At 40.1% G+C, this 144,179-nt stretch overlaps 1 protein-coding gene and 1 long non-coding RNA gene across 2 annotated transcripts; both read left to right on the plus strand.

Moving 5' to 3' along the window:
• Positions 1-10,654: 10,654 nt before the first annotated feature.
• LOC135702093 (uncharacterized) lies at positions 10,655-104,828 on the plus strand. The gene is made up of 2 exons (XR_010517684.1): positions 10,655-10,786; positions 104,686-104,828. It is a non-coding gene; the product is annotated as an uncharacterized LOC135702093 (long non-coding RNA).
• Positions 52,079-52,777, plus strand: LOC135701703 (large ribosomal subunit protein bL17m-like). The gene has a single exon (XM_065222561.1). The coding sequence runs from the start codon at positions 52,127-52,129 to the stop codon at positions 52,775-52,777; it is 651 nt and encodes a 216-aa protein (XP_065078633.1). The 5' UTR covers positions 52,079-52,126.
• Positions 104,829-144,179: the final 39,351 nt, after the last annotated feature.

Genomic DNA, 144,179 nt, shown 5'->3' on the forward strand with positions numbered 1-144,179 from the left:
TGCGTACTTGCAAGGGATACCCGTGGACTCGTACACAAACATGCAGCCTCGTATCCTAATTGGTATGAACAACATACGAGTAGTTCATCCGTTGGAAAGCCGTGAGGGTGCAGAACACGAACCCATAGCAGCCAAGACCAGATTGGGATGGATGGTGTACGGAACGTGCCCTTCTGGAGGCAGAGCGTGCTCAAATACCGCACCGCATAGTTTGTATATGTGTCATCACACTTCAGAAGCTGACGTCGAACTGAATTCAGTGGTCAAGGACCATTTTGCACTCGCAAACCTGGGCATTGCGAAACTGGAAAAGCTGCTTTTGTCAACGGAAGATGAACGCTCTGCAAAGATGATGCGTTCAGTGACAAAGTTCGAGAATGGAAGATTTCGAACAGGACTGCTGTGGAAATTCGACGACATTCGGCTACCTGACAGTAGGCCGATGGCATTGAGACGTCACCATTACCTGATGAAAAGAATGGAACGTGATTCGAGCTTGGCTGAAACACTTAGAGCCAAGATGGACGATTACATGCAGAAGGGTTACGTTCGCAAATTGTCTCCAGAGGAATTACGAGAACCCAAGGATCGCATATGGTACTTGCCAATATTCCCTGTATTCAACCCGAACAAGCCAAACAAAGTTCGGATCGTTTGGGATGCAGCGGCGACTGTGGGTGGAGTCTCCCTCAACTCTGTCCTCATGAAAGGACCAGATCTTCTGACAGCGTTGCCGTTTGTGCTGTACAGATTCCGGGAGCGGCCGATTGCAGTTTCTGGGGACATCGCTGAGATGTTCCTCCGTATGCTGATGAACCCGCTTGACCAGCACTGTCAACGGATTTTCTGGTGCAACCGGGATGGTACGACTGGCGAATACGTCGTTACGGTGATGACGTTTGGCGCTAAGTGCTCACCGAGCTGCGCCCAGTTCATTATCAACGAAAACGCAGCACGATTCGCAGTACAGTTTCCAGAGGCTGTTGAAATCATCAAGAAAGGCCACTACGTCGACGACATGTTGGTAAGCGTCGACACCGAAGAAGAAGCAATAAAGCTAGCGAAGGATATCCATTACATCCATCTACAGGGCGGGTTCACCATGAGGGACTGGATTTCAAATTCTCCATCAGTTGTGCAAGCGCTAGGTGAAACTGGAACAGCTGAGAAAAGTTTGGACGTGAACAACGAAGCAGTACTGGAGAAGGTCCTCGGAATGTGGTGGGACACCAAGACGGATACCTTTCGGTACAGACTTTCCACTGAACGGAACCAAGAGCATATTTCTGGCCTCAAACATCCCACGAAACGAGACGTACTACGCGTAATGATGTCGGTGTACGACCCTCTCGGCTTGATATCCCACTACATGGTATACTTGAAATTGCTGTTCCAAGAGATTTGGAGAGAGGGATCTTCATGGGATGACGAAATCGGCGTGAGGCAGTTGATGAAGTGGAAGAACTGGCTGCAACTTCTACCGGAAGCGGAATCGGTGCGAGTTCCACGATGTTACCATCTATCTTATTCGCGTGGCAGAGAACGTACAGTAGAATTGCATACGTTTGTGGATGCCAGTGAACTTGGATACGCTGCTGTTTGCTATTTTCGGTTCATTGAAGGAGATAAAATCTCTTGTTCGTTAGTCGGATCGAAAAGTAGAGTTGCCCCGATCAAATTTCTATCAATTCCACGGCTTGAACTCCAGGCAGCGGTGATAGGCACCCGTTTAGCACGATGCGTTGAGGATGGACATTCGATCAAGATTGATCGACGGATTTTTTGGACGGACGCCCGTGATGTAATGTGTTGGCTCAAGTCGGATCACCGAAAATACTCCCAGTTCGTCGCCTTTCGTGTTGGGGAAATCTTAGAAGCTACAGATATCGGAGAGTGGAGGTGGATACGAGGAAAAATCAATGTTGCCGATGAAGGTACGAAATGGGATCGTTTACCGAGTTTCGACATCAGCTGCCGCTGGTTTGCGGGTCCACCATTCTTGTCGAAGCCGAGATCGGAATGGCCCGAAGCATCAATCAACGAAGAAACTGCAGAAGAACTCCGGCCGCGATTGCTACATCACCACATCCAGATAGCCGGAGATTTTCTGCGTCCGGAAAACTATTCCAATTTGAGCCACCTACAGCGACTTACCACTCTCGTGCAGCGATTTCCGGTCAATCTTCAGCGGAAACTGAAGGGTGAGAAACTTCTTCGAGGACCACTGACCAGCGAAGAACTGCTAGCGGCGGACAATTATCTGTATAAGCGCGCTCAATGGGCATGTTACCAGGATGAGATGGCGACATTGTCCGCAGGTAAGCCAAATTTACCCAAAACTAGTTCTTTGTTCAAGGTCAGCCCGTTTATTGATGGTGCGGGCGTGATGCGCATACGTAGTCGTATCGACGTTTGCGATTTTGCTGATGAAAAGACGCAGTTCCCGATTGTACTACCACGTCGCAACCCGCTCACAAATTTAGTGCTTCAGAACGTCCACGAAAAGTACCACCACCAGTGCAACGAAACCTTCGTTAACGAAGCTCGGAAGAAGTTCAACATTCCAAGAGTACGTGTGGAGTGTGACAGAGTCCGTAGAGAGTGTTCCCGTTGTAAAATCCGACGGGCTGAGCCTGATCCTCCTATGATGGCGAACCTCCCAAAAGAGCGACTAGCAGCCTTTGTTCGACCCTTTTCTTACGTAGGGGTTGACTATTTCGGCCCGTATCAGGTCACCGTTGGGCGGCGGTCCGAGAAACGTTATGGAGTGTTAGTTACTTGCTTGACTACACGGGCGATCCATATCGAGATAACCCACTCTCTCAATGGACTCGTGCATAATGGCCCTACGCAATTGCTTCTCCAGACGGGGAACTCCACTGCAAATAATAAGCGACCGAGGGACCAACTTCGTGGGCGCATCAAAGGAACTCATGGAGGCATTAGCGAACGTCGACAACAACAAAATTATGGCTGAGTTCACTACGGCGTCTACTTCGTGGAGCTTCAACCCACCTGCGTCGCCACATATGGGTGGCATATGGGAGAGGATGATACAGACGGTCAAAAAGGTTCTAGCCGAAATCAAACCGAAACGTTTACCAACCGACGAAGTCCTAAAGAACCTGATGGCTGAAATAGAAAACGTTGTAAACAGCAGACCATTGACTCATGTTCCTGTCGACGATGAATCGTCTCCCGCATTGACACCGAACCACTTTTTAGTTGGATCATCGAATGGTTCTAAACCTTTAGTGCCATATGATGATAGTGCTTTGGCTATGCGGCAGTCCTGGAAAACATCACAAATTCTGGCCAACTATTTTTGGAAACGCTGGGTTCTTGAATACACTCCTGTAATCACCCGCCGAGCTAGGTGGTTCAACCCTGTAAAACCGATTGCTGTTGGAAACATTGTAATTGTCGTCGATCCCAGCTTCCCAAGGAACTGCTGGCCTAAAGGCAGAGTAGTCGCAGTCAAGACTTCGAAAGATGGGCAGGTACGTTCAGCAACGGTTCAGACCGCTTCCGGCATCTACGACAGACCAGCGGTGAAATTGGCGGTACTGGACATCGGGACAAATCAGAGTATGCTGAACCAGGGTCCAACTACTGGGGGGGGGGGGGAGTGTTGCGAACGCCCCTCGTCTGTGAGCCTACCTCCAAATCAACACTTCGGTACCAACTGAACAAGCGAAAGCTGACAAAACGAGATCATGGAGAAGAACAAAGAGTGCTTATAACAAAGCTGAATTGGTGTGACACGATGTCGAAAAAGATTATCTAAATTTATTTGCCTAATTTTCGCGTATATATTTACATTTAAACCTAAATTTGTTATTCTACACATGCAGTGAGTTGAACAAATAACAGTTTTGTTTATTGAAGTGCTAATTAAAATGAAATTTATTATCCTAGAAATTTTTATAGGTTAAATTGATTTGCACTCTGCCTTGAGCCGCCTCTAGACAGAAAAGAAAACTAAAGTTATTCTGCACAAACCGGTAAATTTGTTAACTAAAAGTTTAATTTGAATATTTCCTAAATTTGATTAATTGTATTCAGGATTCCCTAAGCCTAGCGTTACATAGATCCCATTCCGGGTTAAACAATGAAAGAAGATTACAAAACGTAAGTTATAAGATCATAGTAAACATTGTATTCTAAAACGCATATTTTTTTAGGAAACTTTAACGCAACACATAATAAATACGTTTAAAATTTCGGAGCTGACTTCTCTATTAGTTGCATAAGCAACACCTTCATTAAATTCTACTCATACGCGATGTTAATAAAAAAATAATAAGATTCTCTTGAATGGGTCGCGTCGCGTCGCGTATACTCCGGCCGCGGCCTAAGACGGGTACAGAATCCATAAAACATTAACATTTTTGAGCTACCGTGTCCCTTACTTCACGCTTGACGCTTTACCAGCGTAAAAGCTAGCAATGCTAAATAGTAATTACTGTACATAAGTAATACAAATCCGTATTTTTGGTAGCACCGGTCGCAAGCTCCAATTTCCGATGCACTGCAACTCCGTTGTCAGTATATTCTAATAAAGGGTGATACGGTCAAAATTCGGTCAATATCAACTTGACGTATTTCTTTCAATTTTGCATTTAAAAAACCTGAACACCCCTCATTTTGAAGGTGTGTGTGTGTAGAATGTTGCTCCTATTTTGATTTTGGAATTCACTCTTCAGTTGTCAAAATGCCGTCCAAGCAAGAAGAGCAGCGTATTAAAATTTTGCTCGCGCATCGCGAAAATCCGAGCTACTCGCACGCAAAGCTGGCAAAATCGCTAAAAGTTGCCAAATAAACCGTTACAAATGTAATTAAAGTGTTTGGGGAACGTTTGTCGGCAGCCAGGAAGTCTGGATCGGGGGGAAATCGAAAACCGGAAGCCGCTGAGACGACAAAGAGAGTTGCCGGTAGTTTCAAGCGAAACCCTAACCTCTCTCTCTTTCGTCTACAACCGTGCATCGAGCCAAAAAACGAGCCGGACTATCGACTTACAAGAAGGTAGTGACTCCAAATCGCGATGATAAACAAAATACGACGGCCAAAGCGCGATCCCGGAGGCTGTACACGACGATGCTGACGAAGTTTGACTGCGTGGTAATGGACGACGAAACCTACGTCAAAGCCGACTACAAGCAGCTTCCGGGACAGGAGTTTTATACGGCAAAAGGAAGAGGAAAGGTAGCAGATGTTTTCAAGCACATGAAACTGTCAAAGTTCGCAAAGAAATATCTGGTTTGGCAAGCCATCTGTACCTGTGGTTTGAAAAGCAGCATTTTCATAGCTTCCGGGACTGTCAACCAAGAAATTTACGTGAAAGAGTGTTTGAATAAACGTCTGCTGCCTTTCCTGAAGAAACACGGTTGTTCCGTACTGTTTTGGCCGGATTTGGCATCTTGCCATTACGGTAAAAAGGCCATGGAGTGGTACGCCGCCAACAACGTCCAGGTGGTTCCCAAGGACAAGAACCCTCCCAACACGCCAGAGCTCCGCCCAATTGAGAAATACTGGGCTATTGTCAAGCGGAACCTAAAGAAGACCAAAAAAACTGCTAAGGGCGAGCAGCAGTTCAAGGCAAACTGGCTTTCTGCGGCGAAGAAGGTGGACAAGGTGGCTGTACAAAATCTGATGGCAGGGGTCAAGCGTAAGGCCCGGCAATTCGGATTTGGAAAAGCGGAAGCCTAACTGAATATTTTTCCTGAATTTTATACTAATTGAACTTGAAAAAGAAATTTAATTTGATTTTTTAAATAAACGATTTCACCGATTTACACGCGTTTTCCCTTGACCAAATTTTAACCGTATCACCCTTTACACACGTACACGCTTATGCTATACAACTAAATCGAGATCCATCGAAGAAGTGCGAGCCAGAGAGAAACGCATTGATTGGAAAACAATGAATCCCTCCATTTCCGTGTGCTAGATAGAGAAAGACGATAAAACGTTATAAAGCTCTATGCAGATGAGAATCGAATTCGATTTCAACGCTGTTCCCCTGCAAGCGAGTAGTTCGTCAGATCCAAAAGCGAGCCAACGAAAGAGACGATCAGTTTCACATTACTCGATCTCCTGTCCCTGTCATGGATTCCAAGTCATAAAAGCAAGACAAATGACACCCGTGGATGGACCATCTCTTGCAACTCAGCACACTCACAGGAAGCCTGTGAAAATGCAATGGTATCCGAAAAACATAACTAAGGGTAGGAGGAGAAGCTATCCTTTCCAAAATTTTAGTTCATGGATGCCCCCTTAGTGAAAGAGAAAGATAGAAATAGGTAGATGGTAGAATGGAGAGATCTCACCAATATTGATATGCGTCTGTGTTCCGTATTAGCCGCACGGACACGCTCGTACTCATAGTTGTGTATGTATTTGCCTAGCATCGTACGCTGGTTCCACCAATTCTGCTGCATCTTCAACAAACACAACACGAGCCTTTTTGCACACACATAAGCTTGACCAAAATCGAATGCTTTTAGCTTTTCGGAATTCACAAATGACTTCGTTTTTTTCATCTTTTCCACATTCACTAACACAAAACAAAAATTTTGCATCCGCCATTTCTTCAAGCCCATTTCACTATGATGGCATTGGACTTTTTTCTTTTATCTTCCGTTCACTGCACATCCTCTGAATAGAGTCATTATCAGTCATTATTGTAATAATGTCTTGAATGACTATTTAATCACTCTTCCATGCAGCCGAACTAATAAACTCGCCGACACATATATAAAAATGCAGATATACCGGGAGAAAACTTATGCACCTCCACTCGCGGCAAAACCACGATCCGAACTGAATTTTATAAAATTTTGGACTATATACAAAATAAAGTTCACACAAAATTTATTTCGATATATTTGAATGTTAAAATAAAAATAGTTTTTAGATCCCTAACCCATGTGTTTCTAAGATTTTGTATCTAAAAACATATATATATATCCATGATAGAGATTGTAAGTATAAATTCTTCGAAAACAAATGTTAATAAAAGTTAACGAAATTAGTTGAATTGTCATAATTTTAAGACTAAGATAAAATTGCAAGGTCCTTTCTAGACGGTAATTTTATAGAAATTCTAGTTCATGAATGTAACAAAAAAGAAATTATAATTTTAGAAATTAAAATTTGTTTGACCTATTCAAAAGTTTCATAAAAACTCCACAAAATTAATGTTCCTGAAAAAAAAACGATGAAATTATGTTCAAAATAAATTTTAGGGATTTAAAAAATCATAAGCTAAAACAAGCTTTAAATTTCCTGGACTTCATAATTCATTTTAAAAAAATTTGAGAAACTAACAAGATCATGAGACTTACAGCATTTTTCGAGAGGAAATTATTTCGAGATAAGAAAATAAGAAAAAAACTAAAGTTTAAAAATATCCATCTTCGGAAAAGTTGTGCAAAATTACAATGCAATTCTTGCAAAAATATACACGGTTAAAAAAAAATGTGTTTTTAATGAAAATGTAAAAATCGTGAAATATTCAAAAAACCATAACTTTTTTGTTTTTGAGTTTACCATCACCAAACTTTGCCAGTTAGTAGCAAACATGATAAGCTTCAATAAGGCTTAAAAAATAAAAAAATTTCAAAAACTACTTTTTGAAAAATTAACTTTTTTAATAATAAATATAATCTTTTTCATTGATACAAACGAAATTTTTTACAGTGTATATTTTTTACATAATTGCCAAAATAATATCTACAACTTTGCTCTAGACCCCAAATCAATCGAACAAAGCGTTTTGGCAATATATATTTTTAAACTCATTAGTACTATTTTTACACAGGCCCTTTTCAAAAACTTGTCGTATTTCAATATGATAAACTGAGAGCACAAAATGGCGCCTTTACTAAAAAGGAACAACTGTGCAAAGTTTCAGCGTAATTGGAAATGATCGGTCAGGATCGATTTGCGAACCTTCGTGGAATGCCTCATATGCTTATTTTTTTTTAAATCGGATTTTGATGCCATTTGTAATTATAGCTAATTATGGTCCATATAGACATATTTTAAAAATTTCTGTATTTACACTTTTTTTTAAAAGTATGCCATTCGATTACCTATAGCTTGAAACGGATAATGTGATTGGAGTCAAGTCGATAGGTTGTATCGTTGTCGAGAAATCGTTAAAAACGTATCGTGTTAATCGCGAAAAACCGTGTTACTATCAGTTAGTTCAAGAAAAAAAAAACATATTTCGTAAAGTGAAAGCAGAGTTCTTAACAAATGACTAATTTGTTCGAAAAACTGAGCATGTCAACCACAACATGGGTATTTTCAGAACGGTGACGACGTGTAGATTTAAAAATTCGAAGTCCGATGCCATTCAAGATGGTGGCCATCGGTTTTGGGGGAAAAAACCGTCAAATACGCTACAACATGCGTATTTCCGAAACAATAACGACGTGTAGATGTCGAAAAGTGATTTTGGACACCTTTTTGGATTGAAAGATGGCGGCCATTGGTTTAAGAAATGTATAAACTCTCCCCCTGAAGCACGCGAACTTGGTCTATACGAATTCCATTTACGTTGGTCTCGAATGATTCTGTTTACGCGAGGGAATCGCGTAAATGAAGGAATATCTCGTGACCCTGGATATATAGAAGATTACTGTCTTCGGCAATTTTTTTTTTCTTTATTAAAGAGACTAACTACGCGGTACTAGTGTGCATGTATTAGTGATTTCCTTGTTTATGTCATATCTTGAGATCCCTGCCATCTAGGAAGGTGCTGTCTTCGGCAAAGTTGTTCAGAAGATCAGGACTTAATAGTTGGTGGACAAAAGTTTGGAATTTTCTCAGTACGAGGCGCTACCCGAGCAAAGTACAGCATCAAAATGACAGCAAATTGAAATCAAGTTTTGATATCAACATCAAACTGAAATCATAATTTGATTTCAGTTTAGACAATTGACAAATTTGATACCTAATTTTGTTTTCATTTTGCTGTACATTTACTCTCCAGAAATATGTTGTTGCGGGTTTGTTTTCATTGACTTAGCATAACATCAAATTGAATACTTGTTTTGCTATCAACAGGAAAAATGGATATCAAATTTAGTTTTCAGTTTGCTCTCACTGATAGCAGAATTAGTTTTCAATGTGATGTCACAGGAAGATTTTTTTGCTCTCAATTTTGATATTTCAACCGTTAAAACGACCAAAACGACAGCAACCTGAGTAATCATTATCAGCAAAATCACAACATCAAATTTAGATTTCAATTTGATCTCAGACTTTGCTCGGGTAGTGTGCTTAAATTTGTGATCCCTAGTTTACGTTATAACTTGAAATCCTTGCCGTCTAGGAAGTTGCTGCCTTTGACGAAGTTGTTCATTGGATCAAGACCTAATGATTGGTGGACAGAAGTTCGGAGTTCTCTCACTTGAATTTGCGATTCCTTAGTTTATGTTATATCTTGAAATCCTTGCCATCTAGAAAGTTGCTGTCTTCGGGGAAGTTGTTCAGTGGATACCTAATACTCTTTATAGGAGGACCGGCCCAAGACAGAGAGCGTGCTGGTGTTATAAGCAAAAATATTGTAAGCATCACTTAAAAAAAGCAAATGATTACATAACGTTAGCATAACATTCCATACGTTCAACAGTTTTTGAGTGGTTTTAGACCCCCTCCTCGTCGTCCGTAGATAATCATCCATATACATTCAAGCTTTTTTTTTATGAACCGTGAACATTTGCCAACCTCCTATCCCCCTTAAGTTGTCCACTTGATATATGGACAGCCCCTACTACGAACAGTGAACGTGACGATTGAAAAATATTTAATACATTATTTACAACAGATTCCCAACCCTCCTCCCCCTTCGAGCGTGACATACTTAATGGATGCCCCCTTATAAGGATCTTATGGGATTGACGCACAAAGCCTAAGGCCAATTTCAAACGAATCAGCGAGTCAAAAGTGGAAACAAAATTCTGCACCGCAAGCGATGGTTCAGAGGTTATACACGGGCTCTCAATGCTCACAAAGAGAAAAAAAATTACCCTAAGGTTATTTTTACTTAATTTTGGGTAATTTGAGTTAAGCCATAAAATATTTAATCCGTTGTCTCTTTCCAAACATTTTCGGGTCTCAAGGGCATTGAGAGTCAACATTACACTCAAAAATCAAAAAAAAAATCAAAAATATTCTACACCTCACAAGTTCCTACCTCACACCTGCACGAGTCATATGATCACAAAAGACTGCCAGCTGAAACATGGACACAGCTGGTTGGCGAAGCCTAGGCAATATTGTCAATCCGACAATAACAGAGTGAGGAGGTGCGACGCGAACACTGGCGCTGTAACCATAGCACGGTGATAGAGGAAATGCTTCGCCAACCCGAGCGTCTGTTCACCATGGAGGTGCGGCTCAAACAGCGTCTGACTGGCATCCAGCGGCTGAATAAGAAATGCTCTTCCCCGGAAGCTACACCTAAGATGGCAGCCCCATCACGGCGGATAGGGTACTTTAGGCCAACCACCTACTGTCTCTGAAACCTTTACAATTGTTACAGAAACCAACAGAAAAAGACATCGAACTGATATAACGGCAACGACTTTTAGCGCAAAACAACGGACACGAATTGGATAATTGAATGTATTGACGTTAGCCCAGCAGGGTAAACTGGCACAACTCGCCAACGAGGCGCGACGCATGAAGCTAGAAATCCTGGGACTGAGTGAAGTTCGTTGGCCAAACTTTGGAGAACACAAACTACCGTCGGGACAGGTACTACTATACTCTGGTATTCGAGGTGAAAAAGCTCCCCGCCATCGTGGAGTTGGTCTCCTACTTAGCGTCGAGGAAAGTGCTGTGCTCATCAAGTGGGAGCCTGTTAATGAGAGGATAATCGTTGCCAGATTTAGAACGCGGGTTCGTAACCTTACCATAATCCAATGTTATGCGCCAACCGATGCTGCCGAGCTCCAGGACAAGGAGAATTTTTACAGTCAACAACCGTCATGGATAAGGTTCAAGATCTACACTGGCGACTTCAATGCGAAGATCGGCTCCGACAACACGGACTATGAGCGTGTCATGGGACGCCATGGTCTCGGCGAAATGAGCGAGAACGGTGAGCTGTTTGCAGAATTTTGTGGCAATAACGACATGGTGATCGGGGGCTCGCCCGTCCCCCATGGGCCAGTGCACAAAGTCACGTGGGTTTCCCGTGATGGACATACCGAAAATCAGATCGACCACATCTGCATCAGCCGAAAATGGAGACGGAGCCTTCTTGATGTCCGGAATAAACGCAGCGCCGACATCGCATCTGACCATCACCTTCTAATCGGTGAAATCTGCCTACGTATGGCGCGGATCCAACGACGGGAGGAGAGCTGAAATGCTGGTTTGAGCACTTCGAACAACTTCTTCAAGTTTCGACGGCCAACCAGCCATCAACATCTCGGCATGATCCACCTAGGGTGCGGCGCATCACTCGCGTCAATTCCGAGGCCCCATCACTGCAGGAGATTGAAGCAGCTATCCGAAGCATGAAATCCTACAAGGCTCCAGGGGTCGATCGCATATCAACAGAGATGCTCAAAGCTGACTCCATGCTATCCGCACAAATGTTGCATCAACTGTTCTGTAATATCTGGGGCACCGCGACTTTTCCGGCCGACTGGATGCAGGGCATCTTAGTGAAGGTCCCAAAGCAGGGGAATCTGACTGTGTGCGATAATTGGCGAGGCATCATGTTACTGTGTATTGTTCTCAAAGTTCTGTGCAAAGTTATCCTGAATCGGATACAGGAGAAGATCGACGCGACTCTCCGACGGCAGCAGGCAGGATTCCGTGCCGGAAGATCTTGTGTGGACCATATTGTCACGCTCCACATCATCCTGGAGCAGGTCAATGAATTCCAAGAGTCCCTTTATTTGGTATTCATTGACTACGAAAAAACTTTCGACCGTCTCAATCACGAGAATCTGTGGGGCACCCTGAGACGCAAGGGAGTCCCGGATAAAATCGTCAACCTAATCGAAGCGCAGTATGAGGCTTTCACGTCCAGAGTTCTGCATAACGGAGCCTTGTCCGACCCTATCCGGGTAGTCGCTGGTGTGAGACAAGGATGTATACTATCACCGCAACTGTTTCTCATCGTAATCGACGCAGGTCTTCATAAACCGATGCCTGCGGTATATAATTCGTGCCTGGTGGCCTCACAACTGGATCTCGAATGCCGAGCTCCATCGTCGATGTCATCAGAAGCCGATAGCAACAGAAATTTGAGAGCGAAAGTGGAGGTGGGTCGGCCACACACTTCGACGGGGCGGAAACAAAATCTGCAAGCAAGCGCTGGATTGGAATCCGGCAGGACATCGCAGCAGAGGCAGACCCAGGGGCTCATGGCGGCGGAGCCTCAATAAGGAAATTAAGCAAGTCGATAGGAATCTGACCTGGGCCCAGGTCAAGGCAAAAGCGAGCAGCCACGCAGGATGGAAGTCTTTCACGTTGGCCCTTTGCACCGCTGGTGGTGCACAGGACCCTTAAGTAAGTAAGTGGAAAAATAGAAGAAAAAAACAAAAAAAAGGGAACAAACTTTTCACTTGTAGCCAATAGCATTTAATATATAAATGTTACGTATAAAATGTTAAATTCAAATTTTTCGTATAACATATAACGTTGAACATAAAACAAAGAACCTATAAAGTAAAACAAAAAACGTAAAATATACGTTTAAACACAAAACATCAACCATGAAAAATCAAACAAAAAAAACCAGGCACAAAATCATAAAATATAAAGCATACAACATAAAACATGTAACATGTATCAAGTAACATGAAATATGTAACATATGACACGTAACATATGAAATGTAACATGTAAAAGTGACATAAAACACGTAAAATAAAACAAATAACACGTAACATGTAACACGAAACATGTCACATGTAACTTGAAACATGTAACATCACTAATTCAAGCACACTACAAATTTCCGAACTGCTGTCCACAAACCTCTAAGTCTTGGTCCACAGAACAACTTCGTCGAAGACAGCAACTTCCTAGATAAACAAAGGAATTAAAATTCAAGCACACTAGCACCACGTAGTGGAAAAATTCCGAACTTCTGTCCACCAGCCATTAGGTCTTGATTCTAAAAACAACTTTGCCGAAGACAGCAACTTCCTAGATGGCAAGGATTTCAAGATATGACACAAACAAGGAAATTACAGATTCAAGTACACTAGCACCACGTAGTGCGAAAATTCCGAACTTCTGTCCACCAACGATAGGGTCTTGATTCACTGAACTACTTTGTCCCTAAAAGCAACTTTCTAGATGGCAAGGGTTTCAGGATATCACACAAACAACGATATCACAGATTCAAGTACACTAGTGCCACGTAGTGCGAAAATTCCGAACTTCTGTCAACCAACGATAAAGTCTTGATCCACTGAACAACTTTGCCGAAAAAATCAATCTCCTAGATGGCAAGAATTTCAAGATATCACACAAATAAGGAAATCCCTAAATAATGCAAACTAGCACCGCGTAGTGAGAAAACTCTAAACTTCTGTCTACCAACAATAAGGTCTTGATGCACTGAACAGCTTCGTCGAAGAAAGCAACTTCCTAGATGACAAGGATTTCAAGATGTCACAAAAACAAAGGCATCATTAATTTAAGCACACTAGCGTTGCGTAGTGAGAAAATTCTGAACTTCTGTCCACCAACCTTTAGGTCTTGATCCACTAAACAACTTTGCCCAAGACAGTAACCTTCTATATGTCCAGGATCGCGAGATATTCCATGTTGGTTCCTATTAGGTCATATCCCATATGCTACGTGTACTCCATTTACGCGAGGGGAGAGCGTACATTCCGCGTCAAGTGACCGAGAAAAAAAAAATACAAAACTGTAACTGACATCTTCCGATTTTTATTTATTTATTTATTTTTGTATCAACCTGGAGCTGCGTGACAGCTTAGTTTTCAAGACTTGACGTTGGCAGCTTGAACACTGGATTTCGTGTGTAATGTTTCAAGATAGTTATAGAAAAAAAATACTGTGACGTGTGCGCGTAGGCACATCCGCGTAGTCATCGGATTGAATAAGTAAATCCGTGTCAATCGAAATATCTATGTAGATTATGTAGTTTACGAAAACCGCGCAAATTCTGAACGGTGCGAAACAACCGAAGGGCTGATTATCATTTAACGAGTGCCACCAAAATAAATGTGATAGCCTATGTTGGCAAGTTGATTAATTTTGGTTTCCTCCCTAGATATTCTACTTATTTACTACTAAGGTGTGCATCAAATAACTTAATTTAAAGGACGTATTAATCATTTATGAGTAAAAGTGGGTATGGGAAAAGAGTATTTTTCTGTTTGGCCCCATATATAGACTGTTCCAGAAAGTATAAGCACACTTCCAAAATAACAAAAAAATCATGTTTTTTTAAGTTTTAATAATTTTATTTGGCAAATCATATTTGTATTTGTATTTGATAATATTTGATATTTTGATATTTTACTTTCTGATCGCACACGGGCAGAGCTTCCCTACGTTGTGTGAATAGATGGCGAAAATAAAACACGGTCGTTTATCGGGCCATCCTGCCATGGCAGGGGCATGCGAACTATTGAATTTATTTACAATCTTTACAATAGAACGATAGGCATGATAACACTACGCTTGCGGCACTTGTGTGTTGATATGAGTATTTGGGTAGGGTAGTTGCACACGTTGTGTACAAACATATCAACATATTTAATCATAGCCAAGACTCCTAACTTTTCCTCGAACATGACCCATTAGCTTCTGCACAGTGGTACTTCCCACCATTTTGACCACTTTTGGCCAATCTTTTTTGAATTTTTGGATGTTGTCCGCTGGTTTTATTAATTTTCCGAGGCTTTGCTTTGGTTAAAGCCCAAAAAGCCTCGATCGGCCGTGCCTCCGGGCAGTTCGGCGGATTCATGTCTTTCGGCACGAAACATACATTTTGACTTTTGTACCATTCTAAAGTGTCCTTTGCGTAATGACATGACGCCATATCAGGCCAAAATACTACTTGACCTTCGTGCTGCCTGATCATCGGCAACAATCGCTTCTGGAGACATTCCTTAACGTATTTCTGAGTGTTCATCGTCTCCATTGTGATGTACGGACTAGATGTTTTACCACACTCGCATATTGCCTGCCAAACCATAACCTTCTTACCGAATTTTTCGGTAAAAATTGCCTTCTCCGTTTCGGGGATGTCCTTGCCTTCGCTTACAGTATAGAATTGTGGTTCGGGAAGCGTTTTGTAATCTAGTTTCACGTACGTTTCGTCGTCCATTATTATACACCCAGAATTTCGACACAATAACGAATCGTAGAGTTTGCGGGCCTGTGGTTTCACGGACGCGGCCTGTTTTGGGTTCCTTTTGGGTTTTTTCTGCTTCCGGTATGTTTTTAGCCCAAGTCTTTCTTTAGCACGCATGACGTTACTCGACGAGGTCCCTAGTTTTTTTTCGCAACATCCCGAACGGAAGTCGCTGGTTTTCGATTGTAGACATCCCTGATCTTTTTATCGATATCCGGACTTACAGGACCGGATTTCCGGCCACTCTTCGGCGCATCTTCAAACGTACACTGTTCTCTATATTTTTTTAACCGCAGTTCGTACCGCTCCAACGCTTACACCCTCTTCCTTGGCCAATTTTCTCAAGGAGAGTCCGCTCACAGTGCACCATTTGTGCACGATACTTGTTCGTTGTTCCGGAGTAAGACCACGCATTTTGACAGGAAACACAAAACTGAGCACTTTTTTGATGCTATGTCATTCAGAAAAGAGCAAACAAAAGGACGCAGCCAAAACATGTTTTTTTTTTTTTTTCCTCTGTTCGGGACCTAACACTACTGCGACCAGTAAATTGATCTATTGTAGCATATCCCGTGTCCTTAGTTTAGTGCATGTCGTATTACTCCATCACTATTGAGAAATGATGAAGTATTCGATTTTTTTACAGTTGCCACTCTTGCATTTATCGCAAGGATCCGACTCTAATTGAAAGGTTCCGCTATTTATAGCCTTCGGAGTGTTGAAACACCCTCCAAAGGCGCGCCCCTTTGTCAGTCAAAATTGAATTCCTTAGCAACAAAATTAAGGTATGACACCAATAATGACCATGCATCAGAACCCTAGTCTTAACCACTTCAAACTAGGGAACAACGAAGAGAAGATTAGGAATCACATAGATGAAGACAACTAACTCATTTTTTTTGTCTTGTTTCAAGATCATTCTCGGTAGACAAAGCCGAGTCTTGTCACTATCAACAAGGCATAAAAAGTAACAAGGACTAAGATGTGTTCCTTGGCTTACTGAAAAATCCTGTTCCCCTAGTTTCTACTTCTGGCCTTGTCATTTATTTATTTATTTCTACTTGTCAACAGATAAAATAGTTACCCTAATGACAATTTTCTATATCTAAACATCTAAACTGCTTCAAACACAAAATTAACGCAAACATCTCTTAAAGCTACGCTTATTTTTCTCGCGGGACACATTAAAATCGAACACATAATAACAACTATTGAAAACGCGGCACATACTCAACATTGGTTCGTGTGCGCCATAGTTGGTCCTCGAACGCCGGTTGTTTAAGAACGCATACAGCCGGAGGTCCCGTCGTTGAGTGTTGATGTCAATAAGACTGAGAAGTGTGGAGCAGTCGACGTTCCCTTGCAGAAGATCCGTAACGAAACAAGCCTTCGCCACATTACGCCTTCCTTCCAAGAGCTCCAGGTCGATGAGGTTACAGCGACTTTCATAGCTCGGCAAGTTACGCGCGTCGCGCCAACGAAGGTGTCGCAACGCAAAGCGAATAAATTTTCGCTGAACAGCTTCAATTCTATGGATGGCATTCTGATAGAATGGCGACCAAACAACGGCAGAGTATTCCAGTATAGGTCGAACCAGGGAACAGTATAAAGCCTTCAGGCAATACACGTCCTTGAAGCTTTTGGCGAAACGGAATAAAAATCCTAGCTGCGATGAAGCTTTAGATACAACATAAGCAATGTGATCCTTGAACGTTAATTTGCAATCGAGCATGACTCCCAAGTCCTTGACAGTCGATTCGCGTTTCGAGCTTATTCCTCTTAAGGTGTAATCGTGGAAATGCATCGCCTGTTTACGGCCAAAGGAGATGACCGAGCACTTGGACACATTTAAAGACATCCTGTTTATCCGCCACCAATCATCAAAGACTTCAAGTTCTTGGTGGAGGAAATGAGCGTCTTGAGGCCCTTTTATTACGTAGTAGAACTTCATGTCGTCGGCGTACGAGAGTTTAAGGCATTTGAGGATCAAGTTCACGTCGTTCATATACAACAGGAAAAGCAATGGCCCCAGGTGGCTGCCTTGAGGAACACCAGATGTAACAATAAAGGGTGGAGAAGCGTAGTCACCGATCTTAACAGACATAGATCTGCCAGTCAGATAGGAGCGAAGCCAGGTAAGTAGACTCCCATGAACACCCATTTTGTCATATTTAGAGATGGTAATTTCATGGTTCACTCTATCGAAAGCTGCAGAGAGGTCGGTGTATATGGCGTCAACTTGATGGCCACGTTCAATCTCACTAATAATGAACGATGTAAAAACAGTTAGATTAGCCGTCGTCGAGCGCTTAGGCATGAAGCCGTGTTGATCCTGAGAAATACTGTACGAGCAGTCTTGAACCAACTTTTCCAGGACAATTAGTTCGAATAGTTTGGAGATAGCACTCAATGCAGCTATTCCGCGGTAATTGGCGACAGTCTGCTTGCATCCTTTTTTTGTGAACAGGGAAAACAAACGAATCCTTCCAACATTCTGGAAAAACTCCGGAGGTCATTGACAAGTTGAAGACCTTAGCTAAGGGCTCTGAAAGAGTGTATAAGCAACGTTTCAGTACTAATGAGGGAATGCCATCTGGACCAGATCCTGTTGGTGTTTTCATCTGCTTCCCGGCTGAAATCACCATGTCGCTGTGGATGGTGAATGGAGAACCAAACACCGACGTACGAGGGACATTACTCGTGGCAGCAGCAATTTCCTGAGCATCAAGAACTTCGTCTGAAAAAATGCTGCTGAATTGTGTGCGAAACATATTGGCGATATCTGCGACGGAGTTGGCATCAGTAACGCCATCAGTCATATTGGATGGCAATCCCGTTTCTTTCCGTTGCTCGTTCACATATCGCCAGAATTCCTTAGGATTAGCTTTGAGACGACTCTGCAAGTGAGACTGATGTGCGTTGTACAAGCTTGCATTGAGATCGCTGTACTCGTTGTTGGCGCGGACGTAATTAGCCTTCGTAGAATCTGTGTGATATTTACTGTGTTTCCTCAGTGCAGCCCTTTTCACCTTTTTCAGATGCTTAAGATCAGAGTTCGACCAGGCGGGTTTGGCAAGTTTACACCGTAGTTTTTTAGGCACAAACTGATCGATAGCGTAGAATATGATACCACACATGGTCGAGGCAGCCAGATTCGCATCCCCGGAGTCTAGTGTCGCATTCCAATCCACATTAGCGAGAAAGTTATTCATTCGCTCGAAGTCTCCTTTGTGAAAGTTGTAGAAGACGGTTTCGGCGTGGTCTTGGAAGCGTTTCTCAGGATCGATTGCAAGCGTCAACAGTAGAGGTGAATGATGTCTGCAGTTTTTGACGAGCGGTGCCGGAGCATGGGTAACAGAGCAGCTTTGTCCCAAATCCTCCCCGACAAAGCACAGATCGAGCAAACGGTTGTTTGCATTCAGAACGCCATTCACTTGCTGAAGCCTTGCGGTTGAATACGCGTCAAGCAAGGAGAGAGAAGCCGGTCTGAACGATGAACGGGAATTGTCAGGAAAGAAGAAGCCGTGAGCATCGCTAAGCCACGATACAGTGCCAAGGTTGAAATCGCCCAAGATGACGATGCTGTCCCTGGCATCCCTTCAACCAGTAATAGCCACGCAGCATGACAACTCAGCGGTTCTGAATCTTATTGTTTCTCTTTGCTCAGCAAAATTAAAAGTTATCGTTGGTTAAGCGTACCTGCATGTGAAACCACCGAAAATCCCAACTGCTAGAGCCGTGGACAATGATCTAGTTTATTTCTGCTCGCCTGAAGCATCTTACTAAATCACAATTTTCCTTTTTTACAGCAACTCTTTCTTGACAGCGAGCCAGCCCTGTTACTGTCCAGATAATTGTAATTTATCACTCGCAGAGTGCCCTCCGAGCCGTCGTGAATGAGTGAGAGCACCATTTTAATTTACTGCCCCGCATTAACGGACGAAAAATAAACTCGGAAAAATCTGTCGGAAGTTGTCCCGCAAGGTGACAACCAGAAGAAGGTACATTTTCCTCACGTGATGCACGAAACGCAGCAACTGCCCCTCGTTGAACGTGTAAAACTTGTTGAGCTGCAAACACGAAGGCGCACAAAGGCTTCAGTTCCGACACTTGTGAAAACTATTTAAAAACTTTTCCCCAAGCCATTTCCACCTCTTCGGCAGATACTCCACCATCGAACAAGTTGCAAAGTTTTCCCGAATGGTGTATGCCATTATTATCGATTCTTGATGTCTTATGCCATTATCATCGTCGTCGTCGTCGTCGTCGGTGGGAATTCGGTATCGCATACTTCGCTTCTATGCACATCCGGTAGGGTAAAACAGGCCACAGTGCACTCTGCGGCTATCCCTCCAGGTCCCTAATTCATGATATTTTTTTTTGTAGAGAAATTCTACTTTAAGTTCTGAACTAGCAATACTGCTTGTCAAAATCAAGAATTAAGATAAGAAACGCTTTTGAAAACCGCATCGGGAATTTCCCCCAAGGGTGCATTTTGGACTGTTTTCCCATACGCTTCAGCACGCCCTTTCTCTGTAGGTCCTCTGAAATCGATGTCATCGGATAACAACGGATCCTCTCGAAGAACACCTCCATTGCTTCCTGGAAGAACGACGCACAAGGAGAAAAGTTTCCTTCAAAGTAGAATAGTGATTTTGCTGGGGAGGGAAACTGCTCCGAAAAAGTTTTCACCATCTTCCAGTAAGTGTGTGTTTGTGCAGTGGGAGAGTAAGCATGAACCTGCATCTCCGTGAAACTGCAATGGCTGCAAGAAGCTTGTTCCGATGATCGTTGGACGTGCTAAAGGAAATAATGACGGTAGTTTGTAACTATAGCGTAGAAATAGATGCATTTGAACACACGCACACGTAGACACATGAAAGTGCATTTGAATAGATAAACTCTCAGATTAGATAATCAGTGCAAAAGTTTTCGGCAGGCAAGTTCTGATCGGAATGATGCTGCTAGCTTGAAGCACCGATAGAGAGCTGAATTTGGGTCAGACAATGATAGGATCCGGGTCTGGGGGGTAGTGGTGATTAATTCGTCTTATGCCAGCATTTCGGTTCCAGCGGTATGCTGGTACGATGTTGCTTGCTCACTAGACTGATGCAAACTTTGAAATTTTCTCTCCACAGTGCTCAAGTGGTTCCAAATTAGGTCCTGATTAGTCTTCGAAAATATGAACTCATTGAGAAAGAATCTGACAGGGCACAAACCTGTTGATGTTTATATGGAATTTACTGTAGGAAAGCCACATTTTTTGTCCATATCTATTTCAAAATTAACCATTTTACTTTGATTTAAAAACGATAGCTCAGTGTTGCCGCAATGTAGCTACTTTGAATAAATTATTAACTATTTGAAATGACATTTGGCTGAAAAACCATCTTCATCAAAGTTGTAGCTGTGAAAATATCCCATTCAAATATTAAACACTGCAATTTGGAAATAGGCTAGCAGATAATGAACGACAAGTTTGGTTTTCCCATAGTTCATTCCTCATAAACTTCCAATGGTTTGTGCTAAGTCAGTTTCCTACCAAATGGGTTTAAATTTTGCGTTGCGTTGCGTTGCTTGCGTGTGTAACGGAGTAAATTACCAAATGGGTTTCTATTTTGGGAAAATTTAAAGTTTTGCATCAGTCTATTGCTCACCCAAAGGGACGGAATAAAGTTTGCCTTCTGCGTACTTGGCTGCTTTGTTGCACGTTGCTAGGGTGCTGAGTGCTTTTCAGTTTAGAAATGGGTTGAAAGTTATTAGAATTTCCATGTAATGATCCGTGATATACGGAATGATTTGCATAACTTTCGGAAGGAATTTCACGCTGTTAAACCTTGCCGGTTCTAGTATTTTCAGTTAACTAACTAAATACCTATGTAACAATATCCATACAATATCAGCTTCAATAGTGGCGCCGGTGGTGTAGCGGTAAGCGTGACTGCTTCTCACTCTGAAGGACCTGGGTTCAATCGCAGTCGGTGTCGTCGAGATTTTCTGGTCCCCGGTTCATGACTTTGATGGGTTGATAAGTAGGGCAGGTCCAGAAATGGGAGCTGCCTCGCTGGCGTCAGTAGCAGCATTGGTACTCAGTACGGAAAACAAGATCGACGGAAAACAAATCAAGGAAAAAAATCAGCTCTATCGACAAAATCGATGCGAAAAAGAGACTGTTAGCATAACTTTTTATAGTGGGACTCGAGAACTACACTCAAAAAAGTCTACACGTCTGATCGAAGTGTTTAACACTTGATTTTTCATATGCTTGCTCAGCATAACTCTAACTAACCTAACTCAGCTTGCGGACGATGAAGGGCATGACTTTCCACTTGCTGTCCCCATCGTCAAGAGGGACTTCTATTTTAATGATATTCTAACTGGACCCGACAGCATCAAAGATCTTGTTGAAACCAGAACACAGCTGACCGAGTTGCTAAAGCGAGGGGGTTTCAATCTGCGGAAGTGAAGCGAAGTTTCCATAGAAGGACGAATCAAAGAGTAATCAACTCTGCACACTGTGCCAAAACACAGCACGGCACACGTTTCGGCACGAACGAAACACGTTGTCAAGTATGGCACAAACAATATTATATGAAACAGAAGCACTGTTGAGTTTTGCCAATTGTACTCATTACTATGGTTACTGCTTTGTTTACTTCAGATACTGAAAACAAAATTGGAAAAAATCTATGTGCAGTTGCCTTCCGATCCCGCCTCTGGCAAATTATTGTCCAAACCAAATCATCTCTGAGTCTTCTGCGGGAGATCGTTTCACGATACCACACACGGGACGCTACGTATTCACCACTATTCTTGTTTTCGTTCGAACCGTATTTTCCATACAAAACGAGAATATGGGTGATAATGTTGTATGTATACTTATTGCGTGAGATAAGCGAGGATTGGCGACTTATTTGTGGGATTTTATCCAGATCAGGTCCAACTAAACCAAAAGGACGATGAAACCGAAACAATTATATCCAATTTTCGACAATTAATCATTTTGTTCGACCATTTTCCACAGAGATGGCGCTGTTCCGCTGGTAGGAAGTGATAAAAATCCCCATATAAAAATTGAGAGAAGTGGGAATAATTCGCTTTCGGTGCATATTCAGGTCAAACAAAGTGAACGACAATCGTTCAGTTTTTCCCGAGAATTATTGTTAAACAAGCTACAATTGAATAAAAATGATTTCTCCCCATACAGTTTAACCTGCTTTACTACCAGTTCACAGAGAGCCAAAAAATTCAAATTTGAGAGAGAAAATTCTCTCTCACGACCTGAATCTCTCAACATGCCATGCATTTTGTTGACACTCGATTTGTGATTTCCCTTGCACAGATTACAAAATAGAGTACCTGACAATACAAAACATGTCTGGTACCTCTATATATGCATTTGCTTAAACATTTGAAGTCCCTCCTTTTTTAAATATTCTGCGTACAAGATACTTTATGCCTTCGGCGGGAAATTTTGTGAGGGGTGAGCTATTTTGTGTGCGGAATGTGTAAAAAAGGAGGGACTTCGAATAATAATCTAAATGCATATATAGAGGTACCAACCATGTTTTGCACTGCAGTGTCCTCTGTGAACAATTATAGGAAAACAGATTGTGTCTAGTTTCCGATAGATGTCACCACAAACAACAGCTGTGACATCTGATGGAACATGAATGCAGAAGCTTGACAAAATGATCAATTCCAAATACTTTCAGTAGCGCTTCTTCTGCTGGTAATAGAAGGCCGAACAGTTGTCCGTATCGGCGTGGTTTGATTTCCCGTTGAACAAACGTCGTCACGTCCTTCTTTTTCAACTGCTTTGTGAAGTTCCTCTACGCGTTTCGCTTCACAATCCCAATGCAACGCTTTTTGCTTCACTAGCTTCAAGACAGACGCATTGCCTTCGCGGTCAATTGGCCTTGCAAAATTGGAGCCAACAAACATTGTTTTAATTGAGTTCGTAGTTCTATAGGAAAATAGTAATTACATCAGGATTAAATAAAACAAAATAATTGTAGTTTCGGTTATGAAGGCTGGTGAGTTCAAACCGTAGTTATTTAACTGCCCAACGTTTCGGGGAAATTAATTCTACCATGATTAAATTTCTCCTGAGGAAGCCTGCCAAAAATTTCCAAGTTTTTGAGCTTGAGCTTGAGCTTGATTGACCGCCCACGGTTGCTACTCTGTTACTGCCAGATCAGCTGTAATTACACAGAGAACCAATAGACGATGCTTGGGACTAGCAATCATCCTCAATGTGTAAAAACTGGTGATCTTAAATTAGGCCGCCCCCCCCCCCCTTAAAGTAACCATCCGTCTTGGATATCGATTTGGAAAATTCCTCTTCGATCCTTCATATTCTTATGGCAATCTGTTTGAAAGTGGATTTGAATAAACGTTTACTGCCGCCATGGCGCCTAAGCGCAAAAAAAAGAGGCAATCTCTTGATCCCCCTTCTGATGAAATTAATTTGAGCAATCAATTCGATTTGCTCACGGATGATGATAATGATCCATCATCCAAGAAAAATTCTAGTAAACTTTCCCAGCTTAATGCCAAGAATGAAAAGGTTCCCCCTATTGTGATAACCACTTCCAATTTCCATGCTCTTCGCATGGAACTTTTGAACTTCGTGAAATTTAAGTTTTCACTACAAATTGAACGTCGGGGTGAATGCCGTGTATTGGATGAAACCTTGGATGGAATCAAACGTCTTCTCAAGTATCTTACTGAGAAGAAGCATAATTTTTTACTTACGACAACAAAACTGAACATGTGTTTAAGGTTGTCATGAAAGGACTGCCCAGTGGTGAATCCCTGGATCAGATCAAAGATGAACTGGCAAAATTACTTGGAGTTGTGCCACTCCAAGTAATCAAAATGAAAATGAAATCCCGTCCTGGCGATTCGCGCAACGGGATTTCTAATGATTTTTAATTAGATCACTTCAAGTCTAGTGAACTAAACAACCTTAAGGCCTTACAAAAAGCTAGCCTTATGCTCCATGTCCGAATGAAGTGGGAACACTTCAGGAAGATTGGAGGAAATTTCCAAAACCTCACTCAGTGCCGTAAGTGCCAGGGATGAAGTCACGGAACTTCAAAATTGCTACATGCTTAATGCATGAATTGTGGTGATTCCTCTCACGCAAAGGACGACTGTCCTGTGAATGAAGATCCTAAGAAATTTAAATTTTCAAATTGTAGTGAAAACCACTAATTAAATTTTAGGGGATGTAAAGCTTGCAAAACAGGTAGGAAACACTCCACGTTTCCGGCAGGTACAAATTCCTCTGCTGTTAACAACGGTCATCGAGGAACAAATTGTACATTCGTACCCGTAGGTACAAATATCACTCCTGCTTCAAATTCTTCATCAATACCTACCCTCCTCGATGCTAGCAATGTTCAGCAAGAAAATGGAGCTACTTATGCTGCTATTGCAGTGGGTAGAAGTCAAAATACTAAGAAACGTAATTCTAACGGGAATTTTGAAAGTTTTGACTTAGGAAGCATTACTGCTCCTAAAATGGAATGTTTACAGAAATCATCAATTGGCATGATTTTTGATATGCTTAAATGTAACTCCATGTTTGATGCTATTCAAACTGGAGTAAAATTAGCGAACAATATTGTCATGACTTAGTGAAAACCTCAAAAGCCTATTCCAGCGTTTAACGAAGGTGGTAAATTTTGATCACAAATTCGGAAAAAGCTCAGAAACTTGATAAGCAATTCGAGAGTTCCCATAATTTCAGTTTGGGTCTTACTAGTCCTATTGAGAATCAGGTTGCTCGGAATTATCTGAATATTTTCTCTCGGGAAATTATTTTTGATGATTCCTGGGGACTGATTTGGACGAAGTAAGGTAAGTAAGCTCCAGGTGATGATGGAATTTTCTATATCCTCATCAAAAAACTCCCAGAGAGTACTTTGTCTTTCTTGGTAAAATTGTTTAACAGATGTTTCCATTTGGCATACTTTGCTGATAAATGGAAAAATGCAAAAGTTGTTCCAATTTTGAAGCCGGATAAAAATCCAGCTGAAGCTTCTAGCTACCGTCCAATAAGTTTGGTTTCTTCAATAAGTAAACTTTTTGAAAAGATAATTTTCAATAGAATGATGCTTCACATCAATACGAGCTCAATTTTTGCAGATGAGCAGTTTGGATTTCGCCATGGGCATTTAACTACTCATCAACTCTTAAGAGTTACCAATTTAATTCGTTCAAACAAATCTGAAGGCCACTCAATTGGAGTTGCTCTTCTGGACATAGAAAAAGCATTCGACAGTATTTGGCATGACGGTTTGATTGCTAAATTGAAAAAGTTTAATTTTCTACTCTATATTATGAAAAAAATATTTAACTGACAGAACTCTGCAGGTAAATTATCAAAATTCCAAATCTAATCGACTACCTGTTAGAGCTGGAGTTCCTCAGAGTAGCATTCTTGGGTCTATATTGTATAGTATTTTCACTTCGGACCTAGCTGATTTGCCTCAGGGCGGCCACAAATCTTTGTTCGCTGATGACACAGGCATTTCCGCTAAAGGAAGAAATCTTTGTGTTATTTGCAGCAGACTGCAGGAAAGTTTAGATATTTTCTCTTCTTATTTACAAAAATGGAAGATTTCTCCCAACGCTTCCAAAACTCAACTTATAATTTTTCCACATAAACCTAGAGCTTCGTTTTTGAAACCTAGTAGTAGTCACATAGTCACTTTGAACGGAGTTCCAATTTCCTGGTCAAACCAAGTCAAATATCTGGGATTAGTACTTGACAAAAAAATTAACTTTTAAAGATCACATTGAGGGCATTCAAGCCAAATGTAACAAATATATAAAATGTTTGTATCCTCTTATAAACAGGAAATCCAAACTTTGCCTGACGAATAAACTTCTAATATTCAAACAACTTTTTAGACCGGCCATGCTTTACGCTGTGTCAATATGGTCTAGTTGTTGCGCTACCAGGAAAAAGCACTTCAAAGGATTCAGAACAAGTTCTGAAAATGATTTTGAACTTGCCTTCCTGGTACTGCTATCATTTCGAATGTTAAGACTTTAGCAAAAATGTCCACTCGTGTTCCTCTAGACCTGTCTCTGTCTCTTTTCGAATCATTTTCCATTACAGTTGCATTATGGGTTTATGTGCAATTAGATGGTTACTATGTTGTTAACAGTGACTGGAAAATCATTCTCAAATCTCGTTTGTTGAGCTCTAATGGGAGAACAAACTGTCAAATGAATGAGCGCTTGAAATTCTCACGCATTTTCACACACTCGCACTTACAACGCCTAAAATTAATTTCAGCTTAAAACTCATAAAATCCGCCCAATCGTGTTTTGCTAGTTGTGCATCGAATAATGTACAAATAAGACTAATAACAATAATCAACGCCAAAATATAAAGCAATCCATTTTTGATTCGGAAATCTCATCGGTTATTACTACACAAACTATCAAGGCAGAACGCATAGGCGAATAATCTCAAGCATGAGATTTTAGATATTAAATTCGTCCGGTCACTGTAATAATGAGTTTTAAATCACACTTGAACTCTCAGCATTTCGTAAATTCCAAACGATAGAAACGACCTTGAAATATCACTCCCAGCCCACCTCTACAGTCTCCTCACGTATTTAACAAGCAAATTTCTCACCAAGACCATTGCAATCCCTTTTTTTTGTGCGGAAATACTTTGTAAAGAAATAATCAAACCATCATTACTAATGAAAAGCATGTGGCTTCTGGGACGGTTTTATCTCGTGAAACCTCCTCCCATCAACCCAACAACCGGATGGAAGCGTACAGCAAACAGAAGCGTTCCGGAAAATAACTTTCCCCGTTGGAGACTACTGGGAAGGAAATCATTTTGGGAGGCATGCGAAAGATGTTTCGAAAATCGATAGTTTGGTTGCGCTTCAGAATCATTAATAAAGGAGATTCAGACCTCCTCATTCGAATTAAAGTGAACAGAACACGTTGAAAATTTAATAGATTCATTGAATTGAACGGCCTCATTTGAGCGCCTTCATCAAATCAAATCGATGCCTAAATATCTATTTCAAGCACAGAACAAGCCTCCCGGAGTCTGATTCTTTCTCAGTGTGGTGATGGAGGTGGTGGCTTCGAGAAGGGGTGATCGGTGGAAGAAATATAATTTTTGGAACAGAAATGACTTTTTACTCCCTAGCAGAACAAATGTACCGTGAAGGAATAGGACGGCTCGTTTAATTTTGACCTGTAGGCGAAGAGACACACTGAGGGTGCGGCTGTCGGAGCATCCAATCGATCGTTTGTGGTTATGTCAATGGAAGTAGGCCGAACCGGGCGATGGTTTAGGTCGTGCCTTTTGAACGAACTGAGTGATTATTCCTGAAATAACGATTTCTTTTGCGGTTGAAATTTTTTCTGCAAAAAACTGAATGATAATCTACCAAAGCAAATATTCAGGTGCATTTCAGTGACGTCTGATTAAGCTTTACTTTGCGATTGAGTACGGTTGGTTTATGAAAATTTAAATGAGAACGAAATTGCTACGCTCCTATATTGCGGCGCTGGGAAACTCAATCTACTCAATACGCTCTTTTGTCGCCGTCCAACGAATGGCAGGATGATAAAATTATCTCGCATTCTGAAATCTCCATCCCAACCCGCGCAGCGTAATTCCAAAAGGTACCCATTGTTCTTGGGATCCGCAGCAGCTAAAACGAACATAAACCTTCGTAGCCTATAGGGTGGAGAACTTCTTCGGCATAGCGCCCATGATTTCGACGTGAATGCAAAGAAAAAGTGTATAAGAAGGCATAATGTGAACATTTACACCCATCCTTCTCAAAAACAAAACAATCGCTCCTAGAGAATCCATTTTTTCTGCCTTCATCCGTATGCCGAAGTGAATACAATGACGTTTCAATGTGTTTGGTCGGAATGGAAACTCATATGATAGATTTGCAATCAAGTAGCAGTGTTATAATATTAAAAATAAATGTACGACTCTTTATCAAATCTAACGGTGCACATGGAAAGCAGGGGGCCTCCCTTAGCTCAGTCGGTAAAGGCACAGCTACAAAGCAAGACCATGCTGGAGGTGGCTGGGTTCGATTCCCGGTCCGGCCTAGGAATGTTTCGGGTTGTAAAATTTCTCGACTTCCCTGCACAGCAAAACAATAATTTTAATATCACATCAAAGTCGATGCACTTCAATCGTGTCGAAAATATGGTGTAATATTACTTGCGAAAAAAGGCAAAATTATCATGAATACAGTGCATGAACTGACATGACGTTGCTTTTACTGCATTTGTTTATTTGTGTGGCCATAACAATTACATGAGATTTTCGACATGACTGAAGTGCATACTCTTGGATGCAATATTAAAATTTATTTTTTGCTGTGTGGGCATAGAAGTATGATTGGACTTGCCACACAATTATACCAAAGCAAAAATGGTACAGGCATCGAAAGCTCTCAATTAATAACTGTGGAAGTGCATCTAGTAGAAAATTAAGTTGAGAGCACGCAATAAGCTAATATGCGATATGCAATAAGCTTGAAATGCGAAGAAGAAGAAGAAGAAGAAGAAGAAGAAGAAGAGTACATGGAAAGCAAAGTAAATTTTAAAAAACATTCCATTTCTTGTTCAAACCCAATCGAAAAAGAGAAGTACAGTGCGGGTTATGCTTAGTATGCCGGAAATTTTGCTCTTAACCCTACTGGTCCGGCGTATTGTTATCCTGATCTACACAAATTGTTGGATCCGACCATGTCAAACAACCGCAGCAATGATGATTACAAAAGGGACCCCCAAAGGGTTTCACGGACGCTGCTGCTGTTGCTGTTGCTGCTGCAGCAGAGAATGATGTATTACAACTTTTATGATTTCCACTCACGATTCATCCCCCCCCCCCCACCGTAGGGTTTCCGGATCTATGAAAGTATGCATACAATGAACAAGGAAGAAACCGAGGCAGTCCCTTCTTTCATTCATCCTGCTGAAATGCTCAATTGTTACGTACACACCAGCATAAAAGATTCATCACTGTTCTCCCTGCTTCAAAAATTGGAACCCGACTGGAGAACATCAATTTTTCAAAGGCATTCAGATGACCTTTTCGATCCTTTTTACCGTTCCAAGCAAAACCATTGCTGGTACGATTTCAGTATTTTCAGCATACCTGACAGAAAACCACATATTTTCCAAACCTCCCAGCTGACTGCCTACGTTTGTGGTGGCTTTCAATTATCTGCAAAAGCATAACTCTGTGTGACGTCCCTTTTCTTCCCTCCGCCTGAACTTTCCAGCTCTGATTAGGTGATAAAGCCTGTTCACGATGAACGAATTTTCATGCACACAAACACACACCATAGCAAAAGGACGTTCACAGACATAGTCGGATTGCAAGAGCCGAAAGCCACATTTTTCTCGCTCCGAAAAGCCGATATCCCATTTCTCCTTTCTGCTGGTTTGCAGCAGTAGGAGTACAGGGTGCGTGACGAATTTTTGCAGTAAATGGCATATTTGAGAAAAAATACACCAGTTAGTTATTCTAGCAATGAATTTTGTGCGATTTATTTTCTTTCGCAACATATGGAAGTTGTAAGTAAATTTATTCAAAAAAATTGCCTTCCCTTTCGACGACTGTAGTTAGACGCTTCCGGAAACTGCAGTATGCACGTTTTAAAATGTTTTGATCCATAGATGTCATCACTGCCTTGATTTTAGCTTTTAACGACTTAAGTGTGGTGTGAGGGGTTCTATTGGTATCCCGTTGAACGACGCCCTATACAAAATAATCCAACGGATTGATATCGGGACTGCTTGGGGGCCAAATTTCTTCCTCCCAAATTTACGAAATATTTTCCGTAAGCCATTTCTGTGCTTTATTAGCAGTATGAGCAGGTGCTCCGTCTTATCACTTTCCCAAGCCTTTTTTAATATTACACACTGTTCTTTCAGACACATTTACCGACCGAATTATTTCTTTCATGCATACTCCGGCGCGCAACGAAGCAACAACGGCTGACAGATTGCTCTCTTGTTTCGACATCTTTACGTTTACTCAACATTGTTTGTTTAAATCTTACACCTAACAGTATAAGCTATCCAGTGCTGCCAAATATATCTAAATCATGATGCACAAGCATGAGAAATTACTATTTGAAATTTACTGCAAATATTCGTCACGCACCCTGTAGGTGCAGCCGCTTCCGTAATGTCACTATCGCAAAGATGATATTGGCTTAGAGGCTGCTTAAAATAATAGTATTCCTTTATCCTATATACGTAACCAACAACCGGACCAGGTGCTTTTCTTCCCAGGGATTTGTTGGTTTTTCTGAATTCCGATGCACAGTGGGACACGAGGTGGATGTTGCTGCTGATTTTTACCGGATGTGATATGGATTGGTAGGGCTGGAAGCGCTTTTCTGATCGTCCAGAAATTCAACCATCTTTTACTGATGGAATTTTGAATATTTATTATTCTATTTTTGAAAACTGTTTTGGACATGTCAAAATCTAAACTTAACGTGATTGAGTGCCTTAAGCATGAACAGACAGTATTTCAGATTTATCTGGATTTTACCGACTTTTAGTCATCTTGCCAGATACACGGACAGAGTACGATAATTATCATATTTTCAAACATCTTGTTTACTGCTACAGGTCGGATTCGATTATCCAAGGGATCGATAATCCAATCCGGAAAAAAATGGCTCGATTTTCCGGAGCCATAATTCATCTCTGTAGTATTGAATTTGAGTCAGTAAAAAAAAGAAGCAAAGGGTGGTAAATACGTCAACCATTTATGCATGTCATATAGAAAGGTAAGATACCGACAGCATCCTGAGGTGACCATTCTAAACCATCCTGAGCTGCGAGAGACCATACCAGGATGTTATCTGGTGCATACTTGAAGATTTTCAGAACAAAACTTGATCACCTAGAAGCCTGGGAAACAATGATCTGATTGTCTCTGGCATATTTTAGGAGCCACGGTGCATCATGAGAGAATATCCAACAAAAATGATTGGAATTGATAAACAGATTGAGATCTTCTACAATAGTAATTGATCAACCTGAAGTGTTGAAAAATTTCCAGATGACTTTATAAAGATCTTAATACACATGAAGGACGATGAGCTTGAGCTTGAGCTTGAGCTTGATTGACCGCCCACGGTTGCTACTCTGTTACTGCAAGATCAGCTGTAATTACACAGAGAACCAATAGACGATGCTTGGGACTAGCAATCATCCTCAATGTGTAAAAACTGGTGATCTTAAATAAGGCAATACCAGCGCCGGCCGCGCCCGAACACAGGTCAAGAAAGGAATGGGAAGGATTGTGTTGACATGACACTCGCTTTGATGGAAGCCTCTGCACTTCCACGAGGAATCACTGGGATGTTGGATAAGAGGGTTGGGTTTGCAGCAGGGTTTGTTTTGGTAAACGATAAGCTGAATTGATGTCCTAACGATCATATAACGCGAAGGAGCTTGGGACTAAAACCCACGGTCTTCTGCTCAGTAAGCAAAAACGTTTGCCACTAGGCAGACGAGCACCTTTTTAATCACCGAGTTGCTGTTATTACCATGTAGTCATATTAACAAATAAAACGATTGACGAATCTTGAATGTGGATGGGCCTGAGATTAGACTCATGATGTTCTGCTCAGTAAGCAAAAACGATTGCTCTAAGGCCACCGAGCCCCTCATATCACATAATACCGTTGCTCAAATTTGTGTATCCATTCAAACCCGGAACCAACGACAACAACGAGTTTCGCAAAATACACGATACACAAGCGATTTTATCATAAATCTCTTTGATATGTAAGGACCTGGGACCCCCTTTTTTCTGCTCAGTAAGCAGGCCACTGTAACCGACGATCTTTCAAATCCGAAAACTAAAAACTACGAAAAAGTACTTAGGCCTTCATTAAGTTCCACTTTCACGCGACGTTCAATGACAGGGTCCTATCCAGGATTACATCTGAAAAATCCAAATCTGGCCAACGCCCACCCTAAACCTAAACCTGTTCTAATCCACCTGAAATGACTAACGAATGAAAGACTTTGACTACCCAGCCATGCAATAGTCTCATTCCGTGCCTTATGGCAACTTGATGATTCTATTGCGCTCATCTTCTGGCACCTCCCAGGGGAGACTTGGTCCTGTACCCAATGCCTAACTTATCTCCATTCCACTCAGCTAATCGCAATTTTTTGTGATATAGTGGGCGGAATATTATTATATGAGACAATTTAATGCAGACGTCTTTCCAAATTTGGCAGATCGACAGGTAATCGGTGAGTTACCACGATAGTTGCTATTCAACAACTCGACATCGTCCCTTCGTCAACGCCTGCTATGAGAATTTCCCATTGCAGACGCCAACGAAATGACGTCATCGAGCTATCGATCAACTACCCTGGTTATCGCCTGGTACCTTATAGCACGATTGCTAGGAGGCGAACCGGAAGAATCGATGAGCTACCTCTCCCCCCCCCCCTTAATACACATGAAGGACGATGGAATAATTTCTTAGCTGCCGTCAGAGTTGTGACCTATAACAATCGCGATCGTCAAACAGCTGATGGTAGTAACGCTTTGTACATTCCTATCGATGTGCTCGTCGAAGCTCTCTCCATGACCATCCAGCAAGTTGTCGAAAGAAGTAAAAAGCAACTGGTGAATGTCGTCTTCGGTTGTGATCCATCACCGATCTGGTCATTCCCGACAATCACGACACTCATCTGTGCTGGTTTTGAAGCAGTTGCTGCTTTGCTTGCTTATGTCCGTTTAATGTTGCCTGCTTTGTTTGTAACTAACTCAGTCGCGCCTGTCGAACTTGGATGCGTAGGAATTGTTTTCATTTTCTTCTGTCGTTTTGCTTTTTCTCATGATCGTACTGCAGAAGTCTTCACTGTTTTCGTTGTGCTTTTCATCAGAAGCAGCGACTGTAAAGCAAGGTTTCGACAGGGCAAGTCAATTGATCAAGTCAGTTGAATTCAACTGACTTGAACGCAAATTGAACGTGTAAACCATGCCATTGAACTGACTTGATCAACTCACTTGAATTGAAAAAAGTTGAACCATGCTGAACTTTTCAAGCCAATTGAATTCAACTGAGTTGATCATTTGACTTGCCTAATCTAAACCCAGCTTAACGATTTGCTTGTGAGCAGCGACCATTACTGGTGATTGTTGTTTGCCATGGCTCTACCTACACGGCGTGACAAAACTTTCTGTCAGCGATAGTCAGTTAATGCGTCGACGAGTGTCACGTGAGAGTCAAGATATTTTGCATCACTGGCTGCCGTGTTTCATATGAAAGAAATCGGAGAGATGCGATATGGATTATAGAATACTTGGATATCTTAAGAATGAAACATGAGCAATCTTACATAATAAAAAAAACATGGCTGTGCAAATCTCGACAAAAAAAGTTTCACTGAGATCTCAGCAAAAGTGACATTTCAAGACCAACAATTGAAATGGCCTCAACTCCATTTTGTAAACAAACCTTGTAAGGCCATTTTCTCGCGAACCGAAGTCCACAAAGGCAAACCAACATAATGAACAGGTAGGAGAAATTCTCCTCTACCCGATTGTGGTTTAGGTTTGCGAATGAAGGTTTCGGTTCGCGAGAAAATGGCCTTACAAGGTTTGTTTACAAAATGGAGTTAAGGCCATTTCAATTGTTGGTCTTGATTTGATTGCTGAATCTCAGCGCACAAATGAAATGTTTGCTGAGATCTCAGTAAAACTTTTTTTGCCGAGATTTGCACAGCCGAGCTCGGTAGAAAAAACTAAGTGTGTATAACACGTTGACTGAAACCGTTTGGCAGTCGAGATATTCAATTTAGTCGCGGTTTTGTCAATTTTTGCCCAGTGTGCTCCGGGTCGACGTGGAGATCCCCTGAATTTCCTCGAACAAATTTTTTAACGGATCCGTCCGCTTCCAGCCGGTTGACGGTTGCCGGGGAAATTCCGTCCGTCGCACAGTGGTTGAAATCGGCATTTTCGTGCGCTTAATTAATAGCTCCTTTATCATGAAATTAAGAGATATGGTGTCTTCAGAGAAGTGTTTCAATATGTTACTGCGCTTCTTTAGATGTTTTAAGTTAAAAGATTAATCCCCCTAAAAGTGAGATCGAAAATTTATTTTTTCAACTATTCAAGATACAGTGTTGGTGTCTCGGACAAAGTTGTAGCTAATGATAGTTGACTATCATTTTGAAGTAAATTTATTAAAATTTCAGATGCACCATGGGTATATTGCCCCATTTTGCCCCCTGCCAAGCTACAAGTTCATAAATTATGGTCTAAAAATCTACAAAAATCTCAATTACTTTTTTTACAGAAGTTACTGCAATTCAGTGTTGTACTATATTGTGTATTTTGTTTGTATCTACAACTTACTCAAACATAGAAGAGCCGTAAAAATGTAGACCAAAAAGTTATGATGAGAAAACCATTTTTGAGGGACCGTCGGCAATAAACGTCAACCCTCTTGAAAAGTAAAGAAGATATTAATTAAGCGTCTTCAGCAAAGTTCTTTAAAAAGAAAAAGCTTTGTCCAAGACACCAACACTGTATCTTGAATAGTTGAAAAAATAAATTTTCGATCTCACTTTTAGGAGGATTAATCTTTTAAGTAAAAACATCTAAAGAAGCGCAGTAACATATTGAAACACTTCTCTCAAGACACCATATCTCTTAATTTCATGATAAAGGAGCTGTTAATTAAGCGCACGCTCACTCTAGTTTTCTACTAGTTTAATTTGAAAAACAACAACCACAAACAAACGCGCACACTTCAAGTTCGTTGGGAAATCACGGACGAAATGCTCGAGACCGTGAATCCTCAGATTAAAAAAAAATGAAGCTCGGACGAACCGGAAGTCCATCACTTCCCGAAACCCTTCGTGTCCAATCGTGAATCTAAAGATACGAAAAATAACTTGACTCGTTTAATCGTGCGGCTGTCCCTTTCCTACCTTATCCATAAATTAAATGGACCCCGCTTTTGAGAGATTTCAGCAAAAATGCTTGTGTCTTCCTACTGCCTACACTAAAGAATTTAATTCAAACAATTTAAACCTATTAAGTTATGTACACATTATACAAAATTCCTGATCATTACACTTGGAAGTCTTCTGAATAATTTCTGAGCAATCTGGTATACTGGAACCTCCATTTTCGAACCAAACCGGGGGTTCGTAATTCGAATTAGTTCGTAAAAAGAAAACTCGTTACTTGGGATTTACTTCGCAAAAAGAGGTTTTTGAAAATATTGTCAAATTCTTCACAATATTGGTATTTTTGGAATCGGAGAGACGTGTAGGGACCGGAAATAGATGTATCCGGTGCATGAAAAACTGAAAAATACTTAGTTGAAGACGCTAATTTCAAATAACAGACTAAACTGGTAATTTTTATACGATAGATGGAGGAGATGAAAGTCTAGAGTTGATAGTTGATAGGGGTAAAACTCGTTTCAATCACATCGTTGGTACTTGAGCGGGTCGGCGATCATCTCTTTTTGCCAGTGGTTGCAGGGGGGGGGGACACCCCTCACCATCCCTCTCGAAAGGGGGAGTTTGGTAAAGAGAGATGAAAAAACCGATTTGTACCTTCCTTCAAAGTTGTCCTAGCTCGCTATCTAAAGGGCGAACACGAAATTATTGCGACACATTCAACAGGGCATAACTTTTTTACCATTGGGTAAAAATCAACCAAATTTTGCACACTTTCTCATTGATGTGTATTGTGTACATGCTGTCAAACTCGAAGTCGTGTTTTTCGATTCAACGAAAATGGAGGTGAACCAACGCGAGTTGAGAGAACAAATTCTTTCCAAACACCTGGAATTTCCTGACCTGTCGCACCGGCAGTTGGGAAAAATGTTGAACATTCACCATTCAACCGCCTCCAGAGTGTTGAAGCGGTTCCAAGTGTGGTTGACGTTGGACCACGGCAAAGGAGCTGGAAGAAAACCGGGACCGGAGAACAAAAAGACGGAGGGAAAGGTGAAGCGGATGATTAAAGCAAATCCCAACGTCTCAAGCCGTGATTTGGCTAAAAAGATCGGCATGTTGCAGAGCTACGTCCAGAATGCAAAGAAGAGAGCTGGACTACATACATACAAGGTACAGAACTTCCCAAACCGCGATGAGCGGCAACAATCGACGGCTAAAACTCGGGAACGGAAGCTGTTGGGGTGGAGTCCTTGGGGAGTTGGTTCCTTCGTGGACTGTATAATTTAGGTGGTGCTCCACTCCTCCAACACGATGGTGGTATTGATGGGAACGGTTGATGTAGGGAAAATACTTTACTCCCGCAGTGTTAATGCTGAGATTCAGGACCAATCACTTTCTCCTTAGACATTAAACACGTAGGCAACGGTAATTATTCACTAACTGTATTTAGACATAAAACCACTACATATATTTACACTAAATTACATATATCACAAATAACAAAGAACACGTTAAAATTCTGCACGGTAGCCTATCCATCTTCCTTGGAGGTCTACCCGGCACTAATTATCCAATTAATTGCCTGATCGTCGCTGTCTTTGGATGCTGGGATGACTGAGAGCGAGAGAACCTTGTTTCTCCTATCGCTCCGGTTGCCGATCGATGGTGATCGATGATCGGTGGTCCTCTCCTGTCCTGTGATGTGTGACTGCACTTCCATTGCTCCATGTATGGGTATGTCCGAATAACGATGCCCAAAATTCACCTCGTAATCATCTCATATGGTACAATGGGGTGAAATATTCTTGGGTCGTGTTTATTAAATTTGGGCTGGGCTACTCTCGAACATCATCACCCACCCTGAAATCCCTGATTTCTGAACTTTTATAATGGTCCGCCTTGACTCTTGGTTCGTCCATCCGGTATTTAATCCGCCCTTGCCATTTCCAATCCCTATCCTTGTCCTTGATCCTTGTTCCTTGCTATGTCCTATTCCTTTACTTCCTCCAACCTGGTTCAGTCCATCGACTCATTGGAGATCGGAGATGAACGAATGCGTTGATACACCTTTTTACACCCACCTCTCGAATCGGTTTCAGCTGTTGTTATTTGAAGATGGTTCGGTTGATTTCGCTTGAAAATGTCTACGCCAAAAACGTCCTTAGGAAGAGTTTTTGGTGTGGTATTGATCATGATTAAATTATTATCGAGCGTTGGTTGGATCCTATTGATGTGCGTGTACCGATTTTCCTGACTCCCTTTGTCAGTAGATGAACCAATAAATCAAATATGTTGTTGTTGGTGTTGTGGTGTGAATCGATTGTCTTCAGCATGATTAACGGCTGAGCGACTTGGATTCGATTCGAATTCCTTTGATCCTGATTCCGTTGGACACCCCTAGCGTTCATGGTGTGATGAATATCCTATATCCATCGGATTGTGCTGGTGTAGTGCTCAGTGAACGTCCTTTGTTCATGAGCGTTGATAGGTTTGGTGGCTTACAATCATCCATGAGCTATTGCCAATGCTAATTGGTTAGCGTGTCGACACCCCTAGTATCTGGATGCTCTGGAAGGTGATTGTGTTACCAATGCCGGGATTAGACAACGAACACCCGTCCGTTGCCTGGATTATGGACACACCAAGTGTCCATATGCCTTTCCTTGATTAATTGGAGCCATGTACCATTGGAGTAGGAAGCGAACACGCCTAGTGTCCTGATCCGTAGGTGTAGGAAACGGTCACCCTTTGTGCCCGTGTACCATAGGAGATGAAAACAGACGCCCCTAGCGTCCATTCGGAATGGTAAGGATTGGACACCCATTGTATCCGTGTACCATGGTTGTGTAGAGTGGGCACCCATGTGCCCACTTACCGATGGAATTGGAATCGGACGTTCCATGTCCGTAATCCATTAGATTGGAGTCTGACACCCTGTGTGCTAGTGACCCATAGGTATGAAAACAGACACCCTGTGTGCCCGTTGTCCGTTGGACGGGAATTCTTGATACCGTGGATTGAAGTGGGAATCAATGAGCCATCGATTTACTGCAAAATATTCAAGACTGCCCTTTGCGTACTGAAGCCGTTGGATGCTGAATGAACCGAAGATTTAACCTTGCCAGTGTCCAGTGAAATGGTTGATTGGTTGACCTTGTTGTGTATTGGCGACCTTTGGTTGTGATCAGTTGCTCTGCACATCATCGTGAACCGTACAATATCTCGCCGTCGAAATGTTGGAGTTGGTGTTGGTGGCTACCGTAGCTGTGTTCAGCGTAACGTTAATCGTCGGAACCTTCCGAAGATGAGAGATGAAATTCCTCCTATCCCTTATTTGGTTTGATGTCTCCGAGGCGATGGATAGCATAACAGTCGATTCGGTTGGTATCGAAAAGAGAGGTGTGTATGTAGTATTCTGCTGAGTAGTCCTAGCTCGGCTAGGCATATACCGTGCAAAGCTGCTTACCTTACAGAGAGGCACAGCTGGCCAATCAAATTCGATTTTGCTCCGTCCATTTGGGTTGAATAGTTGTGTTGGTGCTATTTCGGCAATCCGGGAAGTCCGATCGTAGTGGAAGTAAGGAACATTGAATACGAGCTGCTCCGAACTTTGTTGATCCGAGATGCTCCGAGGATGATTGATTTCAATAACCCGAGACTTCGTGAATCCGTGAATGACGAAAAACCGACTTCGATCGAACATGAAACTTCGAGATCCAAGCGACGGTGACCGTAACTCGTGGGTGTCCTTCCTATGGTTCATTGGTATCGTTCCAACCGATGGATGTACTATTTGTGGTTGTAGCAGTGCGACGTGAACGTTGCTCAGATGTTTTGAGTGCTCCATGTTCAATTCCGAATCATTACGTAATAGATGATCGAGTTGTGGATTTCCATGTATCCAGTAGGATGACTCTTGTCGAACAGTGCGGTTGATTGCTCCGGATCGGTGAATTGCAGTAGATTGGAAATCGAAAAAATTTCGTGTTAGTGGTATTCCGTGTAGCCTCGACTGGACACACACTAAATAATAGTTACCTGTGGAAACAGACATTCCGCCTGGGTTGAATCGGTCGGTTCCATATCCCGTGTTTGATCCAGTAAATGACGTAATTCCAATCCGGACGAATGTAGTAGCTGTTAAGTCATTGGTGTATGGTGTGAAGTTTGCCAAATAAGAATGGCTTGCGAGTTTCCTTAGTTCACAACCTTCAAGCTAATCCACATGGGTGAATCCGATCGCTCCTATCCGCCAATGCTATTTCGTAATGCCATATTATTGTTGATCGGTTCCAGTATCGGTGGAAATCGTGCAAGTGTCGATCGGTGTTGAATTTTTCTCTGAGCCCCTTTTCCAAAGGTGGATCGTAGTGGCATTAATTATTCAACGTGACCTTGAGTTGCCATTTGCATCCGAGCCCTTGTGTGAGTGAATGATAAAAACCGTTGCTTGTGGTGTAGCAAAATTCATTTCTTCACGACCGATTACTTGCTAAATTGTTTGATGCTTATCCTCAAGCCCGTGGTGCTCAGTAGTTTCCGCAGAGGAATAAATGGAGAGAGTACATCGAAAAGATGTGTTAGTGTCTTGAAATCCTATTTCGGCTGAACATATACTGAACTCATGCAAATTTACCTGGACGAACAGTATGCTTGGCTTGTTCAGTATTCCTGATCCGTAATGTTGAGTTGCGGCAACCGTTTGTCGTGAATCCATTCCAGTGTTTAGCGGTATCCAATTAGTGTTGATTGGTACCGATCGTTGCAATAAGTCTCAAAGTTTGTTCATATTGTTTATGGTCCCCGATGAACAGTGTCTTTTGGTAGATGATCATGGTGGATTTTACAATGGCATTCCAAAGGTTAACGATCCCGAATAACCTTTCCTTGGTTTCGTCAACGTGATAAAGGTTTTCCATTTTGGCCCATTGCACTATTTCATTGTGTAGATGCCGTTGTAATGATGGCGATGGACAGTGAAATCAATCCAATTGCCTTTGTTGCCATGGCGACAGCCATTCTGCTCACCATCTGGTTAGTCCTATCGCACTGCATTGTTTCCGTATTGAATTGCATGCATTCCGTGGTTATCCAAATCGATAGTCCGTTTCCAAGCCTAATCCAGGTACACACTATCCGGTTCGAAGGACCAAATGTTGGGGTGGAGTCCTTGGGGAGTTGGTTCCTTCGTGGACTGTATAATTTAGGTGGTGCTCCACTCCTCCAACACGATGGTGGTATTGATGGGAACGGTTGATGTAGGGAAAATACTTTACTCCCGCAGTGTTAATGCTGAGATTCAGGACCAATCACTTTCTCCTTAGACATTAAACACGTAGGCAACGGTAATTATTCACTAACTGTATTTAGACATAAAACCACTACATATATTTACACTAAATTACATATATCACAAATAACAAAGAACACGTTAAAATTCTGCACGGTAGCCTATCCATCTTCCTTGGAGGTCTACCCGGCACTAATTATCCAATTAATTGCCTGATCGTCGCTGTCTTTGGATGCTGGGATGACTGAGAGCGAGAGAACCTTGTTTCTCCCATCGCTCCGGTTGCCGATCGATGGTGATCGATGATCGGTGGTCCTCTCCTGTCCTGTGATGTGTGACTGCACTTCCATTGCTCCATGTATGGGTATGTCCGAATAACGATGCCCAAAATTCACCTCGTAATCATCTCATATGGTACAATGGGGTGAAATATTCTTGGGTCGTGTTTATTAAATTTGGGCTGGGCTACTCTCGAACAGAAGCTCTACGAGAAGATGCTGACAAAATATGGCTGCTGTGTGATGGACGACGAAACGTATATAAAAGCCGATTTTAAGCAAATTCCGGGGTTGGAGTTTTTCACCGGCAAGAGCAAGTTCGATGTGGACGACAAATTTAAGAAGAAGAAAATGTCGAAGTTCGCCACCAAATATCTCATTTGGCAGGCCATCTGCTCTTGCGGACTGAGGAGTGAGCCTTTCGTGACAAAGGGCACAGTAAATGGCGAGATCTACAAATCTGAGTGCCTCGAGAAGCGCCTTTTGCCGTTCTTGCAGCAGCACGACGAAGCTCCGCTATTTTGGCCAGATTTGGCATCATGCCACTATTTTAAAAGTGTCCTGGAGTGGTATGAGGCCAATTCTGTCCATTTTGTTCCAAAGGACATGAATCCGCCAAACTGTCCGGAGCTGCGCCCGGTGGAGCAGTACTGGGCAATAATGAAGCGGGAGCTTCGGAAGAGCAAAAAGACAGTCAAAGACGAGAAGGACATGTTAAGAAAGTGGAAAAAAAACTGAAAAACTGGTACCGAATGACACTGTAAAGACTTTGATGGAGGGCATCAAGCGAAAATGCGTTCAATTTTACACTTAAGGCTCCATCTATTAACTTTTCTTTTGATTTTTGAAGTAAATATATGTATAAAACTACCCTAAAATTTTGGTTTGATTCTAAACATTATAAGAAAATTGGCATGACATTTTCGGTGTCGCAATAATTTCGTGTTCGCCCTTTACTATCTATATGCAATTTTCACACTGCCGTACTCTAACGGAACTATCAACTCTAGACTTTCATCTCCTCCATCTATCGTATAAATATTTCCACTTTAGTCTGTTATTTGAAATTAGCATCTTTAACTATGTAAATCATTGACTTCACGCAGAAGCAGTACTAATAGTCAAAGTGGAAAATACTGTCAATACCCCCAATATGGGTATTTTTGGAATCCAAGATGGCGCCATCGGGGTACAGAAAACCTGGACAATAATCTAAAATACTCCACAATAATGGTATTTTTGGAATCGGAGAGACGCGTAGAGACCGGAAATCTATGTTTGACGCCATTTTGAAATCCAAGGTGGCGGTGTCCGGTTCATGAAAAACTGGAAAATTCTTTCAAAACCCCACAATATGGGTATTGTTGGAATCAGGGTGACGTGTAGGAACTAGAAATCTATGTCCGACGCCATTTTGAAATCCAAGATTCCACAAATACCTGGATACTGGATACTGCCATTTGGATTTCTAAATGGCGTCAGGCATGGATTTCCGGTTCCTACATGTCACTCCGATGCCAAAAATATCCATATTGTGGGGTATTGGCAGTATTTTCCAGTTTTTCATGAACCGGATACCGCCATCTTGGATTTCAAAATGGCGTCAAACATGGATTTCCGGTCCTTACACGTCACTCAGATTAAAAAAAATACCCATATTGTGGGGTATTTAAAGTATTTTAAGTTTTTCATGAACCGAATGGCGTCAGATATTGATTTCTGGTTCCTTCACGTCACTCCGATTTAAAAAATTGTATTTCACAGTATTTCCCAGATCTCCAAAATCGCAAAAAAAACTCGTTATTTGGAATTTACTTCGTAAAAAAAACCTCGTTATTTGGAATTTACTTCGTAAAACAAGGGACGTAAATTGAACACTGCGTAAAAAAAAAGAACGTTAACGGAGGTTTCAGTGTAATATGAAATAAATACTGGGGTATGTGATTTGAATTGTTGTACAGTTGAAGATTTGATTACGTTGAAGATATCTTGAAGATTGCTTGGATAACTATGATCACCTGATGGTCTTAATAATAATTTCTGAGTAACCTGGTATCATGAGAGGATATATGAAGTCTTGTACACATATTTTGAGGTCTTTTTAGAGATCTATAATTACCTGGAGATCTTTGGTTTAATTTCTGAGCAATTTGGAATTTGAGAGAATAGCTGGAAGATGTGATTTGAACTGTTGGGCAGTTGGATATCTTCAAAATGATACCTGATTAAGCTGAAGTCTAAAACAAATATCTGGAGGATTTATTTTAAGATCTATGATCACTTGGAAGTATTTTGATAAATTCCTGGGCAATTTAGAAGCCTGAATAATACTTGGAAGATGTGATTTGAATTATTGTGCAGTTTAAAATCTTCATGTGAATTGTTGTGCAGTTGAAGATCTTCAAAATGATGCCTGATCAAGCTGAAGTATTGTATAAATATCCTGAGAGCTTTTTCGAGATCTATGATCGCCTAGTTTTGGAATGAATTCTCTAAATCACCTGGAGCCTTTTGAAACATTTCTGAGCTACCTGGAATGTTGAGAGAATATCTGAGGATTGTGATTGGTATTGTTGTGCAGTTGAAGATCATCAGAATTATGCCTGATCAAGCTGAAGACTTGAACAAATACCCTGCGAACTTTTTGGAGATCTATGATCACCTGGATTTGGAATAATTTCGGACCAGTCTAGCATTTGAGAGAAAATATGGAGATGTGATTTGAATTGTTGGGCAGTTGATTCAGAATGATACCTGATTAAGCTGAAGTCTTGAAGACAAATGTTAAGGACTTTATGGATATCTGGGGATTATTTTCTACGAAAATTTGGTATTTGAGAGAATAACTCAAAGATGTGATTTGAACTGAAGACGACCGGCTTTACTTCTCTTCCGAAGGAAGGCGTGATCAGAGATGTTATGCCTCAGAACATCTCGGGGGTGCCAACTGGGATTGAACCCAGGCCTGCTGAGGTGAGAGGTAATCACGCTTACCACTACACCACCGGCGTCGCTGTCTGTTGGGTAGTTGAAGATCTTCAAAATGATACCTGATTAAGCTCAACTCTAAAATAAACAAAGTTTTTGTTGGAGATCTGGAGGTTTTTTGAATAATTTCTGAGCAACAAAGAATCATGAAAAGTACATGGAAGATGTGATTTGAATTGTTGAGCAGTTGGAGATCTTCATGCACTGGCAATTGCCCCACCTTTTATAAATAAGATTTTTATTTCCACATTTCCAAATAAAGATATAAAATAACTTGTTTTCTTAATAACTTGATTTGAAGGTAAAATAACTTCATTTCATACTACAAGGGAAATGTAAACATTTTATTGCGTCAATTCCTTTGAGATGGTGTCTGAAAATTGCACCACAAAGGTGCATGAAGGGACAAACTTCAATGAAATTTCTTGGTCGAAAAATTGCGCCACAGTGGTGCATACAAAAATATTCTGTTGTAATTTTTTTTCAAGGTGGTTCATGGAGGGATAAAACAAGAGGGTTAATTTAAGGTTGAAAAAATTCACATTCGTGGTGGTGAATCGAAGAGAAAGCTTTTTATTGCATATCTGGTGTAAAAATATCATCAATCATGGAGGGACTAATTAAAATGAATAACCCTGGTGGAAAAATAGAACCACGCTAAAAATTTGGAGGTGCACATTTAACTGAATATTTCTTGTGGAACGTTCGCAATACTGTGGTGAATGTAGAAGCAAGGTTTATTCATATTTCTGGTGCATAATTTGCATCGTTCTGATGAATGCAAGCTTCATTGAAAATTTATGGTGGAAAATTTGCACCATTCTGGTGCCTTAGAATTGCACCACAAAAGTGCATGGTAAAACAAACTTCACTGACAATTTGTATCCCTCTGATAAATGAAATTAACAGAAAATTTCTGGTGGAAAACTTGCACTGGTCAGGTAAATGAAGGCACAAGCTTTATTTAAATTAAGCTATATTGAAAACTTCTGGAAGAAAATCTGTACCTTTCTGGTGAACCGATTGGCAAGCTTTTCGGAAAATATTTGGTCTCAAATTTGTATCCTTTTGCTCAATAGAGGAACAATTATAATGTCTGGTGTAAAATTTGCTCCATTTTAATGATTGGAGGGAAACTGCTCTACTGAAAAATCTGAAAATAGGGGCAAGTTTTATTTGGTGGAAATCCTGAAAAAAAAGGAAATTTGCACCAATCAGAGAACATTTTTTTTTTAACATTAACGGTGAATTATTTGCATCGTTCTGGTCAATTGAAATTTCCTGGTGTAAAATTTTCTGATGTTCAATTTTCTGGTGTACAATTTTCTGGTGTTAAATTTTCTGAGGGCAAGTTTGTATTGACAATTTCTGGTGTAAAATTCAATCTGCTGCATGAAGGGGCTAGCTGAATTGAAAATTCCTGATGTAAAAATTACACAGTTCTGGTGAATGGAGGGGCAAGCTTTATTGAACATTTCTGGTAGAAAAAACTATAATGGTTTTGGTGTATGGACGGACAACTTAAACTTGACTTCCGAAAAGAACCTCAAGGGTATTGAATTCTGAAGAGAAGTTCCAAAAGAAAAGATTTCTTGGGATGATTCCATGAAAATTCTGCGAATAATTTCTAGTGAATCCTGCAGATAGTTCTAAGATAATTTCGAAAAGAATACCGAGAGAATCAAATTTTAAATGAAATTCCAAAGTGATGTTGGGGAAAATTTCAAGGAAATTCCAAGGATAATTTCAAGCTCATTTTGGGAAAAATTTCTGGATAATACATCAGGGGAATTTCATTTCCAAGGTGTTCAGAGAAAAAAGAAGTTCTAGAATATTCCGAGAAGAACCTCAAGGATATTGAATTCTTAGGACAGTTCCAATATATTTCTGGTGCATCCTGCAGATAGTTCCAAGATAATTTCGAAAAGAATACCGATAAAATCAAATTTTGAGTGAACTTCCAATGGGATTGTAAGCAAAATTTCAATCGAATTCCGAGGATAATTTCTAGCTCAATCCGGGAATAATTTCTGAAACTCTAAAGGAGTTTGAGTTTCAAGGTGATCTGAGAAAAAAATCATGAAGAATTGTAAATATAATTCCAGTGGACTTCTAAGAAGAATTTCAAAAGAGCTCTTCGGAGAGTTCAAAAAATCCGAGAAGATCCTCAAGGATATTGAATTCTGAGGACTGTTCCAAAAGATTGCTGGGGAGTATTCCAAGAAATGTCTGCGAATAATTTCTTATGAATCCTGCAGATAGTTCCAAGATAATTCCGAGAAAATAAAATTTTGAGTGAAATTCCAAATGGATTTTGAGGAAAATTTCAAGGGAGTACCAATAATTTCCAAGGTGTTCTGAGTAAAAGTCAAGAAGTATTTTCAAAATAATTCCAGAGGACTTCTGAGAAGAATTTCACAAGAGCTCATAGAGTTCTAAAAATTTCAAAAGAACCCAAGGAATTCTGAGGATGGACTTTTTTGCAACTGTACAAAGTTTAAAGACAGCTTTTTGATTTCCTAATTTAAAATTAGGTATAAGTTTGCCATTGAACCTTGGTCGATTGTTGTCTTACTAAGAATTTGTCCAAGACTCTTCTCTGAAAATTTCAAGTCATTTGTTACTGTGGTTGACATGCTCAATTCTTCGCGCAAGCCATCATTCCGTTAATAATCCTGTACTCGTTTATCAAAATAGTTTTGTGCGCCTTCTGTCCAATCGTTACATAATTTTTGAACCTTTTAATGATCCTATTAGCCTTGGCATTTAGATCAAAATTTGAAAAAAAAATTAAAACTACAATTTTCGCTGAAAATGACCGAGTTTAACGTACTCGCAACGGTAACAGTAAAGTGACTATAACAGCATATAAGGGCTTACAAGAATACTTACTTGAAATAGTCAAAAATTGTAACGATGTCTTCAAAATATACCAAAACGTACTGCACACAATTTCAGAAAGGTTACTGAATAAAGGATGATACCAGTAAGTTGAAGAATATATTTTCTTTGATTTGTATTTTTAACCTGTAAAGAAGAGCATGACGCAAAACATTATTACAACGATTCATACAGGGTTCAGAAATTTGGAAGAAATCGACCGAGTTGCTGGGCAAACACAATCGCAGTGATACCCATGTTGGTAGTATGGAAGCGTGGAAGAATTTCTAAACCAGGAAGGCTATCGACGAAGAACTGGACCACCAAAAAACAGCTATGATTACTGCTAGTAAGGTAAAGCGGCTACAAAATCGCTATATAATGGAACATTTCATCGATATTGTGCGCATACTTTGCAAAGGTAGCCGACCACTTCGTGGACATTCGGGAGGAGCTGAAAATGTGCCACCCAGTTGGTGGCTAACTACGATCCGGTGCTGGAAAAACACTTGGTGGAAGATGCGACAAATTGCCAGTATACAAGTAACCGTATTCAAAATGACATGATTACGTCGTTGCTCAATGTAATGTTAAGAAGATGAACCACCACCGGAGCAAAAAAAAAATAAATTAGCTAAATTAAACAGTTTAGGGAAAAAGTGGGAGGAGGACAGCACCATCTACCACGTACTTTGGAGTACCCTCTATCCCCAGATTAAATGCACCATAGAAAAAAAATTCCCCTCCTTAACAAGATTCCTGTGCACGCTAGTATCTTCATGTGAATTGTTGTGCAGTTGACGATCTTCATAGTGATGTCTGATCAAGCTGAAGCTTTGAACAAATACCCTGAGAACTTTTTGGAGATCTATGATCACTTGGCTTTGGAATAATTTCTGACCAATCTAGTATTTGAGAGAAAATATGGGAATTGTTGGGCAGTATAAGAACTTCAGAATAATTCCTGATCAAACTGATAAATATTTCGAAGACTTTTTGGAGACCTTTAACCAACTGGAAGTCTTTTGAATAATTTCTTAGCATCCTGGAATGTTGAGAGAATATCTGAGAGTTGTTATTTGAATTAAATGAACTCTTCATGCATATTATTTGTTCACGTTTTTTTCATTCTTCATGAAACTCAAGTAAATGTCGCCACCATACAGTACCATCACCGTATTCACCACAACAAATCGCTGGAGATTCAAAATGCAGCCCTACGAAAACGATGATGTACAGGACAAAGCGGGCAAAGCCTGCTGAAGTTCATGTTTATGCACAGCAACGTCGTTCAATCAGCGTTAAGGCAAGTTCAGATCTTCTCATCAGATCGCGAGCTGATCGGATGGGTCTAGGGGCTGATAAAATTTGGTAGAAATGGTTCTAATGTTGGCCTATAGATCTAAGATTGGGCCCATCTCTAAAAATCTGCTATTTATCAATTTTATCTAGATGAACGCGTCATTGGAACGGTACTAATAGATATTTTTGGTCGCTATTGAAAATTTAGTCGATTGCTGAATTTATGTATGGGTCCAAATTAGGAGCCGACATTACATCCATTTCTCAAAGATTTTGAGCGCTGAGTAATAACAGTTCTATCAAAACTGACAACTCTCAGTATGTATTCTTCTCACTTCGCAAATCAGTCTCGTTAATTTCTTATTGAGTTGTGTTCGTCTCATTTTGAGCTCATAACCGCCCACTGTGCGTCGGCTCAAAAGGATTCCCGTGCCTTTATCATTCGTTCTGTACTGAATTGAAAATACAGCTTTGTTTTTTTCCCCGGGGGCGGCAACTTTAACTGCAACCGGAGCTGCATTGCTCGGTGTTTTTTTTTTGTTTAGCTGCTACTGCCTCTCTTGGTCGGAGGTTGGGGAAACAAACCAAACTTTTAAGCAATTATAGCTTGACGAGTCATCGAACATTACTGTGATCAGCAAGCGGATCACGAAATTTATCTTATTCCATTCGTTTCAACTTTATAATAATAAAAAAATGAAAGGAGACATCACTGGAATTTGACTCCTCTGGTGATTCTAATCAAATTTTGCACTATCATCTCGGGCTGGGTAGAATTCTACTTTACCTCAGAGTAAGTTGCCTGCTGTCTGGTGCAAGACAGTGAAGCGGTGGTTAGGGTCCTCCCTACAATCTAGCCATCAAAGGTGCATCCATAAAGTAAGGGCAGGCTAAAAGCGAATCAAGTCGTTGTGAACAGGTAAAATGTGCCAGTTGGGACGCAATAGTCGGAAAGAAGCAACCGGGAAAAGCAGAGACGAAAGCAACAGTGATATTTTTTCGAATGAAATTGAAATTTTAAATGAGGAAAGTTTTGCGATAACAAGCAGTACGGAGGAACAAGATCCATGATCCTGCTCAGGTTGAACGCTGTTCCATTACGGCATCTCGTTTTGTGAAGTTCTCTTTTTTGCTGAGTTTGTTTGATTCAGCATATTTTGTTTTTTTGTGGTTGCATGCTGCATGTAGCGCAGGCAATGGAATTAATCCTGTATACAATTAGTAAGAGTTTTTCCTTGGTAGAAAATATATTTTTCATACTGCCATTTTCATTTAAAGGTTTATACATTATTTCATTTATCGAAAAGTACTCTCAATAAATCATCGGTCTAACTCAACATCAAGTGGGATTGTTATTTCTGTATTTTAACGTTGCATAATTCATTGTTTTCTGGTCCATTGGCAATGGAAGAGAGATAAAAACGACAAGGGACAGTCCTATGGGGTTGTACGCAATGGTGACGTAGGACTACGTGGCCTTTTATAATAAATGTTATTTGTTAACTGCAGCAGGCTGAAATGAAAATGGTTAACGTCAACTCGCCGGCGAGCAATAGTCATTATCAATTGGAACCTATAAACCACTGCACGCGAAAGCTAACCTCACTTTTGCTTGTACTTTTATTCGTCATTCTTCACGTGAATGAAAGAGATGTGCAGTAACGAACAAGAGCAAAACAAACCCAACAGAAATGTCAAAGTTTATGGTCAAGAGTTGGTGCGGGTATATGTTGGTTTGGTCTCGTGCAGTGGTCTATTCTGTTCTTTTGCAGTTCTCATTCTTCGATTGCTTCTGCAGCTCCTTCATCTATCTAGATGTACGCAGATATGTAGGAATAACCTCCCTATGTCTGAGCAGTCCGTGACGATCAGCACCCTCTTACACTGCTGCTTTTCTGGTGGTCACCGTAGAAAATATTTGTCATAAATTAAAGTCAGTAAGTTTTTTAATTATAAACAGTTGGTTTCTAGCTTCGAATTTCTGAACCATCGATCATATTTTGAGGTAAATCGAGTGACTTGGTCCCTTGAACCAACCAACAGGTTTGCAGAAATGAGCGGCACTTTGAAGGTAACAAATAATTTGTTGCCAAGTACCCGAATGCGATTCAATAAATAATACGGCACTGGACATCGAACAAAACACAAGATGCTAACGACACCACCAAATGGGAGGAGCTTCGGTCATGGACAAAAGCAACAATTAAGGGCACATCAGCTGAAGTTCCTCCTCTTTTTTCGGTTTTGTCGCTTGAAAGCACATGACAAGAAAAAATAATCATTTGTTTTTCTTTATTCAAGAGGTTTTCAGCAAAATAATCATTTTTGCAAAGCTAGAAAATCATGCCCCACCCATGTTTGGTATTCTTTCATACACTTCGTCTGCTGCTAAGAGGAAGAGGTGACAATTGGCTTCTTACTCTTTAATTTCTATCTCTATCTCTATCTTTATCTATGTCTATCTCTATCTTACGCACATCAAATCAGCCAATCACGAGCTGGTTCACGTTTGACAGAAAAGTGGTTCATTTTTGCCCCCGTATTGTCACCTCTTCTCTTAGGTCTGCTGTGGCTTTCTATACTAAATTATGCGTTGTATACAAACAGTCGGTAGAATATCAGTGTACACCCAACTAAAGTTCCTACCCTTTTAAGTGTTTTTCTCGTTAACTCTTTCTCTAAACAAATTGGTAAATCTTAGCTTTTAACAATAAGACGCTTAACACTTTTTCGACGAATTTATGATCCTATTTCACGTCATGGTTCTTCTCTATGCCTGTTCAGATAAATAAGTACTTTCAGTTATTTTCTCTACTGCGCTGAATCAAACGAGTAAAATTAGAAGGGATTGAGGTTACACGCTTAAATAACTGAAATAACAATAAATATTTAATCGTATAGCCGGAAAAATCTTTACGAAAAAACGTTGAACTTATACGCATCCCTAGGAAAAAGTTAAAGTTCATATTTTTTGGTGGTCCTTCGAAATTGTCAAATAGCAGAGTTGCAACCAGCAAGTGTAAGCCAAGAACTAAAAGCGGTACGATGCTAGTTTTCGTTGCTATGACGATGACTGAATTAAGAGGCTTAGAAGTAAAGGGGTGAAGGTTAATTCTCTTCATCGATTTCCTCGTTTGATGACCATGGCTTCACTAACCTATTTCGCACTATTTCTGCTTTGCTCTTCTATCATTCAGAACAAAAACTGTTTCAATGAATGAGTTTGCTGTCGAGTTATTAACGAAACAGAAAGTCGATGAAGAGATTCGATCAAAATCACGTACACCCCTACTTCCAAGCTTGGTTACAAGATTACAACTCTGGAGAGCATTTTATGTGGTCGTTGGGGGGCGTGTGGTTCTGAATATAGCGATGAGTGCGCAAAATATTACACAATTACATCCTCCGTATTTGCACTCGCCCGAACATCGGAGGCAAATACCGCTTCGACTTGTTTCGTCTACTAACGATTCTCTGATTGACTGCATATGCATGTACGTAATTGGTGGATTTATTAGTTATTTCGACGCTTTTGGACAATGCTTGACATTTACCTCTTTTTCAATAGTTTCTTGTTGAAAATCAACAGTCGGAAGCATTATCATCAATGCTTAAAAAAATTCTGATCGATTGGTGGTAAAATTATTGAAATTGGTTAAGGTGCAGCTGGGTTATTAACTTTCAAAATCTTTCATAACTATGTTACATGTTACATTTTTTCAGAATGTGCAGAAATTTTCAAAAGAAGAGTTGAACGGAGATAGATTTTTGAGTCAAATGAACACATTTTTGGAATAGGTTGGGATGTATTGTATTCGCGTAGAAATTCAAGTTCGTTTATTTATTGTGTATATTTTAGGGACATTATTGCCAAATTTGTTGATTGATTCTCGTTTCATCCTCAGTCTTGGGACAAATGTGTTTTGATTGAATAATCACCGGTTTCCAGTGCGGAAATTGTTCCTACACTAGTTTAATAAACAACATATAAAGTGAAATTATCGTAATAAAGTGCTAACACACCCAAAAATGAACCAAGCCGAAGTGGCCAAGCTGATGTCACAGCTGAAGGTTGCGATCCGGCCCCGTCATCGCAACTTGAAAAACATCGACGGACCGGAAGGGCGGCTCGACAAGCTTCGCAAAACCGTGACAGCGCTGATCAAACACGAACGGATCGAGCTGAACTACCAGCGAGCGGATGAAGCGCGGGGCTACGCCGAGCGGCTGATCTCCGATGCTATCCGGTACGGGGATTGCCACAAGCCGACGATGGAAATGGCTGACTATTGGCTGACGGAGAAGCAGCTGGTGCACAAGCTATTCAAGGTGCTGGCGCCCAGGTTCGAAGAGTACAAAGTGTCCGCCACGCGGATGTACAAGGCAACGAAAGAATATCCCGGCTGGTATCGGAAGCGCACGGTACTGGAGCTGCGGGGTAATCCGTATCCTTCGCTGGTGCAGAATTTGTACCAGAATCGGAATTTACTGCACAATGTTTTGCTGGACGAGGCGCGCAAGGATTTCCGCAAGGAAAAGTACGCGGAAATTGCGGCGCAGATTGGCGGTACGATGGAGACTCACTCATCACATTGGAACAACCAGATAAGTACACTTGCTTTTTATTTTATTCTACACATATATCCCAATCATTTTATAACTAAATACATGCCAGAATAAAAAGTTTTTTTTTATTCTGGAAGTGAGAATACACTTGTGTATTTTTGCGGGGCTTATTGTATCAGAAAATGACCTCAGAATGTACTTGCAGAAACAGGCATTCTTGAAATGGGTCGTTTGATGTACGATAGAGCTGTCACCTCAACAAACATTGAATGTTAAGAAGAGCTTATTCAGGCAAAAATTGGCTTCTTTAGCCAAAATATTGCTTATTCAGCTGTTAATCAACTCAAATTGTTTGTTGGGACCTTCCATCTCCAGGGCTAAAAATATTTGCACATTCGACATACAGAAAATGCAGATAAGTCTCTTCCATAAAAACTCTGCCGGTACAGAGGGCGATGGATTGTACTCACACACACACACACACACACACACACACACACACATTATTGCCAAATTTGTTGATTGATCGGTTTTAATTCTAGTATGTCTAGTCTTAGTGACATTTCGTCTCGGTTGTTGGTTGTCAGTCCCAGTACAACTCTGAGGATTCCATTGATATAACCACAAGATTGATCTGTTTCACAGGTTTTATAATATTTACCTTATTTTTTTTTTTCATAAGGTGAAACTGTGCTTCACAAACCTAATTTATAAAAATTAATGAAAATCTCAACCTTGAGAATTTTTTTTCAAATTCACACGCGTGTTTATTGATTGATTTTCCGAGCACTGCTCTGGTAGTATTCCTAAAAAACTGTGCAAAGAATTAAAGGAGTATTTACATAACCATATATGGCGGTCTGCTTAATCGAGAATAAAACGCGATCTAAGCCAGATTTTCAAAAATCTAGATTAAATTTGAAAACTCTATTCGGTAAGAAGCAAGGTAGGATAAAACATGGAAAGCACGCAGCCATTCTATATACATAGTAAAGAATGGCGTGAGTGTATTCAGGTATGCAGGCAGAAGATGAATACCAGACCAAAAATTTAAATAGGTGGAACAACTTAACATAATCAATGACTTTAAACGCTAATTTACGCAAACTAACAATGTCATAAATGGAACTTTATTTTTTTTTTTCAGATGCTGGTGTTAGATTGCGTGGATGTGCTTTGATTCTAGAGAAATTTGCGTATAAAGCCATTTATTACGTTTAATTTTTCTGCCTTTTTCAATCGTCGGTCTAGATTCTCGACAAAAATTTGAGCTGGACGGTATATTTTTAACATAATTAAGTATAACACCTTAACCAGATTTGCAAACAAAAACGAACTGATCACAGTTACCGGAATAATTTCCCTCAACATTTTTCAGTTGCTTCACAGCGATATAAATATGAAAAATCTTAGGCGTTCACCTCCGTCTTTACCCTTTTGTCCACCTCAAATATTCACAAGCATTGCAACAAGAAGTTCACTGAACGTTCGACGACGAGAGATTCAGATATCTTCCGATAAGAATTTTAGCGATTTTTTAAAAAGACAATTTAACATAACTTCCCTGAAGTCACAGAATTTCATTAAAGATCACTGAAGCTTCGACGAGAAATTCAGAGTATTTCCGTCGAGAAGTTAAGAGATCTCCCGAAGACAAGTTCAGGGAATTTCCGATTAGATGTTCTTGAGTTTCCGACGAAAAGTTCCCAGAAATTCCGAAGAAAAAATCACGGAACATTATTCAATTTCTCTGACATTCACAGAAATCCATTAAAGTTTTTTGAAATTCCCACCAGAAGCTCAGCGAACTTCCATTGAGAAGTTAAGATAACTTCCAACAAGAGGCTCAGAGAACTTCCGACAAATATTTTCCGATGAGAAGTTCAGAGATCTTCTGTGAAGTATCCTGCTATCTGGCTCTTGTGTTTCTCATTAAATTATTCAACTTCACTTGTTGATGGTTTATGTTAGATTGATTTTATTGTTCATGTTTAACTTAGCCTAAACTGGAGGTAATTGAAGTCATTATGTATTTGCTAGCCAATCAGCGATCGATACATATATCGACCAAGAGAGGGAGAGAAATGATCAAGAGAGAAACCGCGCTGCGGCTTTCCCACGTTTACATGTCGCATGGTGACAACGCCGCTTGGAAACAGGCGTAGTGCATTGGCTTAGTAATTAGATCCTTTCCTCGGAAATTGATTATGCAGTACCTCGACACTTATTGTAGGGTCGATGACTGGCGACAGCTAAGGAATTTCGACTCAGCAGTGGCGCAACAAATGCGATCTGCTGGAAATTAATAGAATTCGATGGCGTCTGTTATGCAGATGCCACACCATCCTCCTATGGGGAAAAAATGATTGAATTTAATGAAATAATTTTTTCTCTTTTTTTTTTGTTTGTATGTGCATTTTTGTTTTGACTTCAAGTACCTCTCAATATAATTTTCAAGATTTGTTCTAAGTTCACCCTTCCCGTTAGAGAAGAATGATTTTATATAATGAAATCATTCGATACTTAATTTTCACTTAATCTTGTGGATTTATAATGCTTACTTGAATAATAACTTTTATAGACTATTTGAACCTATCGTCTACTGTTATAAATGGTTATTAATTAATTATACCTATTGAGTTATAATAAGTTCATCGTTTTTTACTTAATTTTTTATAATTCTATTTTTATGAACTATTTGTTCATCTTGGTTCACAATGTTTTTAATTTTGATATTAGGGTGGATTATATCGGTAACTTTAAATGGTCCAGCATACACTGGGTCCAATTTTCGTCGATTTTGCTGTTTTAACCAAACATTGTCTCCTATTGTTATATGTATCGGGTTTGAAACTGTTTGTTGGTTCTGAATCCTTGTCCTTTTAGCTTTTTCTAATAGAGCTTTTGCTTTACTTGACGCTAGTTGCATTTTATATTTCAATTCATACAAATATGATTCATAATTATAGATTGGATCTACTTTTGTGACGTTCGAAAAGTTACTTGGTATATTTGCCAGTTTTCCGAAAACTAACTCAAATGGTGTGTAGGAATGGTTGGTATGCGGTATAGAGTTATAACAAAATGTGTAGTAGTTAATCCAAGAATCCCAATCGTCGCGCTCATCGTTTCATTGTGCTCATTGTTTCAGGATGATATGCTGTTGAGAACTTTTGATGAATTGATAGTAGTTTGCAAACGTTTTCAAAGACTTCATTCTTGTATTCGGTTCCCAAATCTGATTTAATTGTATTTGGACAACCGTAAATGAGAATGCATTTCTCTACTAAAGCTTTTGCTAAAGTGTTAGCTTGTTTATCGGGTATTGGTGTTGCAATAACATATTTTAATAGATCACACTGGATTGTTAGTGCATATCTATTTCCATTTTTAGATTTAGTTAGGGGACCAATGGTGTCTATTGATATCAAATCAAAACACTTGGTCGGTGTGGTTGTCTCTGTATGCGTTTCATTTGTATTTGTTTGGTGTTTATTTTGCTTACATTTCAAACATTGTTTGATGTATGTGGATATGGTATGTTTCATTCTATACCAATAATATTTTGTTCTTAATCGGTTGAGTAATCTATTAACACCACAGTGACCTCCCGTAGGTGTGTCGTGGTTTTCAGCGATTATCTTTTGTATGAGGTCCTCATCATTTATAATTTGTGCCGGCACGTAGATGACAATTGTCACATTTTTTAGTATATTGTTACATGCTTCTTTGAATGATTGTCGAGGAATAATCGTAAAAATTTCATCATCATTTTTCAATGCTAGCTTTTTTGTATTCGTGTTGATGGCCATTTCATCTATTGTCTGCAGACATTTTTGTTAACTGAATTTTCCTCTTTTATAGAATAGTTGCGCTTGAGCAATAATTCTTTTCGTGTTTTTTGTTAAAATTCGTATGTATATTTCGTTACTCTTTATTTCAAAACTAGACGTGTTGAATGCGTCTAGATTATTAACCGATCCATAAGCCTTGAGGTGATCAGTCTCATCAGCAAATGAACTAGTTTGTATCTTATTATTTATTTGGTTTGTTTGTTGCCTCGTCATGGCTCTTGTTAGAATTGGCAATATATAAAGATTTTTTAGTTCTTCTGAGTCGATTTTTACTCGGGATAAAGCGTCGGCGCCAACGTTCTTTTTCCCACTTATATGCTCAACATCAAATGTGAACTCTTCTAAGTCCAACCTCATTCTGGTTAGCTTTGAATTGGGATTTTTCATTGAAAATAGGTAGACGAGTGGGCGGTGGTCTGTTTTCACCATAAAACGTCTACCGTATAAATTGGGTCTTTTTTTTTTTTTTTTTTTTTTTTTTTTTTTTTTTTTTTTTTTTTTTTTAACTCTTTATTTGTTCCAAATTCAAAATAAATTACATTTCATTTTTAACCTAGGTGCTCCAGTTACTGCAGTAACGTACCAGCCTTAATTGTTATGATATATATCTAAGTGTTTTTACATTGTTCATGTCTTGGCAATTCAGTATTTTAAACAGGTTTTTTAACCTGCATGTCAGTATAACAATTGATATCCTAAAACTAAAAACTAAAACTAAATCTTATCTAAGTATAAAGGGAATTAATCGTTGCAATTGAGGATTGCAACGATTTTTGCCTGAAATTATTCATTATTTTGTTGGACATTAGTTCTAAAGTCTCAACATTCGAAATTCTATGTACCTCGGTAGTACTGTACCAGGGAGGCAACTTCAAAATCATTTTCAGAACTTTGTTCTGAATCCTTTGAAGTGCTTTTTTTCCTGGTAGTGCAACAACTAGACCATATTGGCACAGCGTTAAGCATGGCCGGTCTAAAAACTTGTTTAAATATTAGAAGTTTATTCGTCAGGCAAAGTTTGGATTTTCTGTTTATAAGAGGATACAAACATTTAATATATTTGTTACATTTGGCTTGAATGCCCTCAATGTGATCTTTAAAAGTTAATTTTTGGTCAAGTATTAATCCAAGATATTTCACTTGGTTTGACCAGGAAATTGGAACTCCGTTCATAGTGACTATGTGACTACTACTAGGTTTCAAAAACAAAGCTCTAGGCTTGTGTGGAAATATTATAAGTTGAGTTTTGGAAGCGTTGGGAGAAATCTTCCATTTTTGTAAATAAGAAGAGAAAATATCTAAACTTTTCTGCAGTCTGCTGCAAATAACACGAAGACTTTTTCCTTTAGCGGAAATGCCTGTGTCATCAGCGAACAAAGATTTGTGGCAACCCTGAGGCAAATCAGGGAGGTCCGAAGTGAAAATGTTATACAATATAGGCCCAAGAATGCTACCCTGAGGAACTCCTGCTCTAACAGGTAGTCGATTAGATTTGGAATTTTGATAATTTACCTGCAGAGTTCTGTCAGTTAAATAATTTTGAACTAATTTCATAATATAAAGTGGAAAATTAAACTTTTTCAATTTAGCAATCAAACCTTCATGCCAAACACTGTCGAATGCTTTTTCTATGTCTAGAAGAGCAACTCCAGTTGAGTGGCCTTCCGATTTGTTTGAACGAATTAAATTGGTAACTCTTAAGAGTTGATGAGTAGTTGAATGCCCATGGCGAAATCCAAACTGCTCATCTGCAAAAATTGAGTTCGTATTGATGTGAAGCATCATTCTATTCAAAATTATCTTTTCAAAAAGTTTACTTATTGAAGAAAGCAAACTTATTGGGCGGTAGCTAGAAGCTTCAGCTGGATTTTTATCCGGCTTCAAAATTGGAACAACTTTTGCATTTTTCCATTTATCAGGAAAGTATGCCAAATGGAAACATCTGTTAAATAATTTTACCAAGAAAGACAAGGTACTCTCTGGGAGTTTTTTGATGAGGATATAGAAAATTCCATCATCACCTGGAGCTTTCATATTTTGAAACTTTTTAGTTATAGACCTTACTTCGTCCAAATCAGTCCCCCAGGAATCATCAAAAATATTTTCCCGAGAGAAAATATTCAGAAAATCCCGAGCAACCTGATTCTCAATAGGACTAGTAAGACCCAAACTGAAATTATGGGAACTCTCGAATTGCTTAGCAAGTTTCTGAGCTTTTTCCAAATTTGTGATCAAAATTTTACCACCTTCTTTAAGCGCTGGAATAGGCTTTTGAGGTTTTTTCAAAATTTTTGTGAGTTTCCAAAAGGGTTTGGAACTCGGGTCTAATTTAGAAATATTATTTTCAAAAGTTTTGTTCCTCAGGGCAGAGAATCGCTTTTTAATTTGTTTTTGCAAATCCCGCCAGATAACCTTCATGGCAGGATCGCGTGTTCTTTGATATTGTCTCCTACGAACATTTTTAAGACGGATCAAGAGCTGAAGATCGTCGTCTATTATAATTGAATCGAATTTAACCTCGCATTTTGGTACTGAGGCAGCTCTTGCTGCAACTATAGAAGTAGTCAGAGATTCAAGAGCATAATTAATTTCATCTTTGGTTTGCAAAGGAATGTTTGGATCGAAGTTATATTCCATAAATGTTCGATATTGCTCCCAATCAGCTCTATGGTAATTGAAAGTAGAGCTGTTGGGATTACAAATTATTTCTTGGGATATTTCAAAAGTTACTGGAAGGTGATCAGAACCGAAGTCAGCATGGGTAACCAGTTGGCTACAAAGTTGACATGAATCAGTTAAGACCAAATCAATAGTGGAGGGATTTCTTGCAGAAGAAAAGCATGTTGGGTTGTTTGGATATTGAATAGTGTAATAACCTGCAGAACAATCATCAAACAGAATATTACCATTGGAATTGCTTTGAGCATTATTCCATGAGCGGTGTTTTGCATTAAAATCACCAATAATGAAGAATTTAGACCTATGACGGGTAAGTTTCTGGAGGTCACCCTTGAGAAAATTCTTTTGCTGGCCTACGCATTGGAATGGCAAATAGGCAGCTATAAACGTAAGTTGTCCAAATTTTGTTTCAACAGAAACTCCCAAAGTTTCAAAAACTTTGGTTTCAAATGAAGAAAGAATTTTATGCTTGATTCGTCTATGAATAATGATGGCAACGCCACCACAGGGTCCATCAAGACGATCATTTCTATAAACCAAGTAATTTGCGTCCTTCTTAACCTTATGGTCAGGTTTAAGGAACGTTTCAGTTATAACGGCAATATGCACGTTATGAACTCGCAAAAAGTTAAATAGCTCGTCTTCATTATCTTTAAGAGATCGAGCATTCCAATTTACAATATTTAATGCTTTAAAATCCATTACTGAATTTTAAAGTCATGACAATATTATTTGCAAATTTTACTCCAGTTTGAATAGCATCAAACATGGAGTTAGATTTAAGCATATCAGAAATCATGTCAATTAATGATTTCTGTAAAAATTCCATTTTAGGGGCAGTAATGCTTCCTAAATCAAAATTGTCAAAATTTCCGTTAGAATTACTTTGGTTAGTATTTTGATTTCCACCCGCTGCAATAGCAGCATAGGTAGCTCCATTAACTCGCTGAACATTGTTAGCAGCGAGGGGAGTAGGTACAGATGAAAAATTTGAAGCAGGGGTGATATTTGTACCTACGGGTACGAATGTAGAATTTGTTCCTCGCTGACCGTTGTTAACAGCAGAGGAATTTGTACCTGGTCGGAAACGTGGAGCGTTTCTTACCTGTCGGTTAGAACGAGATTGTAGGATCGCTTTGCGAGTCTTACATTCCTAAAAATTGGATTTGTGGTTTTCACCACAATTTGAACATTTAAATTTCTTAGGATCTTCCTTCACAGGACAGTCGTCCTTTGCGTGAGAGGAATCACCACAATTCATGCATTTAGCTGGCATGTAGCAATTTTTAGTTCCGTGACCCCATCCCTGGCACTTACGGCACTGGGTGAGGTTTTGGAAATTTCCTCCAGTCTTCCTGAAGTGTTCCCACTTCACTCGGACATGGAGCATAAGGCTAGCTTTTTCTAAGGCCTTAAGGTTGTTTAGTTCACTAGACTTGAAGTGAACTAAATCAAAATCATTAGAAATCCCGTTGCGCGAATCGCCAGGACGGGATTTCATTTTCATTTTGATTACTTGGAGTGGCACAACTCCAAGTAATTTTGCCAGTTCATCTTTGATCTGATCCAGGGATTCACCACTGGGCAGTCCTTTCATGACAACCTTGAACACACGTTCAGTTTTGGTGTCGTAAGTAAAAAATTTGTGCTTCTTCTCAGTAAGATACTTGAGAAGACATTTAAATCCGTCCAAGGTTTCAGCCAATACACGGCATTCACCCCGACGTCCAATTTGTAGTGAAAACTCAACTTTCACGAAATTCAAAAGTTCCATGCGAAGAGCATGGAAATCGGAAGTGGTTATCACAATAGGGGGAATCTTTACCTTCTTGGCATTAAGCCGGGAAAGTTTACTAGAATTTTTCTTGGATGATGGATCATTCGCATCATCCGTGAGCAAATCAAATTGATTACTCAAATTAATTTCTTCAGAAGGGGGGTCAAGAGTTTGCCCCTTTCTTTTGCGTTTAGGCGCCATGGCGGCAGTAAATTTTTTATCCAAATCGACTTCCAAGCAGATTACTATAAGAATCTGAAGGATCGAAGAGGAATTTTCCAAATCGATATCCAAGAAGGATTACCTCGGGTAGGGTCCAAACAAGGATCAAAGAGGAATAAAGTTGAACAAGGTAGAAATTTTACAGGTTGAGCACTGAAAAGTGCTGTTTAAATTTGTTGTAGCTTTAGGTAGTAGTAACACTTCCTTCAGCAAAAAGCAAATAGATCCGCACGGCAAGAGAGCACGATGCGGACTGAAAATTTGGGTCTAAAGTAGTTGATTGCCCAATGTATTGCAGTCAACTCTTGTTCGATAGTAGATTTGTTGCTCTCGCCTTTCGTGAAAGTTTTGCTTGCATAGGCAACAGGTAATTCAATGTCACCGTGCAATTGGGATAGGACAGCACCACATGCAATTTTAGATGCATCAGTGCTTAGTATGAATTTTTCATTGAAATTTGGAAATTTTAAAACTTTCGGCGATACTAGTTTTTGTTTTAAATGGTCAAAGGCATTTTTGCATTTTTCGCTCCATTCGAATTTAGTTCCTTTTCGCAGTAGAGCATTTAAGGGAGCTGTTATTTCGGAAAAATAAGGGATAAACCTTCTGTAGTAATTACAGAAAGCTGTGAATCTCCTTACGTCATCGGCATTTTGTGGTTCAGGGTAGTTGAGTATTGCTGAAAATTTCGACTTATCGGGTTGGATTCCCTCACAAGATATGTGATGGCCTAAATAGGTTACATTACCTCTAAAAAATATGCACTTCATGGGATTCAATTTTAGGTTGAACCCTCGAAGTTTTTCGAAAACTTTTTCAAGATTTAACAAATGGTGTTTTATGGAACATCCTACGATAATAATATCGTTAATATAAAGGAAAGCACATTCCGGGGGTAGACCGCTCAAGGCTATGGTCATCATCCTCTGGAAGCTGTTTGGCGAAATGTTGAGCCCAAAAGGAAGTCTGTTAAATTCAAAATGACCTTTTGAGGTGGAGAAGGCAGTATATTTTTTTGATGTTTCGTCCAGTTCTATCTGGTGGAAACCAGACATCAAGTCTAGAGTTGTGAAATACTTCGCTCTTCCCAATTGATCGAGAATATCATCGATCCTGGGGAGCGGGAATTTGTCAGCAATTATATTTTTATTAAGTCGTCTGTAGTCAACAACAAGTCTCCATTTTTTTGTTGTTGCCATCGCTTTTTTTTTGGTACAAGCAGGATGGGCGAATTGAAAGGTGATATTGATGGACGAATTATGTCGTCTTTAAGTAGTTTGTTTATTTGGCTATCTATTTCTTCACGGTGGACTTCAGGACTCCGGTTATTTTTAGTGTAAACTGGAATTTTATCATCTAGTAAATTTTTTTTGTTTATAAAAATTGTTGCACATCAGACTATCTTGCTGAAGAGCAAAAATATCGCTAAATGTTGTGCATAAATTTGTCAAACTTGTTTTAGCTTCCTTTGTAAACATTTTCTAAATTGAGTTCCTTAATTAATTCTGCTTGCCTGTTTTGTGGATTGACATCGTTAAATGTAAAAATGTCATAATTTTCGAGTGGTTCATAACTCCGTTCAAAATTCTTATTTATTTTCACTATTTCAGGGGTTGTGTTTATAATTTTGATGAGATGATATGTAGTGTTTACTAATGATTTGGCACAAAAAACACCTGGAATAATTTCTGATGAGTCCATAAAGTAATTTCCATTTGGCTTTTTTGAGTCGATAATTTTCAAAATCTCGCATCTTGGTGGAATTACAAGAAATCAATTTAAATTGTCTTGAATTGGTATCTCTATTTGGTTACCTTCAACGAATGCTGTAAGTAGCCAAGTATCATAGTTTATATTACAGCGGAATTTAGTCAGAAAATCCCTGCCTAAAATTCCGTCAGTGGGTATTGGGAACTCTTGATTGATTAATTGGAATTTATGTTTAATCAAAACGTTGTCAGGGCATATTATATCGGTAATTATTGCTCCGATTGTATGTATTTTTTGTGAAGTAATTCCTGTAACTGAACATGTTTCGTTGGCATCTATCAGTACAGACTGATTAATTACGTTGGATTTAAGTATAGATATGTCTGCTCCAGTGTCCACTAGTAAAGTGCACACTCGATCAGATGCATATAACTGAATATGAATAAAATTTGTGCATGTAGTGTTAAGATTGAAACATTTTAACGTCTGGTTAGATTTGATAGTGCCACGTGTGCATTCTGTGGAGGCACTTGTTGGTTGTGTTGCTGGCCCCCAACGTTCGAATGTTGGGGGGTGGGTAAGTTTTCCGGCTGAGCATAGAAAACGCGCGGGTGCTGGTGGTGATTTCCACCACGAAAATGGTTTCCGTTGCGATTACCGTGGTTATTATGATTTTCATATCTGCCACGACCGCGCGTTTGATTGTAGTTGTTCCTATAGTTGAAATTTCTTCCACTATATGTGTTTCCACCCCGTGGTATGTTTCCTCGGGCACCCCGGCCTCGGTATCCTCCCCTGAATTGACTGCTGGACGGGGCTCTGTAGAATAAAACCGTATTTGGCGGCGAGGTTTTTTTCATTTTCGACTGCCTTGCCGATTGCCTCGGCGAGGGTGTCAAATTTTCCAGCCTTGATGATGAGTTGTAATTCTTTGTTTTTGAGTCCGGTTGCGAGTGCATTTGTACCGGCTCTAACTGCCAACCTTGTTGCGGTGGCGATTGGAACGTTTTCCAGTTGCATTGTTAATTTTTAAATTTCTGCTGTAAAATTTGATAATTCTGAGGATTGCTTTTCATTTGTTAATTTGGCTAAAATAACCTCAGGTGGATACGTAGTTCCACATCTGGCCTTAAGCGCGTCGATTATATTTTGTTTTTCTTGTGGATTTTCGCCTACGGCAGATCGTGCTTTTCCGCTTAGTTTGGACAAAATTACTTGGATCGCCGCTGCTTTGTTCGCATCGGTGATCAAGGTATTCAGTGCGCTTATTGCGGCAATGACTCTACCTAAATTTTCGCTGTTTCCGTCGTATTCGGGAACGAGCGTAGAGGCGGTTCTTATAATTTCTAAAATAGTAGTCATATTTCTGTCTCTAATTTTGTTTTTAAGTTTAATATAAAATACTAATACGTACACAATAGTCGATATGGTGTGAAGTATCATCAAGATGTTCACAGAACTTTCGACGATAAGTTCAGAGATCTTTTACTAAAGCCCGATTCAAAGTTAATTTTTTACGCATTCAAGTGAACATAACTCAAGAATTAAACAACATACACGGTTGATCAAAACGTCAAACAAAAGGGTATTTATTCAGCTTTCAAACAATATATAACAAGTTATTACATTTTACCGTTTCGAACAAACTGTCGCACTTTACTTGTGATCGATGCCATCATGATCTGCACAGTCACTGGTGACACTGCACCGGCGAACTTATTCCACTTTAAACGCATTTGTTGTGCATTTGTCACTTTTTTACCGCATCTTCGAAGTTTTCGCTTGACAATTGCCCAATATTTTTCGATCGGTCTGAACTCAGGGCAATTCGGAGGATTAATCTCTTTGGCGACGAAATTACGTTGTTTGCAGCATACCACTCTAGTACCTCCTTAGAGTAGTGGTAACTGACTAGATCCGGCCAAAACATAACGTTGATCTTGTGTTGCCAAGTGAAGAGTAAAATCCGCTTTTTCAGACACTCTTTAATATAAACCTTCGACGTCATTGTGTGAGATGTGATGAACACCTTGGTTTTAAGGCCACAACTGCAGATTCCTTGCCAAATCATTAGTTTCCGAGCAAACTTATCAGCAAAAACAAATGTATACCTGGAAGGTACATCCCCACGACCAGTTGCCAGGTAAAATTTTCGTCCGGGGATTTGTTACTAAACCATTTTGACATATGTTTCGTCATCCATTAAAATACAGACATCAAATTTCGTCAAAACTCGTCCGTATAGTAATCGTGCTCGCTTTTTGGCCACTAAATTTTGTTTAAGGGAGCGATTCGGATGTTTACTGCCACAAAAAGACTTATTTTCTTCTAGGATGTTACGCACGGTGGAGAAGTTGGAATCGTATTTCTTTGCCAAATCACGTATGGAGACACCTGGATTGCTTTTCACGTACCTCAACACCTTTCTCCTCAGCTCTTTGTCCCTAGTGCCACTGTTATGATAGATGCGCTGTGCTCTATCCATACTCAGAGTATCCTTGTAACGTTTGATTACAAGACTCACCGTTGACTTTGGGAGTTTTAACACTTGTGCTATTTTTGAGGCAGACCACGAAGGGTTCTCTAGATGTTTCAAATTTCATGATCCGTAATTTCGGGATGCGTCGATCAATCTAGAAAAACGTTTCACCAATTTCTTCGTCGATGAAACCAGCGTTGCCAGATTGTTTTAAAGCTTATCGGTATCGAAGGTATTAAAAATCGGTATTTATCGGTATTTACTATTTATTTAATTTTATATTGTTGCCGTTTTTGAAAGCAAAATATTGAACGATGGTGACGACTTGGATTTGAAGAAAAAAACTCTTTAATTTTTTAATTTAATTTTTAAAATAATCGTTGTCCTCAAGTGGTGATCAAAATTGTGACCAAGTAGTGTATTTTCTTCAAATAAAATATGGAAAATCAGCGACAACAACGACTAAACTATTGAAAATAACGACAAACAATATTTTTCCTTGAAAAAGTCCACAACCCATGGCCAAAATGTCTGGAAGATTACATCTTAGTCGTTGCAGTGTTTTAAAACAGAGAAAGCCGTTCATCAAAGCAAAATTTTAGCTGTTGAACTGTGATCGGAAAATTTCGGAAGAAAACTCCGAGGAATATTTGAGTTAGCTTCTGAATGGAGCTGAAAAAAAACATCCAGAAAAAGACGAAAAAAGCTCTCCTGGATGAAGTTCGAGAAAAGCTGGAAAAACTTCCAAGAAACTTCAAAGACACGAATTGAGAAACTTGTGGCGAAAATTTAAATAAACTGTCGGAAAAAATAGGATGTCACATCCAAAGGAAACCAAAAAAGTTTCAGAAACCCGAAGTAAATTTGCAGAAGTAGCCATTTCCAGGAAAAGCCAGAAAAGCACTGAAAAATCTTCCAATAGAAGTCGAACAAAAAAATCATTGGCTTATGGTCAAACTTCCAGAAGAAGGCGAAAGAAATTTCTGGGAGAATCAATTGAACTTCCTGGAGACGCTGACAAAAACATCTTATGGTAGATTGGAAGAAACATCTGAATAAAGTCGGAAGCCCAAGGGGTTACGGAACAGTCGAAAGAATCAAGGACATAATTCTGGACGAAAGAGATTCCTGGGGGATGTTCTAATGATCCAGACAATTTTCCAGGTATTTATAAAAGACTCCGCAATTTCCCTGAAGTTTTCGGAACATTCCTGAAATGCACTTAGGAATATTCCATAATTCTTCAAAATTTCTTAAAAGTTCGTGTAATTTCCCTAAAATTAGGGGCTGTTTAGGAGTTCTGTGGTCATCCTCAAAGTGCTCGAATTTTCCCTGATTATAATAAGACTAACAGAATATCTCTAATCATCTTTGAAAGTCTCTGAACTTTCTTGAAGATTACGAAATCTCTTAAGTGCTTAAATTTATTGTAACATCAGCATTGAAGTTCTCTGATCTTCCCGATTTTTTTCAATTTTTAAAAGCTATTGACACTGCCATTAAAAAGCATAGAACTTCCCATAAAATGTTCTCACAATATTGCTGAAGTTTTTGGAAATTGCCTGAGTTTCTCGGAACTCCTTTATTATTTTAAGCAATTTTATCAATTAATTGATCTGTCCTGATGTTCTCTGAGCTTCACTAAAGTTCCTGAAAACCATAAAATTTCCCTGAAGTTCTTTGGACTTGTGAAGTTTTCAAAATGTTTATGATGTTTCCTTTAGTTCACTGGAGTTCGCTGGACTTTTATGAAATTCCAGGGTTTTCGAATTTTAACAGAAGTTAATGAAACTGTCTTTAATTTATCGAAACTTACACTAAAGTCTGGACTTTTCTCAAGTTTCAGAACTTCTTAAATGTTCCTGCAGCTAGTGTGGATCCGCAATAAAAATCTGATAGCATCCTTGCTGTTCCGGGAAAGTTGAAAAAACTGACGGGAGAAGATGAAAGAATCATTCGAGCGAAGGCTGAAGAAGCTTCCAAGGTAAGGTGGAAGAAAATTACTGGGAAAGTTGGATGAAGCTTCAGGAAGTTAAAAAATGAATGAAAACGTCCAAAAGTTATATAACGTTTAACACATATATCTCGATACTCTAGGAATTTTCAGAAAGAGTAATCGACTTTTTCTCGATTGATGGGTAGCCAATCAAAAGGAGGAAATGCAAACATTAGTCAAAAGAGTATCAAGCATAAGGCATGTTTAGAGATGATTTTTAAGAATATTGAAGCTTAAAATATTGATGCATATCGCATATTAGCTTATTGCGTGCTCTCAACTTAATGTTCTAGATGCACTTCCACAGTTATCAATTGAGAGCTTTCGATGCCTGCTACCATTTTTGCATTAGTATAATTGTGTGGCAAGTCCAATCATACTTCTATGCCCAGGGAAGTCGAGAAAATTTCCAACCCAAAAAATTCCTAGACCGGACCGGGAATCGAACCCAGCCACCTCCAGCATGGTCTTGCTTTGTAGCTGCGCCTTTACCGACTGAGCTAAGGGAGGCCTCAAAAACATACAAGTCTCTCACAAAAATTTTCTCCGTAATTCGAGTGTGGGCAGGCAATAATAATTTTGATTATTAAAAAAAAAAATCAGTAGGAATCGGTATAAAATCTTAAAAATTGGTATTCTAAGGAACCTAATATGTATATCGGTATAAATAGGTATATCTGGCAACGCTGGATGAAACATCAACAAATGCCTGTCAAACTTTTTTTGTTCCAACCACCAGGGGCGCGGTGCAGTATTAAACCATGCGTCCAGATTTACTTTGAATCGAGCTTTATTACTATTGATATCTAAAGTTGATATGGATTAGCATTACAAAAGAGGAAAAATATCTAGAAATAATATCAAAACAAAGCATTGCCATTTTAAAAACAAAAGCTGAAATAAGCATATCAAACAAATTACTTAAATTTAGTACTCTGTAAATAATTTGATACCGTAATTCCTGAAATTGCCATTGGAGCGATGCCAGGCGCACATTTAGGATATTATTTGCTGATATTTTACCTGATCCTGAAATCCCGAAAAATGACAACGTCAGCAAAACTGGAACAGTCTTCTACACGGCCAATGAGAATGACCCCAATTTGAGTTTATTTTACTTATAATCGCAAAAAGTGCAGGAACACAGTTATGAGTAAATTTGCCTTATATTTTTCTGTGGAAATTTTCGGGAATTTTTTCCTGGACAAACCTGGAAAAACCTGAAAAACATGCAGTAAATTTACTCATCACATCACCTTTTGTGATTTATGAGTAAACTAAACTCGTTTTCAATGGCCGTGTAAACATCAGATCTGCAGTGAAAACTATAACAAAAACATAAATAATTCACCTCAAAACACAACCTTCCATCCACCGAAAATATTTGTTTCATTTCGAAGTGGACTTTCTGCTTGATTCATGTGTAAAGAAGAATGTAACAAAGTAAATGAAAATCTAAATTAGATAAACAAATGACCTGTTTTCAACAAAAGCTCCTTTTTTCAGTTGACCTGTAAAAATATGCTCTTGGCAACAAACAGAAATCTAAAAAATCTAACTTACCCACAACTAAACCACGTGTTCACGCTTGCCAGCAGGGTGCAATAGAGCAAACTCACTCACACATACCCTCAACCAGGCTAGATTAATGAGTGCATCCTGTCTCGGGTGATAAATTTGCTGGTTTGCTGTTGCACTGTAGCGTTGGAACCCGTTTTATGCTCTCCAACTCTAGCTGTCCTGAGAAAAATCCACCAGAGGCGGGCAGCAAGCAAGAGCAATAAAAATGTCATGATAAAATTTAAATTTTTAAACCTGAATAGCTCGCATCGGGCCTCCGATCCCCAAGCCGATGTGGTTCTGCTGTTTGCGTAGGTATTCATGTGAGCGTGAGTCCTTTCGGCACCGCACAACCGGTTTGAATGTTTAGCAACGGCAACCAGCGTATACGTGCTGCAACGAACGATGAGGATATTCTCGCGTAGCTTTTCAAAAAGCCCTAAGTAACAAATGTAAGCCAATTTAGTTAATCGATACAAACTATTGCTCTTCTATCGTTGTATGCGATACAAAATCACCCATTCAAATTTACATTAATTTATTTAAGATAATCGTTGGTCAAAAACAATCCAATTTACAGTATGGAATGATGAATACTTGATTGTTACTTCGGACATTTGGTCTGCCTAACATGATTTGTGCTCATTTTCTAAAAGCTGGACATGGAAAACCAATCTAAAGCTACAAGTAAGGGTACCTGTTATTTTCCCGATGTTAGGTACTCTATTCTGAAATCTGTGAAAGGGAATCTAGTATCATGACGAATTGTCCAATGTAACAAGTCCGAAGTACAACTCTACTAGTCAAAACGCCATATGTGATTTTTTCTAGATGGTAGCATGACATTTAGGGTAAAATTTTGATTTAACCGTTTCTACAAGATTTTCACTGACTACGGTAAAAATAGTATTGCAAAATGTATTGTTACAATTCATAATCTGTCGAACTTCAACTTTAATTTTCTCAAAATGGCAGTTGGTTGGTCCTCTTGAAAAGTTACGCAAGATATATTTTATGGAATTTTCAGTAAAAATATCACACCGTTCAGTGGTAGCCATAGTTTTCCGAACGAATACAAATTCCGTCTGCTGGAGCTGCGGTGCATCGAACGGATTGTTGCGAACGTGGATGTTAGGGTGGTTCATATTACGAAGCATCGTTTCAAAAGTTGAGCTCATTGGATTGCAGCCTAAAATTGTACTGTTGTGAAATGGAAATTACAATTAGTTAATGAGGAAAAGCAAAATGCCTAGTTTTGAACGACCCTAATGAATAATATCCATGTGTACCTACAGAGTCACAGTGCAACGTACACCATACAGTATCAAATTGTAGTTCAAACGCAATTACTCAATATGTAGCAGGACGGTTGTTCGATGGGCGGCAGAAAGGTGCGGAGGGGAAAATATGCTGCTCGGTTGTCATCCGGTTGGCTGGATTGTTGGAATCAATGTTTCGGAATATGGAACGGCATTTTTTCAAGAATGTCAGTCGCTGCATCTCGGTTGTATAACTGTAAACGCTGTAAGTGTAATGATTGAGTTTTTTAGTGATTTTACCTTGAACATTTTTTACCGAAAACACATGTAAAACAAATGGCATGTACAGTCAATATTCCTATAGTACGGTTATTAAGGATAGCACTATAGAAACCGGCATTAACGAAAACACGTACCATATGGGATTAGAGCTTATTTGGGACAAAAAATTGTAGGGTAATTTGAAGAGATTACTAACTTCTTGGTGCCTTCTGATATAGGGGAAATGGCTCTAATGTTGACCTATGGATCTAATATTGGGTCCATCGCTAAAAATCAGCTATTTATCAATTGTATCCAGATGAACGCGTCATTGGGACGGTACTAATGGATATTTTTGGTTGCTATTGAAAATTTAGTGGATAGCTGAATTTATGTATGGGCCCAAATTAGGGACACTTAGGCCGACATTACATACATTTCCCCTATCTGTTATTAAAAAGATTGTTTTCCATCGATCTTGTTTTCCCTACTGAGTACCAATGCTACCGACGCCAGGGAGGCAGCTCCCACACCTGGACCCTACACCTATCGACTCATGAACCGGGGACCAACGGCTTTACTTCCCGTAGGCGTGATAAGAGATGTTATGTCTCAGAAAATCTCGGCGGCGCCGAATGGGATTGAACCCAGGCCTTTTGGGGTGAGAGGCAATCGCGCTTACCACTACACCACCGGTGCCTCTGTTGAAAAGTAGAAGGGTCTGTGCCTAGGGGTACGAACGGAAGCTTGACGTGGGACCGCAAGTGAACGGAACAAATGAGAAGAGCATTTAGTTCTTTTAATTGATCGATCATCTGTTATCTTAATTCTTTTCGTTTTTAAATTGTAGGCGTACCAAATTTGGAGTGTACCCCATTAGGCATAAATACGTTAGGCATACGGACGTTAGGCATACGGACATTAGGCATACGGACGATAGGCATAATGGACGTTAGGCATAAAGTCATTAGGCATAATGGACGTTAGGCATAATATACGTTAGGCATAATGGACGTTAGGCATAAAATACCTTGCTGCTGTGCAACTCTAGAAACCTGCTTACCCTGTAAACCTGTAAACAATGCTTAAATTAGGCTAAGCGTTGAATAAAAAATGATACAAGTTAAACAAACATAGTTTATTTAATAAGCACAGTTTGGAATCCATTAATTATCATATCATAAGTGACGTATCTACATATTTACTTAGATCCATGATTAGTAGCGATAGTGGTTAAGTAATCTAACAATGAAAACTCAGCTTAGTTTTGAACTATATCTTGAAATCAATCGCATCTAGAAACAAAAAAATCACACATTTGTTGTAATATATTCTTACACACATATTGCAAAAGTCAAAGAAGAAAAGGTTTTCCTCAAAGAACAGCTCATGAAATAAAGAATGGTAAATTCTGTGATTTTTCATTCAATAACAAAAAAAAAAACAGCCAAGGTTGAATAAAATATGATGCCAAAGAACAGCTCATGAAATCAAGAATGGTTAATTCTGTGGTTTTTCATTCAATAGCAAAAAACATACCTGCTGCTTCCAGGATTTCCTGCCATACTTTTCGATACAACGATTCTGATTTTATTGTCATCAGAATGAAAACTAGCGGAACCGTCTGCTGATGTGAAGGAGCGATACTTCCATGAACAGTGACGAGTTGCCGAAACAAACAAGGAACTGTGGCAAACGTACCATCTGTAACCCAATACTTTGCCTGTCCAAGACGTCGTTCATGAGTTCCAAAAATTAAGGCTCTTTCATTATTGTCACCGAAGTCAGCAATCAATAGACGGTCTCCATTATCATCCTTCTGGAATTCATCCGGTAGATTATGCCTAACGTCCATTATGCCTAACGTCCTTTATGCCCAACGTCCATTATGCCTATCGTACATTATGCCTAACGTCCGTATGCCTAACGTACGTATGCCTAACGTCCGTATGCCTAACGTCGTGCACCCCCAAATTTGCACTATTTTTTTTCGATGAAAATCACTTGCACCCCTGCTTTCAAGTTTGGATACAAGATTACAACTTTGGAGATCATTTTGTGTTGTCATTGGGAGCGTGTGGTTCTGAATATGGACAAACAGGCACAGATACATTCTATTCCAACTCTTTACTGTAAGAAGCTGTTTTTTGCCAAAGCTGGTGATGATTCAACCTCCGAAACCGTACAGAGTGCCTCTGTTGCTTCAATGGGCGCTTACGCTTGGCGTGTTCAGTGTAGCATCACGGATCTCATTTTCCAGGAACAACTTCAGCACACCTCGTAGATCAGACCGGAGATACGTTTGTCGCCACCACGGCGAACCAGACGTCGAAATACTTGCCAACATACAAAATTATCATTACAGTGCATAAGCTGACATTACGCTACTTTTACTGCATTTGTTTATTGTTGTGGCCATAAAAATTACATGAGATTTTCGACATGATTGAAGTGCATCCTCTTGGATGAAATATTAAAATTTATTTTTTGCTGTGTACCCCTTCACGTTAAAAAAAAACGAAACAAAATTTTCAAAAAATTGACAACGAAATATTTTCTTGCCCCCTGAAACTTGTTTCTTATGCTATTGCCTAGCTTTCTGCGCAAGAAAATCTGAAGAACATGGAAGTTCGATAATAATCGTGATTTGGACACCGTGAGTATCGTGAAGAACTTTACAAGATTCTTGACCTTCAACTCAATTGTGAGATCTCTGAGTAAAATTTGTAGAAAAGTCTAAAACGATTATGTAGAGGACCAGGATTTGTGAAACATAATAATTAATGTTGAGGTTTTAATTCCAAAAGATATCTGCGATCAGTTTTAAGATAATTACGTGGATATTTCCAAGGGCATATGGAAAAAAAGGTTTTTTTGGAAATTTTAGGGAGAATATTTCAAAGAAATTTTCATAGAAATTTAAAGGAGATCTCCTGTACAAAATTGCAATACAATTTCAACGTGAATTAACATGGGATATCTAAAGAAAATTGAAATAATGAATTCGTAGAGTGAAAAAAAAAATTAAAAAATAATCTAAGGACGGATTGCATGAATTTTTTATGGTATATAGCAGAACATAACTTTTATAAGCGGAGTTGATCTAGCTAGGAAGTAATAAGCCTACCACTCTAATGACCAGTGTTCGAATCCCATGCTTATTTTTTTATTATTATTTTATTTTTGCTTCTGGTAATTTTTGTTCGTTTATTTGGAAGCCTCAATCACGTTAGCTTGCATTGTTCTTTGTTTGTCACAAAATTCACTTAATTCTATGTCTAGTAGGAGTTGGGCTGAATACTCGCGGCCTACTCGAGGTTAGAGAGGTACATTGTCGAAGGATAGGATAAGGGAAGGAGCTTGGGGGTAAGGTTTCGTTGTCTCATCAGAGTGTTGTCGCCAGTATGAATGGTAGTGCGGTTCTAGTTTCGTCTGGAGTTCGACCGGCTATGGTGGCCAGTGGGCGACGATGAGACTCATCGAGACGGGGGGACAAGACAAACGAAATCTATTAAAGAGAGACAAAAGACAAACGAATTAAATTCTTATACTAGACATTTGAAGAAACACATAAACCGACTGCATAAAGCAGATATCCCGAGTTCCCAACACGTCTCTGATAGGAACATAGAGTTGTCTTCCTTGGGCCTCAAGGGTATTCAACAGTCGCTCTCTGGCGGCGTCATTATCCGTACATTGCCAAACTGCGTGATCGATGTCATCGTAACCGTTTCCACACCGACAGATGTTGCTGTCCACAAGGTTTATTCTATTGATATGAGCCTGTCATAAAATTCAGTTAGCTTTCAGATTTTGAGGAAAGAGGGTGTGCGTCGGTCTTGCTCCTGATTTGATGCGTTGTTTTGTCGAGGTTCGTCGCAGTTTAGCTGGTGTCCTGCAGTGTGATTTGTATTGGAGTGCTTTTTTCAATCAATAAATTTATACCTACATGCCTATTCAAGTTAAATTAAATAGTATTCAGCATTCTATGCATGCGCGTAGCAAAGCGCATTTTGTTCTAGTTTGTGTGTGTGTTTCAGAAGATAATTGATCATGTTAGCATTGGAAAGAATAGATGCTTGATTACAGCTAATCTTGAGCCAACGGAACTAAAGAAGAAGAAAATCAAGAAGTGCATATGGTAAAACAGGGCTAAACATGATTTTTGGAATGTTGGTGTGAGTGCGTTGCTTCCGAAGAAAAAAAAAATACACGGTTGCGGCAGAGACGTCGTGTTAGTGTTAAAAAGCATTCCGTTAAGTGGTATTTGCTGTTTCACTTTCTTTGGCAAAGCCCAAGGATGTGTATTCTTGAACGGGCTGTTATGAGGGTGTTGCGGAGTGACGTGGCTAACAAGCGGAATGACATCAACACAGATAAGTTATTGATTATTATTATATTTTAAAGGTTGTGCTTCATACGAAGTGCCCTAGTGTTTCGTCTATTGCAAGACCAGATTTTGTATATTTATCTCAAACCACCATAGACCATTGACTTCCGCAACACCGTCAAGTGTATGTAAGAATTTGCGTGAAAGTGTATGGGTTGGTTGTTTGTGTAGGTGCACGTTTAGACCGAATCATTCTGAGGACTCGAGAGTGTGAGGCTCGAGCCGTGTTTATTTGCTGAAAGCGAAAACAGAGAGAGTAGATATTACAAGAGGAATAAAAAGAAAGCGATGTGACCTTCCCTTTCTTTTTAGGGATCATCCATAAATGATTTAGCATTTGAGGAGGGAGAGCCGCTATTAGTTGTTGTGATCGGCTTTGTTAAATACGCTACGAGGTGGGACGGGGGGTTTAAAATTCGTCAATAATATGCTACGTCATTTATGGATGGCATTAGCATACGTACGTACGTACGTACGTGGCACGGCGGTTAGAGCTGGATTCACATAGAACAGTATAGAATGGAATGCGAGGATTGGACTCTCGACTCTCCAAGTGTTGGTTGGAGCTCTTGGTTGGAGTGTAGATACGATGGTATGTACTTGGAGTTGCTTACTTTGTACGCTGACGTTTGAGCGTTCAGAGCAGTGTTTTAGGTTTGGAGAACTATGTTGGTGTTGGTGCGTTAGGGTCTCAGTTGCACAGTGCTGTCGTGATTTTGTAAACCATCATTTTTCAAACTTTTATTCTCATTTCTGTTACCTACTTCTAATTTCATGATCATTTAAATTAATTGTTGGTTGGTTTTATAATTACTTTTCCTTTTGTTCCTTATTCATGCTTCTATTAAATAATATTTTGAAACCTAGACCCGGTTCTGCGCACAACTGTGTTAGCACTCAAAACCATAGGTCTATTTTGAACCGTTCAGGAAAGTCGACATTATATTGGTGGTGCACAGCTACGCGAGAGGGCAGCAAGTAGCAGGAATTCGTCATCAAATGTATTCTGCTGTTCTATAAACAGGTCTGAGTCATGAAATCTTATTATTTTATGTACTGAATTAAAAAAAAAAACAAGTGGTGCAAATGATGATACATTTATTAAATCCACTTTTTCATTTAGGTTTTCAACCAGGCTGCATGTATATTTTCCCATAATTTTCATTGTTACAGGTATTTCATTTTCTTTTTTTTTTTTTTTTTTTTTTTTTTTTATTATAGTCACTTTAACACTCTTGGGTCATTCGTGACTTGTCCGGGGGTGAGATTTGAACTCGTGACTTTGGCGTGTTAGGTATGGATGTTAACCACTACGCCGGGGTCGCCCCTATTTCATTTTCTGTAAATAATACAAACAAATGGATCATGGTGATAAAAAACGATCCTTAAATGCTTGCTGTAAAACGAATTGGTTAGATCTTAGTCAAGTGATTAAAGCTTTCAATTGTGTTATCAAATTAAGATCTGAATCAATCCCAAATTTTCTTAGTAATTTTCGAAGGCAAATCAATATGTGAACAAAGAAAGCCCTTGAGAGCTGGGCTGAACGCTGCTTTATTTGGAACTTCAGTTATTCCCTGACGATGATAGGATTGCATTTTCAAGTAAACTTAGTTGAACTAACTCGTTTGTGATCATCAATCTAATTATAAGCCAAGCATGCGTTGTTACATGATACCCAAATTATTAAAAAAGCTGTAGTTTTATCCGTCTTAATTGCAAAATTATCCGATAATACTTCTTTAGTGAATATTAATCCAGCATGTCGCCATCTATTTCTATTTATTCTAATTGTTAATAAACCACAATAAAATTTTGTAGACATATAGAGTTCAGAAGAACAGCAGAATCTATTGGATACCAGTATTACAAAAACAATGTGGAACCCATCGATTTATATCATTATAGTTTATTTTCAGGTTTTTGTTTATGCAATGCAATGGACGTTTACCATTATGATTTTCTATTTTAAGCTTACCTCATACATACATTATTCTGTCAGGAATATAAGGTTAATGGATGTAACGTCGGCCTAAATGCCCCTAATTTGGGCTCATACATAAATTCAGCAATCGACTAAGTTTTCTATTGCGACCAGGAATATCCATTGGGACCGTCCCAATGACGCGTTCATGTAGATAAAATTGATAAATAGCAGATTTTTGACTATGGGCCCAATCTTGGATCCATAGGCCAACATTAGAGCCATTTCCATATTTGTATTTTGTAATATTGAAATATTCGTTTCTCATAACACAGTTCAGTTTCGAATGCCTATGGATACGGTTGTGTTTTAAGTTTGTTCTCTGTTTTGTGCGTGCGTTCGCATTCATAGTTTTCGGTTGCATTTACCGGATTAGCGCTGGCACTCTGCCTCCCGGACGGTTATACGTGTGTGATTGGTTTTCTCGCTTTCCGGGAAGTTTTAGAATCGAAAAAGAAAACATGATTCATCATGTTTGCAAGCAACAGAAGATTTGACGCTATCTGCGTTGTTTGATTTTTTCTCCCGGACCAGAAACTTGTGCCATCGCGAGTGATAATTTTAATTTTAGTTTATTTACGCGGTGATGATGTTGGTTCACTCGCAACTATCTCTGAAAAAAAAAAAAAAATTAAGTGTGTTCGATCGAAAGTGTACCAAAAGTGCTCCTAAACGTGTTTCGCAGTTGGATGTGAAGAAATTCGTGCATTCCCGGTTTATTGTGGAAATTCCGTATCACAAAATTGCCCATCGATTCCTTTTTTTGCCGTCACCGGGTGCGAGTTTGAACACGGTCCAGTTGGCAAATTAGCAGGGCAAAGTGCAGATAATGTGTCCGTCGCGAGTTTTGGTGGTGATTCGGTGGTCGACGTTACCGTGAATCAGTAGTTTACGGCTTACAAAAGTGATCGGAGCTGGCGTCGCGAGTGATTGGTGATGGAAAGTGGATGCAGTCCTTTTTTCCTCTGCTGAGATCCCTCTAGAGTGTATTTCGTTGTTGATGGGGTTTGCTCTGCTGTGTGATAACAGAAAGGCGAGAGTGCTGTTTTTAACACCGCTTGAAGAAGTAGCAGCAGCATATCTATTGGAGCTCTTCGGAATCATCGTGATGTCATGGATTCCTTTGCAACATATCGGGTGAGATCTTTCCTTTATTTTTCTAGTAATCCCATTTTATTGTTAGTCATGTTAATTATGCATCACACTTTACACTTTACATTTACATCCTTACATTATTAGTAATTAGAGATAAAAATATATATTTGCTTAATATAACCTTGAAATTTCAGTGTTACATCCACTTGATATTGTGAGCTGAGGAAACATAGAGCTGCATCTTATCAGAATATCAACTATTTTATCTATATAAATTTATATTCATTATTTCATATTTAATGTTTTGATATATTTCATATCTCCACTACATATATTTTCATATTATATATAAATACTGGGTTGGGAGGGAGCATCAGGGTATCATTTGACCTGGGACTGGACGATGGAGTGGTATGACAACCGGAGTCTAGGAGGGAATAAACACTATCATTTTCTTTATCCTACCGATTCGATTGTGGTGGTGTGAATTCTACTTCAACAGTTTCAGTGAGATTGACGCGCCCTTCTTTACAAACCATCCTGTAGGAAGCTTAATAAGTATTGCGAATTGTGTTATTCGATTTGTTGGATCGTATCGTTGGAAGGAGATTCTTAAATTCCCGTGGATTTCGTGTAAGTGTCTCTGCTTACGGGTCCGCACCTCCGTTTTTGGCCCTTCATACAGCGATATTGTGAATTCAGATCGGTAGCTCAAATTGATCTTGCTATTAAGTGGAGCTGCATACAAGACAAGATCTTTGAAGGGATGGTGGCTACCTTACATACGATATGAGCCTGTCATAAAATTCGCCTTCCTGTGCACCCACCTTTGCGAGAGAGTCCGCCTTCTCATTGCCTGGGATTGAGCAATGTGAGGGGACCCATACAAAAGTAATCACATATGATCTTTCGACCAGCACACTCATCTGCACCCTTACCTTTGAAATAAATAAGATGAGTGCTTGCTTCTGGTTATTATTAGGGTTAACTACCCCATTTCCATTCTATTAAGCACAACCCGCACTTAGTCTTTCTTAATCTGGCGCAGTTTAGCACCAAACGGAATGTTATTATCACTGATGGCTTTCAAATTATTTACCTTTCCGTACGTACCGTAAGATTTGACCAGAGAAAGAGAAACCAATCGTTGAGACATTGCCAAAAGTCTAACACTGCTTCTTGACGCCTAACTCGCCCTACGGATTCTAAACTCGGCCTAACGTATTGCAACGCCATTGAAACGCCAATGAATTCACTTCGGCCTATTGGATGAAGATAAAAATTGATTCGGTCGGAGCGCTTCTTTTGTTTTAGGGAATAATACGTGTCAAACTTCATACCACGCGTTCTCATTGACTTCGTTCGGTAGCTTATTAACTAAAGTATCGTACCAAATTGACTTGTTAACTCTGAAATCATGGATTTATTTGAAGTTTTCTGCTCGATAGGCCCAAAATGGGCGATTAGGCCGAAGTAGTTCTCTACCCTATGTTCTTCAAAACATGTCATAAGGCTAGTGTTTGCTTTTGTAAGCTATGCGTCTTGCGCTTTTTAGGTTGTATTAAATGGTATTTAGTATAGTATTATTGATTCTTCACGTAAGTAGTTAATAAAACAGCATTATCATCTTCTTTTTGACAACCCGAGCAATATATTACCGCTAATCTGCATGCCGTGCAAACTAAAAGTTGCTCAAACGTTATTTAGGCTGTGTTATATTTGATAAATTTTCACTTAAATTTGACGCGATTTTTGAGAAGGTGTTTGTCAAAATTGATTCCTGTTTGGTAATAAATAAGTCTGGTACAATATCTGGTTTAATTGAAAATTGTCCATCGGTCAAATTTTGGTGCAAATTCACGAAATAGAACACAACCGTAGCACATGGAATGGAGTAAAGTGAAATAAAACGCAGAATTAAATTAAAACAGCAAATAAGGTTACCAGAAACACACTTTCTGGTGATCACAGGGTTTTTTGACGTTGAACTACGTCTTTGTGGACTATACTGGGGTGCAAATCGAAAAATATGTGCGGTGAAATAGTGTTAGGTTTTGAACGCTTGTTACTTTGTCATTTATAGATGAAATTAAAATCCAAATACGCCAATCGATAGGATATTACATTACAAATCTGTTAAAATAAATACTTTTCAAATTTTCCATAAAAAAAAAACCTTTGAAAAATGTACAAATGATAATTTTATACTGTTTTAATGAAATAAACGTTTTTCCCAAACCCAGTCGTCATAGTTTAGTACCACTTGGTTGCACATAGTTCTGCTTAAACCTGTAAAGATATAAAACAGCGCTGTTGTCGTGCCACTGCTTACAGCCGGATTCTCTGCTTGAACGTCAAGCAGTACAGTTCGGTCTTTGCTCGCTCTGTCGAGTTGTTCTAAAGTTTCTAGTTTGTTCCAAACATTCGCAGTTTAATCGCGTCGTCAGTAGTGTCGGTCGCTTCGTGTGATGGGAAGACAGCGCTCCCGGAGCAGGCTCCGAGAGAAAACGGAGAAGAAGAACAGCGGTGAGGGTAGCTTGAGTGTACCTATTTCGAATAGGTACGCTACTCTTCCCACCGATGTAGAGAATACCACCACAGCCACGGTGAAGCGGTCAAAGAAGAGGAAGAAAAATCAAGGCCAGTCCGATGGTGCGAGTGGACGGGACGATGCCACCGCGACGAACGTCAGCGTCATTGGTGATTTCGGCGACGCCGTCGACAACGAAACTGCTGCCACCCCGAGTGCAGCAAAAATGAAGCTTCCTCCACTGGTGGTGAAGCAAGTCCCACTCAACACGCTGATTGGCGATCTTTCATCGCTGGGCGTTGCAGCTGAGTTTAAGCTTGGCAGGATCGGCACCAAGGTGATGCTCCGAACAAAAGCGGAGTACGAAGTGGCCGTGAAATATCTGAAGGATACCAAGGCGGAATTCTTCACGCACGACATCCCCGGTGAGAAGCCCTTCAAGGTAGTCATCCGGGGTCTACCAAACTTCGACCCCAAGATGGTCGAAGCTGAAATCAACCGGTACAAGCTTGCCCCAATCGCTGTCTTCCGAATGACAAGGAGAGACGAAAACGTGAAGACGTACCCGGATTGTCTTTTCCTGGTGCACTTCCAGAAAGGGACGGTGACGCTCAATGCGCTACAAGCCATCCGATCGATCTGCTCCATCATCGTACGGTGGGAGCCATACCGTGGCGGCCATCGTGACGTAACGCAGTGTATGAGGTGCCTCAATTTTGGACACGGTACCCGCAACTGCAACATCAAGCCACGCTGCAGCAACTGCGCTCAAGAACACGCCACTTCCAACTGCCCTGCGGATGGAGCCGTGGCGATAAAATGCGCTAACTGTGGTGGTGCACATCAAGGTTCCGACAGACAGTGCTCCAAACGCGAGGACTTCAAACGCATCCGAAAGCAGGCGTCAAGCAACAATCAACCAGGACGCAAGAAGGACAAAACCCCAGCATTCAGGACGGAGGATTTTCCGCCTCTTCGTGCTCCCCAGCAAAGGCAAGCGAATTCGCGGGTGCAACCCGCCCCCCCTCAAGAAGCTTCCGGTGTTTTTGCTGGCCAGAGCTCTCCATCCCCCCCTGGATTCTGGAGACAACCAACAGCGCAAAACAACAACCCCGATCTGTTCTCAGCGGATGAACTGATGGAAATTTTCGTCAACATGTCTGGTGCTCTTCGTAAGTGCCGCAATAAGCCCGAACAGATCCAGGTGCTCGGTAAGTTCATCATCCAGTATGGCGTCTAAACCGTTAACTATTGTCACCTGGAATGCTTGCTCTGTAAGAGCAAAAGAGATTGAGCTTGCCGACTTCCTCCGCAAGCACAGCATCGACGTGGGCCTTCTAACCGAGACCCATCTAAAGTCCGGCGACAGCTTCTGGTTGCCTGACCACAACATTATCCGGCTTGATCGCACCAGCTCCAGGGGGGGTGGTGTTGTGGTCGTCGTCAAGAAAGGAATAAAATACCACACTCTGTCCCATATTCGCACCTCTATCATCGAGGCCCTTGGTGTGGAGGTGGAGTCGTCGACTGGATACGTCCAGTTCATCGCCGTCTACTGCCCTCGACAGTGTGCCGCCAGCAGTGGAATAGCGGCTAAATTTAAGAAGGACCTGTCCACCATCACCCGTACCGGTTCCCGCTTCGTTGTTGGAGGAGATCTGAATGCTCGTCATGAGGCATGGCGGAACTACCAGCAGAACCAGAACGGTCGTCTGCTGTTCGACCATTCGCAGCATGGGCTGTACTCCGTTTGGTTCTCGGACGAGCCAACATTCATCTCACCGGCAGGCAACCCATCGACGCTAGACCTGTTTCTTTCAAATACCGGCTTGTCCAAGCCGGTAGCCTTAAACGAACTCAGCTCCGACCATCAACCGGTGGTGGCTGAACTGGGATACAACGTAGCTGCTGCTCCAAGCCTGCGCAAGGACTACCATCGCGTAAACTGGGCCCAGTTTGGACGCGTGGTAGACAGGCACATCATCGACAACCCGCCGCTTGACTCCGTGGAGGACATCGACCGAGCGTTGGAAGTACTCCACCAAGCCATAACCGTGGCTGACGAGGCGTGCGTCCGACGAGTTCCTGTGAGGGGTAAGTTTATTGCTATTGATTCCCACACCCAACTCTTAATTCGCCTGAGAAATGTTCGTAGACGCCAGTTTCAGAGGACTGGAGATCTAGCGAGGAAACGTGAAATGGCCAATCTGAACAAGGAGATTGCTTCCAGAATGGTCTCACTCCGGAACGAAAGTTTCGGGCGGCTTGTCCAGAATCTGGACGACCGCTCCAGACCATTCTGGAAAGTTGCCAAGGTCTTAAAGACGCACCCTAAACCCATTCCGCCACTAAAAGATGAAAATGATGACGATCGGCTCATAATCACCCCTCAGGAGAAAGCAAATGCGATTGGCGAGCATATTGCCAAATCGCACTTGCTTGGCTCCAACATCCAAAGTCCGCTCGAAGTTCAGGTTGAGCAATGCGTACTCAACTTTAATTCCTCTCCTTGTGCCATCCCTCCAGAGGATAGAATCACAGTTGAACAGATTTGCTCAGCGCTGAAATGCACCAAAAACATGAAGGCCCCCGGGTTTGACGGAATATTCAACCTAGTGTTGAAAAATCTCAGCATGAAGGTTCACTCTCTGCTGGCTGCTGTCTTCAACAGATGCTTGGAACTGCACTACTTTCCAAGCATCTGGAAGACAGCGAAAATCATACCTATCCGCAAACCCGGGAAGGACCCAACGCTAGCTTCAAGCTACAGACCAATCAGCCTCCTTTCAGCGCTGAGCAAATTGTTCGAGAAACTCATTCTCAATCGTTTGCTCAAGTTTGTCGAGGAAAATAACATTCTCCTTCCGGAACAGTTTGGGTTCAGAAAGGGGCACTGCACCAATCACCAGCTAGTGCGGGTGATGAATAACATCCGAAGTAACAAAGCTGTATCCAAGTCCACAGCCATGGCCTTGTTAGACGTTGAGAAAGCGTTTGATAATGTCTGGCACAATGGGCTTGTATACAAGCTCTGTAACTTCAACTTTCCATTACATCTGGTTAAAATCACCCGTAGCTACCTCCAGCAAAGGTCGTTTAAGGTATCGTTGAATGGTTGTCTTTCAGACACGTTTTCCATCCCTGCAGGAGTCCCGCAAGGCAGTCTGCTGGGCCCCTTGCTCTACAGCATTTACACTTCCGACATTCCTCCCCTTGGAGACGGTTGTGTGTTTTTCCTGTTCGCAGATGATACCGCAATAGCCGTCAAAGGAAGGATGCCTCGCGAAATAACGAACAAACTTCAACGATGCCTTAACGCCTTTGCTGATTATGCCACCACGTGGAAAATCAAAATCAATGCTTCCAAAACACAAACAATCATGTTCCTCCATCGACAATCACCCAAACTAAAACCGGCTCCCTCTTGTACTGTAATCATGGATGGCACAAGGGTTGAGTGGTCCGCCGAAGTAACCTATCTCGGGATGTTGTTTGACGAAAAGCTTCTATTCCGCTCGCATGTGGAGAAAACCGTAGTCAAGTGTTCCGACTTGGTTAGGTGTCTGTATCCGCTGATTTGCCGCAGATCCCGCCTCTCAAGGGTGAACAAACTGGCCGTCTACAAACAAATCATAGCACCTGCGATCCTCTACGCAGCTCCGGTGTGGGAATCATGTGCACAGACTCACAGGAACAAAATTCAGGTAGCTCAGAATAGAGTGCTGAGGATGGTTCTTGATCGTCCTTTCGACACTAGAATAACAAATTTACATGAAGAGGCAGGCATTGCCAAAATAGATTCCAAAATTAACGAAATTAAGACTAAATTTGCACAAAAATGTAATTTATCAGAACATGCTTTGATAAGCAATTTGTATATAGTAGGTTAGGTGTACATAGTAGTTGTAGGTTAGTTGTAGTTTTAAATAGTAGTTATAAGTAGTCTCCTTTTTCCAATTCAAATCAAACCAATCCCACCAAGGTGGTCATACTTTAAAATAGGCCTGATAGGACTAGGAACTGTAAATAATAATTAAAATCTCAAATGTACTAAAGTTGAAAAGACGCATCTGTGTCACTTAAAAAATTCATACATGTAAACCACACAATCACAAGAAATAAATATCATTTAAATGGAAAAAAAAAATGCCACTGCTTACAATCCGTTTGACAACCCACGATGAGCGCGTTGCGGCAAAAGTGGCATTGCACTAAAACTCGTTTTTTTTTCAACATTTTGGAAAAACACGCGGTTGAGCGTCAACCTGAGAAAAGCTCAATGTTTTCAGATGTATTTTTTTTTATTGACGTTGGATAACGTCTTTCGGCAACATACGGGGGTACAAAATTGAAAACAGTCATTTTTGATGCGTTACGAAAAATTAAAAGATTTTGAACGATAATAACTCAACCGTCTCTTGATAGATTTACGAGATAATGGCATCAATCATTTGGAAATATTTCTAGCAATATACTGAATGTTTCAAAACTATTGATTTCATTATGTAAACTAGTGAAAAATGGTCAAAAGTAAACCATTGTCTAAAGATGGTGAAAATCGATTGATTTTTTATATTCTTATACTTTCTCCAACCGAGACATCAGATGCGAGTATCTGACACCTCTGATATTTTCTGTTCTACTATATAAGCGTCCAACAAGGTCGCCCGTTCCATCATTGTCAACAACATCAGCCCAACAAAACGGCCCTTTTCAGGGCCACCAAACTTTCGAGTTATTAAGGAATATTCCTAAAATATAATATACACAATTAAGTACAACACATAACAGACGTTATCCAACGCCAACCCTGCGGTCGTATCTAGTATACAACCTTTCCAACTTTTTTGAATTGACGAGACACTTCAAGACGTGAACCAAATAATCATCTAAGGTAGTAAGTAGTCAGAAAAATGTTGGCCGCATCCGGACATGTTCGGGGTACCCCCGAGGAAGTGGTCAGTTTCTTCTTGTAACACCCTCATGCGACACATCAAACTACATCAGGATTTCAAAAATATGTCCATTTTTGTTCACATTAAGTACTGAAGACCACGTTGGCCAGATCCGGACAGGATCCGGACACCCCGGAGAAGTGAAAATTGAACCTACATCCTCATGTGACACATCAAACTACATTAGAATTCAAAAATAAGAGCATTGGTGGCCATATCAAATACTGAGGACCACTCTGACATGTTCCGGGTGCTTTCGGGGAGTTTCATAAATTTCCCGAAATTTTCCTGAAGTCACTGAAGCTTCTCTGGAGTTTTCAGAAATTCCCTGAAATTCTCTTCAATCTCTCTCTCATCAGAACTACTCTGAAATTCTCCTTTGAACTATTCTGAAGTTCTCCTGAGAACTAAGTTCTCGTCAGAACTACTCTGAAGTTCTCCTAAAACTACTCTAGATCTTCGATGAAGTTTTCAACATTTTTTTCTGAAATGTAAGAAGTTGTCTGAATATTCTCTTGAAGATCTTTGAACTTTCCCGATATTCGAAGATATCGTTACTCCCAAAGTTCTTTAATCTTCTCAATAAATTAGAGTTCTCTGGACTTCCCTAAGATTCATGGAACATTCCTCAAGCTCTCGTAGTTTTCCTAATATTCATAATTCTTCTGCGAAGCCCTAATGAAAAACACCATTAAGTAATGAAACTCCAAATGATAGAACTATTCCACAAATGGTTTGCATGATTATGTAGGGAAAATTATAACAATTCTTAACTATTATATTAAATTTAAATACATTAACTCATGCGTAAGATAACCGGTAGCCTGATTAGGCTAACATGAATTGTCGCAAGTTTTGAACCATAACCGAAACATTGAAATACTTGAAAAATTTAAGATAAAGTATAATAGTCAAACATGTATGACATACACATACATCAATTTTCCGTAGTTCTACGTCATACTGCGGTAGTGTCTAGGACACAACCCTTTAATTTTTTTTTCATTCTTCTGTTCGGGACCTAACAACACTGCGATCGATAATTTGATCTATTGTAGTATATCCCGTGTCCTTAGTTTATTGCATGTCGTATTACTTCATCAGTATTGAGAAATGAGGAAGAATTCAGTTTTGATACAGCTGTCATTCTTGCCTTCATCGTAAGGAATTTATTCTAATTGAAAGGCTCCGCTATTTATACCCTTCGAAGTAATGAAACACCCTCCAAAGGCGCACCCCTTTGTCAGTCAAAATTGGATTCCTTAGCAACAAAAATAAGCAATGACACCGCAAAAAGATGATCAGATTAACGGGGTGTCACGGTCTACAAAACACTCAAGTCTGAAATGACGACACTTTTAATCAAAATATCATTAGATAAAAGTATATCAGGATTTGAAAATGAAAATTCTTTTAAGATAATTATTAAATACCAGCTAAATATCATTAATTTCACAGTTCACACCATGTTCACCGATTTGATCGATCATTTCTGTAATGAAACATAGACTCAAATGTACGCTATAGTCTGTAGAAGCAATTTCAACCCTTTTTGAAATTATATGATTGATACAAATACATTTATCCTATAATGGATAACAGAAGAGAACGAATCAATATTAAAAGCCCTATCCCCGTGCAAAATTGTCGGAAATCATTTCATTTCGTCACAAATTAAATGCTTCATTTCAGATTTCATTGATAACCTATAATTACGAATATCGTAACATAAAACCATTCCATTTCGTCTCTGAATTGAATGTTTGCATTCATTGATCCCCTATAATTTTCAGGCAATCAAAAGCTTGATTGTACCGTGCGCATATTATTCTCGATAAACTTTAAATCCAGCTAATGTCCAATATAGACATTCATAATAGCGACACCGTTCCTAAACTCATATAAAAGCAGCCAAATGGATCGTCTGTCTCATTCTAAATAAGACCACAATGAACAGCAGAAGGCTTTTACTTCAGTCATGTATCATCGTTGCATTATCAGTCGCCCACGCTTCCCTTTCGCCCGATTCCGGACGCCTGCTAGCGGATTTCATTTCATTTCTAAGAGTCCCGCTCCGGGTGGCTGCTTTCGTGTGTTGGAACAATGGTAAATATATCATTTGCATCTAGAAAACTTGGCGTTGCTTTTCATCGGCATGTATAATTACAGAGAAATCAGTTCGATTTGTTCGGCAACTAATGGCCCGGGGGGACCATGGTCAGCCACCACACTTCCTGCAGTTGCGCAACGAATCCGTTGATAATTTGTCGCTTCTGGACACGTTGGAGCCACATCAGCATTTAGCTGTGGTTGATAGAGCCTGTCCAAATGCCGATCGGTTTCTGCTGGAAGCTCAATATCGAATTTATCACAAAATCCGATGGGTGATACTGAATGGCGACCAGGTGGAAGGGGAACATCGGGAAGCGGACATTTTCGAAATACTAAGTGGACTACCAATAACCGGAAATAGCAATCTGTTTTACTTTGTGCGGTCCGCTGATGGGAAAATTCTGGTGAAGGATGGTAAGTGATTTTGTTTTTGCTCAATTAATTCACCAACAGAACCAAACCAGAGCAAAATTTGCGTTTTGGCTGCAGCTTGGCTAATTTGATTAGTTGTTAGATTTAATAAAAATCTTCAACAAAGGTCATCAATTTGAAGAGGTAATTGCAGCTCGCAGTTTTAAACTTTCTCAAATTTAATCTAATCTTATCCAACACTAACCAAGCAAGTTCATGAAAGCAAACGAAAAAAACTACAAGGAATGGTGACGTAAGGCTACGTGGTCTTATATAATAGTTATTATTTGTTTACTGTAGCAGGAGCTTGTGTTTTGTGAAATGAACCTTTTGATATGAATTTTAGTTGGGAAATGTTCAGAAATTTGGGGGGTGGGGGGCCTCCCTTAGCTCAGCCGGTAAAGGCGCAGCTACAAAGCAAGACCATGCTGGAGGTGGCTGGGTTCGATTCCCGGTCCGGTATAGGAATTTTTCGGATTGGAAAATTTCTCGACTTCCATGGGCATAGAATTATGATTGAACTTGCCACACAATTATACCAATGCAAAAATGGTACAGGCATCGAAAGCTCTCAATTAATAACTGTGGAAGTGCATCTAGAACACTAAGTTGAGAGCATGCAATAAGCTAATATGCGATATGCAATAAGCTTGAAATGCGAAGAAGAAGAAGAAGAAGAAGAAGAAGAAGAAGAAGAAGAAGAAGAAGAAGAAGATGTTCAGAAATTTAATTCTTTTGAAAAATCTTGGTGGCCCTGAAAAGGGCAGATGGTGGTACATGCATAAAACCTTTGGTAGATGATGATGACGGCAGCTGTAGGCAGCTGGATTAGCAAATCTGATCGGGCAATCCCATATTCTTCAGTTCAATGATTGGGCACTCGCAAGAGTCTCGGCCCGTCACCTGCTGGACAAGAATTGAACTGGTGTCTGCGACAGGTTGGAAGACCGCAGAATATGAGTTTCCACCCAGCTAAAACTCCTCAACTATTTACTTTTTCTCATCAACTCTTTCTCTCAACAAGTTGGTTAATCTTAGCCTTCAGCAGAAAGACGCCTAACACTTTTTTCGGCGAATTTATGATCCTGTTTCACGTCATGGTTCTTTTCTATGCCTGTTCAGATAAATTAGCTCTCTTATTTATTTTCTTCTTTTTCTTTTCTTCTTATTCGCATTTCAAGCTTATTGCTTTGCTCATATTAGCTTATTGCATGCTCTCCACTTAGTGTTCTAAATGCACTTCCACAGTTATTAAATGAGAGCTTCCGATGCCAATACCAATGCATGAATTTGTATATTGTGTGGCAAGCACAATGATACTCTATGCCCAGGGAAGTCGAGAAAATTTCCAACCCGAAAGATTCCCTCGACCGGACCGGGAATCGCTCTACTGCGCTAAATCAAACGAGTAGAAATAAGAAGGAAAGAATGTCGAATAATTGAAAATTCGATAAATGTTAAATTGAAATGCTGGAAAAATCTTAACGATTAATCGTTAATCGAATAATTGAACTTTTAGGCATCCCTAGAAAATAATGCAATTTCATATTTTTTGGTGGCCCTTCGAAAATATCGAACAACAGAATTACAACCAGCAAGTGTAAGCCAATGCTAGTTTGCATTGCTATGACGACGACTGAAATAAGGGGCTTTGAAGCAGAGGGGTGCAAGTCAATTCTCTTCATCGATTTCCTCTTTTGATGACCATGGCTTCACTAACCTATTTCGCACTATTTCTGCTATGCTCTTCTATCATCCAGAACAACAAACGTATCAATGAATGTGTTTGCCGTCGAGTTATTAACTCAACAGAAAGTTGATGAAGAGAATCGATCAAAATCATTGTCACCCCTGCTTCAAAGTTTGTTAACAAGATTACAACTATGGAGAGCATTTTGTGTGGTCGTTGGGGGCGTGTGGTTCTGAATATGGCGATGAGTGCGCAAAATGTTACACAATTGCATCCTCCGTATTTGCACTTACCCGAAGATCGGAGGCGAATGCCACTTCGACTTGTTTCGTCTACTAACGACTCTCTCATGACAGTTTTGGGGAAGCAGCATTGCTACATCGACATGTTTCGTCTACAAACGATTCACTGATGACTGTGTTGTGGAAGCTGCATATGCGTGTACGTAATTGGTGGATTTGTTAGTTATTTCGACGCTTTTGGACAATGCTTAACATTTACCACTTTTTCAATAGTTTCTTGTTGAAAATCAACTGTGGAGGAAATAGGACGGTCGATGCGTAGAAATATTTCAGATTCGTAGGTGATAAAATTATTGAAATTGATCCGGGGACAGCTGAGTTAGTAACATTCAAAATCTTTCATAATTTTGTTACAAGTTTCATTTTCGGTTTTCACAAAGTGTACCCCCATATAGAAATCACAAACGTAGTCCTACGTCAAAATAACCTTTCAATATTCATGAAATTCCGGTATATGAATAATTCCGGCTAAGATAGCTGCTACAGCGGTAGTAAAAGTGAGTGCGAATTCGCCAATCTCCCTTGCACGGTAAGTTTTACGAGTTGTGATCGATATCGATATCGGTGGTGTTCAAAACTGATGACTGACATCTTGGATTTCAAATTGGCAGTGGTCATATAGGTTTCGTCCCCATTCCGGAAATAGCAATATTGTAGAGAATTTGACAGATTTTTTTCAAATCCGATGGCCACCGATTGCTTTCCAAAATGGCGATGGACATCTAATTTTGACATCTATAAGTCGTCTTTGTTCCGAAAATAACCATATTGTTGGGTATTTGACAGTATTTATAAAACTGATGACCAGCATCTTGGATTCCAAAATGGTATCCACCATAAATTTTCGACCTCTACACGTCGTGCCCGTTCCGGAAATATCCATTAGAATGATGCAAAATTTGAAATGTATGCTCCACGGTGTTTAAGCGTTTTCAAATTGGATACAGATTAGCCTCCCAAAATGTTCAGCTCATTTGGTTAGAAACTAACTGTACCGACCTTATGAAGTTTATATGGACTTTACTATAGGAAAACCAACTACAGGAAAATCAAATATAGGAAAATCAAATATAGGAAAACCAAATATAGAAAATCAAAATATATGAAAACCAAATAAAAGAAAACCAAATAAAGGAAAACCAAATTTAGGAAAATCAAATATAGGAAAACTAAATAAAGGGAAACCAAATTTAGGAACACCAAATATAGGAAAACCAAATATAGGAAAAAAGACATAGGAAAACCAAATACAGGAAAACCAAATATAGGAAAACCAAATATAGGAAAACCAAATATAGGAAAACCAAATACAGGAAAATCAAATATAGGAAAACCAAATATACGAAAACCAAATATGGGAAAACCAAATATAGGAAAACTAAATAAAGGAAAACCAAATATAGGAAAACCAAATATAGGAAAACCAAATATAGGAAAACCACATAAAGGAAAAGCAAATATAGGAAAACCAAATATAGGAAAACCAAATATATGAAAACCAAACTTAGGAAAACCAAATATAGAAAAACCAAATATAGGAAATCAAAATATAGGAAAACCAAAAGAAGGAATTTGGAAATATAGGAAAACCAAATATATGAAAATCAAATACAGGAAAATCAAATAAAGGAAAACCAAATATAGGAAAACCAAATATAGGAAAACCAAATAAAGGAAAACCAAATATAGGAAAACCAAATATAGGAAAACCAAATACAGGAAAATCAAATAAAGGAAACCCAAATAAAGGAAAACCAAATATAAAAATCCAAATACAGGAATACCAAATACAGGAAAACCAAATATAGGAAAACCAAATAAAGGAAAACCAAATGCAGGAAAACCAAATATAGAAAACCAAATATAGGAAAACCAAATACAGGAAAATCAAATAAAGGAAAACCAAATAGAGGAAATCAAAATATTGGAAAACCAAATAAGGGAAAACCAAATAAACGAACACCAAATATAGGAAAACCAAGGACAGGAAAATCAAATATAGGAGAACCAAATAAAGGAAAACCAAATACAGGAAAACCAAATATAGGAAACCAAAATATAGGAAAACCATATATAGGAAAACCAAATACAGGAAAATCAAATATAGGAAGACCAAAGATAAGAAATCAAAATATAGGAAAACCACATAAATAAAAACCAAATAAAGGAAAACCAAATATGGGAAAACCCAATATAGGAAAACCAAATATAAGAAAACCAAATATATGAAAACCAAATGCAGGAAAATCAAATATAGAAAAATCAAATATTAGAAAACCAAATATTAAAATCCAAATACAGAAAAACCAAATATAGGAAAACCAAATACAGGAAAACCAATTACAGGAAAATCAAATATAAGAAAACCAAATATAGGAAAACCCAATATAGGAATACCAAATATAGGAAAACCAAATACAGGAAAATCAAATATAGGAAAACCAAATATAGGAAATCAAAATATAGGAAAACCAAATGATGGAAAACCAAAAAAAGGAAAACCAAATAAAGGAAAACAAAATAAACGAAAACTACATATAGGAAAACCAAAGACAGGAAAATCAAATATAGGAAAACCAAATATAGGAAAACCAAATAAAGGAAGACCAAATACAAGAAAACCAAATATAGGAAAACCAAATAAAGGAAAACCAAATATAGGAAAACCAAATATAGGAAAACCAAATTTAGGAAAACAAAATTTAGGAAATCCAAATACAGGAAAATCAAATATAGGAAAACCAAATATAGGAAAACCAAAAATAGGAAAACCAAATACAGGAAAACCAAATAAAGGAAAACCAAATATAGGAAAACCAAATATAGGAAAACCAAATATAGGAAAACCAAATATAAGAAAACCAAATATAGGAAAACCAAAAATAGGAAAACCAAATACAGGAAAACCAAATATAGGAAAACCAAATATAGGAAAACCAAATATAGGAAAACCAAATATTAAAACCCAAATACAGGAAAAACAAATACAGGAAAACCAAATATAGGAAAACCAAATACAGGAAAATCAAATACAGGAAAATCAAATATAGGAAAACCAAATACAGGAAAACCAAAGATAGGAAAACCAACTACAGGAAAATCAAATATAGGAGAACCAAATATAGGAAATCAAAATATAGGAAAACCAAATAAAGGAAAACCAAATAAAGGAAAACCAAACATAGGAAAACCAAATAAAAGAAAACCAAAGATAGGAAAACCAAATATAGGAAAACCAACTACAGGAAAATCAAATATAGGAAAATCAAATATAGGAGAACCAAATATAGGAAATCAAAATAAAGGAAAACCAAATAAAGGAAAACCAAATAAAGGAAAACCAAATATAGGATACCAAAAATAGGAAAACCAAATACAGGAAAACCAAATATAGGAAAACCAAATATAGGAAAACCAAATATTAAAACCCAAATACAGGAAAAACAAATACAGGAAAACCAAATATAGGAAAACCAACTACAGGAAAATCAAATATAGGAGAACCAAATATAGGAAATCAAAATATAGGAAAACCAAATAAAGGAAAACCAAATAAAGGAAAACCAAACATAGGAAAACCAAATAAAAGAAAACCAAAGATAGGAAAACCAAATATAGGAAAACCAACTACAGGAAAATCAAATATAGGAAAATCAAATATAGGAGAACCAAATATAGGAAATCAAAATAAAGGAAAACCAAATAAAGGAAAACCAAATAAAGGAAAACCAAACATAGGAAAACCAAATAAAGGAAAACCAATTATAGGAAAACCAAATATAGGAAAACCAAATATAGGAAAACCAAATATAGGAACACCAAAATAGGAAAACCAAATATAAAAACCCAAATACAGGAAAAACAAATACAGGAAAACCAAATATAGGAAAACCAAATACAGGAAAATCAAATAAAGGAAAACCAAATAAAGGAAAACCAAATATAGGAAAACCAAATACAGGAAAACCAAATAAAGGAAAGCCAAATATAGGAAAACCAAATAAGGGAAAACCTAATATAGGCAAACCAAATAAACGAAAACCAAATATAGGAAAACCAACGACAGGAAAACCAAATATAGGAAAACCAAATACAGGAAAACCAAACACAGGAAAACCAAACGCAGGAAAACCAAATAAAGGAAAACCAAGTAAAAGGAAACCAAATACAGGAAAACCAAATATAGGAAAACCAAATACAGGAAAACCAAATATAGGAAAACCAAATACAGGAAAATCAAATATAGGAAACCAAAGATAGGAAATCAAAATAAAGGTAAACTATACAAATGAAAACCAAATAAAGGAAAACCAAATAAAGGAAATCAAAATATAGGAAAACCAAATAAGGGAAAACCAAATAAAGGAAAACCAAATAAACGAAAACCAAATATAGGAAAACCAAAGACAGGAAAATCAAATATAGGAAAACCAAATATAGGAAAACTTAATATAGGAAAACCAAATACAGGAAAACCAAATATAGGAAAACCAAATATAGGAAAACCAAAAAAGGAAAACCAAATATAGGAAAACCAAATATAGGAAAACTATATATAGGAAAACCAAATATAGGAAAATCAAATATAAAAATACCAAATATAGGAAAACCAAATACAGGAAAATCATATACAGGAAAATCAAATATAGGAAAATCAAATATAGGAAAACCAAATAAAGGAAAACAAAACATAGGAAATTAAAATAAAAGAAAACCAAATAAAGGAAAACCAAATATGGGAAAACCAAACATAGGAAAACCAAATTTAGGAAATCCAAATACAGAAAAATCAAATATAGGAAAACCAAATATAGGAAAACCAAATAAAGGAAAACCAAATACAGGAAAACCAAATAAAGGAAAACAAAATATAGGAAAACCAAATATAGGGACACCAAATAAGATTATCAATTTTAATTTTAAGATAAACAATTAATTACTATTTAAATTTACGCAGATGAGCATCCATATGACTGTCATCCAGATAATGGATGATATTGATTTGAAAATTGGCTGTAAACATACAGCACTCAGAGGATGAGAATTTAAGGATTGGACGACTTGCAAATGCTTTAGGTTGGATTATTAATTCGATTGTTTACATTTCCATATTGGAAAGCCATGAACAGTCATTCATCATGGATACACAAATTACTAGTTGGTAGAAGAAACTTCCTCCACCACGAAATAGACAATCTTCGGTTTCCACCATTTACCAATGTTCGTACCACCTCTGATAGCGATGGGTATGCTTCCACCTCGTTTGTCTCATCAGAGCAGCAAATGACGTTCGATGGAATTATTTACATCATCGTTTTGAATCATTTGCGTTATGGAGCTGAACTAATACCAAATGCATTTCGATGTAAGATTACTATCATTCAGCAGAGAGTATTACGCAGTCCAATTGAAGGCCCTATCCCTTTTTATAACAATGCTCATCCTGTAGTTGAGAGGAAAATCATCTGATTTCAAAACAGTTGAAGCTATCATTCGAAAATGCCATTTAGATTTTTCGATTTGAATGGTCTGAGGTTTCATTCGAACAGAGGACGGTGTTTTGGTATTCATTTCTATGTACATCCGGTAGGGTAAAACAGGCCACAGTGCACTCTGCGGCTATTCCTTTTCATATTCACGATATTTTTTGTGGAGAAATTCTACTTTAAGTGTAGAAGACAATGAACAAAAAGTTTGGTTTACCCATGTGTAGTAATCTCCATATAAATTTCAAATGGTTTGTGCCTTTTCAGTGTCTTACCAAATGAGTTTAAATTTTGGGAGGCTTAAATAAGATTGATAAGCGATTGTGAGTAAATTTTTTGTGTTTTCACATTTTAAATGATATTTTGTATTATTTGTTTTTTTAAAGTCATCATCGTTTAAAAAAGCGTTTGATGCCATTTTTGATATTTTAAACCATTTCTTTTTTGCATTTTTCAATTTGGAGTTGCAAGTTTTTTCGGTGAATATGGATCATTTTCGCACATTCCGCTGCATTAGGTGCTCTATTTGTTTTTGCTTTGCATTGATAAAGGATTTTTTTTTAGTTTACAGAATTTCAACGGACACCGGCCTTATCAGCAGCGTGGTAGCCATTTGGCAGAACGGCACTTTTACGGACGTTGCAATAGGTCAATCCGTTTCCGTGCGTAGACGTAATCTGCACCGAACACCTATCAGGACCACAGTTGTCTACACCACCAATTATACACTAAGCCACTTCGATGATTACGAGTAAGTAGAGTATTTGTACGATGTTAGTTAGTAAGTGTTAATCATTCCAGAAATACCCAAATCGACACTGCAACTCGCACCGCTTACATTATGGCGAAGACTTTGTACGAAATCTATCTGAACGCCACCATGGTCAAACGGTATGCCAATAGCTGGTGCTATCCCTCTTCCCCCGGATTGTGCAGTGATATAATTGATAACCTATCCGATGTTGGTGGCTCGTTGCTGTTTATGGCAGCAAACCGGCTAAAATTTGTGGAATACACCAAATTGCCTATCCAAGGAAACGTTCGGTTCATCTACAAGGCACCCAAACTATCGACAACGGATAACATTTATCGATTACCTTTCAATTCCTCCGTCTGGGGTTGCACGATTGGGTTGATCATTTTCACAGGAGGATTGTTTTTGGCTGCCAGTGTTATCCAAAGACGGATGGACCGAAGACGGGTAGATCTGATGGACGCATCGTTTGATATAATTCCGATAGCTACGCAGCAAGGATCGTATGCAGACTCCGTGACCATTTCCCAGAGAACACTGGTTCTGGTGAGTCTGATAGGGCTGATGTTCTTGCATGTCAGTTTTTCTGCCAAAATTATATCGTTAATTCAAGCACCGTCGGAGAAGATCAGTACTTTGAAGGACCTTCTGGATTCCAAGCTCGAAGTCGGCAGCACCGATACTCCTTACAATCGCCATTATCTATCTGTGAGTACTGCAAATGCCATTTCGATTAACCATTTCATTATAGATATGTTTGCTCGCTACTCTAGACAGCCACTGAACCGGTGAGCCGGGCTTTGTTTGAGCAGAAAATAAAGCGAAAAAATGGATCGATGAATCTCTACGGACTGCAAGAGGGGATTGCGAAAATGCGAGAAGTACTTTTCCTTTTGTGATGCACAGCTTTTGAATGGATTAACTTTCCCATTATTTTTTTTTTTCCAATATGCTAGGGTTTGTTCGCATTACATGTTTACACCTCAACGGCCTACCAGCAGGTGGGGAAAACTTTCGAAGAGGCTGAAAAATGCTCCCTGAGAGAATTGACTTTCATTGCCTACAGCCAGGGCTACCTAACGGTCAAAGTGAATTTCACTTTTCGAGAACACTTTAACGTGGGCCTGATGAGGATAATGGAAATGGGAATCTACGCTAGGGAGCACCGAAAAATGCACTTTGTGAGACCGAGCTGTACCAAGGGAGTTTATTTCCATCCTTTGAATGCGATTGACACCAGATTTGCAGTGGAACTGATGGGCTGGGGAGTGGCAATCGCGATTCTGGTTCTGCTGGTGGAAGCAATCTGGAGCAGATACAGTCACGCGTCTCACGTTCCAGTGTTGCCATACGTTGAATAAATACCCTACTAACCAAGACTAAAGTGTTTCCACAGTTAATTGTTTATGATAGCATAATACATATTCGACTCACCAACTTTGCACTCTAGCGTAAGAATGAAATCCTTTTCTCATAGCTTTGACTGAAACTTTATGCTCATGGACCCACCCACACACACACACACACACACACACATGAGGCTCCATGAGCCAGCTGTTGAGCTTTGAATCCCTCAGCAGGGATAACAGTTTTGCTGCTACACCGAGATTTGAGTGGATGGCGAAAGCCTGCCAACTGGAAATATATTTTATTCAATGTCACTCGCAAACTTTCATCCGGTCCTTGTTGCTGGAGCCGGCGATTCCCGTCCGTGCTGCTGCAGTGCAGTTCAGTTTTGGAGAAGAACTCGGAGGAGCAACTTTACATCGCACTGGCCGGAGATGAAGTTTACAAACAAGTTGAAAATTGAATAGGACAAAAGAAAATTGAATCGCATTTGCATTAAACTTTTCACTCGAAACTAATCCCACATTCAATTGTGCATGAATGGGTGATGCACAACGCTAAATTGGTGTGCATTTTGAGATTGTGTTAAAACCTAAATAGTAGCTACAATCATCATATGTGTATGAGAAACCTTTCAAACGGCCTGCGTGGTTTTCTAATTTGCGGTGTTTGTTAACAATCCGTAGATCTTACAGTTAGTATTACTTCGGGGAGATGTTTTTATGCACCTGTCTTTAACTACGCTGGCCGGTGTTAAGGTTCTACAAAGGATGAATCATTTGTTTTCTTCTTCTTTTTGAAATACTTAGACTAGAGTCGGTGTATAATGAGTCACGCCGAGTGAAAAAAGGAAGGACTGATGGCGTGCGTGATTTGTTTTCATCCTTCCCCCGCTCACAAAGGTTTTAAGTTTCGGGAAGCTTTCTTAAGACGGCCTAACGATAACTACCAATAAAAGTTTTGAGAAGCTACCGATAAGGAAAAAAAAAATCTGGCCACCCTGACTTTAACGATTGCTAGCGAAGCAGTAAAGTTGAAGTGGTTTTCTTGGTGATCAATTTTGTTCACCAAGAGTTTTTTGATGCAGTTGTTTTGAGTTTCGTGTATTCGATTGCTTATAATTCTCGATGAACATTTCAAGTGGTTTTATCTGCTTTGATCAATTCTCTTCATCGATCACTGCTATGCAAACAGATTTCGCGCAAATTCTACCACATACCTAGTTTGATGAAGGAGGTTCTTATCTAGCGTCAAAAACATCAAATACAACAGGGAAAGGTTTTGCAGCTGAGTTATTGACGAAAGAGAAAGCCGATGAAGAGAATCGATCAATGCAGATAGGACCTGTTGCAATGTTTATCTAGAATTATGCTATGCTTCGAAGAATACAAGTAAGTAAAGGCCGAGAAAAGAAAGGACAACTATCCGTGAAGGTGGCCACAGGTCGTTCGAGGTCAGCTTGGGTTCCGAGGGTTATCGCTGCTATCAAAAGGAAGATTTGGGTGAATCCAGTGCGTTCAATAAGGAAAATGGCAAAGGTACACGGGATCAGTGACTTTACGGCACGGAAGATCGTAAAGGAAGATTGCGGGGCGAAGTCGAGGGCACGGAAAAAAACTCACATGATTGTCAACCGCATCCGCTACGAGTCGAACGATGCAAGAAAATCTTGAACTTCCTTGAGCGAAAAAATCCGGTAATCCCGTATCAAATTCCAGAACCGACCGGTATATTAGTTCTCTTCCGGTAAAAGACGTGGCCGACTAGCACAAGAACGTGCACAGTTCGAAAAAGTAGTGTAAATTTCTGTTGAGTATGATGCACATAAATGGAGCGTCACATATCATATAAGTTTACATTATATATCATGTAAAGTTCTGAGACATTTCATGCAATGTAGCAAATATTGTATGCAAAAACCCATGCAAAACATTGTTTACAAGTTGCTCGGTTGCGTGAAATTAAATGCAAGTTTACGTGAATGAATGTTTACATCACTATTAAAATTCAGAATTTTTATCTGTGTGTATCTGACCAAGCATCCTGCTAGCGTTATGGTGTTTGGATTGGTGGCTTCCGATGGCAAAAAATGACCCGGTGTTCATTCTAGAAGGCGATGAAGTGGTTAGTTGTATAAAGCAGTTCTTCAGCCCCTCGATCAACTTGTGATTAATGAAAAATCTGATGAACTTGGTCATAATAATGATGAAGCTGAAATCAGCTGTGAACAGATGTGCAATGGTTCGGTATAAGATGAGTAAGTTTTACCTATTTCTGTGTCTCTTTGAAATTACATTGTGATATCTTTCATTACAGTGAGATTAAAGCTTTCTCTGAAAAAGTTGAGACCCACCCTAAGGTGTTTAATAATGAAGCCGACGAACTCGGTCAAGCTAATGACAAAACTGATCCCGGCTGTATAATGATTCAATCCTATAGGAAGAGGTCATGATTGGAAAATGGGCATAGAATTAATTCATCTCATTACAATGTACTCCATAATTTCACTGACGATATCGATACCCGCTCATCGCAAGATAAAATCAACACGGGATCCCTTCTTGTCATGACCTTATGGAAGAAGCTTCTTCTGATGATCCGGACATCTTATGAATGTAAAAAGTTAATTCTGTGAAAGATCCATTTTCCTTGTCAAACTGTACTGACCAAGACAAGACCATTCAGAGCTACTTAAGTGAACCCAGTACGCCTAAGAAGAAGAACAGTAAGTTCAACAAACCGAAGATTCCATCAGTTTTGACTTCTCGAAAACGCATAGAGCCCATAGATACTATACACACTTAGAAATACCTAATCTTACACGTGACGGAATCCATCTTTGACATAAAGGATGAGACGTAAACAAACATGTCATGTAAAATTAAGTGCTCCGAGACTAAAAAGTTCATTATTCGACGAAAAGTACGTTTGATTGAGCTGAACTTCACATCTGTTATGACTCAATGTTATGTCAAAATTGACGCTCGTATATGTCAGTCTCAGAGCACCTAAATTTACATCAATTTTTCTAAGTGTGTAGATTCCATAGATAAGCGAAGCAAAGTATAATGTAGCCAAACGAACTGTCAGTTAGTGTAGCCAAACGAGCATTGTAGTATACCATTCTCACATAGCTAACAAAACCCCAATCAATATGAACCATGCTAATAAATTATCCACTCCAGGCACCGAGCCATCGCTCGGGCAAGAATACAATTATGCAACTTTACACGACCCATATGTTTGTCACTCGTCACTAGAACTGCAGCGCTTCCTCGTCCTCTTCCACCCTTCCCGGGTGGGCCAAGGTTGTTCGCGCAGCACGAAAGGTTTCGAATGACAACGTCGGGCGCTCAACCAAAATATAACCATTATTTCCGATATTGCTAGGATGCGCATTTTTGGTGTCACTCCAGTCGTCTCACTCTTTTTCCCAAACGACTCTTTTCAACATTCATGAATCAATGTAACTAAAACTGCATTTCAATAAACAAAAAGATTCTTAGTCTGAAGCTTGACCCGACTTCACAGTTGGCTTATCGAATAACTTCACAAAATAAGAAGCTAGTATTCTCTTTGCGACCCTACTACTGGTTCTCCCAGCTAGGCTCGCTAAAGTTGAGAAAGTCCCGTATGTGACTCGGTATGTGCGCGTGTTAATCCTAAAACTCGATAAAGAAGTCTAGTGTTCGCGTGCACCAAATTGTAGGATATCCAAAGATATCAAAGCATGACGTCATCATGGTGTTGTTTGAGGGAGAAGTATTGTAATATTATGAGCACAAAACGCTTTCTACACTCCACAATCCGATTTATTTCGCGGACACCGGAAGAAGGAAAGATAAAGCAAACCATTCCTCGACTCACTGTTGCAAAGATTTGCTTTGCACTTCATTTTGAACTTTTACGCACGAAACAAAACAAAACTGCACAACGAAGAGCTCTATGATGGCATGAACTTTTTTCACGGAGGCCAGTAAGATCATGGTTGCCCTAACAACTTGTTGTGCCTCCGCTTATCTATGGAATCTATAGTATCTATAATAGAGCCTCATCAGAAGAGAGAACAAGACAAAGAAAAATCAGAGCAAGAGGAATTCCGAAAGGCTGAAAAAAAGCGCAAACAACGAGCAAAGCGAGCAGAAGACAAACAAATTGAAATGATCAAAAAATCCAAAGAGTGACTGCCACGTTTGAAGTATGGATTGCAAGAAATTAACAACATTAATAATTAACCTACACTTAGTTCAAATATTGTTTGAATATTCCACGATACTCAATGTTTATTGTCACCTCCCTTTCTTAAGCACAGCAAAGATAATTAAATAAGATCAAAATCAAAATAAGTTATTGTTTATTTCTGGGTTCAAGATATAAGATCGCATAGAATGATTAACCGTAACTAGACTATTTTAACAATATTATCGTTCTTGGAGATAGGACAGAACAAATTGATCATTTTGTCAATCTTCTGCATTCATGTTCCATCAGATGTCACTGCTGTTGTTTGCGGTGACATCTATCGGAAAGTACACACAATCTGTTTTCCTATAATTGTTCCCAGAGGACACTGCAGTGCAAAACATGTCTGGTACCTCTATTAATGCATTTAGATTATTATTCGAAGTCCCTCCTTTTTTACACATTCTGCACACAAAATAGCTCACCCCTCACAGAATTTCCCGCCGAATTTTATGCAGTATCTTTTGCGCAGAATATGTAAAAAAGGAGGGACTTCAAATTTTAAAGCAAATGCATATATACAGGTACCACACATAACGGCGCCGGTGGTGTAGTGGTAAGCGTGATTACCTCTCACCCCAGCAGGCCTGGGTTCAATCCCAGTCGGCGCCGCCGGGATGTTCTGAGGCATAACATCTCTGATCACGCCTTCCTTCGGATGGGAAGTAAAGCCGTTGGTCCCCGGTTCATGAGTTGATGGGTCGATAGGTAGGGTCCAGGTGTGGGAGCTGCCTTCCTGGCACGTCGGTAGCATTGGTGCTCAGCACGGAAAACAAGATCGACGGAAAAACAAACCAAAGAAAAAAAAAAAAGGTACCACACATGTTTTGTAGTGTCAGGTACTCTATTTTGTAATCTTTTTGGTGTTTTTAAACCCCCAACCCTCCCCCAGCGTAGACTATTGCCCATACAACTTTTATAAAAATTGAATGAAACGTAGACAACTGCAAACCCTCCCGCCCCCTAATCCGTCTACTTAATTTATAATCAGCGCCCAAATTGGACCGTCACTCTAGGGAACACTCATTGATTATGTCATGTAAGGAGGGGGGAGGGTTTTCGAAATCGTGACGATGCAAAATATAAAATTAAAGATCCCTACAAAAATACGTGAAAAAGAGTATAAATTAACAATCCTCGACCAAGAAGGAGGATTGCTGAAGCCACCACCATTGGTGGTGTCACCACTGTAGACTACAGTTTGTATGTTATGTTTATGTGTGCATTGACGTTAAAAAATCTTTTGTGAATAATCAATAATGAAACCTGAATTTTTCATTATCAGCTTGCCTAAATTAAAAATTAATATAATAAATATTTCATTTCTACATGTAAGCGCTTGTTGAACATTTATCACAATTATTTTTCCGCGCAACAAGTCCAACATCTATGTGGACGGAGCATAATTTCTCAATGTTTGCATCAGCTGTCTTAGATTGGCAGATAATCGAGCCAAGAACCAACAACTTTGGCTTCAAGCAAAATATTGGTGATGACGTTTCTGCCACCGGAGTGTAAATTAGGCCTTTTAAGCGTGACGTAATTGATGAAGTTATCTTCTTTGGCACCAAGTTGTATGTTCTAAACATCGAAAACAATGAATAACAACATACTTTAAATGCATAAACATGTTTGCATGAATTGTTTATCTCAGTGCTTAAGTTTCCTTTAGTGAACCCGGGTCCATTAAGCGTATAGTGGACAAGGGTTCACTTTAGCAAGAACGGGTCTATTATAGGGAAAATACACTACATTTTCAGACCAGTTTTATTAACCCAATTTACGTAGAAAGCAATCTTTTTTTCAAACAGTTGTCCGGCAGAAATGTTGAATATGATGACCAATTAAAAACTTATCACATTTATGTTGTTTAAATGAAAAAAATCACACACAAATACTTTTTATTCCAACCAGGTGGTCCTCACACTATGTCTGAAGGCACTTTTTTTACAACATTCATGTACCTCAGATTTTCCTTGACAGGATGTTAGTATTGATCCTAACAATCAAATCTGTGATGGTTTTAAAATATTTCATCTTGGGTTTTTTGAGAAAAAGTGTTTTGAAGTTTACAAATTCGATTATGAAGGCGTATATGGACTATTGGGGATGATGTAAAAGTATCATATTCTTTTCATCACCGCTGGCCATTGGCCAGCGGGGCAAACGACTGGGTAATGCGTACCACCAGTACCGCGAGTACTTGAAGGATAAAATAGACCCCATTAGTGGTCCATTAGCCTCTTACCCAGTAACTCCTATCCCTACCTCCTCGTGGTGTCTCCTGGGATATGAGCAACCTTAGCGAAGATCGGGTAACCAACCCCGGTGGGAGCTTTGGTCATATGCTGACAGGGAAGGGGGCCCCTAGCGGGTTCGGCCTACACGGCCTGAGCGTCTGTTCACCATGGAGGTGCGGCTCAAACAGCGTCTGACTGGCATCCAGCGGCTGAATAAGAAATGCTGTATTGTGTCAGCTAAATCTAAGATGGCAGCCCCATCTACACAATAACTGAGCGTCTGTCCACCATGGAGGTGCGGCTCAAACAGCGTCTGCCTGGCATCCAGCGGCTGAAACAAGAAATGCTTATCCCCGAAAGCTATACCCAAGATGGCAGCCCCATCACGGCGGATAGGAGACCTTAGGCTAACTACCTACTGTCCCCGAAACTTTACAACTGTTACAGAAACCAATAGAGAAAGATCACGGACTGATATTACGGCAACGACTTTTAGCGCAAAACAACGGACAAGAATTGGAACATGGAATGTACTAACGCTAGCCCAACAGGGGAAGCTGGCACAACTCGCCAGCGAGGCTCGACGCATGAAGCTCGAAATCCTGGGACTAAGCGAAGTCCGTTGGCCAAACTTTGGAGAACACAAGCTGCCGTCGGGACAGGTACTACTCTATTCTGGTATTCGAGGTGAAAACGCTCCCCGCCACCGTGGAGTTGGTTTCCTGCTTAGCGCCCAAGCAAATGCGGCGCTCATCAAGTGGGAACCTATCAATGAGAGGATAATCGTTGCCAGATTCAGAACGCGGGTTCGTAACCTAACCATAATCCAATGTTATGCGCCAACCGATGCTGCCGAGTTACAGGACAAAGAGAACTTTTACAGTCAACTGAATGCAGTCGTGGATAAAATTCCGAGAAGTGACATCAAGATCTACATCGGCGACTTCAATGCGAAGATCGGCTCCGACAACACGGATTATGAGCGTGTCATGGGGCGCCATGGTCTTGGCGAAATGAGCGAAAACGGTGAGCTGTTGGCAGAGTTTTGTGGCAATAACGACATGGTGATCGGGGGTTCGCTCTTCCCCCATCGACCAGTGCACAAAGTCACGTGGGTTTCCCGTGATGGACATACCGAAAATCAAATCGACCACATCTGCATCAGCCGAAAATGGAGAAGGAGCCTTCTTGACGTTCGGAACAAACGCAGTGCCGACATCGCGTCTGACCACCATCTCCTCGTTGGAGAGATCCGCCTTCGTATCGCGCGGGTCCAGCGGCGGGAGGAGCGGCTCGGACGGCGATTCAACACACGCCGATTGGAAGATCCAGCAGTAAAAAGGTCATTCGTCGAGGAACTGGAGACCAGAGCTGCGGATATTCCTGATGGTGGCAGCGTAGAAGAGCAATGGACGGCGATCAAGGATGCCTTTACTGAAACGAGTGAAAACAACCTGGGCGAGCTGCGCGCTCAGAGAAAGGAGTGGATCACGGATGACACCTGGAGGAAGATAGAGGAGCGGAGAAATGCAAAAGCCGCGATAGAGCGGGCGAGAACCAGAGGAGCGAAGAACCAGGCCCGCCAACTGTATTCGGCTCTCGAGAAGGAAGTGAAGCGCTCGTGTAGGCGGGATAAGCGAGCGTGGGTGGACTCCCTAGCCGATGAAGGTGAGAAAGCCGCAGCAACAGGCGATATCCGTCTCCTCTACGATATCTCACGACGCCTGAGTGGAGCAAGGATGAATCCTAGGATGCCAGTGAAGGACGCGACTGGTCAGTTGCTCACCGACCCCACTGATCAGCTGAAACGCTGGTTTGAACACTTCGAACAGCTTCTACAAGTTTCGTCGGTCAACCAGCCATCAACATCTCGGCATGAACCGCCAAGAGTGCGACGCATCACTCGCGTCAATTCTGAGGCGCCATCCCTACCGGAGATCGAAGCTGCTATCCGAACCATGAAATCCAACAAGGCTCCCGGGGTCGATCGCATATCAGCAGAGATGCTCAAAGCTGACCCCATGCTATCTGCACAAATGTTGCATCAACTATTCTGCAATATCTGGGACACCGCGACTTTTCCGGCTGACTGGATGCAGGGCGTCTTAGTGAAGGTCCCAAAGAAGGGGGACCCAACTGTATGCGATAACTGGCGTGGCATTATGTTACTGTGTTGTGTTCTCAAAGTTCTATGCAAAGTTATCCTCAACCGGATACAGGAGAAGATCGACGCGACTCTCCGACGGCAGCAGGCGGGATTCCGTGCTGGAAGATCCTGTGTGGACCATATTGTCTCGCTCCGCATAATCTTGGAGCAGGTCAACGAATTCCAAGAGTCCCTTTACTTGGTTTTCATTGACTACGAAAAAGCTTTCGACCGACTCAACCACGAAAACCTGTGGGGCGCCCTAAGGCGCAAGGGAGTTCCGGATAAAATCGTCAACCTCATCGAAGCTCAGTATGAGGCTTTCACGTGCAGGGTGCTGCACAACGGAGCCCTATCTGACCCTATTCGGGTAGTCGCTGGAGTGAGGCAAGGATGTATTCTATCACCGCTACTGTTCCTCATCGTTATCGACGAGATAATGGTTGGTGCGATCGACCGTGTGCCGAACCGTGGGTTGCTCTGGCAGCCTATTACAATGGAGCATCTAAACGACCTAGATTTGGCGGATGACGTTGCTTTAGTATCACAACGGCGTTCTGACATGCAGAGTAAGCTCGACGATCTCGCCGAACGCTCCTCAGCGGCAGGTCTCAACATCAACGTCAGCAAGACTAAATCGTTGGATATCAACACGGGAAATCCATCCAATTTTACGGTAGCTGGTCAGGAAGTGGAGAAGGTTGAAAGTTTCCAATATCTTGGCAGCCAGATAGCGTCGGACGGCGGAACCAAGAGTGACATAGGTGCACGGATCAAGAAGGCAAGGGCTGCTTTTGCGAGTTTACGAAACATCTGGAAGTCAAATCAGATTAGTCTCCGCACGAAGATCCGAATTTTCAACTCTAACGTGAAATCTGTACTGCTGTACGCTAGCGAAACATGGTGCGTATCAGCGGAGATCACACAGAAGCTGCAGGTGTTCATCAACCGATGCCTGCGGTATATAATTCGTGCTTGGTGGCCTCACAACTGGATTTCGAATGCCGAGCTCCATCGACGGTGTCACCAGAAGCCGATATCGACAGAAATTCGGGAACGTAAGTGGAGGTGGGTTGGCCACACTCTACGGAAGAGTGGAAATGAAATCTGCAAACAAGCGCTGGATTGGAATCCAGCCGGACATCGCAGCAGAGGCAGACCCAGGGGCTCATGGCGGCGAAGCCTAAACAAGGAGATTAAGCAAGTCGACCGGAATTTGACCTGGGCCCAGGTCAAGGCGAAAGCAAACAATCGCCCAGGATGGAGATCTTTCACGTTGGCCCTTTGCGCCAGGGATGGCGCTCAGGACACTTAAGTAAGTAAATATGGACTATTGACGATACAAAACTATTATGAATTGAACAAATGCAGTTAAACAAGATTCAAATGATGATTGAATTAATCTAAATGGCATTAAAGAGTTCTCTTTGACTCTCAAGTAAGATCCGTATTGATTATGTCGACTTTGACCAAAATCAATTAATAATTGTTGCTAGAACAACTTCTTAATTAATTTCTCTTCCCTCATAAAAGTAAAAGAGAAAGAAACGAGCAGGACAGTCTAAGGCAGCCACGTAATCATAGTAGGCATTGATTTTCGTCCAGTTTCGAATGTTTTTGTTTTTATTTGAGGTATCGTGCACATCTGGAAAAATTAAAAAAAAAACTTCATGAAGAAAATAGAGAGTTCACTTGTTGTGCTTCGAAAAAGCGACTCTGTAAAAAAAAAATCAAGCCACTTTAGCCGACGATGGTTGAAAGATTTTTACTCCATGGAGTTCAATAAAGGAGATTGTAGGTATCCGAAAGTTTTGTGTCCCGTACTCAGCAGGTGGTGAAGGTGGCATTTGCCACCAACTCATTCTGCGGGGTGGACAATTTGCTTGGATTTAAAACAAATAGATATGTTTGACTCAATGGCGAGATCGAAAATAAATTCTGGCAACCACGACAAATTGGTTTGAAAATCGTCTAACCGATAATACAGGAATGAAACTCACATGAGGTTAGTTACTCTTGCCCAGTGAGTTTAGGTAGTCCTAACCTTGAATTACTACATAATTGCTAGAGCTTTATTGCAATTCCCATATTTTGAATAAGAAAACAATTAGGAAGGTTCAGCGACTTTCTAGGAAAATCTGAGAACTATAGGGAACTGTAGTGAATTTTAGGAAAGTTCGGCAAACTATAAATAAGTTCCTCCAAAGAAGCAGAGAAATTCAACAACTTTCAGAGAAGTTCATTGAACTTCAGGAAAATTCTTCAAACTTTTAAGGTGTGCTTCGCTCTCCAGATCTGCCAACTTCAGGGACATTTTGTGAGCTTCAGGGGAGTTCAATGCCCTCCTGGTAAGTTCTACGAACTTCAAGAGAGTTCTGTGAACTATAGCAACATTATATGAATTTCAATGATGTTCTGCAAACAGTTCTTTGAACGTTAGGAAATGTTTGCAACCTTTAGGATGGTCTGTGAACCACAGAAAAATTTAATAACATTAGGAAAGTACTATGAATTTTAAAAAAAACGTCTGAGAATTTCAAGAAAAAAAAACAAGAACACCAAAGAACATCATGAAAGTTAGAAGAATTTCATCTAATTTCAACGAAATCAAGGACACACATATGAACAGGGATTTGAATTTGAATGTATAATATAAGCTGTCTCATCGGGTCGTTTGGTGTAACAACTACCACTCCATGTCTTAGAAAACAGGTATAATATATAATATAAATGAAAGTTTGCCACCTAAAAAAAATCGTGAGTACGGGTCACGCATGTTACATTGCCGTTTACCGGTATAAAAAAGGGAGCAGTTTATGAAAATTGAGCTTCATAAATATCCAGAAGACCAAAATCGACAGTCAAAGTTGTGCGGGTGTGTAGATGTTTGTAAGAAAAAAACACCACAGAAAAACAAAAACAAAAAATAAATTCATAAAAAATTTCAAATTATGTTGGACGCAGGTTTCAGAATTCAGACTTCAGAATCTCTCCAAATTGGCAGATGAAATTAAGCATCACTTTGTTGCCTAAAGCATTAGATAGTTAGCAGGCAAAAAACTAGTCTAGGTTAGTTTTTCAAACGTCACAGGAAGACCAATGCGTTTAAATTTGAAACAGTCAGGAAAAAAATCTAAGATTTCTCACGAAGATTTACTCAGCTTTAAGAAAGATCTTAATCTGAGTGTTAATAAGGTCAGTATGTAACAGTTATCTTTATAACTTTATATTTTACATGACTTTAAACTATACTTTTGTTATATTACAGACGCTAAAATTGGCTAAATTTATGAGACATACCGGCCGTCAAACTATCCAGTCCAGCCTCAAATCAGCTATGAGGAAAGACAACGCGGCCAAGAATGATCCCAATAACGCAATATGATGGCTGCCGCAAATGCGACTCAGCATACGCAATTTGGATTCGCTGGTCACCATTGTAGGTGCTTGATTAACGCCATTGCCTGATAATCGTGCAGTTTTTGAAGGATGAAATTTTAATCATCAGCTAATGAAAAACAACACATCGCTGATTTTTCGATATGTTGTGTAAAAAAGCCTAAATTTTTAAGGAAAAATATAAAAACATATTGCACCCTCTATCTACAAACCATGAAAACCATAATATACCATTGTATTCAATGTTTTCAAATATAAAATCCCAATATCATTATATTGCATCATTACAAGTACTTTTAATTACCTTTCATTTGATATTTTGATCTTTAAAATTGGCCAAGCTATAATATTTTTTTAAAAAGTCATTTTTGAAAAAAAAAAATAAAAAAAAACGTTTTTTTGGACTACCCTAACATTGAAATAGTCACCCTCCTAATGACAAAAAAAAATATTTTACGATAAAGATCAAAACTACCATTTCCTACCAAAATCTGAGAACCACTTTATCGTTTTGCAATGGAACGGCTCAATAATAGTAAATTTAGAGACTAAACCATTGTTTATTTAATTAAACATTCTTAGATCATGACATTGTTACAATATCTGACGGTACCGAATAGGGAATCGTACTGTATCATTGACACTCAGTGTTTTGACAACTTTAATCCCCTTTTGAATCATTTTCAGCTGAATTTGTTTCGATCCGTAACAGTTTTGTATCATCAATAGTCCGTAAACGCCTTTGTTAACAGCTAAGTAAACTTCAAAACACTTTTTCTCAAAAAACCCAAGATGAAATATTTTAAAATCTTCGCAGATTTGATTGTTAGGATCAATACTAACTTCCTGTGAAGATAAAACTAAGGTACATAGACATTAGACATAGTGTGCACTACTGGTCAATTTACCCTATGTTGTCTTCGTTATAATCCAAAATTTAAAACAGCATTCATTGCGTTCCACGTGTTATCCAACCCACCAATTGAAAGCGCTAAAATGAAAATACAGTCAAAAAAAAGAGCTGGAAATGTTTGTTGCTGCTGTTGCTGCTAAAAAACAAGCCATGTTGACTTTCATCTCAGAATGGCACCACAGCTCGGCTCAGCGGTTTTTTTTCTTCTGAAATCTCCAGGGAAATTATGCATAATACTCGTGAAGCTCCATGAAGTTGTGAGCGGCGAGAATTGAACTTTTGCTGAAATGGAATCATTTGGATCGGTCCGGAATTTTCTAAATGTGGGTGCGTGGACCGATGATGCCGGTAGAGAGTTGGATGGATAATGATTGCTTTCTGGTGAAGAGGAGTCAAGTGATTGGTTGTATTTGAGCGGATTTGTGCGATTCATGGAATTAATTAGGCTGTGTTATTTGGAGAATTTAGCCCTACGGGAATAGGGACCATTATAATGAAGATAATAACTTTATTTAACCAAATCGTATTCATCTGTAGTGGGTGGAGATTGGTATGGAAAAATTATTATATTGAAAATCATAACAGTATACATTTACGAATGAAAAACTTGTGGGATGCGTAATGTTCGAACTTATTCGTTGAGTATAGCTGTGCTAAAGTAAAACGTTATGGATTCATAGTGTAACAATTCTAACGCGAATGAGTTAACGACCCGGCTCAATCCTCTCTGAATTGGATGAAAACTTACCATAAGGATGGTTACTCCCGCCTGCAACAGCATAGTTTTGAAGAGCAAATGTACAAAATGAAAACAAAATTTGTTATCAAATTTGTCAGTCGCGCAAACTGAAATCAAATTATGATTTCTGTTTGATGTTGATATCAAAATTTGATTTTGACTTGCTGTCATTTTAATGCTAGACTGTGCTCGGTAACACATCACAGACACTGCCGTTTTTGTGTGAGAACGTATAACAAAAGCTGCCTAATGAATCAGGTCTCCAAGCCCAGGTACCCATTCCGTCCACAAGTGGAATCTCAAACATCTGCTGAAGAGTTTTATATCTTTTCTGTACTCTTTATATCCTATTAGAACAATGTACATTTCAAGCAGCATTGACTTCATGACCCTTATTTGAAAAGCACTGTTTCCTTCCAAATCGATGTGAAGGTGCGCGATTGAATGGACGAAACAAAAAATCAATCGTTATCGGAAAATCACTTTTTAATTGCTTTCTACTGAAGAATGCACCCAAACCAAACATAAAATACATGATTTGTAAGCAATTCAAAAGACAACCTTACATTTCTAGGTTAGGCATATGGGAAATAATTGAAAATCACTGGAACTCGCTCTTCTTTTACACTAAATAAGGGAGGCACGGTATTTAGAGGGAACAATTAAAAGACACTATTTCATCATTTGCATTCACTCACTCTCTGAATGTGAAATGGACAGGTTTTATGTGTCAAACACATACATTACAACCTCTTCTTGTAACTACAACTTGTAATTGTTGAGTTTGAAATGGACCAAAATGTTGAATGGGCTTGAATTTGGTACATATCTGCTTTAAAGGGGTGGAAAATGGGCACTTAAGGAGATTGATGTTGTTAATGATAAATAGAAATGTAAATTGATTATCTCGTTAGGCATACTTTTAGTTAAACAGGCGTTCGGTGCTCATAACTAAAGGCAACCCAAAATTTTGCCCATCTTCCGTACTTTAACAAAATTTGAGTAAATCAGCATAAAGTAATTTGCATTTATTTAGCCACGGCCCCGTAACGTGGGCGGATCATTTCTTTGTGGCACGAGGATTTAAACAAAATTTCAACCGCACAAATTGATGTGGCTTTAATTTTCCAAGGGTTCAACACGACACATTTCGCTCACTTGGTACGATGCTGTAGCCACTGCTATTTTCACCGTCCTAGTCGGTGGTCGCGCCGGCAAGGCTAATGAATGAGAAAAAAGTTCAACGGGAAAGCTTTTAATCCGGGATTATGAAAGTTGCACTACATTATAGTTGGTATTCAATTACGACGGGTTGCACGTCAAGTTGGTACTCCACTCCAAAATAACGCCTAAATCGACACTGCAGAGGAGCGATGAACAGTTTTCGCTTGAAATATGCATCAAAAAAATGTTTGACGCAATGCTGTTCCATGCCATTTGCCTCGGAATGCTCCTTGGAGTGTTCCGAAAGGGGTTAGGCAAGTGAGGCACAACAATTCCACAAACTTTCGGTGGAACTCACTTTTCCCTTTCGACTGAGACAGAAAATGGGTAAAGAAGTGAAAGTGCGCTCTTTTGGCAGTGTTCCTTTTCGATTTGCTACGACGACGGTACGGGGCGAGAAAAGATTGTTTCGAGTAAAGACTGTACTCGAAAAAAATGCAACAGACAAAAATGATCACCAGAAATTCATTTTAAGTCGGATATTTTTGAAACTCTTAGGGAATAAATAAACACATAGAGGAAATGGATGTAATGTTGGCTTAAATGCCCCTAATTTGGGTCCATACACAAAATTCAGCAATCGACAAAATTTTCAATAGCGACCAAAAATATCCATAAGTACCGTCCCAATGACGCGTTCATCTAGATAAAATTGATAAATATCAGATTTTTAGCGATAGGCCAACATAAGAAGCCATTTCTCCGATTAGCTATATTTTTACAAAGTTGATTTATTCAACCTCCTCTCCTAAACTAAATGCCCACACCTTGGACTTAACGCTACCCATCAAATCCTGTGCAACACTTGCGCCATCTTTCTTAAACACTTTCATCCACTCTTTCTTCAAATCCTTGTCGTTTTTGAAGACCTTCCCTGTTTGCTGGAGCTTGCCTTTCGTAATCACCCAGAATTTTACGATTGGTTGAAGTTCTGGCGAGTTTAGTGGATTTGCCTTCTTCGGCACAAAAACAACATCGTACCGTACATATCGGCTTCGTACCACTCCATCACCGTTTTCGCATAATGAAACGATGCCAGATCCTGCCAAAACAGAGTGTCACCTTCGTGAGACCGGAGGAAGGATAGCAGGTGCTTCTGGAAGCATTCTTCTTTATAAATTTGGCCGTTCATGGTGCCGGACGTCATCATCCAGGCGGGACTTGCCGACGAAAAACTCCAAGGTGAGGATCTGCTTGACGTCTCGTCGTCCATTACAATGCATTTCGACTGCACCAACCACTCGCGGTACTCTGTTTTTCGGTTCGGTAAGACGCATTCCTTACCTTGAAGATATGAATTCCGGTCCGCTTCATTGCATTGTCTACTGGATGAACCAGACGGAAGAATTGACCTTCTAGGCCACGTCACGAATCGAAAGGTTCGGATTACGCTTGAAGTGATTCCTCACCTTCCTTGCGTTCACGGGGTCGGTCGTCTTCGCTTTTCTTCCGCTGCCAGCTTGCCGTTGGGTCCTCTGGGTCTCCTTGAACGATTTCACCACACGGGACACGGTCGAATTGTCGATTCCAAACTGTTTTGCGATCCACCTGTTGGACTGGCCTGGATTTTCCACGAACGCTCCCATATTTTTTTTTTTTCGAAGCACTTCTGGCTTGGAAGCCATCTCAATTACCACTTGAAAGATTGTAATGAGGTTTTGCACATGTAAACATTACACTCTAAACTAGTTTTACTGAAATATAATCAATTTTTACCCATGCAATAAAAAACTTATACACAAAACAAAGTATTGCATTTTTTTCGAGTACAATCTTTATAAGTCGAACGGTTTACACACTCTTCTTGGCGTTGCCAAGCAAAAATAGCAACTGGCAGTAGGGCGATAAGATCCACGTGCGGATCTACAGTACTGGACGTAACAAATAATGCAGCATGTTTGTTTTGACTCTCACCATACACATCCAATGAGCTGTTAGATTTTAGTATGCGCATCAAACTTATGAAATATTGGCTGCTGGTTGATTAAGAATTCAAAATTTATCAGAATATTTTTTTGAATTTGTTGGTCAAGCCTGTATGAAGCTAGAACAATTAGGGGAACTGGGGGTAAGCCCGGCTCCTTAACCCTTCGTCTGTGCCAAAAAAAACTTACGTTGTCTGTACCTTGGGGTCAATTTGACCCCAAATTCTAATTGTCATATCTCAGCGAAGGTTCAACGGATTATCGAAATTTCAAATGTTATGTAAGTTAAATTTAGTGAAATTTTTGTTTAAATTATCTAAATTCATTTTAAAGGACGGATCTACTATAGGGAGGGGTCATTGTAAAAATATTCCCATGAAGTGGCATATTTTAATGTTAGAGATGTTTATATCACAAGATCTCAACCAAATAGGATGTTGCTTCTTTCTGTAAAGATGTTCAAAAATACAAGTTCTTCAAAACTATGGATAGTGTATGACAGAATTCACTCCCTAGATGGCACTAAAACGAAAATGCTCAAGTTGCACCATCGTAAATACACATTATATAACGTTATCTACAGATCCTGCTCATATGGATGGTTCCCGTCTTTAGCAAAGTTGTTCAGATGGACAAGACCTATCTGCAAGAAAGAGTTTAGTTCAGAATTCACTCACCAGGCACCACTAGAGTGACATTCATTTTGAACTGATTGCCTTAACTTAACTTTTGGATCAATTACCTTCTATCTAGGTTTCCGTCTTAGGTAAAGTTGTTCTGATGGGCTAGACCTATCTTTAGGACTAGAGTTTAGTTCATAATTCACTCACCAGGCAGCGCTAGTGTGAAATCAATTATGAATTGTTTGCCCTGACTTAACATCTTGATTAGATAGAAGGTTCCCGTCTTCGGCAAAGTTGTTCAGATTTCAATTAGATAAGGTCTGAAACAAAAGGCAGCTTTATTTAACTTTGTTCGTCTTAGGTCGCAATATTACCATGGATCACTTCTTCACTTCTGTTCCATTAGCTGAACAGTTATTGCAACAGAAAACAACTCTCCTTGGGACAATTCGCAAAAACAAGCCTGACCTTCCTCGAGAGATGTTGAATATCAAAGATAGGGAAAAAGAATCGAGTCTTTTTTGTTTCGATAGACAACAAACGCTGGTAAGTTACGTTCCGAAGAAAGGTAAAAACGTGATTTTACTGTCCACAATGCATCACACAAACGAAACGGATGTGACACAGAGAAACAAGCCGACAATAATATTGGACTACAACAAGACTTAAGGTGGAGTAGACAATATGGACAAACTTGTTTCAACGTACACCTGTCGGAGAAAGTCAAATAGATGGCCCATGACTGCGTTCTTCAATATGATGGACGTAGCATGTATTGCTGCTTATATTCTTTACTTTTTTAAATTTCCGAATGCTGATAATTCTTCTACAAAGCGTAAGAAATTTTTGCTGAAATTGGGAAAGGAGTTGGTTCATCCTTTAATTGAAGAGCGTATTGCGAAGTCATCAAAATTTTTTGGTGATGTAGCAGATGCTATTCGTCAAATGGGATATACCCTAGTGAGTGTATCACCAACAGAAGAAGAAAAGAGGACCTGTAAACGTTCCCGATGTATAATATGTCCACGGTCCAGCGACAAGAAAGTTTCCACGCAATGTACAGCATGTCACAAATATGTTTGTAATGATCATATGTATTCGATTTGCCAAGCCTGCATTGAAAAGCTAAGTGAAGATAGTGATGATTAGTTGATGAGCAATAGTGACTGATATGTACCATGTCTTATTTTTAAGAATATATTTTCAAATAAACAAAAGCTTAAATTGAATTGCGTATTTATTTCTAAATTTGGATGTCAGGAATCTTTTGTACAGAGTTGGCAACTAAAAGATTATTTTTTTTTTTCATCTGACCAAAATTGCTAAAGAGAGCGAGATTCTTATTTCCTAAATTATAAAATTAATGCAAAAAATCTAAACAAAATGACACTTTAGTGATCCCTGGGAAACTATGAGGATTACTATATCTTTGTTTTAGTTCATCTTAAAAACTTGGTCGAAATAAAAAAACTTCCATATAGGCGCTGTACAATGAAACCAAAAAACTCGAAACAATGTGAAGCAAAAGTGAAAACTGATGAGTAAATTCTTAGCTAAACTGTTTGCCATAGAATAGGTTGAGTCTATCTGATCAACTTTGCCTAAGTTGGGAGCTTTCAATCTAGTTAAGATGTTAAGTTAGGGCAAAACATTCTAAATTAATGTCACACGAACACCACTTGGTGAGTGAAACCTGTGCCGAACTTTTTTACCACAAAATAGGTCTTGTTCATCAGAAAAAAATTGCTGAATACGGGAACCTTCTATTTAGTCCATGCGTTAGGTTAGAAAAACAGTTAAAAATTAACATCACACTGGTGCAACTTGGTAAGTGTTTTCTGAACTAAACACTAATTCTGAAGATAGGTCCAGTTCATCTGAACAACTTTGCCGAAGACGGAAACCTTCTATCTAGTCCATATGTTAAGTTAAGGCAATCAATGCCAATGAGTGTCACTCTAGTGGTGCCTAGTGAGTGAATTCTGAACTAAACTCTTTTCCCAAAGATAGGTCTTGTCCATCTAGACAACTTTGCTGAATAATGGAACCATCTGTATGTGCAGGAGCTGTAGATAACGTTATATAATGTTTGTTTACGATGGCGCAACTTGATCATTTTCATTTTAGCGCCATCTAGTGAGTGAATTCTGTCATACACTATCCATAGTTTTGAAGATCTTGTATTTTTGAACATCTCTACAGAAAGAAGCAACATCCTATATGGTTGGGATCTCGTGATACAAACTTTTCTAATATCAAAATATGCCATTTCATGGGTATATTTTTATAATGACCCCTCCCCCCGAGGTATCCACCCTAAAAATAATCTGATAATTGTAACGGGAAGTCCACTAAATTACCTATGCAAAACATTTAAATTTAAGAAATCCATTGAAGATTCGTTAACATACGGCAATTTGAATTTGGGGTCAAATTGACCCCAAGGTACAGACAACGTAAGTATTTAAATAAATGTTTTCCAATAAATATTTTTTTTCAATTTTTTTTAAATAAATTTTATCGAGTATTACAGAGCTTCGGTGGATGCGCCTAGTTGTGAAAGAATAAGAAAAATCCATTGACAAATAAAAAAGTTACAGCCTATCAAAGTGGCCTGGGGTCAAATTGACCCCAAGGTACAGACAAAGGGTTAAGCATTAGAATTGTCTAAAATTGGCAGTGAGCTAAGATTGCTACATACAACATCTTTATTTAGATAGTTTTCCATAAGATCAATGCCGTATCATTGCACGAAAATTGATATTTCATCAATCAACGTTGATTACAAAAACTTGATGAAAATAAGCTTATATTAACACGTGCGGGTAAGACGGTCACCCAATGGGGTAAGACCGTCATCCAAAAATATAAGACTAAAACTCTTCATTTTAGCTTTGCTTGGCTTTCAAATGACGGAACGACTTGATGGGGGAGGGGCTCAACCGTCCGTAACTTAATGTGATATGAGAGGGGGGGAGGATATAAAGGAAACATTAACATGACGGATTCAAGCAATCAGGAGTGGATTTATGGGAGGGACTGTAGTGATACATAGTTACTTAATTATTAAGAAGGAGGTCTTTTCCAATGCTACGTATTGTTACAGAGGAAGAAGAAGGAAGTACAAAGTGAAGATTTCTAGTGTTACGTAATTTGTGTATCGATTTTATATCACTTGAAAAAACTACTATGAAAATTTCGTATTAGGTATTCCATCCATTTGAAAACGCCCTCAAGAAACGTCTACTGGATGACCAAAAACCCTAGATAGACTATGATAGACTGTAGTTTTATGATTTTTGTTATGTGTCAAAAACCACGAGATGGTCACATGGTTCTTCTTTTTTATTTTGAACCCGGACGACAAGAAAATTGATGTAAGTTTATTTGTAATATTCAAATAATTCTGTCTTAAGGTGTATCGCTGTGAGATCCTTAACCTAGTAACCACTTCGAAACTTTAAGTGCGCAAATATCAGCTTCTACCATCCGTACCACAATGAAACTGTTACTCCGCGTTTGCTGTTACAGCAGCATACATGAAGTAGCAATTTCAGGTGCAATGGGTCATTAATTTCCGAGATGTGTGTAATTGAAATTTCGAAGTGGCCTACATGTATACATGCATGTATAGCCTACGTGTTGGCCATTTGTGGACTCTGCAAGGAAACACCTTAACATGAATTCAATGATACAAAGGACTCAAGTAAAATACTTATTGAGAACAACATTGAAATCTCTGTCACATTCGGTGTGGATCCATTTCTTATGTGAAGTACAAGTTGTCCATCGTTTTCCGTCCGCAGAACTCGAGAAACAAACGCCGCATCGATCGGATAATGAATCCTCCACATCACTGTTGATCTTTTGGCACTTTGATGATCTTTTGGATGATGGTTTTTGGTCTTGGTAGCTTGTGCATCAATTAAACCTTGACGATACCCATCTGAAGTTATCTCCACTCGGCGTTTTCTCTTTGTAGCACGTGGAGTATTCATTTTGGGTAGTGGCAGTATTTTCTCTGGAGAAATCGTGAAGGAAGACTCTGCAGACTGCTGAGTCTGACTTAAATCCATGGTGGCATCACCATCAACAGCCACTGTAGCTGTACCAAGGACATTCTCCTGCATACCTGTAACCGATCAAAGATGGTACGAAAGAATTCTCATCGAAAACGTATCGGTCACATGGCCACAATCCACATTTCTTGAAACCATTTACTGCTGTTGGTATTGTAGCAGCCTTCTCGTAAGCGGTACCCAATAGCCCCATACTATCATAATGACTGATGATGTGTACAGGTTTTGATCGCATGAAATATTCTGCAGCACTAGAATAATATGATTTGAAGGGGTCATGAACGAGACGTCCAGCGGTTGCAGCCTATTGCTGCAATGTGGTGGGATGACCAGAATCGTTACATGGTTTTGCGGCCCTTTTCAACCACAGCCTTCTTAGTATGCGATGAATGGCCATCTACCAAGAGCAAAGCAGGATTAGCTTCTGAAGCATGTACGTGGTCAAGGAAGTGATCAAACCAAGTTTTGAACACCTCGATGGTCATGTAACCTGTTGGGTTGCACGCAAACTTGCTTTCTGGTGGTGCTCCATGTTTGAGAGCATCATTCATTCGAGCTCTGGGAAATATGACAAACGGCGGAAGGTATTGACCAGTTGCCGACATACTCGTATCAACGGTGTTTGTATCTCCTCGTTCCGCTGACATAATCCCAATCGGTTTTTACCTTATTAGGGGGAATCTGGAAATGAACATAAGAACATGTCAAAATACATTTAAAGAAACTGTTACCCAATAAAACATACCGTGGAAATAGCCGTTTCATTAGCATTGAAGATCCGGAGAAAACTTCATTCTTCCGAGCACATCTTCGTACATTGACAAAAAAAGGTATCGACCGAAACCTTGTTGAAGGCTCTAGCCCTTGCAGCTGATGCGTTCCTGAATGAAATTTTCGGACATCGGTTTAAAAATCCGGTCAGCCAATCACGCCCTGTCATTTTTTCTGCACATGGAAAAGATGAGAAACGCCGTTTTTTTCCGCGAGTTCGAATGCTAGCTTCCTCACGTCTTCCATCATAACCCCGTAGAATCGGCTTTCAAGGTCAAGTAAATGTTGTAACAGTTCTGCTTCCTGTGAAGTGAAGACGGTCTCTTTTGATCCTAGATTTGATTTTGCCACCTGGTCTTTGTGGTAACTCTCCATCTTTATCGACTTGCGTCCGTTCGCAGCAAGAGTCGTCGAATCAATCGCCTTCGTTGCTAGTCAATCCCCTCGTCACGTCCAATTTCTATCTCAACACACTCACACAGTTAATTCAGTTCTCAGGCATACAGCCAAATCCTGCTTACACTACTACTACTACTACAATGTCACTTACACGATGTCCCTTTCCATTCGCGTGACGAAGCAAGAAATAAACTCACACTAACACCAATACACACTCTGCCTCTGTTTCTGTTCTTAGAGCACGCCACTCAAGAAAAGGGGAAGAGAAAGAACTGGACTCGTTTCGACTTTTCACCTTGGTGGGTTCCACTCAATGAGGTTAATATAGAGGTATGGTTAAGTATTAACCCGGAGGCTGAAAATAGCCCAAGTTTCGTTCAACATGCTATATTTTATTCTCACCCGTTCATTTAGTTATAATAAGTTTTAATTACGGCACCTCATCTCGTCTCCCACATTCTTCCTCTTGTCTACCATTAACAAAAAATGTTATAAATATATTGGTCCTTGAATCGCGTTGGCTTTCTCAAGTTGTTTCGCTGACGTAGGATCCGCATTCCAAGGTCTGTTGCAGGCAGAGATGACGAATCAAGTTCGGAGTTATCAGTTTCCGGCAGAATTAGTAAGCCTTCCTCGTTATCGGGCTGCACGTTGTCATCAGGTTCCACTAACACCATCGGTTCTTGATGGACGGCAGGAGCTCGTGTTATGTCCCGGACATTCCTTGAATACTGTATACCGCGCTTACTGATCAAAACGACTTTCGCACCTTCCCTAGCAATGACCGTAAATCGTTCTGAGGAAAACGTTGGATCTACTTTAGATTGTCTCTGCTGAGCCATTAGAACGACGTCCCCGATGCCAATGTCGGATTCTTTGGCACCATGTGCTGCATCTGCATACCGGTTATTTACTAGCTTGGCTTCACTATCCAGCTCTCTTAGTTCCGTGCGGTCAAATTCCTTGAAAGAGGATTCGCTCTAAAGACTCGGGAATGTCCCTCGATACTTCCACCCTACTAACATCTCAAAGGGTGTAACGCCCAAGCGCGAATGGGGAACCAGCGTATTGTGCTTATGTAAGTAACACTGCAGGGCGTTTCTCCAATTCTTAACTTCAATTTTCGAAGCAGCAACCGCCTTAATAATACCCTGGTTCTGGCGTTCAACCGCACCATTGGTCTGTGGGCAAAGGGGAATTGATTTCCGAATTTTGACCCCTTTGTTCTCCCAACAAGAAATGAACGCTGAACTTTTAAATGGATGTCCATTGTCGCTTTGGATCACGGTTGGGCATCCCCATGTTTGAAACACTTGATTCAAGGCTGCGTTGGTACTATCGGCATCCGTGCGCTTCATTTCGATCACTGAGAGGTACCGGGAGTATGTATCGACGACCACTAAAAATTCACCACTTCCGAACCCAGAAATGCAAAGAAAATCGATTTGATGATGTTTTTTTTGTTATCCTCTTTTTTTAATTTATTTTCCATAAAATTCATTTATAATAAAATATAAAAAAATACTTCACAGTGCGAAAGTGTGTCAGTGTCACAGTGTCATAACCAGAATCATCCAGCAAATTCATTTAAAACTCATTGTTAAAAAAGAGGTTTACAGTGAAAAGTAATAATATGAATCATATCGTCAGTAAGAACAAATCAAATTTCTGAGCCTCCACTTACGTGTTCTACCGGTTCTGCATCAGCTTCCATCGTATCTACAGCAACTGCAGCTATCTTTTCAATTTTCATTTCCGTGGTTTCCGATTTGCGAGTGCTCATCGATGCTGGTTGAGGTGAAAGACGACAGGTCCTTTGGAAATGGCACTTGACCGCAGTACCAGCACGACTTTCCAATAGCCAGACAGTCGGATGGAGAGTGGAATGCGCTTCCACATCTCCAGCATCTTGCTTCACGTGGTTGGTTAAAATTCATTCGTCGCTGTTCAACTTCCCCACTTCTTGAATAACGGCGTTGCTCAAATCGAGAATCATTGCGAAATGCACGGCCACGAGTTAGCCGAGGGGCTCCGTTTCCGTGATATGGATGGAATCTATTCCGAAGAACTTGATCCCGTGGATAGTCCGCTCTAATCGGGGCTAGCAATGCCGGTTCCTTTGAGCCGTGCTTTTGGTTGTAGTAATCTTCGTTGATCTGTATGGTCTCAATTTCTCTTACCGCATCCACTAAGTCAGTGACTGAACCTTCACGATTGAGAATTCTCAGAGCTGCTTTGCGCACCTCTCGATTTTGCGCATGGCCAGCAACCGTTCCAATTGTTTTAGTCATCCTTTACGTTTAAGTTTTAAATTAGTTCAAAATGCTTTCCCTTGTCCTCTCTCCAAATGATCAATAAATGTAATCCCTAATCTCGAGTAAACCGCGAGTAATCGGCCCCCGTTCTACTAACATTAGTTGTAAGAAAATTATATTCACACACAATAATGTAAAAAATATTCGGCTCCGCAAAGCTAACGCATTTGAGCCTTGACAAATAAATGGATTATTAAAAAAAAAACCGTTCCAATTATCTCCTCCAATTCCTTACCTCCAGAATACTCACATGGCCTAGCGACGGAAGCGACTCTGTTGACGAATGTCAAATCTGACTCTTCCAGTTTCTGCGTCATCAACGCAAGCTTTCTCCTTTGCAACATAATGTCGGAGCCTGACCCGAAGTACGACTTCAATCGATGTACCGCATTCGAGAAAGGACTGGTGTTCGGATCGGGTGCATTATCCGCTGATTTTGTGTTGTTATAGATTCCCAGCAGGCGTGGTCCAGCTTTGATCCTGAATAGGATGAATTTTGTCTGCTCATCCTCGATTCCGGCTAGCTTCATGGAGTCAACAAGAATGTCCTTCCACATGTCATACGAGTGCCTGTTTATCTCTTCGTCTTCCGCAAGTGGCTTACATTCAGGAATCATCAAAGACGACACTGACAACTGGTTAACGGATGATACGAAGCGAGATTCCTGAAAGCTGGCTGAAGGTTCAACTCGTCGCGTACTTGATGGCCTTGGTTCTCCATCAAAGTCGACGCTGCCTTCGTCCGTGACGTTATTTGCTGTTTGCGTCGCCTCCACGCTTGCTTGCAAAACTGCCTTTTCTGTCTGTTCCTTTTGCAATGCTGCTGCCAATGCTGTAGCACGAGCCTTCTCCTCTTCCAGTTCCTTTACCAAAGTCTTCAGTTTGTCTGCCTTTCGGGTATTCACTTGAGGATCCCCCTTCTTAGCCTTTTTTTTTCTTGGGTTATGACTCTCTGCAATAGACAGTTTAATGATTGTGATTGGTTTAGTTTTATGATTGAAATTAAAATGTTCCGATTCAGTGTAGACATCAAAGCCTAACATCTTCGCCCTTCCGTCGAAGAATACACAAACATTGCTTTTATCTCTCTGGTTAGGGGGGTTATATTCAGTAATGGTAATCCGCCCTTCCGTCGGAAACATTCGAATAAAAAATTCTATCTTTACCGCCCTTCCGTCGGTAGAGAATAATAGCATCCATACTATCACGATTTTACAATTTTCCAAGATGGTTGACCAAATTTTCAAAAAAAAATCTAACACTTTTGCTCGCCTCTCATCTTTTTAATATTCGGTTCTCAATTAAATTGAAGTGTTTCTTCAAAACAATTTTAAAACCACTGCACTAAAATTTCACTCTTTGCCATTTTCTTTACTTACCTCTTGGGAGAATCTGCGCCATTGTGGTAACTCTCCATCTTTATCGACTTGCGTCCGTTCGCAGCAAGAGTCGTCGAATCAATCGCCTTCGTTGCTAGTCAATCCCGTCGTCACGTCCCATTTCTATCTCAACACACTCACACAGTTAATTCAGTTCTCAGGCATACAGCCAAATCCTACTTACACTACTACTACTACTACTACAATGTCACTTACACGATGTCACTTTCCATTCGCGTGACGAAGCAAGAAATAAACTCACACTAACACCAATACACACTCTGCCTCTGTTGTCTGTTCTTAGAGCACGCAACTCAAGCAAAGGGGAAGAGAAAGAACTGGACTCGTTTCGACTTTTCACCTTGGTGGGTTCCACTCAATGAGGTTAATATAGAGGTATGGTTAAGTATTAACCCGGAGGCTGAAAATAGCCCAAGTTTCTTTCAACATGCTATATTTTATTCTCACCCGTTCATTTAGTTATAATAAGTTTTAATTGCGGCACCTCATCTCGTCTCCCACAGTCTTGTAGTGTGCTCTTTGGGATTCCAAAAGGCTTAGAGGCACACTTCACAGAATCTCCACAATCGATTGCGTCCTTCGCAAGGCTTCAACTTCCACGAGGGGTTTTTCTTTTGAAGTTACGCGGCATCTATTAGATAAAATGGACAGTTTGGTTTACCATCTTTGGGATATTCAAAGAGCATGCCGGTCTTACCCCACTCAGCGAGTGACAGGCTTACCCCAATCGGTGAGTGACGATGTTACCCCAACGGCAGAAATTTTATAAACAACTCAATAATCTATTAATTATTGCTCAAACGTACCTTTCGTTGAAATCCGTTGATAGTTAACAATACAGGCGAGAATATGTAGAGGTGCAAAACTGAATTCTTAACTTTATTTGTTATTATTTGCTAAAGTTCTGTAATCGAAAAAGTACATGCGAGTGCGTCTGAACGATGCTCACATTTGTTTTCTTAAAAACTAACATGGCCTGTGCTCATAAAGTTTTTTAAAAACTGTTTTCAGGTAAAAGTGCAGGGGTAATGGTCTTACCCACAGTGACGGGCTTACTTCCAGTTCCCTTATAGTATTTGACTACTATGTTTCAATCAGTAATTTCTTTAAATATAATTGGTTGGCGTTAAGACAGAAGGGACTAGGTAGCCAAATTGAAAAATTGTGAATGATAGTATTGGATCAAAAACCTCCTCAGCTATATTTCGCATTTGTCAGATTTGCTAAAAGTTACAAACAGCAAGGGAAAACAGCCAAATGTTACTAAGCAAATTTTAAATTCGTTTTTCTCAAAATGAAAAAGAATGTCACTTAGTACAGTCTAACTTAACACCGACCAATTAACCAAATTAGCTTCGATGTTTTATCAGTTGTAGTCAAAACATTACTCTTTGTTCAACTGGTCAAAATTTAATAATACCCATTCACATCGAAAAAAGTAACAACAGGTTCTTTGACTATATGTTTTGCGTGAAAGTCAACGATTTTACAAAGTTGAAGATGTTAGTTTCAAATAACAGACTAAAGTGGTAATTTTTATACGATCGATGAGGAAGAGATGAAAGTATAGAATTGATAGTTCCGTTTAGAGTACACGGCAGTGTGAAAATTGCATATAGAGAGTAGACTGCGAGCTAGTACAACTTAAGGAAGGTACAAATCGGTTTTATCATCTCTCTTTACCAAACTCCCCCTTTGGAGAGGGATGGTGAGGAGTGTGAGGGTAGCCAATTCTAGACGATGTGTCTTGGATACAAGCTCTTACTTGAAGTCTTTAGTTTACTCTTTTATCAGTCATTTATGGTCCTGAAAAGGACCGATAGGTTGAAAGCTTGGACTCCAGTTTAGAACAATGCTGTGGAATTCGTTCATTAAGTTCTTGGAGATGATGGCGGGGCTCATGCCTTGCACCTAGATCGATTGGTGAACTGTTTGGGGAAGGGTGATGGCATTCTTTAAGTGTCCTGAGCGCCATCCCTGGCGCAAAGGGCCAACGTGAAAGATCTCCATCCTGGGCGATTGTTTGCTTTCGCCTTGACCTGGGCCCAGGTCAAATTCCGGTCGACTTGCTTAATCTCCTTGTTTAGGCTTCGCCGCCATGAGCCCCTGGGTCTGCCTCTGCTGCGATGTCCGGCTGGATTCCAATCCAGCGCTTGTTTGCAGATTTCATTTCCGCTCTTCCGTAGAGTGTGGCCAACCCACCTCCACTTACGTTCCCGAATTTCTGTCGATATCGGCTTCTGGTGACACCGTCGATGGAGCTCGGCATTCGAAATCCAGTTGTGAGGCCACCAAGCACGAATTATATACCGCAGGCATCGGTTGATGAACACCTGCAGCTTCTGTGTGATCTCCGCTGATACGCACCATGTTTCGCTAGCGTACAGCAGTACAGATTTCACGTTAGAGTTGAAAATTCGGATCTTCGTGCGGAGACTAATCTGATTTGACTTCCAGATGTTTCGTAAACTCGCAAAAGCAGCCCTTGCCTTCTTGATCCGTGCACCTATGTCACTCTTGGTTCCGCCGTCCGACGCTATCTGGCTGCCAAGATATTGGAAACTTTCAACCTTCTCCACTTCCTGACCAGCTACCGTAAAATTGGATGGATTTCCCGTGTTGATATCCAACGATTTAGTCTTGCTGACGTTGATGTTGAGACCTGCCGCTGAGGAGCGTTCGGCGAGATCGTCGAGCTTACTCTGCATGTCAGAACGCCGTTGTGATACTAAAGCAACGTCATCCGCCAAATCTAGGTCGTTTAGATGCTCCATTGTAATAGGCTGCCAGAGCAACCCACGGTTCGGCACACGGTCGATCGCACCAACCATTATCTCGTCGATTACGATGAGGAACAGTAGCGGTGATAGAATACATCCTTGCCTCACTCCAGCGACTACCCGAATAGGGTCAGATAGGGCTCCGTTGTGCAGCACCCTGCACGGGAAAGCCTCATACTGAGCTTCGATGAGGTTGACGATTTTATCCGGAACTCCCTTGCGCCTTAGGGCGCCCCACAGGTTTTCGTGGTTGAGTCGGTCGAAAGCTTTTTCGTAGTCAATGAAAACCAAGTAAAGGGACTCTTGGAATTCGTTGACCTGCTCCAAGATTATGCGGAGCGAGACAATATGGTCCACACAGGATCTTCCAGCACGGAATCCCGCCTGCTGCCGTCGGAGAGTCGCGTCGATCTTCTCCTGTATCCGGTTGAGGATAACTTTGCATAGAACTTTGAGAACACAACACAGTAACATAATGCCACGCCAGTTATCGCATACAGTTGGGTCCCCCTTCTTTGGGACCTTCACTAAGACGCCCTGCATCCAGTCAGCCGGAAAAGTCGCGGTGTCCCAGATATTGCAGAATAGTTGATGCAACATTTGTGCAGATAGCATGGGGTCAGCTTTGAGCATCTCTGCTGATATGCGATCGACCCCGGGAGCCTTGTTGGATTTCATGGTTCGGATAGCAGCTTCGATCTCCGGTAGGGATGGCGCCTCAGAATTGACGCGAGTGATGCGTCGCACTCTTGGCGGTTCATGCCGAGATGTTGATGGCTGGTTGACCGACGAAACTTGTAGAAGCTGTTCGAAGTGTTCAAACCAGCGTTTCAGCTGATCAGTGGGGTCGGTGAGCAACTGACCAGTCGCGTCCTTCACTGGCATCCTAGGATTCATCCTTGCTCCACTCAGGCGTCGTGAGATATCGTAGAGGAGACGGATATCGCCTGTTGCTGCGGCTTTCTCACCTTCATCGGCTAGGGAGTCCACCCACGCTCGCTTATCCCGCCTACACGAGCGCTTCACTTCCTTCTCGAGAGCCGAATACAGTTGGCGGGCCTGGTTCTTCGCTCCTCTGGTTCTCGCCCGCTCTATCGCGGCTTTTGCATTTCTCCGCTCCTCTATCTTCCTCCAGGTGTCATCCGTGATCCACTCCTTTCTCTGAGCGCGCAGCTCGCCCAGGTTGTTTTCACTCGTTTCAGTAAAGGCATCCTTGATCGCCGTCCATTGCTCTTCTACGCTGCCACCATCAGGAATATCCGCAGCTCTGGTCTCCAGTTCCTCGACGAATGACCTTTTTACTGCTGGATCTTCCAATCGGCGTGTGTTGAATCGCCGTCCGAGCCGCTCCTCCCGCCGCTGGACCCGCGCGATACGAAGGCGGATCTCTCCAACGAGGAGATGGTGGTCAGACGCGATGTCGGCACTGCGTTTGTTCCGAACGTCAAGAAGGCTCCTTCTCCATTTTCGGCTGATGCAGATGTGGTCGATTTGATTTTCGGTATGTCCATCACGGGAAACCCACGTGACTTTGTGCACTGGTCGATGGGGGAAGAGCGAACCCCCGATCACCATGTCGTTATTGCCACAAAACTCTGCCAACAGCTCACCGTTTTCGCTCATTTCGCCAAGACCATGGCGCCCCATGACACGCTCATAATCCGTGTTGTCGGAGCCGATCTTCGCATTGAAGTCGCCGATGTAGATCTTGATGTCACCTCTCGGAATTTTATCCACGACTGCATTCAGTTGACTGTAAAAGTTCTCTTTGTCCTGTAACTCGGCAGCATCGGTTGGCGCATAACATTGGATTATGGTTAGGTTACGAACCCGCGTTCTGAATCTGGCAACGATTATCCTCTCATTGATAGGTTCCCACTTGATGAGCGCCGCATTTGCTTGGGCGCTAAGCAGGAAACCAACTCCACGGTGGCGGGGAGCGTTTTCACCTCGAATACCAGAATAGAGTAGTACCTGTCCCGACGGCAGCTTGTGTTCTCCAAAGTTTGGCCAACGGACTTCGCTTAGTCCCAGGATTTCGAGCTTCATGCGTCGAGCCTCGCTGGCGAGTTGTGCCAGCTTCCCCTGTTGGGCTAGCGTTAGTACATTCCATGTTCCAATTCTTGTCCGTTGTTTTGCGCTAAAAGTCGTTGCCGTAATATTAGTCCGTGATCTTTCTCTATTGGTTTCTGTAACAGTTGTATGGCATAGTAGTCCTCAATTGATGTTCTTAGGAAACGGTGTTCATCCGTTGTATACAGATGATTGAGATTCTGTCAAATGATTGAAGGAACATTTATAGTGTTTGCGTCAGTATGTGAACTATTACCATACACCGCGTCCTATCAATTGGTTTATTAATAACTGAAATCCATCCTCTTTGGATCAAAATCAGATCACTTTCATGCCGCGGCCGACTTTAGATTTTGAAATTGCACCCCGAAGGTTACCTTAAAAATACATGGTATGTTAAATTCAAACAGATGGGAACTGACATCCGATTGATGACCTTGATAAACGTCCAAAAAATATTCTTTAACTCATTTATGGTGGTCCTGAAAAGGTTCGTTTTGTCGTGATGGTTGACTAATACTGAGCTATTACGGTGTTCAACACAGTTGAGGCTGGCGAGTTATATGTTGTTTGGAACGATGACGCGCTTGGCATAGATGGCCCACAGCGGTTCACGACGAGCAACTGAAATCCGATCAGTAGCGGTGTAACTTTTTCCTCCTTCTTCGGCGAATGGACCGATTAGTCTGATCAATCTACAACGCCACGCGCCGAAAGCACTGCTGCTGCTGCTGCTGATGATGACCACTGGACACCACCATTCGCCACACGCGGTGATTGAAATACACACCGATGAGTGGGACCGGAGTGAAATTCAATTTTGAAATCTGTGTTAGGGAAAGCACTTTTCGCAGTCAAATGGGTGATAATTTTTAATTATTATAGCAACAGTTGCACACTCGTGAAATTTTCAATAGTGACCTTTTGAAAAATTGATAAAGTGTTCAGTTTAGCAGATTTGTAGATGACATTTCCAATCGATTGGCTTGTTTAGAATAAATATCCATCTGCTATTGACAGAGTCATAAGTGTTCAAAACCTGACCACTTTTCGTTGTCGTTCCAATATGTTGCCGAAAGACGTAATCCTTCGTCAAAACAGTATTTTGAGTCATTCCATTACATATTTGTACTCTGGAATTATCATAATATTCTTTATTATTTAATGTAAATTTTATTATTTTATTTGTCTCAGGCATACTTTATTATTAAATTAGTGGAAATCGAATGAGGATATTAAAAAAAAAATTAAAATCTGAAAAAGAATTAGGGGCCACATTATACAACTCTCGATGCAACCAAATCAAAGCTACTTTCATACAAGGGGCGATCCATTTATTATATCACACTTATCCCCTTTATCGTTTCATTTTTCCCATACCTAATGCATTGCTTGTCACTAAATTATAAACCCCCCTCCGGAACGGAAATGGAAAGTTTGACAGTTGTCACATATGACATCAAGATGTCTAACCGAAGTCGATTTGGTTCTATATAGTTTTCAATCCGACAAGTAGGTTTACTCAGATCGGGCTTTTCCGCTGCCACTGCCGTTTAGCTTCCGCTGTCATTGCGCTTGAGCCTTTAGCGCGATAATCGAGATTTGATTGTCAATTACGTTGAAATTTGCATCAGCGCGCGTATGTGTCCAAATCTGGCGAGATGGACCAGTGTTAGCCTGTCTGAAAAGACAAATCCAAAGAAATAAGAACAATGTCAAAATCGTCCAAATTCAAATCAAATCAAAAGCAACAGACGAGTCTTGCTATATTGAAATACAGTATTTACACAAAAACTTTCATATTCCGATTTTTCAATGAAACTTTTTTTTAACTCAGTTTGAAATATAAGTAAAACATGATCCCACTTTTGCTTTTTGCTGTGCAGCTCATTTTTATTAATCAAGCTGGGATTTCATCGTATTTCTAAAACAATTCCATCGTTGGAAACATTGTTAATCATTGAATAATTGAGTAATTCCAAAGTAATTCCTAAAATTATTCAAGTAATCGTTGTAATTTCCACCAACGCAAACTAACAATGCCATTCGATGGAGGAAGTTGGTAGTGTTACATTGCTTGGATGTGGTTTGATTCTCGAGAAATTTGAGTTTACACGCATTGCTTACGTTTGATTGTTCCGCCTATTCAAATGTTGATCTAGAGTTTAGGTTTATTTGAAAACCTGCAAAACCGGAATTCATAAGCTTGGGATCCTAATAATGTTATTTTTACAATATTTAACAGGATTTTGAGAAAACAAATATAACCTTTTCGTTATGATAGGAGCAATTTTAAGCAGTTTGAAGGAATAGTTTTTCGATTATAAATGGTAACTTTTTAGCTAATTGAGTTCATTGTACTTCGAGAAATAATAAATTGAAAATTCGTAGTCAAAAAGAATCGATTTACATTGCTCTAACATCTTACAAACTAGGCCAATCAAATCACGAATTTTACTAATAAACTCTGAATAGCTAATGAACAAGCAACCAAAATTTCGCATACTGAAAAGTTACAGCATTTCGATCATTCAAGGCGAGTCAAAACAACCACGGTGTATTATTTTATATAACCAATACTGTATTTTGGTAGTGCCGTCTCGTACTGCACGTCTCAGCCAAATCTAATTTGGTACAATTTGAATCCAGTTGCGTGCGACAGCGCGACAAGGAGGGGAAGATACAATCTGGCTCTGGAATCCCCCTTGTTGGGAGGAGTGTAATGCAATTTGAGAACGGTTTATGTGCTCTCGGCTGCAGAGACTGGTGAACGTACACTTGTTGGATCAGTTCGTCGAGTTGGATGGGGAGAGATAAGGGGCTTAACAAATCTTAAGATAAGCTTCTGGTTGGGATGTAAAGGTCCTTTCGATGGCGACGAGCCGAACGACATGTGCTACGGATGTGTTTATCCAAGTGCTTTTTCAAGGTCATCGCCGATTTGGAATTCATACGTAGTACGGTGGCTCATAGAGACTAGACGGCGAGTTCGGGTTTTTGCATGTGAATGGTTTGAAAGTGCCTCCTTCACATAATGTTATTTATTTATTGCAATACTATTCAGGCAGGATTGTTGTATGGCTGCAATTGACTGTTTGATTCATTTTCTGAGCAATGCGGAGGTTGTTGAAAGCAAGGATATTTCCAAGCAAAGCTCTATATTATGTAATGCTTCCCGTGCTAGCCAGACTGTAAATGCTGGTCTTCTTCTTCTTCTTCGCATGTCAAGCTTATTGCATATCGCATATTAGCTTATTGCGTGCTCTCAACATAGTGTTCAAGATGAACTTCCACAGTTATTAATTGAGAGCTTTGGATGCCTGTACCATTTTTGCATTGGTATAATTGTGTGGCAAGTCCAATCATACTTCTATGCCCAGGGAAGTCGAGAAATTTTCCAACCCGCAAAATTCCTAAACCGTACCGGGAATTGAATCCAGCTACCGCCAGCATGGTCTTGCTTTGTAGCTGTGCCTTTACCGACTGAGCTAAGGGAGGCCCCATGCTGGTATTGAAGGTATTTACTGCCGCTCATGGCAAGTTCATACCATAGCACAAATTAACAAACCGAGAAAACGTAAGTTTGCTTCGTAGCATTGTTTCTTATGTAAAGATACAACCCGTCTGGCTGCTTTTCCAAACTGTTCCAGGTCAATGTTGTTGAGTTCATTCAGCCAAGCAGGCCATGATTTAAAGTTGTAGAATGCTTTAAAAGCTTTATAAAACATACAATGCTAATTGGGCAGCATTATGAAAATATAGGTTATGAGGTACCATTTACATAGTAAATTAATGGTAAACGGTGATTTTTCTAAAAATATTTGAAAAAGTAAATTTTAAGAAATTCACCGGCGAAACAACGTTTTGTAAGTCATCATGGCATAAAGTTGGACTCAAAAAACCACAAAACATCGAACTTTCGGTTTTGCTGAGAGTCCATTTTTTTTTTCATGAAGAGTTAGAAAAATATTCTTACAGTTTTTTTTTCGGGGCGTTGAACTTCCCTTCAATAAATTTATCATGGTACTGTTTCAACGATTCTGATGTTCATGTAACTGCTCTAAAGTTCTCAGAAGTGTTCCAAAGTTCTGTGGACATTCTTTAAGATATTTGAATATACCTGAAAAATTTCGTCATTTTTTAAGTTAATGGAAATGTCCTGGATTTCTCTGATTTTCATTGAGATTTTACTGAAGTTTCACGAAACTAAGATCATTAAACTTTCTCAAAGCTCTGGATGATTTCGAAGTTTTCGAACTACACTGAATGTTTCTTCTTCGATCTAGTCACTGGTGAAATAGCACTGGTTTGAGGGGAACACAACTGATCAGAAGCATATTGTATTTTGAACTGATTTTATCGTTACTGATCGCCAGTATCATGCCTATCGGTTGCTCTTTAGATTATAATTTCGATCTCCTGGATGCTGCGAGAGTGAGAGTGAGTTCCCTCTCGCAATCATCAGTGAAGCTGATGATTGTTGTAGAGTGGGTTTGATATCATTAAGAATGATTTAAATTAAAGAAATAATTTACATAACCGGCCGCCTTGAAATATGCGGAATTTCAATTTGACTATCTAAATTATCTAATATTAACTTGATTTTAACTATCTACTACGAATCATTAATAAACATTTAGAAACACAATGATTATCACAAGTGTACATAACAACGGGGCTGGTGCTCTGGATATAATCGGTGATATGGTGTGTACGGAACACTTCTGCAGGCGGTACCGATGGTGTCCAACCACTCGGTGTTGATTGAAGTCGTCAATCGATTAGCATCTGACTCGTACCGGCTGGCTTCATACCGACATCGTCTCGTAGATCGTTTGTAGCGGACCTCTAACGCGGATTCTCCTTCGGCTGCGCACTCTGTCAGAGTGCCGTGATTGAGGTGAGCGACTGAAAAAGATGAAGGGCGATTTTTTACAAGTCAAAATCAAGATTTAAACGACTTCCCTATCGCGGAGGCTTGCGCGCCTCCGCGAGCGCTCCTGCGCTGATGATGATGAATTCACCAGGTTGAACGTGTCCGATTGGATAGTTGCAAGTTCCTTGGAGCTAACTGTTGTAGTGATTCTTAACTCGAATGCTGGGTGAACTTCATGGATGGTAGATTGTGGTGGCTGGTCTTTACTGGATGCTCGTGCAGTGGCTCTTACCCTGGATTGCTGCAGGTGGCTTGCTGTACCGTTGATGATGAACGTACACAGGCACGAAATCGTGCTGGATTCCATGATTTGGCCACAATCAAGGAATCGAACCGGGTATTGGAATTCAGCAAGTGTATCTGAGTAATCGAGGTGAGCGGTAGACGTTGCCTAGCAAGACGCAGATTTCGTGGATGATTTCGCAGGAATGCCAGTGGCCTCCGGCGATCAGCGGCTATGAAGACAAAACATTCCATAAGATTTTTGAAATTTTGTAAAACATAAACACATAACTGGTATGCGGGAGCCGGATGGCTCCCGCAGGCACTCCAGCGCCTTTGATGAGGGAAGGTCTAGTTCTCCCCAAGTGTTGGTGGTGGGTCGTTATCGCTGATGGGCAATATGCAGATTTTGGAGATTGCCCGAACGAAACTTCCATCCTTCGTCTTAATGGCTACAACCCTGATGTTTCCGTCTGCTCCCGGGTAGATATGCGTTACCCTTCCCAAAAGACACTTCAGGGGTGGTAGATTATCCTCCTTGATAAGAACCATTGGCATTGTCCCTACAAACAGGTTATTCCTGTGCCTGGTCCACTTAGTCCTGTTGTGCAGGTCAGACAAATATTGCATCGACCATCTGGACCAAATGCGTTGAACAAAGTCTTGAGCCTGCTGCCACCTAGAGAGACGATCTTGAGGAATATCCTGCAGCCACGGTTCTGCGACAGCCGTTAGCGGTCGCTGGATAAGAAAATGATCTGGAGTCAACACGCTGAGATCGTTTGGGTCACTGCTGATCTGTGTGAGTGGCCTGGTGAGTTCAGACATGCTTCGATTTGTGCTAGGACAGTGTGTAGTTCATCAGGCGTAACAATCTTCAATCCAATGGTCCTCCTCAGGTGCTGCTTCATTGATTTAACTGCAGCCTCCCACAAGCCGCCAAAGTTTGGGGATTTGGCTGGAATGAACTTAAATTCAATTCCGATGTCAGCAGCGCGTGCAGCTATGGATTGCTGGGATTGTTGGTCTTCAAATAGTACGGCGAGCTCATTTAACTCCCGTTTTGCACCCACGAAATTGGAACCGTTATCGCACATGATCAAGGTGGGCTTTCCTCGCCTAGCCACGAACCTTTTCAATGCAGCCAAAAATCCTTGAGTGGTGAGATCGGCTACCATTTCCATGTGTACCGCCTTAGTCACCAAGCAAACGAAGATAGCAGCGTAGTACTTGACGGTGGTCCTTTTCCGGAAGGGATAGTTTATCAAAAAAGGACCGCAATAGTCTACACCGACCCGTAGAAATGGCGGAGCTGGTGTTACCCGTTCAGCCGGGAGATCAGCCATCAGTTGATCCCGCACTGTTGGTTTGTTCCTGAAGCAGGTTATACATCTATGCACAATCTTCCGAGCAAGACTTCGAGCACTGAGTGGCCAAACCCGTTCACGAACACTTGCTATCAACAGTTGAGGACCAGCGTGAAGTTTTTCGTAGTGGTATCGACGCATGATCATGGATGTTAGCGGCTGTTCTTTATCCAATAATATAGGATGCTTCCGGCTATGCGAGATTTGTGCATTCTCCAACCGGCTGCCAACTCGGAGTACACCTTCGACCAGCATCGGATTTAATGCATTGATGCGAGAAGTTGGCTTAACCTCCCCATTCCTTTCGAGATCTGCGATTTCCTGAGCAAAGCATTCCTGTTGTGATAGCTTCACTAGATGCAACAAAGCACCTTCTCGTTCCGCAAGCGTCAGTGGACCCGTCTTCTTGGATATTGATCTACGAGCCTGCAGTGCGTTGCACTTGAATCTGAGCATCCATGCAACCAGCTTTTCCACATGATGCAATGTAGAGTGTATGCCAAAGATCTCGCTCGGTGGAGTAATTGTAGAAACTTCTGCCACAATGGATCCTTCCTCGAGAGCCGTCCGATCCAGTTTATCCAGTACAACTTCTTGCGTTTCAGGCCACATCTGTTTATCTTTCCTCAACCAATCTGGTCCATGCCACCATAACGCGTTAGCCTGTAAATCAACAGGTGAAATGCCGCGAGATAGTGCATCTGCGGGATTCTCTGTTCCTGCCACATGCCTCCATGTTCCACTCCTGGTGAGGTGTTGTACCTCCGATATTCTGTTTGCCACGAACATCTGGTAACGTGATGGGGTTGATGACAGCCAGTACCTTACGATCGTGGAATCGGTGTGAAAGTACGGCTGGGTCGATACTTGGATGCTTGCAGATGTCTTTTCGTACAGGTGAGCCAGCAATACAGCAGAAGATAACTCCAAGCGGGGCGTCGTAAGTTTTTTCCTCTTCTTTTCAGATTCTGCTTCTGCGGAGCTACTCTGGATTTAGCAACCAGCAAATTCGAAGTGATTGTTCCGTCGAAGTGTGTGCATCGGACATACAAACATGCTCCATAGGCCTTCATTGATCCGTCACAAAAGCCGTGAAGCTCAACGGCAAGACAATCCTTGCGAAAAGCGATCCATCTAGGAATCTGGAGGGTTTCTATGTTTGATAAGCTGTCTCGAAACTCTGTCCATTGAGCTCCGAGTTCATCTTGTAGTGGTTCGTCCCACGAGAATTTCTGTTTCCAGAGAGTCTGGACGAATATTTTGGCAGTGATGATTACAACTCCAATAAGCCCAAGAGGGTCGAAAATCCGCGCAAGATCGGAAATAACGGAACGCTTGCATATTTCCGACGAACTCCATTGCGGCACCTTGAATCGAAAGCTGTGTGTTCTCCTATTTTATCCATTATTTTCAAGGTTTTATCATATTCGTTGATCACATGGTTAAGTGACTCAAACGTCTCCTTCTTCATGGGCTGTACTGCGAACAATGCATCCAAATGCGACTTTACCAAGAGCTTCTTGTTCGCATAGCGTGATTCCAGCGAGCTCCACGCCATCGAGAAATTGTCCGCAGTAAGATCGATTGATGCAATCTGTTGCAAGGCTTCACCTGCTAATAACGATCGTAGGTATGTAAACCTTTCAATGTCCGAAAGGTGTGGGTTTTCCATGATCAGATTTTGAAAAGAATCTCGAAATGTGACCCATTCCATCAATGCACCACGGAAAACAGGAAGCTTCAATTCAGGTAACTTCACACGAATTGTACCAACTGGGGCTTGCTGCATCGTTGGAGCTGTACCTACACTCGCACTAGACCCCGGTGGCGACATAAAGGCTTGCAGTGATTGCTTCAGGTTGAAATACTGGTTCACGAAATCCTTCATTATCTTCCTGTACTTCTCATCATTCTTCTTCTGCAAGGCGATCCGTTTGCTAAGGGCATCTTCACTTTCATCCGTTTCAGTGAGATCTTCTTCATCGTCTTCTTCCATCAACAGTTCAATGTTTATTCGCACTTCACTAAAACTATCGTACACTTCGTCAAATTTCTTCATCCGTGCCTCCACTGAACCTTTGTCACGAGCTTCGTCATAATTCTGCACAAATTCTATAATCGAATCCACTACATATCGTAACATACGTTCCTTCTTCGCCCACTTTCGTAGATCGCTGCTAGCCATTCTTCTCACAGTATTATCTCTGCACTGCACTTATTTCACAGTTCCACAGCTTGGACCGAAGCACGGAATGATCGGAATTGCGATTGACAGAGACCCACAGATAGATAGACAAATGAAATAATATCGATCGAACGGATTGGCCAATCAACCTCAAAGCGGACTCAACTCAGCAGACGAATCAACCACGTATTCCAATAGAAAAAACGCAAAGCATGCAATCTATCGTTTATTGTGTCATCGGTTTTTCCACATGGAATTATATTCAATTTCAGAACGGTTGACGACTGATCATGCATTCAGACGCCACCACAGACAAACCTTTCGGGAATACTCATCTGAATTCTTCTGCTAGCTGGGTCTTCTTTAGGAGTTCATGCAATTAGCTGATATCATGCAAATCAGCTCTCCGTCGATTCCAATCGGTGGATGAAATTCTGCAACTGGAACAATGTCGCACTCGAAGAATGGGAACAATAATGCCGGTGAATACTGGATCTAGCACCGTCGCACAATAGCACATGCAGAATATCGTACAATAGGTTGAGGCAATGGCAATGGTGATCGCGTTGGACACCAATGGCCGAAAATAGCGGATTTCACCACTGTTACACTGCCTTGATTTTTCGTCGGTTTAACCTAACATCCGGTTCGAAGGACCAAATTTATGTTTCTTCTTCGATCTAGTCACTGGTGAAATAGCACTGGTTTGAGGGGAACACAACTGATCAGAAGCATATTGTATTTTGAACTGATTTTATCGTTACTGATCGCCAGTATCATGCCTATCGGTTGCTCTTTAGATTATAATTTCGATCTGCTGGATGCTGCGAGAGTGAGAGTGAGTTCCCTCTCGCAATCATCAGTGAAGCTGATGATTGTTGTAGAGTGGGTTTGATATCATTAAGAATGATTTAAATTAAAGAAATAATTTACCCTGAACTTTTTGGAACTGTCGTTAAGTTCCTAGAACTACTTTAGTAAGTACTGTCCCAACGATTCTGATGTTCATGGAACTGCCCTTATGTTTTCAGAAGTGTTTCAAAGTTCTCTGGACAATCTTTAAGATATTTAAACGTACATGAAGCGGCCTAAGGCTGAAAGTCTCTTTAATAAAGAAGCAACAAAAATAATACCAGAAACTGACTGACCCAGAGGTTCTTTAAAATTTATGTAAAGTTCTTGCAATTTTTTAAATTCAATGAAACTGTCCTGAAGTTATCTGATTTTCAATGTGATTTAACTGAAGTTCATCGAATTTTACCATTAAAGATCATTAAACTTCCCCGGAGCTGTAGATAATCTTCAAATTCTTGAAACTACTCTGAAGTTTTTAAATAAATTATAAATCTATTATATTACTGTCCCAACGATTTTGATGTTCATAAAATTACCCCAAAGTTTTCAGAAGTCATCCAAAGTGCTCTGTTAATTCTATAAGATCTTTAAACATACACACATAGATATACCTAATCTTACTCGTGACGGAATCCATCTTTGACATAAAGGATGAGACGTAAACAAACATGCCATGTACAATTAAGTGCTCTGAAACTCAAATATTTGAAAGTACGTTTGATTGAGCTGAATTTTCCGTCTATTATGTCAAAATTGACGCTCGTAGGGTTTTTGATCTAATTCCCGTCCTACTAAGCACAACCCGCGTTTTACCTATCGTTTTTGAACGGGTTTTTTACAAAAAATGGAATATTTTTTTCAAGAGATGACTTCTAAATTTATTCACTTTTCCATACCGTTGGATTTGATAAAGAGTCACAAATTGTTGAAATATTGTTAAAAATCTAATACTGCTTCTTGACTCTAAATCCGTCCTATGAGTTTCAATTCCGTCCAAACGCATTGAAACGCCAATAGATTTCCTTCGTCCTACGGATAAACGTAGAAAAAGGGGATTCGCTAGGAACGCTTCTTTTGTTTTGAGAACAAATAAATAAATATTCAATACAATGCGCTTCAACAGGATTAATGTTGTAGCTAATGAACTAACGCATCGGAACAAACCTATTATTGATTTGTGCACGGTGAATCATTGATATTATTGATCTTTTCTGATCGATAGAACGGAAATGGGCGATTACGACGAAGTAGCGCTCTACCCTATATGTCAGTCTCAGAGTACCTAAATTTACACGACTTTTACTAACTGTGTACCTGAAGTGACGTAACGGTGAAAGTATCTTTAACCCTTCGCCTGCACAAAAAAATAAGTTGTCTGTACCCTGGAATCAATCAGCGAAGGTTCAACGGATTGTTGAAATTTTTTGTAAAATAAATTTAATGTACTTTCAGTTTCAATTATCAAAGTTGATGTCGGGAGGCAGACAAGCTTGCAAATGCTCATTACAGCTACAATGCTATTTTTCGGATTTATGAAGCTATGAGATATTTTAATGATAATTCTTATTTATAAGATGCAAGAAAAGAAGGTAAAGTGTGTGCATGGCACATAAAACCTGTCAATTTAGCTTTCAGAGGGTCACAATAGCGATTAGCTGTAACGATGAGCGAGCAATCAGCGATCATAACATCGTTAGTTGTGACCTTCTGAAAGCTAAATTGACAAATTTTGTATGTCATACACAAACTTTACCACCTCTTCTCGCTTCTTACAGTATCCCATAGTTTTATAATTACGAAAACTAGCATTTTAGCTGTAATGAGCAATTGCAAGCCTGGAGGCAGGTATCTTATAGGGAGGGGTCATTGTAACAATCAGTGTTGGCAAAATCAGCATTCAATTGCTATTTTTCCGCTCTCATGCGCTCGCAATATCACGCGTGATATTGGAACAAAATATCATGCTTGATATTGATTTTATAAGCTCCTTTGATATTGCGAGACTATTCAAAACGTTCAGAAATCAAGCTGAGAGTTGACTCGACACAAAAATGATTCCGTTGCACATCGTTTTCGTAGAAAGAGAAGGTATAGTTTGCTATCTCTTTTTACTCTTCACCGATGGCAGACACGAAGTGACTGCTGCCAGCCGTTATGGAAGTTTCCGTCGCGTTCGGGTGTAAAGCAAAAATTATTAAACTCAATCTCACCACAGTTTGTTGAGATTTGCAGTTGGTGAGTTTTGTTAGCTTGATATTCCGAGCTACGATATCACATCGTGCAAAATCAACCGCAGTTGTTTGCTTGTTGATTTTTGTCTACGAAAATCAAGCGTGATCTTGGGCATTGGTGAGATTTGATTTTTTTGATATTTTCCCATCACTGGTTACAATATACCCATGAAGTGGCCTATTTTGATGTTAGAGTTCTTTATATCATGAGCTCCCAATCATGCATTGTTGGGAAAATATCAAAACCTCAAATCTCACCAAAGAACAAGATCACGCTTGATTTTCGAAGATAAACATCAACAAGCAAAGAACTGCGGTTGATATTGCAAACTGTGATTTCTTAGCTCGGAATATCAAGCTAACAAAACTCACCAGCTTCAAATCTCACCAAACTGTGGTGAGATTGATTTTCATGATTTTAGCTGTACACAAGAACGCAAACCGAAACTTCCATAACGGCTGGTAGCAGTCGCTTCGTGTCTGCCGTCTGCGAAGAGAAAAAGAGATTGCATTATAATATCTTTTCATTCAAAGAAAACAAGATGCAACGGAATCATTTTGTGTCGATTCAACTCTCAGCTTCAACTTTACACGTTTTGAACAGTCTCGCAATATCAAATGAGCTTCAAATCAAAAAAAAAAAATGCAACAGACAAAAATGATGTCCAAAAATTCATTCCAAGTAGGATATTCTTGAAGCTCTCAGGAAATAATTTAAAACAGATTAGCTAGGGTAGAGAACTATTTCGGCCTAATCGCCCATTTTGGGCCTATCGAGCAGAAAACTTCAAATAAATCCATGATTTTAGAGTTAACAAGTCAATTATGCGTTTGGTTCGATACTTTAGTTAATACGCTATGGAACGAAGTCAACGAGAACGCGTGATATGAAGGTTTGCATCCATTATTCCCAAAAACAAAAGAGGCCGAGATTAGATTCCGTAGGCCAAGTTTGGCGTCAAGAAGCAGTGTTAGACTTTTGATAATATCTCAACGATTGGTTTATCTTTATCAAATCTTACGGTACATACGGAAAGGTAAATAAACTTGGAAGCCATCAGTAATAATTACATTCCGTTTGGTGCTAAGCTGCGCTAGATTAAGAAAGACTAAGAGCGGGTTGTGCTTAATAGGCCGGAAATGGGGTAATTAACCCTATGTTTTTGCACACTTGGTTTATTCAACATCCTCTCCTAGGCTAAATGCCCACACCTTGGACTTAACGCTACCCATCAAATCCTGTGCAACACTTGCGCCATCTTTCTTAAACACTTTCATCCACTTTTTCTTCAAATCCTTGTCGTTTTTGAAGACCTTCCTTGTTTTCCGGAGCTTGCCCTTCATAATCGCCCAGAATTATCGGTTTCGCGTGATGGTACGATGCCAGATCCGACCAAAACAGAGTGTCACCTTCGTGGGACCGGGGAAGGACAGCAGGCGCTTCTTCTTCTTCATACATTTGGCCGTTGATGGTGACGGACGTTATCATCCAGGTGGGACTTGCCGACGAAAAACTCCAGGCCGGGGATCTGCTTGCCGTCCGCTTTAATGTACGTCTCGTCGTCCATTACGATGCATTTCGGCTGCACCAACCACTCGCGGTACTCTGTTTTACGGTTCGGTTAGGCGCCTTCCTTACCTTGAAGACATGAATTCCGGTCCGCTTCATTGTATGCTGGTCGAACCAGACGGGAGAATTGATTTTCTTGGCCACGTCACGAATCGAAAGGTGCGGATTGCGCTTGAAGTAATCCCTCACCTTCATTGCGTTCACGGGGTTGGTCGTCTTCGATTTTCTTCCGCTGCCAGCTCGCCGTTGGGTTGTCTGGGTCTTCTTGAACGATTTTTCCACACGGGAACACGATCGAATTATCGATTCCAAACTGTTTTGCGATCCACCGGTTGGACTGACCAATCCCATTATTTTTTGTCGAAGCACTTCTGCTTGGAAGCCATCTCGATAACCACTTGACAGATTGTGGCGAGATCTTGCACATGTAAACATTACACTCTCAACTAGTTTTACCCAAATTTCATCAATTAATCATGTTGTCAAGCTTCTGCATTCATGTTCCATCAGATGTCACTGCTGTTGTTTGCGGTGACAGCTATCGGAAACTACACACAATCTGTTTTCCTATAATTGTTCACAGAGGACACTGCAGTGTAAAACATGTCTGGTACTATATATGCTTTAAGATTAATATTCGAAGTCCCTCCTTTTTTACACATTCTGCACAAAAAATAGCTCACCCCTCACATAATTTCCCGCCGAATTTTATGTATGGGGCGGGGCATAAAGTATTTTTTTGCGCAGAATATGTAAAAAAGGAGGGACTTCAAATGTTAACGCAAATGCATATATAGATGTACCAGACATGTTTCGTAGTGTCAGGTACTCTATTTTGTAATCTGTGAAAGGAAATCACAAATCGAGTGTCAACAAAATACATGGCATGTTGAGAGATTGAGGCCGTGAGAGCAAATTTTCTCTCTCAAATTTGAATTTTTTGGCTGTCTGGGAGCTGGTTTTAAATCATGTAAAACTGTATGAGAAAAAATCATTTTTATTTAATTGCAGCTTATTTAACCATTATTTTCGGGAAAAAACTGAACGACAAAGTCCCTGATTAATTTTTTTAGGTTGTCGTTCAATTTGTTTGACCTGAATATGCACTGAAAGCGAATTATTCCCACTTCTCTCAATTTTATATGGGGATTTTTATCACTTCCTACCAGCGGAACAGCGCCATCTCTGTGGAAAATGATCGAACAAAATAATTAATTTTTATCCATGCAATAAAAAGTTATACACAAAATAAAGTGTTGCATTTTTTTTCGAGTACAATCTTTATCAAGTATAAGAGTGAAAAAAATATCAAATTACTAATGATGATACCACAGATAAACAGACATAACACATTATTATATTTATCACATTAAAACATCGTGTAACGCAGAGCGTTTGTTTTCAATTGAGTTGGCGGTAAATATTGTGGAAAAGAATGGAATTTGTAAATATTAGGGATGAGTTGTATAAGTTGTAAATATTAGGTAACATGTGTGGTCATATAGGTTGTAATGTTGTGTGAAGAAGCTGGTTTGTGTCTAAGCTATGTTTTACATTTAGCTTTGTATATACATTTGTAAGGTTTTATAGCAAGCTAGCGTTTTTATGGAACACTAAATAAGATGGCTAAAGAGGAGAACTGCTAAATACGCGAAAGAGATAAGATTCAAATGAACACATAAATAAGATGGCTAATCGACATATGTTTTCACGCCATATCCGATCCTTTTATCTTGAGTTGGAGGCGAACCATCCCAAGGCTGAAAGCCTCCTTAATAAAGCTAAATAATAATAATCCTTTTATCTTGAAGAAAACCTGTGGTTTCTTGGAGAACAAAACTTCTAATCTCGTCCATTTCGCTAACGAATCGGCTGGAAAGCAGATGTGTGTGACGCGGTTTTTAAGTTCGTAAAGTGGACTCTGTGAAAGTAATCTACGTACTCTAAGGTGATTAGTTTAAAAGGAGTTGATTGAGCCAGCTCAGTTATTTAACGTGTGTTTTTTGTACGTTTAGGTTAATTGTACTGT

This window comes from Ochlerotatus camptorhynchus, unplaced genomic scaffold, assembly GCF_037179485.1.
Source record: "Ochlerotatus camptorhynchus isolate MF236.1 unplaced genomic scaffold, CSIRO-AGI_Acam_v1.1 ptg000015l, whole genome shotgun sequence".
Classification (NCBI taxonomy): Eukaryota; Metazoa; Arthropoda; class Insecta; order Diptera; family Culicidae; genus Ochlerotatus; species Ochlerotatus camptorhynchus.

Bases quoted from the DNA above. Each gene is read 5' to 3' on its own strand.
- LOC135701703 (XM_065222561.1), top strand. From the start codon at position 52,127: ATGAACCAAGCCGAAGTGGCCAAGCTGATGTCACAGCTGAAGGTTGCG.